The sequence below is a fragment of the Patagioenas fasciata genome, chromosome 1 (assembly GCF_037038585.1).
Source record: "Patagioenas fasciata isolate bPatFas1 chromosome 1, bPatFas1.hap1, whole genome shotgun sequence".
NCBI classification, from domain to species: Eukaryota; Metazoa; Chordata; class Aves; order Columbiformes; family Columbidae; genus Patagioenas; species Patagioenas fasciata.
Genome location: NC_092520.1, coordinates 110,253,336 through 110,397,514, shown reverse-complemented (window position 1 = coordinate 110,397,514; position 144,179 = coordinate 110,253,336). Strand labels below are relative to the sequence as shown.

General features: G+C 40.6%; 4 protein-coding genes and 1 long non-coding RNA gene across 6 annotated transcripts; 1 reads left to right on the top strand and 4 right to left on the bottom strand.

Moving 5' to 3' along the window:
- Window positions 1-16,204: 16,204 nt before the first annotated feature.
- LOC136116383 (ankyrin repeat and SOCS box protein 9) lies at window positions 16,205-33,032 on the bottom strand. Its single transcript, XM_071812807.1, is given in 8 exon segments — window positions 16,205-17,683; window positions 17,686-17,732; window positions 23,104-23,295; window positions 24,662-24,796; window positions 25,682-25,832; window positions 26,625-26,732; window positions 27,387-27,466; window positions 32,684-33,032. Coding segments are annotated over 8 exon segments (1,059 nt in total). The 5' UTR covers window positions 32,778-33,032; the 3' UTR covers window positions 16,205-17,431.
- Window positions 33,033-44,775: 11,743 nt separating this feature from the next.
- On the bottom strand, window positions 44,776-63,710 carry ASB11 (ankyrin repeat and SOCS box containing 11). 2 transcript variants are annotated; one of them, XM_065858022.2, is made up of 7 exons: window positions 63,508-63,710; window positions 60,486-60,565; window positions 57,528-57,635; window positions 54,511-54,661; window positions 54,171-54,305; window positions 52,999-53,190; window positions 44,776-50,026 (listed from the first exon to the last, which is right to left on the bottom strand). In XM_065858022.2, the coding sequence occupies exons 1-7, from the start codon at window positions 63,683-63,685 to the stop codon at window positions 49,902-49,904; spliced, it is 969 nt and encodes a 322-aa protein (XP_065714094.1). In that variant the 5' UTR covers window positions 63,686-63,710; the 3' UTR covers window positions 44,776-49,901. The 2 variants fall into 2 exon arrangements, with proteins under 2 accessions (XP_065714094.1, XP_065714104.1); XM_065858032.2 differs by lacking the exon at window positions 63,508-63,710 and adding an exon at window positions 62,121-62,259.
- Window positions 63,711-68,471: 4,761 nt separating this feature from the next.
- PIGA (phosphatidylinositol glycan anchor biosynthesis class A) lies at window positions 68,472-76,853 on the bottom strand. The gene is made up of 6 exons (XM_065829296.2): window positions 76,742-76,853; window positions 75,812-76,476; window positions 75,122-75,254; window positions 73,875-74,007; window positions 72,283-72,489; window positions 68,472-70,703 (listed from the first exon to the last, which is right to left on the bottom strand). The coding sequence occupies exons 1-6, from the start codon at window positions 76,780-76,782 to the stop codon at window positions 70,440-70,442; spliced, it is 1,443 nt and encodes a 480-aa protein (XP_065685368.1). The 5' UTR covers window positions 76,783-76,853; the 3' UTR covers window positions 68,472-70,439.
- An 11,559-nt stretch (window positions 76,854-88,412) lies between these two features.
- VEGFD (vascular endothelial growth factor D) lies at window positions 88,413-121,626 on the bottom strand. The gene is made up of 7 exons (XM_065862505.2): window positions 121,024-121,626; window positions 101,566-101,776; window positions 97,875-98,065; window positions 95,615-95,763; window positions 94,209-94,297; window positions 90,418-90,613; window positions 88,413-89,072 (listed from the first exon to the last, which is right to left on the bottom strand). Exons 1-7 carry the CDS (start codon window positions 121,111-121,113, stop codon window positions 88,946-88,948), a joined length of 1,053 nt encoding a protein of 350 aa, XP_065718577.1. The 5' UTR covers window positions 121,114-121,626; the 3' UTR covers window positions 88,413-88,945.
- Window positions 120,098-124,553, top strand: LOC139828661 (uncharacterized). The gene is made up of 3 exons (XR_011740576.1): window positions 120,098-120,422; window positions 120,863-120,966; window positions 122,838-124,553. It is a non-coding gene; the product is annotated as an uncharacterized lncRNA (long non-coding RNA).
- The last annotated feature ends 19,626 nt before the right edge of the window (window positions 124,554-144,179 follow it).

Sequence of the window (144,179 nt, the reverse complement as noted above, 5' to 3'; positions counted from 1 at the left end):
GGTGTGTACAGAGAAAACAAACAAACAAGCAAGTAAAGTTCCAATAAGTCTAAAGAAAGTAAGATCAGTTAATTTTATTAAAGTTAGAGGACGAATTCATCCTGCTTAACTCTGCTCATCACATGTCATATGTCTCATTTCCTCACTCTATGGAAGACCTAATGGGTACTGGGGATACTTCATTGTTACATCATCTGTCTCTCTGTCTGATGTAAACAAAAATACTTTCACTAACAATGTTCTTGGCTTTGTGTAACCCCTGACAAGAGAGTGAGCTTCCCCTCCTGTCTTCTGCCTTATGCCTGGTTATTCATATCTGTGTAGGCAGTTGAAATTTCAGGTGGCCAAGAAGCTGTAAAAGTATGAAGAAATGAAAACTAATTCATCATATCTCTTTCCTAGGTTTTGCCAGGCAGCCAATATTTAATGAAGCTTAGCATTATCTGACAGCCCTTCAACTTCCTTCTAATTAACATGCAGCACTTTGAATAAACGCTTTGAACACGGTAGGACTGTCTGTGAATCTAGTGTTTTGCATACTGCTTCAGAGACATTTACCTCCGTGCTGTGACTGTAAGGCCAGTTTTTTAGGTTTTTTTCTCCATTAATTTCTGTTTCCCTTGAGAACTGTATTGGTGCTTTTCCCTAAATAGAGATTTTATCATACTTCCATGAGAAGGTTTAGCAGGGTATTTTCTATGCCTCAGAATTAAAAATATTAATGTATGTCTTTATCAAGCAGGACTTCTTGTATTCATCTGCTACAAGTCACATTCTCCCTTCCAAACAGTGTCCAAAATGATGGGGATCAACTTCAAAACCTAGTTGGTGTTTCCAGAACCCTTTGTTTTCCCAAATGTCTTTCTTTCTCCTCCAAATAGAATTGAATAGCAACTCTCAGATGATACTTTAAGAGATAACTAACAAGAGAACGCTAATTCCTACAATCAAAATTGACTTCTTATTGACCAAAAAGCCAAATGTCATGTTTTGAAATCTGACTTTAGTTCATCGAGATCTAACCCTTTGTCTCTGTGATGAAGAGCAGGTATGAAGTGAGCCATGTTCCCTCTCCTCTCTTCACGCCTCTTCTGTAACAGACTAGCTCATACATCCAAAGATATAAAGTTGAAGGATTTAAATCCTCTCGGATGGGAGAGAGAGATGAAGTCACCCTTATCCTCAGAAGTGGCTGCAAGAGAGTGTTGTGCTGGCCAAAAAGGAAAATCCTTTATTCCTGCTTCACCATAACCTATATGGAAAAACCTTCCTCATAGCAGAAGGGTAATTTAGAGGAGCGTACACCCAGAAGGTGTCCCCTATAGAGCAATAATTTTTCTGCTTCTTTTTTAGTGGTCATTTCTCTTTGACTTTTGGATGTGAAGCAGAGGTTAAAAAAGAAAATATGGTGAGGATGGATTGAATGTCAGCAGATGTAGAGTGCAGATCTTCACCAGTGAAGACTGCACTCATCCTTGCTAATTACTTGTATTTTAAGGTCAAGAATAATTGTGTACATACCTGAGAAAGTGTGGGTGCTCAAGATGCTGCGTAGTCTCCCAGTATGTGCCACTTGCTGCAATAGACAGATGAGACTGACTGAACTACTGTTTGCCTGATGACTTATTAACTATCAGTTATCAGTCATGATTCTCTTCAATATAGCTTAAAAAACACCCTCAAGGTTAGCTTTTATGTGACACAAAAGGAGCCATGTTGATAGCTCTTCCATAGTTGTCTGAAACCCCATTTGACAACACATTTACCGTAGCAACAATGCTTTAGTGTTTGTCAGTCCATGACCCGCTATTGTACATCACAACCATGTAACTTGTTGTGTTTATACTTGAGAAGACCCTTCAAGACATTTTCAGGTTCTTTCTATGGTTGTTCTAGTCTCTTATTAGGACACCAGTTAATAACACAAGCTTGTGTAGTTCTGCTTTTGCTTGTAAAATAGAACTTACCTTGTGAACTCTATTTGGCACTGGAAAACTTGGATTCTTGAGCATACAGTTGTTCTTCTTAAGGCTTGCAACCTTCTGTACCATTAATATACAGTGTGTATATGCTTCCAGGGAAATATTACTTATAAGAAATGAGGACAGCATTCAGAGGAGAGGAACTTGCCATTAGTATAAAACATCCAGTTATTTTGCCAGGATGTGTCCTGGGACTATGAGGTAAGAGAAAATAAGCATTGAGAAAAACATACTGTTGTTAAGAAACAGCTCTGACTGTATTTATTTGTTTCATCTACAACTTTTTGTTTCCTACCTTGCAATGAAAATCTTGAATTTGAAGTTTCAATGCTTATTTATTATTTATTTATTAGTATTATTCCTGTTTATTGCCTCAGTGGCAGAGTAAATCATGAACCAACTGAGAAACACATAATGGTCTGTTTTCCCAAAAGCAGAAAATCTGAAGAGAGTAGTGTGTGTAAAAGATCCAGAGTGGCCTGCACCTCAAGTATTTTGAATGTTTCTTGATGAATTGCAAAGGGATTCTTTGAGGATTTCTATTAACAAATGCTAATGTCCCTTCCACTCTTCTCTTAATGGGCATTATCTAATGTATGTCCTACAGGAAGAGAAAGAAAAGAAGTCATCCCACCTTTTTGAACAACCTACATGAATTACACCTGCCTTAACAACAGATCACATTTCCACACAGTCTCACATTAGCACAGGAACCAATGTGACTAACAATCTGTCTTTGGAGATCCTTTCTTCAAGAATTTCTTGCATGAACAGTCATCTTCTTACACAATATCAGTCCTTTTTCCACAAAGAATGCCCTTCAGGGAAGGTATTATTCTGCAAGGTCTTCATGCCCCAAAATGACTCAAATCTCAAACTGCTTACAGACCCCAAAGTTCCCAGCAGTAACAATGTCATGGTGTTGTCAGTGAGGAGAAAGAATGGTAGCAGAAAAATGTGGACACAGGTCTACTAAGACAATCAATATATTTTTATGTTCTACCTCCTCAGCCGGTAACAAATCTCCCCATACAATTCCAGGTAACATCAAGGACAGTAATTTGAGGGAAGAGCGACATATCAACTCTGTTGTTGCCCAGATCATACTTTTCTGCTTCTTGAAGAGAGATGCAGTGTCAGCAATTCTCCAGTTAAATGACTCAGATTTGATAAAGTCCTTGATAGAATTCTTGCACCTTCATATGCTGAGTGTTTCATTCTATCAAGGTAGAGGTGATCAGCCCCTCAACATGAGGACATTAATCTCTTGGAGTACTGAGGTCAATGCAGAGATGACAATTTTGATTTCTATGTTTTTGTTCTATTAGCTGTTTAACCTTAGCCCAAATTTTCTTCCTCATCATCCAAGGAGAAAAATAAAAGGAAAGCTATGAAAAAAATCACAGGGTTCTGCATTAAACTCTTTCAAAGTCTACCTGCTTGAGAAGTCTTAACATTAAACAGCCTTACTGGATTTACAGACCATCGCTTGCTCCTTTCTGAAAGCTCAGCAAAGTGACAGAATGGTACAGAAACTCAAGTAACACTTTTGAAGATTTAGAAAATGAGTCAGCCTTTGCAGCAATCATCAAAAAATCTTTAATTGTGAATGATTTAAATGTTAACTGTGAGATGAAATAGCATCTGAGACCTAAACTGGACTCAGTTTGAATCAAGAAGTATTTCACATAGTTATGGTCTTATAACATGTGCAGCAGATCTATAGAAGTTGGTGGAGGACTTTACAGAACTACCATGGCCTGGTCTATTGTTGGTTGCAGTCATAGACATCATGAGGGTCTTAAGATCACCCACTGTCTGCGGATTTGTCGGTGATTTTCAAGTGACATGCTATAATCTGGATTTTAAAAGCTAGGAATTGTTGTACTCAAAATTTTGCTCACAGGTAAAGAGGAAACACACCTTACTTAAAAGCCAAAGATTTGCTGTTAGTATCATTGAAATCTTAATAGTATAATCATTATTAGTTCATATTTAATTGTTACAGGTAAAGAAAGAATAACAATACGTTTGTAATTGATACACAAACAGTTATTATTTTCCACCCTTTTTGAGGGTGCAGATCCTTTCCCTGCTTCTCTGGGCCCCAGTGTAGGTGATTTCATGCTGGTGATGGCATGGGGTTGTTACAGCAAGTCATCAGCATTTGAAGGCTTTTGCCTGGAGGAACATGACGTTCACATTGTCAGTTTATTCTTCCTCATCCTGGGATTCACCTGAGGGCATTTTAATATTTCCTTTTATGTGTTACACCTCTGCTCTTCAGCCACAGACACCCAGTCAATTACAAAAAATGTTATTACAGCTAAACCAAGAGAAACAAAGCATGTCACAAAATACTCATACAGAGAGAGCCTGACAACCTTGAGTCCTGAGGCCTTGTAAATTCAGTACAAATCTTGTGGCCTATTACTTGCAGTGGCAATACCATATTACATGCTTACAAAATAATAAAATTAATGTAAACATATTTTTCAAATGAAAGCTTCAGTGATTAACAGTTTACCTCTGCTGTTCCTGTGTGAGCTCTGCTTGCCACTGGAAATATTTCTTAGGCAGGTAGAAAAGTTTTCTTAAAATCTATTGCCTTGCACACCACATCTGCAGTTCCCTGCCCCACAAAATGTTATCCTGTACTAGTTCGAATGCTAGGGAAAAAAAAATAATAATAATAATAATAATGGGGAGGAGTTGAATGGTGTTGCCTGCTCTGGGAAGAGTATGTGAATCTCTACCAAAAAAAATAAATCCATCAGCATTCTCTTCAATGTCTGTGAAAAAGCTTTTCAGGATCAGAAACAGAGGTCACACTTAAAATCATAAGTCTTCTTCCAATTAGTGCAGGTGTGAAATGAAGGCACATGCAGGTAATTGAATGTTGCTGTTGTGACTGTATGGAGAAATGTAAGCAAATTGTGAAACAAGCCCTTTCAGCGCATGGCCACTTCTTTTTGTGTTACTGGGCACTACTGAAAAGAGCCTGGCTCTGTCTACTTACCCCCCATCATGTATGTACACACATAGACAGGATCCCTTTGAGCCTTCTCCTGTCCAGGATAAGAAACCTCATCTCTCTCAGCCTCTCCTTGTACAAGAGGTATTCCATCCCTTAATCATCTTTGTGGTCCTGTGCTGGACTCACTTCAGCAGTGCTGGGGAGCCCAAAGCTGGACTCAGCATTCCAGATGTGGCCTCACCAGTGCTGAGCAGAGGGGAAGGTTCCCCTTTCTTGACCTGCTGGCAACTCTCTGCCTAATGTAGCTCAGGAGGCTGCTGGCCTTCTTTACTGTAAGGACACATTGCTGATTGATATTTAACTTGGTGTTGAAGGATGCCCTGAGCCTTCTCATGCAAGAGTTTTGTGAAACTTGAAAACTTGCTGAGGGTGCACATTGCCTTGTTGTGCAGGTCATGCTGGTATTGCTCCCTAGTACACACCATTAGTGACTAGCCCCAAGCTTGGCTTCATGATGTTGATCACAATCCTTCAAGCCCAGCGGTTCAGCTAGTTTTCAGTCCACCTCACTGCCCATTTATCCGCCTGTTCAACAGCTTGTTTATGAGGATGTCACAGAAGACAGTGTCAAAAGCCTTGCTAAAGTTGAGGTAAACACCACCTATGGCTCACCTCTTATCCACTGAGTCTGTAATCTTGTTATAAAAGGTAATCAAGTTAGTCATGCAAGACTTTCCCTTTATAAATCCATGTTGGCTACTCCCAACCATCTTCTTGTCCTTCAGAGCTGGATCTGGAAGCTTAGAGGTACCAGATAGAGATGGAAAACCCTGGGAGAGAAAGACTGAGTCTGTATGGAGATGGAGACTGAATACAGGAAAGCTGTGGGTAGAAAGGCAGGAGATTACTGAGCGAGGGAGGAAGAATCAGGGATTAATTTGGTGACAGGGTCAAAGAAAAAAGGGCTCCAGGACATGCTAGGCTGACAGGGAGGAACATTTGAGCCATATGAATAATGAAAATATGGTGTGGCCTGAAACAGAGGCCAAACTAATAAAGTCTGCTGGGATTATCAGTTTGCATTTCACAATGGGTTTCCATTTCTCCAGTCACTGTCAACTGCAAGGGGAAGGGAGAAGGAGAAGCAAGGGAGGAGGAAATAAAAGGAAGAAAGGAGAGAAAGAGGTGACAGAAGAGCATATGAAGAAGCAGTGGTGGGAAAGGATGAGAATGAGAAAGAGAAAATCGCACTGCTAATGTCAGACCTCAGGGGCTGCGGTGAGAATTGTCCTTGCAGGGCTGGGAGCAGAGGTCAACATCTCCCTCTACCAGAAATAACAACTCCGTCTCTGGCATTCACTCCTGGTCCTCTGGACTTCAGAGATGCTATTAGTCCTGTAAATTCTATTTCTCATGGGAGCTGGAAGTTATATTTCCTGAGGAAAGGATGAGGTCCTGGTGCAGAGTGTTGTATACTGTCCTGGAGATGTGGGTCTTGCTTCGTTCTTATCAACTGCTCTGTACATACTGCCAGGCAAGACACATAAATGTGTCATTTAAAAAGAAGCAGTCACGCTGCATGCATTTTCTCTACATCTAGCCTGATCATCAGTAACTTTCTCAGGCTTGCAACTGAATAAAAACCAGCTGTGTATTAAATATCTACAGTTTTACATAATACTAAACATTTTGGCGGGGGGGAGTATGCCAGATACTTCATATGGACATCCAAAATTAGGAATCTGCTGTGGCTCTTCTCCTTGATTGTACAGCAGGGACTCCTTGCTGGGGAACTGTAACAATGCTAGTGTAGAAGACAGTCATGGCAGTGATCAGCCCCAAAGAAAAGTACTGGAGGAAATTAATAACTTTATCATCAAAGCATGGTTTGAATAGCCTACAATGAATGAGACATGGCATCAACATGCTGAGCAATGAGAAGGAACCACATTACTTCACACATGTCTGCAGTAAGGATGCAGGGTCTAGGGGAAGAACAGCTATCATGTAGTCAAAGACAATAGCAGGACACATAAGTCCAAGGAAACAGAACAGAAGGTGAAGGAGCAGCATTACTCCTAGTGCTGACCAGTTTTTTAGGGATTTATCTGAAGCCTTAGTTCTTGTGATTATAATTAGTTAGCATGGGCTAGTAAGAAAGGCACTAGAAAGGAGAAAAAAAGGAGGAGAAATAAAGTCAAAGAATTTATTTTGCTTCATGAATGTTAAAAAAAACTATTGACTTAAATAAAAGAGTGGGGTTCATGAAACATTGGTGCAGCCTTTCCCAGTAGCACTCAGGTCAGGTCCGGTAAACCTCCCACCACTAACACTGAAAGCTCTCATACCACTACATCTCTACACCTCAATCCTCTCCTCAAGAAGGCCAGCTCTGAGGGTGACAGAGCCCCAGTGTATTATAGAGATAACTTCCCAGAAACACAAACTCAAAATCTCTTTCCATACTGCTAGACTGTTAGAAAAGCAGCGCTCCTCAAAGGGGCTGCTTTGGTAGTCAGTACAGGCCAGGAGGGATTGGTCCTAGTGGCTGATGCAGTCACTTTTTTTTGGAGGGGGAGAGGTTAATGGCAGGGGTCTGGTAGGTTTCTTTGCAGGAATCAGACAACAGCCCCAGCATATGTATTAGCACAGATGTAGCTTACCTGCGTCTGCTCAGAGAACAAGGCTGCTGTCTAACCATTATTAGACACCAGAGACTCCACATAGGAGAAGTCAGTACCTATTGTGTAGACTGATGACGAGAAACTCCAGCTGGGGTCTCTGCTCTGTGAGATCCTTGGGTTAAGGACTTGTGTGCTAAAAAGGAGAAAGCTTATTCTCTAGGTTCGTATAATATTCCCCATTGAAGAGGTAGTTCACCATCCATGCAGAAGAACAGCCTTAAATCACAGTGGTTTTATTGTATTACTGTGGTTTGTGACAAAGCCGCATGATTTCAGCTCTGCAGGAACATGTTCCAAAACATTGTTGGTGGCCAAGAAGAAGCAGTGCTAGTGGAAACAGTGATGCCAAGTAAATTTTACACCTGAGGCCTTAACACCTAAGGTTTTAAACATCAAAGTCAGAGTCCTGAACTGCAGCTGGAGATCAGGTGAAACCAGACCTGTCTCAGTAATAACACTGCTATGTGCTCCTAGCGCCCGTTTTTTTGCTGAATAATTGGGCAATTTTATTTTGCAGCAGCTGTAGCTTGAGCACTCTCCAAACACAGCTAAATGTACTACACATGGCATTAATTCAAACCCCAGCCACGAAGTCAAGATATCCTGAGTAAAAATATGTCTTCTGGAGAAATAGCTAAAGCTTTTGCGCAAAGCACAAATGACCAGCAAAGTCTCCAATGCTTCCCTTTTTAAACAGGGGAGAACAAAGGATGTGGGGGAAGATGCATTACATTGTGCTTGTTGTCCCATTGACGTTCTTCCTCCTCAACAAACCTGCAGCACAAATTACTTTTTTCTTTTTCATTTATCCACCAATATTTTTGTCATGTTTTCACTTCTTTTCTCTGGTAGAAGCGCGACATCCAATACTTCAGGAAACAAACCAGCCAAATTGTTCTGATTCCTTTAATGACAACTTGGCACCCTTTCCTTGCTCACTCACCTGTTGGATAAATAACTTTACAAAAACTTTGGACTCTAGATAGATAAGGGCTGCTGACAATATCCTATGAATCTCAAGGTGTACTGAGAACAACATCTACAATCTGACCATACCACTATGTTTCAGATGTGCATGAAACATCATTCTGCTTCTTTGGTGAGTGAGATTCAGGTAAATACTGTCTCTGCTTCGTACCTGCCTTCCTCTTCATGGAAAAAACACCCAGTCACAGAGGTCTAAACAAAGCAAAAGCATTCTTCAGTGTGGTCGCTGATGTTTACAATGGGTGAAGCAGAAATCAAAATATGCTCAGGCACTCAGATGCTTCTCAGCCTCAGTGAAGCAAAGTCAACTATGGGCTTATTTTCAGCAATTGTTAAACAGTCACCAGATAGGAATCCTTAATTCCACTTTCATCATGTACTGCATTTGCATACAGATGAAATGCTGCCATGCAAGTGAAGATACGTGAACATAATTTCCCAGGTCATCCACAGGTCAGAGGAAGGAGGTCCCCTGCAATCACAGAAGCTGGCTGTAAGGGACACAGGAACTACTGAGGACAGGGAGGGGACATGTACACACCTTACACTGCAGAGTAACAGTAATTTGGGGATTTCTTTCCAATTAATTCCTGAGATGTGTTTGAAAATGCAGCAGGACTGCATTTGTTCACCCTCTGGTCAAAGGAAAAATTGTTTATTATGGCATCTAAGTAGCTTTGAGGGTCTGGATGTTAAGGGAAGTTGCGTGACTCTGTCATTTGAAGCATGAGGAATAGTTACCAGAAATTATAAGTGGTCTTTTTGCTGTGCTTTTTTGTTTGGTTGGTTTGGTTTTGGTTTTGGTTTTTTTGCCTGGATTTGAATGCAAAAGTGGTTTTGAGTCAATGAATAATTCTCAGCTTTTCTTTTTTTAATCTGTTTTTTGAAATCTTTCATAAGTGCCTTCCAAATCCCTCAACAACATTTGCATTCATTACTCCTACTTATGACACTTTAAAAATACTAATGCTAATGGTCACCTGTCATGAGGCTAAGAGAACAGAAATGTCTCTTAAGTAACTACATAATGCTGCAAACAAAGAGCTGCAAGTTTTTCCCCAACGAATGTTTCTTTGGAGATTCAGCAGCTGATATTTTACTGAAGTTGTTCTGCCTTTGGGCAATCATAATAGCTCCCAAAAATGTAATCCACACCGAAGCTTTGAGCTATGAAGTATAAAGCTGCAGGAAATTAGCTTTATTTTGCTGCTAATGGATACAGGCAAAATCCTGCAGTAATTTAACTGCTTTTTTCATTTTTAAATGATTGAAAGAGATTAATAAAATTTAAGAGACAGAACGAACTTGCACTTGCTATGAGTGTGAAAGGGCACTGTAAACTAACAGGATGTTTCTGGGATAACCATAACACAGAATTTAATGAAATTGCTTCAGAGAAATGCAGCAATAAATACATGTAATGAGCCAACAAAAGGAGCCAGGAGGCAAGGTGCTTCCATAGATATGAGTCAATAAGTGCATTAGTGAAAGAAGAATGGGATCTTAGAGAGAAAATTGTTTAAAGTAATTAGAAAAGAGAGCAGAAGTAATTTGTACAAAATTCCACCAAGAAATCTTTTTTCCCCTGGTTATATCAGAATATCTACACTTTTACAGAAGTCTGAGGAGGCTAAAAATGGTAGTTAAAACACTCTGCCTTTACTGTCAGGCAAAGTAGTGTGATAGAAACGAGGTTATTCACTCCAGCCCACATGCACCATATTACCAACCAACACACAAAATACAGTGCTGCTGAAGGAACAGCAGCCTCAGGATGACCATAGCTGGAGCTTAGTGTTAAAATATGCATCACTTATGATGGAGCCTGTACTACATGAACCCAAAACTCTTTGGTGCATACATCTCAGTGGTGCATGGTTTTCACCCAACTGTTACAGCACTCCCTGTCTTGTGGACTCAAGTTGCAGCACTGATTTCTAATAGAGCAATCTCAGAGGCATGCAGGTGATAAGAGAGCAAAACAGAGCTCCTGTCTCCTTTCCTTTATGGCTTTTGTGGATCCAGAAGAAACTGTTCATCCTATATACACCAGCCAGCTGCAATTTGCTGCACAGAAGCAGCACAAACAGTAAGTTTGTGATGCTGTTCCTGCCTCCTACGTTTTTTCTCACTGATATTTGCAATACTCTAGGCAGCTCCTGTATACAATTCAGAGAAATGAGAGCACTATCAAAGTAACTGCCTCCTTTTGCACAAGGCAAATGCACATCTTCAGGCAGTTCTTTATATGACTTACGAAATTAACTTACCAAGAAGGATACGTGAAGACCTGCGGTAAAAAATCACAGTATATATTACATTTAAAAGTCCCAGTCTACAGACAGTCAGTATGAGAAGACATTTATTTCTCAGACAAGAAGCTGAATTAGACCATTATATGCAACACATACATCTCCTCGGCTGTAGATTGTGGAAAGTGGCATAAACAAAACATTGGAGGGAGGACATGGAAATAAGACATTTCCTTGAAATCAGAGTCACTCCACAGCATGTAGCACCGATGTGACAAGTCCTGGCTGTCACACCATATGGCTTTGTACAGTCCCGTGCTGCATGTTTTTTAGGAGAAGGCTCCAAGGAGTTCCAGGAAGCACTCTCATTCGAAATAAATTACAGGAAGAGCTCTTGCCTAGAGCTGCTGTCTAGAAAGCAGTAACAGCCAGCCTGTGAAATTAGGAAACCAGCAATAGTAATTATTTCCTTAGAAGAGAGAAGGGGTTCTGAATGGTATTATATTCCTGTAAATACTCATTCTGAACACTGAGGCAGATTTCAGTGTTTAATTGGGTAATTATATGTAATTTCAGGAGGTATGGATGTTCCACTTTCTGGAACCGACATTTCTTCTGTCAAGCGTTAATGGATATTGGGGAAAAAATACCTTAAGCAAACTGCTATGTAAAAAACTAAGACAATGAGCAGACCTTTCTAAGACAGGGAGTGCTGCAGGATAACTAACTACCAGCTCATTGACAGCTAGTGACCAAGTGATAGCATCTGTGTTCATTTTTTCCAGAGTTTACTAGTACTTTCTTTACAGCATGTATGAATGGTAAAAATATTAGTCTTCACCATAAAAGGAATGTAAATGTAAAGCACATTTAATCCATCAGTTAAGAGAAATGCTGAGCATTTTATGTATCCTGCTGAATCCTACTTTTGGACAATTGATGCAGAAAAGCCGGGCAATAGCAGGACAGTAAAACTGTAAAGTTGCATGGCTTTTGCGTGGAAGTGGCAATGACAATGATTCCCTGGTCCGTATGAGCCTGAGTTTGTGTTGACTCCCAGCACCACGACTCTGCTAGCTCCATTTTTTTCCCGATTATTGATCCTCTTGCAAAACTTTTCTGCAGAGGCGTGTGCCAGCAATACCATCTGCTGGCTAAATGTAGCACCAGCCAGAGGAGCAGGCAAAGGCAGAGGGGTCGACAGCCCCCTTTGCAGCCACTTTTTTGGCCCCTCGTCCTCCTGCCCTGGGTGGGTCCCTGTGCCTGGGGCAGCAGGTAGCCAGCCCCAGGGAGCTGCTGAGGCAGGAGGAGGCAGCAAATCCCTGTGTCAGCCTTCCAAGCCAGAAATTTGTTCAGTTACTCCTGTCTCACATTTATTTCAATGTTCTAGCTTTCAGTTAATGAAAGTTGGGCGTTTGAAGGGTTTTAATTATAAGTTTTAACAGGAAAGCAGTGCCTTGCCTGAACACCACTCTGCTCAGCTGCCCAGGCATGCAGAAGAGCAGACACAAACTCTGGGCTGTGCACAGGGATCATCTTTTCCATATCTCAGGAAAAGGAGAGCTCTCTGTGCTGTGCCCTTTGCCAGATCTCTGCACGTAGCAGTCACCCTTTAATCCCAGATAAGCATGCAAAACAATTAAGATCATTTTTATGGGATAAGATAACTGAAAGGAGTGAGCATTTGCAAAACCTCTTCAGAAACTCAGCTGAGAGTGTTTTCACTAGGTATTTCTTTTGGATTAAGCTTTCCGGTTTTATAAACCAGGAACAGAGATGTATCTGAGAAACATTAAAGAGCATGCAAGGAAAGTAGCCAGGAAATATTAGATAGCTCTGGCCTTTTTTTTTTTTTTGGGATACTTTTTTTTACAAATATGATCACAATATTTTGGTCACTCAGCTTCTGTCCAAGCAGCGGCTATAGAGGCTGGGAGCCTTTGGCCTGGGAAAAACAGAGGCTATGAGGAAGGGATGAGATAGACAACTGTCAAGGGAGTACTGAGGAAAGAATAAGGACCAATTTTTCCTTTTCTCAAATAAAATTAGCTGGAAACTCTTGCAGAACAAATGGGGGGAATTAGCCATACATGAAGTATGTGTTGGAACTATAGATCTCCTCTTTATAGGATGCCATGGATGCTGAGAATTTACATGGCTACCCAGGTGTAGAAGCCCTGAGAGCACCGGCAGCCCTTACTGCTCCATGGCAGCCCTTTGGGGGTCCCCCCAACCTGCCCATGGCCCAGGACCCCATTTCAGCCCCCCGCGGTTGCCAGTCCGTGCCTCTGGGATGCCCTAATCCAAACATTGTCTTACACTTTTATGTACAGAAGCACTATCAGTGAGAAACTGCTAATGAATTCAAGACAGACATTCTTGATGGATAAATGTGAGTGAGACACAGGCTTAGATTCACTAAAATTGAGGAGGATCTATCTCCAAAAGCCCTAGGGATATCAAAGATAGAGATTGAAGCTATTTCATTCTAGGAGGGGATTTGAATTTACTTCCATCACCCCTAAAGAATATGTCCCAATAGCCCAACTGCTGGGTAATTTTTTTTATCTGTTTTGTTCTGTTCCTGCAAGAAAAATGAGCAATTTTCCTGATTTAGATTGCACTGCTTGGGGTTGGTTTTGTTTACTTTCTAACCTTGGAAATAATAAAAGTAATTATAGCTTGGAAGAGAAAAAAAAGCTATTCCTTAGCCTTCGCTCTGTGAGGAAGAGGTTTTGGGTAGGGTGTCTGTCTGGCCAAAAAGTGACTTGGAGTTGTGAGCAAAGCCATCCCTCTCCAGCAGTCAGTGAGCAAAGAGAGTAAGCTGGTGTTCCCTGGGCCTGAGGAATGCTTTGCCTTTTCCATGGGACGAACTAATAGCCCTAATTCCAAGGAAGTCAGGCTATGCTCGCACCTTGTGCTGACTGAGGTCTGATTAGCTGAGGAGCAGAAGTACTCTTGCTGCCTGCTCTGAATCCATGAATATGGGTGTAGGTATTACAGAAAGAGAGTTCTATAGTTCCTTTTGAAGAGACGTGTAAAGGTGGAGGTGCTGCCTACCAGCTTATAGGAAAAATTATATATAAACAGTTGGAAGGGATAAAGAGTTTCTCAGCCTTAGTCCTTGTGCTCATCAGGAGGGCACAAAAGGGTGACCAACGTTTGGGGAGCACTGGGGAGAGCAAAACACTTGCTGGGAGATTTACTCCAAGTGGAAGTTTGCAAAATCAGAAGTTCCTGTTTTGGGATCATTATTTAGTCAAACACAAAACACACACTATTCCAATTCCCCAAAATAAGTTTATAAAAAAAGCAGTTTCAAAGGCAATGAGACAATCCTATATTTGTTGTATTCATAACATCTTTCCAAGGTCTGTATGAACCTTCGGGTTTCAGAGTCAGCGTGCTTTCACGAGACAAAGAGCTGGTTTAACTGCTACCGCTGTATTTTTCGGAGCACAGAAAGGAAATCTCTAGGGATTTCAAAAGCCCTAGACTCGGCAGAGACTCCACAGTTTAATTTGTGAAGTGAAACAGCTGACAGATTTCCAACTCAATTTTACTTTGCAGGTGCTAAAGCCATTCATCTAGTCTTGTGTCTTTTGAATTCAGAATGATTAATGGGTTTCAGGGCCTTTAAAATACAAAAAGCAGTAGTTCAGAAAGTAAAGGCTTCAACTGGCATAGAAAGGAAACAAGACCTTGTTGCATGGTGACATGACCCAGGTATTGTCCAGGTGTGCTACCTGAGCACTCAGGTAGAACTGGAGTAAAGGTTACTGTGTTGAACAAGGATATAAGAATTTGAAACATTTCTCTTCCTAGCAGTCATTCCCTGCTGTCATTTTAAAGAAAAGTGGACTCCCTGAGGCATCCTAGAGAGCACTTTTGCATTGTTTTGCCTGTATATATGAAAGTGAGCATCCCTGGGAGCAGTGAACTGAGCAAAGTATCAAAGAATGACAAATAATTGCTCCATATGCAGAGAAATAACTCCCAGGAATTTTTATCCAAAGCCAGCAGGATTCAGGCTGGGACTGCAGGGCAGGGCAGTCTCCACTTTGACAGATATACTGCATGTGTTAAGCAAGAAAAGGTGGCTTCGGGAACATCAAGTCCTGGACCTGTGGCTCTCAAGAACATGATTCTAAGGGAAACTGAGTATATTCCAACTTAGGGATACAAGCACTCTTTTCTCTCTTCTAGGACCACTGATCTACTATTTTGCGGATGATCTGTCCCATTTTGCTGAGCCTGTAAAGTAAATTTTATTTCACGGAATTTCCTTCTTCATCATCTGGAAATGAACTCATGTCAGTGGAGAGGGAAAAGGACATTCTCTGCATATGCTTCAAAGCTGCATAATACATTTACTGAATTAAGATGCCTGTGGTTTCCGGTTAAGAGAGAAAAATGCAATGGCAAGAACTGGGCAGCTGTGGACCTTTGCATGCAACTGCAGAATGAAGAACTGAGTCCTGGGACATGGCTGATCCCACCTGGCAACTGCTGTAGAACCAAAACAACTTTGCAATGATTTGTTGAGTCAGACATCTTTTAATAAATCAAAAGAAAAAAATAATGCTTAAATCAGTTGTCTTCTTTTCTTGAGCTGTTCATTGTTTAGTTCCACAGTTTTTCATAAGCAGCTCTGTACCCAGCAGAAACAACAATTTGTAAAGCATCTTGGTGGCATTGTCCTCTCTCTTTTGGCTGGCTTCTGTGGGCAAAGACACCCAGGGGTACATCCATCAGAGAGGGAACTGCTGCCCTCCCATGTCTCTCCAGCCCCACAGTGTACCCGTTAGATGCCGACAGACACCTCTTGGACTTCTGACCCTACAGGGACCTCCACATGTTCACTTCCAGTAAAGGGTTCCTGTTGCGTGGGCACACATGAAGGCACTCAGATCATTACATGTGCCTCTTGCTGATGAGACAGGAGAAACAAACTGATGCAAATCAGTAAAAGGAACCAAAACAAACAACAAACAAAAAGCAATAACAACAACAAAAAACTAAAGAGAGCAACTATCTTCATTTACATCTTTTCCTGCTTTGTGAAGTGTCTGGATCCTTTTGACTAACCCTCAGCTGAGCAGAAGAAGAATTGGAAGAATCCAGCTTTACCTTAAAACATCAGCAAAAGGCAAGATTTTCACAGTATTTGCATTTTAGTCTTATCTTTATATCTATATGAAGGAAATATTCTATATACTACCTGCCTCTAGGCAGGATTGCACAACACTAGAGTTCAGTCCAAAACTCCATAGACAATCCACAAAATTAGTGCTATCATTTAAAAGATGAATGAAAATAGAAGAAGAGTATAAATCATTTATTTTTGAGCAAATATCCTATACAATGGTGGCTTGACTACCATTAAACAGCTAACAAAATAATATAAAGGAATCTGATAAAATACATTCCTGACAATCTTTCAAGTCCTGCATTACATTTCCAATGGTTTCAAATATAAGAAAAGATCCAAACCTCACGAGCTTATTCAGGCTGAGCTTATTCAGGTTGAGCTTATTCAGAGTGCATCTTGTGCAACTTTAACAGTTGATAACTGGATAAGTGTTGATGCATAAAGTTGTAATTCACCAGTGTTGATCACAATTTATATTAAAATAAATAAGCAAATGATGATACAAGCTGAGCATACAGAATTCATTCTAATTACACTTGATGAGGGGGATTCAAGTAAACAGAGTCACACTATGAAATTTATAGAAGAAAAGCAATCTGGAAGCAACACTTTCACCACCTTCCCAGAGCAATTCTATCCTGGTATTAGCATTACTCCTATAAACCCATTGGCTGAGGTTACAAAATAAGATACTTAAAGGTGAATAATAAAACTAGTACATAAAAAATGGTTTTTCATCATCTAAAATATAATAAGCTGCATCTGCATCTTTCAGATGTGTCACCAATGCAGGGATTCTTCACAGTTTAATCTTAAAAAGTTAAGCATTAGGTTCATTGTCTGTTCCCTGCCTCTTCAATCCAGATTCAGATTAGCCAAGATACTGATTTTAGAAGGATCCACCTGTCCTACCCAAGATGCCTGCTTTCATTCAGCCTATGAACACAGGTGTCTATTTTCTTCCCCAGCTGGAGGGAAAGAATATAGATTACTATCTTAAACCAGCCAGTGATTTTCACATGGTTCAAATTATGTGTGATGAATTGGGTTGAAGATTTCTAACGGTCTCTATCACAAGAGTTATGGATCTAACTGTGTTTGTAATTTTGTCCCATTAGGGTACAATTTTTGTGTCCCACAAAACCAGCAGCATCATTTTTGCTGTGTTGGATCAGCACAAAAATATTCAAACCATCACACTGGATACTTATAGCCAGCAGTCATGTTCTCCAGCTGAGGATTTGAGTTGTTATTTACATCAAATATGAGCATCCAGGTTGCATTTGATCCACCCCCTTTAACTTCTCATATGGGAAAGGAGACTTGCACTGCACACAATGGCACACTAATAAACATAAAAATAAGTTTGTGTATTTGGAAGCTGCTGGTCTCTCCACTTACGAGATGAGGACTCCACTTATCTGATTGCTGGTGTTAATGATGTCATCACAATTTTTGCACACCAAGCCCACTCTTGCAGGAGTCTTCACAGTGAAGTCAGGAAGGAAAGTGTCTCCAAAATCACCGAAGTCCATGTTCCTGCCCCTTTGATGCGGGGGTGACACGGTGGGCAGAAGAGCTGGAGCTTCACCATCTTCACTCCCGTGTGTATCAGGTACCTGATATTCCCAGCGGAATGCATGGGAGAGCATAGAGTGGTCATAACAGCACTTAGTTTTGTGGCAGCAGGATGTGTTTCTGGGAGGGAAAGAAAAACAGCCAGTGTTAAAGTTTAGCTGGAGAAAATATTTGTTCTTTTACAATCTTAGTGGAATAAGAACCATATGTCATGTTTGTTTGAGAGACACATACTCTGATCCAGCAGCTCAGTAGCTGAGAGAGGGGGCAGAAATTATCTATTATCTTTTTAATTTGGAATAGACTATAATTTTAGTACTTCCACTGTTTGTTTCATGACCACACATTAGAGGTGTTATTATTATCACTTCCTTGGAAAATGTCATAAATGGGCATTTCTTTCCAAGGAAATGATGATCATCTTCAGATGATCTCTTTCCTTGAGTGGAGAAAGAGGATGGAAGCTGTTGTTTTATTCTGATGTGTGCAGAGAAACGCTTAGGAAATATCACCTAATTGTCAGGGCAGAAAGGAGGAGCACCCAATGGCTGCGATTGATGGTCTGTTAGATTGTGTCCTTGAAAAATAATATGCTACAAGGAGAAAATGTGTAGTACTGAAGCATGCCTCCCTTATGTCTCAAAGCATCAGGAATAAGTAATTTTAATAGATGATTAAAAACTTTCTCCTCTCTATTGTTGCTCTGCAGGGAACTGCCATCAGCAGTGACCCACTTGATGTCACAGCAGAAACACATGTTTCAGATGCTGGCCTAAATTCAGATGATTGCTGGTTCGTGCTCTTCTATCCACAGTGCGATATACTTGGAAAATAAATAACATTTGCCAGAGGACTCCCTTTTCTTATCTGTTCAGCAGTGTGGGTACAGCCCTCACAGATGACAGGAAGATGAATGCTGCTCACAGAGAAAGTGTAGCTATCCTCAATATCCTTAATATGTATGTGAAGTGCTATTAGTGCTGGGTAGGGATACATGTTGTCTCTGTAAAGGGCTATCAACCACAAGCCCTCTGAAACTGTGCCAGGATACAGACAATCAAGAGATCTATTTTAAAACTCTGTGCTCATTTTCTATGCTTCCCAGGGGGTTCTTCAGTCACGTTTTCAAGCTTCAGCATGCAACCATGAAGAACTGCTCCTTTCCAAGTGATGGATTTGCTGGGGGTGGTGGCTGTGAGGAGTGAGTCAGTCAGTCAATCCTGTGCTTCTTGGACCTAGGGATTTACTAGGGACCAGCAATTATCACAAATTAACACTGCAGGCATTGGCAATACTACTGATTAGAAGAGGCTTTCCTCAACGAACCTGGTTGTGTCTTTAAAAGCACCATTTTGAACATGAAAGGCTTAAACATGGAGAAGGAAATGTTTCAGCTCATCTGGGAGGAGAAGTCCAGTTATTTTTTGATGTTGCTTGTGTCCAAAGCACCTCCTGATGCACAGGCGGCACAACTGCATCAAGGACAGCGGCCCTGGAGAAAGAGCCAGTAAGAGGTTACACGTGGTTTTATCACACCAAAACTGTAAAGCTGAAACAGCAGCTGTGCATTACCATTGCTCCCAACTCCTGCAACCCACCTCACGCAAGGGGTATGTGGCCACCCCAGGATGCTCAGCAGTGAAAATCCAGACTTCTGCCCACCAAAGGACATTAGCTCACCTGCGATTCTGTTCAAACCTAGTCACTCTCTGTCACTACACAACCACAATTAGCATTAGCAGTGCCAGTCTTTCCCTTTTAAGCTACATCAATGTGAAATGGTTTGTATTGTCTGAGACAAAGAGATGATCTATGCTTTCTTCAAAGTCCTTTGCTGCCCTGACTCCCCAGTGAGATTCAAATCTGTAGCCCACCACTTTCTTGAGATGTATTTCCTAATAGTGACAAACACATAGTAAAAGAAATACTATATAAGCCTTTTTTTTAAAACCTTCTAAATTAAGTGATATTGAGAAATACTAAACCCTGCTGAAGGATCTATGCTGCTTTTTTCATTTATTGAGGTATAAATGTAGATTCATAGAATCATAGAATAGTTTGGGTTGGAAACGACCTTTAAAGGTCACCTAGTCCACCTGCCCTGCGATGAGCAGGGACATCTTCAACTAGATCAGGTTGCTCAGAGCCCCGTCCAGCCTGGCCTGGAATGTCTCCAGGGGTGGGGCATCTACCACCTCTCTGGGCAACCTGGGCCAGTGTTTCACCACTCTCATAGTAAAAAATGTTTTCCTCATGTCTGGCCTGAATCTCCCCTTCTTCAGTTTGAAACCATTACCCCTTGTTCTAACACAACAGGCCCTGATAAAACATCTGTCCCCATCTTTCTCATATGCCCCTGGAAGTCTGCAATAAGGTGTCCCCAGAGCCTTCTCTGGGCTGAACACTCCCAACTCTCAGCCTGTCCTCACAGCAGAGCTGGTCCAGCCCTCCGATCATTTTTGTGGCCTCCTCTGGCCCCTCTCCAACAGGTCCATGTCTGCGCTGAGGGTTCCAGAGCTTGGGAGGGGTTTATCCTTTTCACAAAGAGGTGGATCCTGTGTGATGCTTTTAACTGTGGTGCCTGTCAATGTTCAGCCCTCCATTGTGTCATTTGTGCCCCAGTGTGCAGCACACAGGGGTCACAAGTGCAGAGGGTCGCAAGGGGGGCTGTGGGAGAGAAGAAGGACAAAGCAGGGAGAGCAAATGAGTGGATGTGGGGGTTGGATGATGGGAGTAGGGAGGGGACAAAAAGAGACACAGAAGAAAGCAAGAGAGAGATAAGTTATCTGGGAGGGGACAGTCTGAGTGCTACCCACCACGTCTGCCTGCTGAGTGGGTAAGATACTGCTCACCAGAGAAGAAAAATGTTAGAGCTGGAGGAGGAGTGAAGTACACTACGAAGGAAACAGGGGCTGCAGCAAAAATGCAGTGAGGTGGCAGCTTTCAAATCTTCCCTCATGCAGAACACTACCTTTCCAGCATCTCTGCATGGCTGAAGATCGCTGCACTATTGAAAGGACTGTGCTCTCCTGCTGGGAGTCAGCGGATGAGTTACCCTGTGCTTATGTACAAGGTAACAAGGCAAGTCGATATCGGGCAAGCGAGACTGGCTATTGCAGTGTCACTGTACACGTGTTTGGTCACTTAGATCCCACAGATAAATGTCCTTCTCTGCAAACATCTCATTTCAAAAAGCTTCCATTAAAAAAAAAAAAAAAAGAAAAACTAAAGACTCATCAATACACAAGCAGTGTCAGTATGCTGAAAATATTTAGCAATTGTGACCAGGGTCTTCATAAACAGTACATTTCTGGATCACCAGCTAGTCCTCCCACCCACATGTATGACTCTCCCTGCAACACAAGCAGGGTAGGGGGTGGTCTGGTAGAGTGGTGAAGTCCTGGGAAAGAAGACCATCAGACACAGTATACCTGTTCTGGGCTAGTCATAGGGCAACTCTGGGTCAGTGCACTCACCAACTCATCTCTAGTGGAAAAACTGGCTCCCTCCAACTTGCCCTGGCCATGGGCATGGGGCTGCTGCCCTCCAGCATCTGTGGCATACAGGGAGAGGATCCATGTGTGGGAGCGGGGCAGGAGAGCAGCATCATGGCTGTGCTGGTGCTGAGGTGCCATGGTGCTGGTGAGGTGACTGTGATCCCTACAGCACATTGCCAAACTTCTGCATGAAATGTTTGCACCACTCCTACAGGCTGCAACTGTTCAGCCAGCCAACAAAGTTAGATATCAGGTGCCCATCAGGCATGACCCTACTTGGAGAAGGGCATGTTGGAGAACACGGGACAATCCTCAGCCACAAAATGCCCTCCAAGGATTTATAATTTGTGTTCTGGTTGCTGAATTTCACTTTAAAAAGTTCCTTATTGCCCAAGCTGTCAGCTCAGCCCAAACAGAGTTTCTTGGGCCAGCTCCATAGGGTGTACCTGAAATGTTGTTTGTTTGTTTGTTTGCTTGCTTGTTTGTTTTTAATCTCAAATAAACAGGACACATGTAGTGCCATGGGAGTCAGGAGGCCAACACAGCAGGGATTGGAGTTTGAAAAGATCACCGCTCTGTGCACCATAGATTAGGCTGGGAAACCAAATATCCATTGCTCGTACATAAAATGCACATCACAGTTGTTTTCACCCGGTTATTTTCATGTTGCTGTCTCAAGCAGGTCCTGATTAATCACTTTATTATTCCAGTTTTACCTTGGTATAAATCTATTCATTACAACAATCACATCAGCATGTAACTGGAATAATAAGGGTCATGTAGTACACCCTCAGCAACTTGTTTAACATAATGCAAATCCAGATTATCTAATAATGTGTATAGTTTACTGACTGGATGAGAACATCTAAAGAAGAACACAAGTACACCAATTATTAGACACAAGAGACATTATTCTAATTTTTCTGAAGACTGGTAAATTAGTTTTCTCTCATTAAAGTATTCATAATCAATAAAATAAAATGGACTTGGAACTATTTCATTTACAGGTACAAAATCAGCACTTCCTGAAGGTTAAGCCTACAGTTTGATACTGCTGGATTATTCTGAACATAATGTTGGCTTTTAAAAAAAGACTAGTTTATAAACATATACATGTTTATATATTCATAATATTATTCTTGTGCAATTTTCCTTAATGCCCACCAAAACCCTCATATAGAGTCATTAATTTTAAAGACGCATTTGTACCTACATAAGAACTTGGCTCAACAATAAAAGGCAAAGAACTAGAAGAGTCCTTCTATATTTCGTTCTTTCTTCCTTTCTCCCTTTCTCTCTTCTTTCTTTCTTTCTTTCTTTCTTTCTTTCTTTCTTTCTTTCTTTCTTTCTTTCTTTCTTTCTTTCTTTCTTTCTTTCTTTCTTTCTTTCTTTCTCTGTATCACATGCATTGAATTTTTTCTGGTTGCAATTTTGCATTTATGCTGAGACCAGTATCTGGCACGTACCTGACATCAGCATGCTGTATAACTAAACATCCCAGTCCTAGGGCTCACCAGGTAGCCTCAACTCCCATCAGAGGTGATTTTCTGCTTGTGTTTGTCAACACACTCCAGATAACACCTCTTGGTCTACTCCCATCTCAGAAACAAGGGAACTGAGAGACTCTGAGTAACTTCAGTACTTTAGGTAATGGGAAAAAGCCACCTTTAATTTCCAAGGAGCTTTTTGCTTGGTTTTTTTCACTCTAAAAGCTATTCTGCATTGTACTGCAAACTCCATACAATTGCTTATGATGCAGCAGATACACAATCTGGATGTTGAAAGATGGGTTGTTGTTGTTACCATTATCCCTATAATGCACCACTATATTCTGGTACTAGAAAACATAGCATCCATATGTCACCAAATGGACGTAAGCTTAGTTATCCTCAGTTTTGTGGTGCTTGTGGCATGGAATAGCATGGCCTTTTGCAGCAATTTGTGTGGTTCTTCCCGAGTGAATCCCAATTGAACAAATAAGCAGTAAGAGGTACCTTCTTTCTGCAAGAATAGTTGGCCCATAGGGCTGCCGGGTGGAACCAGCTCCATTGGCCTCTTGCTTTCAGCATTCTTCACCCAAATGTCCGCTCCAAAGTCGATCAGCAGTGTCACCAGCTCCGCACTGCAATTCCTGGCAGCCGCGTGCAGAGGGGAGTCCAGGCCCTTGCCGCTGTTCACATTTGCTCCTGAACACCAAGAGATGGCGAAGAATAATGACACAGAATAATGGCTGTTCTGTAGCCTGTTTCCATTTCCTACACCAGCTGCTATTTCTCTGAATAACCTGTAAATGCTGCAGCATCCACCCAGAGGTGTATTTCCTAATGCTGGTGACTGGTACTACAATTTGCAACACACAAGTCACACTGGTTGAGGTAGAGTGTGCTTGTGACTGAAAACTGATCCCAGAGGAACAGTGAATGCCCAGCCCATGGATATCTTGAAGCAAGACAAAGATGTAGTTCCACCTATGTCCCACCTTTGCTCCCCATCCCAGTGCCCCATTCTCTTAAGATACATGCAGGGTTTCAGCCTGCTCTGTACCAGAGATTTAAGCTGGTGGAATTTCCAAATGCCTAGGTATCTGTTGGTGTAAAAAGATGAAGAAGCAAATGTTCCAGAGCCCCTTTGTAGAGGAGAATATAAACAAGTGTCCCTGATGAGCATTCCCTTATCCATTAGCCTGGGTTAATGGCTTCTAAAACACCCTAAGAATGGTGAGCTGTAGAACTAATTCAGGAATATTTATAACGTTTTTATAGCACATATTCTTATACATAGAAGGCAGCAAAAAACAAAATGGTAAAAACCAGAAAATAATAGCCAAACATTTAAAATTTAGATATTTGTATTTGACCTCTTCCAAAAAAAGTCAACTGTCCTAAATAGTGCATCAGGTGATCTACATGATGCTTGCCTTGTTTTTTCCAAAGAGGCTTTGTTGGTCCACTGTTTTTGTACGAGCTATGTGGCTACTTTAGGTTATATGGTCCTTTTGGTTAGAAAAGGTGCACTACTGCGTATAACAAGAAATTGTATAATTATCCACGTGTTTAGATTTATAGCTAGGTTTGATTGACGCAAAGTATATAGTGCAGAATGTTTTTCTGTGTTGGAAATGTTTTAACTTTTTATGAACTCACTGGCAATTAAAACATGTTTGCAGAAATACTATGCAAAAATGATTGAGTCAATTGTTTTGGATAAAGATGAAGGACAAGAAAAAAAAAAATTTTTTCCTTGCCTACTCAAGTAACTGCAGCATCACACCAGCACACACACAAACACTGGAAAGGGTGGTGTCTGTTCCAGGCATCACCGGCCTTGTGAAATCCAGGATCACTCATAATTTTGCTGGGAGCTGTAAAACTGGATTCCTGGGTCAGAAGACCCTGGTTGCCCTGCTACCGCAAGTAACCCAGGACTGTCATTAAAAGCAAAACTTCTCCAGATCCGAGAGCATGAGTTCCTCTAAATCTTTCACACAAAGAGAATCCAAAGATAGATATTACACGAAACTAAAGTACACCATCCTTTATTTTTTCTTTTTACCTGACTCAAGTAGCTTCTTGGCACAGTTCAACTGCTGATTCTCACAAGCTACATAAAGCGGAGTACCCAGATGCTTGATGTTGTGATCTATATTTACCCCATGAGACGCGAGGAATTCAACACATTGCACATGACCTTAAAAGGGATAAAGGAAGAGTCAACTCACAGAGAACAGGGATTTTTTTCAGCAAATCCTCTATTGCAGCCATGTAACTCAGCAAAGATTCAATATTTTGTCAAGAGCTGGTAGTACAATGCTTTCATCCACTCCAGTATTTTCAACCTGGAAAATGGGAGCTGCAAAGCCATAATTAGCAAAACAGTCTAAAGCCCTCGCATTTTATCTGATTCATTTTAGATGTCTACCAAGAATGAGACAAATCACACTGTGTTTCTGTCCATTGCTTTTGAAGATAGCCAGACGACTCCCTCCTTTATCTGCATTTTAGGCAACTGAGGTAGACAACGCAACCCCTTCCAGGCATCACCATATGAACACGGGTCCCTGAGAGCCCAGCTGAGCTGCCCTTTGTGAGCACCAGGGGTGACAGAAACTGTGTCAGGGGAAACCTTATTGCTCTCTACAACCACCTGAAAGGAGGTTGTATCGAAGTGTGTCTTGGTCTCTTCTCCCAAGCAGCAAGTGATAAGATGAGAAGAAATGGCCTCAAGTTGTGCCAGGGGAGGTTGAGATTGGGTATTAGGAAAAATTTCTTCATGGAAAGGGTTGTCAGGCATTGGAACAGGCTGCCCAGGGAAGCGGTTGAATCACCATCCCTGGAGGTGTTTAAAAGACATGTAGAGGAGACTCCTAGGGACATGGTTTAGTGCCAGTGTTAGGTTAACTGTTGTACTCAATGATCTTGAGGGTCTCTTCCAAACAAAATGATTCTATGATTAGACCAACTAGAAAGGTATTTCACATGGCCCAAATCAAGAAAGTTATCTTCTTTATACCTCTTTCCTACTTCAGCACCTTGCTAGTAACATGGAAAGCAGTGCAGATGCCTGTGGGGTTACCTCTCTTAGCAGCTTCATGCATGGGGGATGCCAAGTCGCAGGGTGGGTGTAGGCTGGCTCCATGCTGCAGCAATAAATTCAGGCAAGCCACACTGCCACTGACACAAGCAGTGAACAACGGACTGTGCCAATCAACAGTAACTCCATTCACCTGGGGGAAAAAAAAATCCACAGTCAGGCTTTTTGTTAGTCTTCTCAGTATTTCAAAATAAATTAAAATTATCCAGTTTTGCAACAGAAAATAGGGTTCTAAATACTTTTTATTTATTTCCTTGCAAAAGCTGCCTGCTGCTTTGAAGGGTTACAACTTTTTATTTAAAAGATAATTTTAAAAGTCTTAAAAAAAATGTCCCCAAGTATTTCCTCCTGCAAATGAAGGTCTAACCAGTGCCACTCCAGAGTCTCTCAGGAGTTACCAAGTTGCCCATTTCTCAGTTATATCAGCTGAAACACACCTGCCCATAGCCCTTGCCTGAAACAGTCCATTTTTGGCTGAAAGTGTGCAACACCCCCACGTTTTGTTTGTTTGTTTTTAATAATTTATTTTAAACTGAAAGATAATATATGTATAATTAGTTAATTTTCTTATTATAATTTTGACATTAACTTAAAAAGTAGAGGTCAGGAGACACACCTATTTCATTACTGTACTTGGATGTTTTTTCCATTTTCTTCCCATTTTATCATCAGTTGATCCTAACAGTAAATGATGGGAACATTTCACCTTCATCTGAAGAACAGTTATAAGTGTTTTTTATATTTGTGCTTTTCAGATTGGTTTATTACGAAGTGCCTTTTATAACATGTGTACTCTAAGCTGAACTAAGTACAGAGTGTAAAACACAGTGATACACTGTCATAAAATAGTACATCACCTAGCATTAAAATGTGATAATACAACATACCAACACTGTAGACAATGGTCTGTCCATCATGCCCTCACCTGAGCACCATGTTTTAATAGGACACTGGCACAAGCAGCATGACCCCCTAGGCAGGCTTCATGGAGAGGAGACACCTGGTCTGCTGTAACAAGATTCACGTCACTCCCCTGATGAATTAATAGGAAATATCATTACAACCAACTAACAAAACCCTCATACAAAAAAAAAAAAAAAGAAAGAAAGAAAAAAAAGACCATGCACAAAAACCACCAACAAACAACAACAACAAAACCAACTCGTTCTATAATGACCTTCAAAGCTTTATGTGATCACACCTTCCTCAACTACTTGGAATTGCTGGTCTCAATAGGTAAGCAGAGAAAGAAGTCATGCCTTCTACAGACTGCTAATAGGTACAAAAAGCTGGAGTCCAGGGACTGTCTGATGGGACAATACAGGCATCCTTTCAGGAACTCAGAATAATTTTATTTCTACTGCACCATGAATAACAAACTCTGAAATTTAAGAAAAAAAAAAGTTTAAATATTTCTCCAGCCACTTGGAGATCCCAGGAACTGGGGTACCATCACTTGAACCAAAATTAAAGTATGAGCCAGGGTATTTTGATACATCACCAGCTTAGTGCACAGAGTCAATGAACCGCTTGTAGAAAAGAAAAAATAAAAATCTGTTACATGCAGATTTCACTGCATTATAGTCAATGTGATTTTCTCACCCTGAAGGTTTCACAGTAAAGCCCAGTCTGCATTCAACAACTGAGCAAGCCCAGTAGAGACCACATCAGCCCAGCAGAGGGGTACCTGTTTGATGAGTTTCTTCAGTGTAAGCAGACGCCCATGGATGGAGGCATCGTGTAAAGGAGACCAGTCTGAAACAAGGTCTGTACAAACAGAAAGACAGGAAAAAGGCTCTGTGGACTGTTTCATCAGTGTTTTTTTGCTTCAGCTGTGTGACCCCAGTAAAAATCTCTAATTTATTAGGCAAGCTCCCAAGCTTCCCTTGGAGCAGCTGCTGGGAGCATGTGAGACGAGAGGACAGCTTCTCTCTGGGTGTGTTTTTAACTCATCCCATGTTGGCACTGAGCAGCTGTGTTCCCTTTGAAACATGAGAGAGGGATTTGCAGAACACCACCTTGATCTGACTGAGCTTGTCCCTTGCTTTGAATTTTTTCCAGTGCTTTTGTTTTCACAAGCTCATTGCACTTTACCAATTAGCCCAAAAGGACTATGTTTTGAAGAGGGTATGACTGCTCAATCATTATTTACCCCTGCTCAGAGCTGGGCTAGAGTCAACAATGCATAACAAGAGAAGGTGCCAAACAAAGTACAAGGAGATAAATTGTGTTACCTGTTGATTTTGCCTTTCAGTTTTCAGTGTTTAGTGTTAGCCTGTGCAGCAATGCATTTTAAGTAATAGCTGTATTATCTGCTTTATTGAAACCAAAAGTGAGGTACAGCATGTACATAAAATACAAATATTAATAGAAGGGGATCTTCAGTATTACAGGTTTTATAGCTCAGACCCAGCTGAGGGCAATATTTCTTCTTGGAGACATTTGCCTCTTCCAGCATCAATTGCCTCAAAAACAATGTCTGGCCTATGTCAATGGCCCAGGCTCCACCTGGGAAGGAAGAGACATATTTGCAAAGGGCATTTCACCCAGCTTCTTTTGGAAACACATTTTGCTATACTCTCTGAAGAAGTCCCACTCTCCTTCCACTAACTACAGGGGAAAACCTCGATGACTGACTTGGATGTGTTGTGGAGGTTTTCAGGTACTATACTAGATTACACAAGTGGAACAGGTTTATTTTGTGTCCCCTGGAGAATGACCATGACCAGAAACAGGACACTGATCTGGTGATTGGAGCTTCTGTTATCTGGTTAGTATATCCTTCTCAGAGGTACATTTAAAACAACTACCAATCAGCTTTGAATTCTGAAGAAGAGACATCTTAGAGAGCAGGCTTGAAGGGACCATTAGCCATGGGGCTGTGACTCCTCTGAGCACAGGGCAGTCTCCTTCCTACACGCTCCCTGGGGAGAAAGCTTGGTGCCTTCTCCTGCTCTTAGCGTCTATTTGTTATAGCTGTGGGTGTGGGTTTTTTCCTTCAGATTACAAGTTTGTTGCCAGAGAATGGGGAAGGTGTTTGGTGATCCAACGACTATGGCCTACAGACTAGGTGTTGGGTGGACACACTGAAACTTTCCAGCTATTCCACTGCTGCCTGTGACTATGAGACAATGCAGACTTCGTAGGTAAATCTGCACTGCCAAGTAGAGAAAGCCAGGCAGATATTTCAGCATTGAGCTTTAAGGAGGGAAGATGTAAAGGCAAGTCAGTCCACGTCATTTGGTCTCAAAGACAGAAATGGTTCCAGTCCCCTTTATATAGCAGTACAGAAATATATAACAAGAAAATACTTCATTAATCAAGTGATCATTTCCAATCTGGTACTATTTTCACTATGTGATTAATATTTGGGAGAAGCCTTAAAATTAGAAGGCCAAAGGATGGTAGAGATGTAACCCCAATAGAGCTTTATGGGTGCTACCAAGTACATTAAATGAAAAGAGAAACAAACTCAGTAAATATGGGTAACATACATCAATTAGTTTTTGAAGAAAATGGTATTCTTTGCTGCTGGCATAATTTGAGCTCTGCCCACCTCCTTCAGTGTTCCATAAGCCATGTCCCACAACAAGCATGTAGTTCCATTAAGTTCACAAACATGCTTTGGTGTCAGCAAATGGACAGTGATTTACAGAAGCTGTGGTTCTGGTCTTGTACAGAAAGCCAAACTATGGTATTAAAGCACAATATCATTAATCGACTAAAACAGTTTTGCTTCAAGTGATGTGTGCCAAATCATGCTTATCTGACCACGCTGTTGTTCTTGCTGATCCTGTCTGTGTTATCATTGGTTGTGTATACAGGCTCTATAAAAAGCTTTTGATTTTCCCATTTAGAAACCAATGCAATTGCCCAATCTGCATGAGTTGCAAGGGGAGCATGTTTACAATAATTCTAAAAATCTAGACTGAGGAACAAGTTTTCTGAGCTGCAGCTTGATCTTTTTTTGGCCACACAAATACAGGTGGGGCTTTGGGCAAGCTACCAAGTTGTTGTATCAATGTGTGAGCACTCTAGTGACGAAGAGGGAGGTGTACGGTCAGGCCATCATGTCCATGTGCAGAATTTATCCATTCAGTGCTTGCTTGAGAAAGGGCAGGTTTCCACTGAGACTCTAAAAAGGAGCCAGACCAGACCACAGTCACCTGTGGAGTAGCCATTATCTTGTAATTTTGCCAGGTCTTAACAATAAAAAAAAAAAAAAGATTGACTGCATAAGTGTCAAAATGTGAGTGGAAAATAAAAAGCTGGGAACTCTATAATGAGAGGAAACAAGGCTTTTTTTTTTTTCCTAAATAGAAGTGGAGGCCTACAGTAGCTTCAGACTAGCCTTGGATACATTGAGAAGAGGGGGTTTAAAGGCCTGTCTGATGACTAACTGCTGCAGCGTTCTTCCAAATCTGCCACCATGAACAGTGCAGCCCCGAGCTGCATTTCTCCTACCCCAGTTCCATCTGCAGCAAACACCTTGGCCCTGAAGCAGCATTCCCTGCAGGGGAAGGCAAATTTCCCCCATTCCTGTGCCCAAGGATCACCCTCCAGCAAAGCACAATTCTTCTGTTTTCTGCCTGTTCTGGGCTGGAGCTTGTGTTTCTCACCTGGAAGAGGAGGGAGGCTGCAGTCGACACTGGGGTCTCACTGCCTGCTTTGCACAGCACATAAGGCACACCCTCAGTAATTCAGATGAATAGTATTTGTTATATACCATACACAGGCTCCTGATTAAAGCCTAAGCAAATGCCAGTGCTATCTGGCCATGGACTTCAAAAATTCTGAAATAGTGTCTTTTCAGGAAAGTCCTTAAAACACTCTGCCCACTAGAGCTGCCTGTGAAGGAGCAAGGCCGGTGCATGTGGGTAGCACAGCTGTGTTCACTTCATGTACCATCACAACAACTAGGATTTCTGATTGCCAGAACTGTGTACAGCTGCTCTTTTTCAGAGGAATGAGACTTTTAATTCAAACTTGAAATTTACCCACACCTTAGTCCACAGGCAGGCTCAGTCAGATCTCAATAGCTTCAGCACCTAGAGATCCAAAAACCCACTGGCTTTTGATGGCATTGGGTCACTTAGCTCCACTTTTACCACTGAAAATCCCTGCCAGCTCAGAGGTTACATTACAGGTCCAGTGATATTTGCTCACTTGCCATCACTTGGGTGCTTAAACCCTGGGAGGGTGATGTACACAGAGGAAGCCTTACAGCAATAACCACACAAATGTGCAAACCCTGACTGCTCCCTATGCACCACAGAGCATTCACAGGACCTTTCTAGAAGAGCAATCGTTTTTGTGGTGATGGTTGAAAGTACGTTTTTCCAGCCTTTGACCATGTGGAGGGTGTTGCAGACTACGTGCCTGTCTGCAGCCTGGTTTCCTTCTGCAGCAGTTATGCATGGTGCAGCTTGCAAGGGGCTTTGAAATCCTTTTGGCTGAGGTATGCATACACATTTGCATATACATATGTCTATGGCATTATGTATAACAGTACTATGAATGGTATTTTTCATATCTAAAGGCTTTCACCTGAAGTTTTTGTTGTATGTAGCGAGAGTCCAACACATTCCTCCTGTAAGTCACCAGCAGAGTTTACCAACTCTGCTACAGAGGAGGTAGACACAAGAGGAATGGACCAAATCCTGATTTTCAAATTATCTATATGTGGCAGTGTGGCATGTGGACTCCCCTCCTTCCAGACTCCATTTTGCTAGAGCTTATCTCCAGTGTGGATCTGGTTCACTTCATACTGTTAATAACATTGCTGTCCCTTCCCTCCCACCCAGCCTCAATATCTACATACATGACATGCATGAGAGGCAGACAACACAGCAGACATACTGGTCATCTGTTTTTCAGGTCTTATTTTTTCGTTTGGTATTAATGGAAGTGTTCTGAAAATCCCCAGAAAGGACAAAGGACCGTGTAAAGTCATATTATCTTAATTTACCTCATTTCCACTGCACTCACCATCAGCTGAAGAAGTAGCGTCTCAGAAAACAGGGCTACAGGGAACATGTCTAGCTAAACCATTATGTGAAGTCAAATTACTTTTGTCACCATGTCATATTTTCAATGGCTCTGGGCCAGACAACAGTGATCAGACTGGGGCCCTTTGCCTGAATAACTGTTCACTGGTGACCACAACATTGTTTGTCACAGCTGACGACAGTGCCCTGACCATTGCAGAAGAACCCGCTTGGGCTGGTGGCTCAGCCTGGGCAACAACACTTGGTTCTGCTCATTGAAAAGAAAAAAGAAAAAGATGAAGAGGAAAAAAAAGAACATTTAAAAGAGAAAAGAGAAAAGAAAAAAGAAAAGGTAAAAGCAGAAAAGAAAAATTAAGTGAAGAAAGGAGGGAAAGGGAAAGGGAAAGGGAAAGGGAAAGGGAAAGGGAAAGGGAAAGGGAAAGGGAAAGGGAAAGGGAAAGGGAAGAAAAAGAAAGAAAAGAAAAAGAAAAGAAGAAAAGAAAAAAAAGAAAAAAGAAAAGAAAAGAAAAAAGAAAAGAAAAGAAAAGAAAAGAAAAGAAAAGAAAAGAAAAGAAAAGAAAAGAAAAGAAAAGAAAAGAAAAGAAAAGAAAAGAAAAGAAAAGAAAAGAAAAGAAAAGAAAAGAAAAAAAGAGGAACTGAGCCAGTACTGAGTTTCCAGCTGGCACTAATCAAAGTCAAACAAGCCACACTGCAACTTCTTTTTCAACGTGCTGTCGATTGAGTACTGCATTTTTTTCCACTTGTACAAACTGCAGGACAGCACCAGACACTCTTTTTCCAAAAAAAACCAAGAAAAAATTGAGTATCAAACAGAAACAGTTTATCAAAATGCCTTCTGAATTGCAAGGGCATGGAGATGTTGCATGGGACTGACTGTGGACCTGCCCTGGAAGCAGGACACCACTGAAGCCTAACCCTGCCCTATACTGCCAGTGACAGAGGTGAAGGCTGACGGTGAGGCAGGAGCGTTACTTACCCCTCATCAGCGGGTTTGATAGAGATGTTGCAGATGCCTGACCTCCGGCTCCTTGCAATTTGCCATCATTTTGATTTGTTCCCTCATCATCCATTTCAGCCCCGTCTGTCCAATTTCTGTTTTTTCACTTCATGGTCGGTCTCAAGAGTTCAAATTCCATCGTCCCCGGTGAGCCCCCGGCAGTGGGAGTGATCTGTTAAGCAGACTCTGCACACGAGTCAAACAGACATTGCAACAGACTGGGACGTGGTGCCGGCAGCACTTCATGCAGAAACTCGAGTACCTGGGTTGGGATTTAACAAAACAGCTCCCCAGCTGCCCTGGGAGGCAGCCAGCAACCCAGCGAAGTGAGAGATGTGCCTGATGTCACATCCTCTCCAACACAGCACCCAATCAGGGAGCCCGCCGTCCCTTTTTTATCAGGAAGGAAATTCTTAGTTTGCCAAAAAAAAACAAGACAGAAAGAGCCAGTTCAACTAGTTGAGCAAACTTTGCCTGCAGGGGTTTTGCAAAGAAAATCTGCAGAGATAGGAGAGCGCATGCAGATCTGCACCATTCCCGAGCAAGCTGTTTGCAGGCAACTTTGCCACGCACTTCCCGGGGTGCTGTACATTGTGCCTCCATGGGTGCTATACATTGTGCAAAACCACCCCTCTGATCTGCCAAGCCCATGGCAGTATGCAAGGAATGGAGAGCCAGAGGCCTCCTGCGCGGCAGCAGCCGACACATACCCTATGGATATTGAAACCACATGTCTGGGGAGCTGTGGTTCCCACTGGGGGCCCTATGCTGCCTCCGTGGCGTGGAAATTGCGGCACTGTGGGGGGCTTATTTCCTTCCCCCCAGTTCAATCAATTTCACTGAGTAACAGTCACACCAGGAGTCTCGTATGTAAACAGTACCTTTTGTTTGTTTTAAGCAATTTCTCAGTCTGAAACAAACATCGCAAACCTACCAGTGAACAAATGGGAACATTTTTTCGGGAAGACCTCCATCTCATTTCTCTCGGTCAGTTTGCAAAAATTCTGTTCCCATGGATCATCTGCATTTGCACTTTTCCAAATTAGTATAATTCACGAGTGCCAAATCTTTTTTCTATCCCTGAACGTTTGCCCATTTGTGTACAAGTGCAAGCAGGCAGAACTTCCATGTGAAAGTCTAAACCATGTAAATAAAAATTAAGTTGGTTGTTTTGTTTTCGATTTGTCTACTAGAGCAAAATTTTCATTTGTGTATTGGAAGATACAAAGTTGCTAATCATGAGCTAATTCTGGTCCTAACTCCACTGAGCCTAAGCAACCAACTTTTGTCTTTATTCCTATTTATACTACATGCAGGAGATCTAGAATCATAATTAGGGTTTCTTTGTTCACATCTTTAATAAAAGGGCTCTCCCTGATGAATGCCCTCCTGACTTTTGGGTTTGGCCCCACATGCTGGATGCAAGTTGACACTTGGTTTGACTGGAAATGACATTTGTGTCTTAGCCATTGAAATTTCCACATTAAAAATGTTGTGGAGAAAAAAAAAGTGTAAATGGAGAAAGGGGTATAAATATTTGGTTTGGTGATTAACGTGTAAAATGAGAAATGGAAAAACATTTTTTCCCTTTTAGTATTGCTTGAGTTTATGGGCTAGGTTGACACATCTCAAGATGCACCTCTGAAATCCCCACAGCATGTTGGTAGCCCACAGGCATACTTTATCCAGGGCTGTTGGTGTCCTGGTGCATGCGTATTTATATCTCATGGAGTAAGTGGACAGAACATTCACAGAAGGAGTTTCTGGTTTGATTGTACTTGCCTTCTAATATCATCAGAGCAGCAAAGACAAAGCAAAGCCACAACGTGGGCAGGATACAATTTCCACATCCATTCTCAGAACTGGGGCTCATTTCATGGCTACAGGACTACACCCTGAAATTTCATTCTTAAGGCATGATTTCTTCTTTGGATCACAGTATATTTCCAAATAACTAGAAAAATATCCCCTGGGCTGGTCTTGAAGGCTTTGTTTCATCAGAGAATCTTCAGTTCCTGTGACGATTCCACCTGTCTTTGTTCCAGCCTAGAAGTGTTTTACATCACAAAACCCTGCCTGTCTGCTAATAAACTGGACAAAAGTGACCCTTACATGGGATATAGCCATCCCATTTCTTGATGCAAGAAAAATTTCTTCAGGCATTAATAGTCCTAGCAAAAATTCTACCCCAAATTAGGGACTCAGCTGGCTCTGGCTCTTTCTGGTAAGAGCATGAGGTAAGAAGACAGCACAGCTAGTAAATTTAATTCAACAAAAAGTTCATAAGATTAAAAAAATTCACACTCAGTGTCTTCAAACAGGAACACTACTATTATTTCAAAATGCATTTTGTCCTGACTTTGCGTCCTAAAGCGCCTACAGGCATAGATTATGCTGAGCCATGAGGTGGGATATTCATGGAATCAGTAAGTGATGAGATTATTACCTTCATGCATGCAGTAGGGAGAAAACCACTATTTGAAAGAAATGCTACAGTCCCTGGAACCACATGGTTGGACCTCCCCTGAGCCCTGCCTGACCCAGCTACATTGTCATCTTGCACAGCCATCTTTGCAGGGTTAGGACAGTGCAGGGAGAGGCCAGATCAGGTCTCTTTGTCCATTGGGATTTAGGTAGAGCAGGGAGTTCTACCCAAGTCAGGGATTAATTTCATACTGTGTATATATATGTATTTGTATGTGTATGTGTATGTGTATGTGTATGTGTGTACATACATGTATACATAGAAAAGTATGTATATTTGTGTGTATGTGCAGGTCTGTGTACATATATATAACCAAAGTACATCTTCTATCTGTTTCATTTAAAACCAAGTTTCTCCCATCACATGGTGGAAGAGCAGGAAAAGTACCTACTAAAGGACCTACTAGAAGTGAATGCCTTAGCCAACACCTGACAGTGCAGTTTTCTTTGAGCTTATTAAGGCACAAGGTAGTCTACTTGGATTTATGAGCTGACCCCAGAGAACTAAAGGAAACACTGGCTCATGCTCTCCCTCTTCAACTGGTGGTTGCAGTGGTAGTTCCCAGGTTTTGTCACTTCTGGAAATGCTTTTGTGGTCCTCACTCATAATGAATGAGACCGTATTTTCAAATCATGGCTCCATAAATATTTTTCTTTCTGCTTGTGAAAATGCAGGTTCCTGGGTCTCCCCTGCTTTTACATTTTCCCTGTGTGGTGTCCGTCACAGCCTCTCTCCAGCACATACAAATCTTCTCCTCAAAGAATTATTTTCTTTTTGACCTTGCAAAGATTTTCCGTGTCACATACATTAATAAGTTTGGTACTTTTTACAGAGTCTCATTATAATTTCTGCTTCTTATAGTAGAGGCACGATGAGTAGAAAGGCTGAATTAGCAACACAGAGACCAGAGTGAAAAAAGAAAGAAACACTGCTTCTCTTCCAATTTGCACAGTTACCTTCCCTTATTTTTGCTGTGATTTCCCCACCTACCATATGGACAGTCAGGAAATCAACACGTTAGGTTCCTAAAGTCTCTGTTATAAAACACATACTGCTGTTTCCCAAGATTAAAGCCGTAACGATTATGCCTGCATTAGTAATGAAATGTGAGTCCCTGGACCTGTGAGCTCTAGAGAGCTCCAGAGAGAAGGTTCAAGCCCTGAAAAAATTGCTTTATTGTGAGCCCAAGCTCTCCTTCATTTCATTTGGAAGTGTGGGAATGCTCAGAGCAGAGAATGTAGTCACCTCCTCTGCTGACCAAAAATCTTGCTTCTCTGAGTTAAACTGTAGATACCCTTATTATGTGCAGCCAGATTACAGCAAAGAGTAGCTAGATACACATGGGTCAAGAGTTTGATCTCTTGAGCTCTTGCTTCAGCTAGTAGCTCAGACAAACTTACAGACACAGTGTGCTGGCTTTGGTCTGGTGTGGCAAAAAATATTATTTATGATAAAATTATTTACCATCTAGAGCCACTTGCTTCTTAAGCATCATTTTGATATGAATGGCATCAGCAAGCTAAATCCCCCAAATAAAACATCCCAAAGTCATGGGATTCCTGTGGGGACTATCCAGCTTTACTGGGTGCCAGGAATATGCAAGAAAGCTTTGATTTGTTTAACCTCCTTAGTTGCAAATCTTTCTTGGAAGCAAGCAGAAAATTCTCCAGCAACAAGGGAACATGTTTTAACATCAACCTGGATCTCAAGATAAACAGCACACTCCTTCAAATATAGATCAGAAACAGCTTACACAACACAGAGACATGCTAGAGCTTTTAGTCATTACAATGCTATTTTCCATTTAAATAGCATCTACATCCCCAAGTTCTTCATAAGCAGAGCTAGCTACAGAAATCACTTCGTTGTTATTCAAATGCAACCATCCTCAGTGGATAAAAGTGCATAGTAACGTTCAACTCATGATACTCAATATTACTTTTTGTGTCTACAGCATATCTTATAAATAAAATCACTTTTTCTCTCCTTAAAAAATTTAAATTTTTATAAATAATTCAGTGAAATGTTACACTATCTTGATTTTTTCTCCCATTTGCTAATAATATTTTAAATTTTGCACATCAATTATTCATTACAGAAAATACTTCATTATTTACTATCTTGGACAAGTATAATACTTTTTATTATTGTTGTTAGCACAAATATTGCTACAAACAGCGAAAACACACTGCTGGTGGATCTTTCTTGGCATGTAAATTCAGCATTGGTTTCTGAAGATGTAAACCACAGAATCACATAAAATGTTTGGAAAACTGGACACAAAACATGGAATTTGTTTAATTTGACTTCAGAATCAGAGCTAGAAATGCTAGCTTTCCTTTGAAGCTAAAGAAGAGAAATAGGCATTTTTAAGACCATGATTCATCTAAGCAATTTCAGATGTCTGCTCTCAGAGAACAAACATTGGGCCTGGGAGCCCTAAATGAGGAGCAGAGATGTGTGTCTGCTTAATCACTCGAAACCCACCCTAAAAGTATGGCTATATTCACAGTCAAGTGACCCAACTCTGACGACCCACCAGTGTTGTCACGTGCTCTGTACTGCACAGCCTTTGGATGCAACAGCTCAGGGTGAAAACTCTTCACTCCAGCTCTCTACAACTACCTGAAAGTGGGTTGTAGCATGGAGGGTGTTGGTCTCTTCTCCCAGGTAATAAGGGAAGGGATGAGAAGAAATGGCCTCAAGTTGCGTAAGGGGATGTTTAGATTGGTATTAGGAAAAAAAGGAAAGGGTCGTCAGGTGTTGGAACAGGCTGCCCAGGGAAGTGGTTGAATCACCATCCCTGGAGGAGTTTAAAAGACATATAGATGAGGCTCTTAGGGACATGGTTTAGTGCCAGAGTTAGGTTAATGGTTGAACTCGATGATCTTGAGGGTCTTTTCCAACAAGAGTGATTCTATGATTCTATGATTTTATATTCTATTATGTTAGCTCAAAACCCCATAAAAGCAATTTTCTTCTCCAGCCTGTAAACTTGAGCCCTGAGACACTAGGATATGTCACATTGTCCTTTAAGGCAGTAATTTCCAGCCAATGAGCAAGGCAGACATCTGGGACAGTCATGTGTTAAATCACAGCAGTTCAATCTGCCAGAGCTTGTCTGCAGGAATACTAAATCACTGGCATAATTTCCAGAGGTACCTGTTGTTGTTTTTTGGTTGTTTTTTTTTTCTTTAGAAAGCTGCTGTGAAATCTCTAAGCAGAGTGAAGAAGTTCTCCCTTGGAGAAATTAATAATATTGTCCAGTTCTTGTATCTTTAATTTCCTTTCCTCAAATCAAGTCTCTCCTCTAGAAGCTTTCCTCCTCTTACAGTAGTTCTGAGTGTGCAGTGTTTTCACATTTTCCCTTCCTCTCACCCTCACAGAAACTTCCCTTTGCAAACATCCTATCAGCATAGTTGGGGACCAGAGAGACTATTGTTCCCATAGGCAGGTTGGCAGTTTTGCTTAACAAGAGAGTCTCTAAATCAAAGATGACAAAACCTGAATCATAAAATCATAGAATCATAGAATAATTTTTATTAGAAAAGACCTTTAAGATTATTGAGTCCAACGATTAACAATCTCAACCTGCAGTTGCTGGAGGATGATGTTTGATCTCAACAGCAAATAATGGCTTTTGTCAGAGAGGAGAGCAACAATAGTCCAGTTTCACCATTTGGTGTCAAAAGTCTCTCAGTGAAGACCTGCATAAGTGTCTTTGTATGCTTCAAAATAAACATTGACATTGTTTTCTGAACTGGCTTTAAAACTTGTGTACTACAGTCCATGCAAAAAGAATCTGAAACCTGAAAGTTCTTTTTTTCAATTTCTTGTGATTCAAAGCCTTTCTTGGGATTTTTTTTTTATCCTGTCTCATGGTCTGTAATCATGGTTTGTCAACACTACCAGGTTACTAGTGTAGTGAAATGATCTCATGTGACAAAGTACACACCAGTAAGCAGAGGGTAGGTGTAGAGACAGCAAAAACCTCAACCTAATCCTTGAGAGCTGTGGTAGTTTTATTTTTTTCACCACAGTCTACCAGAATTTGGCTAACTGTAAGGTAGTCTTGTCAAATACCAAATTTAAGTGAAACCCAAGTCCAGGCATAAAGCAGATTTCAATTTCTCTCTCCTCCACTTTTCTAACTTCTCATTGTTAGTTCTGGCAAATCTTTTTGGTTCCCAAACTTTCCAGTGTGAAATAGCCATCTTTGAAGAAAGCGAAATAATTTCCACAAAGACATTAATTTTGTCAGAAAAACAATTTTCATTTTAAAAAAGAAAAAAGAAAAAAAAGTTTTTATAGTTTTCCATCAATCCCAGTTATTAGACTAGCATGGAGTAAACCCAAATATATCACAAGCAAATTCAGCATCACATTGTTTAGCCAAGTCAGCCCTGCTAAGCAGCAGTCACAGTGTCAGGTCCCATTCAGAGCATATTTCCCACTATGCAGACTGCCAACAAACCCATCACCTTCCCAGGCCCAAAGGCCTGCAGTGGATCTTACCAAACCAAGCCAACTTCCATACGTCCCCCTAGTTGATCTCCGTTTCTGCTGCCTATCAGCACCAGGACACAACAATAAAAACAGCCAAAGAGTGTCAGAAAGGCAGATGGGAGGGTGATAAAAGGTTCATAGACTGGAGGTATCTAATTAAGAGGCTCCTCTGCTCTGGTGCTTCTCTTCCCCTTTTTCACTGGGGTTAGATGTTCACTGCTCATGTAGCACATTGCGTTGTAATAAAGTCTTCCACCCACACTCACAGGCTGTTTTCCAGACCTTGTTGAAGCTTACCTCTAATTTTCCTGACGTGACATATCTTTCACACTTCTGCCTGTGATGGGAACAGCCAGCATGCTCCAGCTATTCTCAGAACCATAGCCACAGAGGGCTTTACTATGGGGAAAATTACCAACACCTTATCACTACTGCAAAATGCAATTTGTGGGTTTGCACAAAAAGTAGCCCATGATCCCTTAAACAGTTGTCCTTAACTGGGACTTCTTTTGGCTTCTGAAAATGGCCTGCAGAAAGCTACACTGCCGGCTCAATTGCTTGGGCTATAAGGGCAGAGAGAGAAAATGTTCCTGGACCTTGCATCTGGTTCTGTTCCCTCCAGCAACCTGCTGATATATCAGGTGTTCTCATTTTATTTTGGCAAAGATTATTAGCAAATTACTAAGGTGGGTGAACTTACTAGACTCTCCTGAACAACATATTTGTGTCTCTGCCTTGCTCCTGAAAAATGGCATGGGGTGCTTGGGGTGCTATGGAGAAGGCGGCTTGTAGAATAGCCTAAGTCAAGGCCAAATGTTCTCATCTGAATGTTCCCAACATTATCTTTGGTCCTAAGAAGTCCACAAACCTGGTATGAGGCAGATTAGCTGCTCAGATCAGGAGCTATCCATATTTTCTGTCTTGAAAATACAAAGTTGAGACTGCAATGAGCAGCAATCTACTACAGTGATGTGCCTTTGTAGGTCCTTCCTTTGTTGTCTTCAAGCACAGCTTGGCTTTTGTTTTGCATAAGGCTGGAAGTCCTCTGAAACAGCTAACAGATGCTGATTCACAATGCTGATATTGTAGAAATAAGAGTTTCCCTTCCTAAAGGATTATGATCTGAGCACAGTGACAAGTATACAAGCTTGTCCTAGTTACCACCCATCCAGCTTGGCCATTTGTCTGAATATCTGATGTTGTGGCAGAAGGGAAACCATTTCTGAAAACCAATGTACAGAGTGCAAGGCAGACCTGAAGCTGAAGCATTCTGGCCAAAGTGTGTGGCAGGACCACCTAAACCTCCCCTTCTCCCAGCTGTGGAAACATCCCTGGTGCACGACAGTCTCCATCTGATCTCTTCTGAGACTTATATGTGTCGACCACTCTGTACCACATCCCAGAGTTGTCCCTTGTGTCCTAGACATGGGACTACAGAGTCTTCCTGGGACTCCAACTGCCTTTTGGCTGGTGGTGGAGAGTGAAAGTTCTGCACCCATGTCTTGCACTGGCAGGGGTGAAGGGAAGCAGTAGGAGTCAGACCATGTGCTCCTGTGTCCTCCTAGCCTGCGCACCCCGTCAGGCTGCTTGCCGGTGCCAGTTCTCCACACACCCTCCCTCTTCAGGAACAGACTTGGAAGCTGCCTGCAGCTGCAGACCACAAAAAAAGAGTTCCCCAAATCATTCTCCATCTTGGACTTCTTAGGACCAAAGATAATGTTGGGAACATTCAGATGGGAACATTTGGCCTTGACTTAGGCTATTCTACAAGCTGTCTTCTCCATTGCACCCAGGTAATATTTTCTTATCTCCTCTCTTCATGACACTGTTGGGGCAGGCATCTGAAAGTTTAGCAACCTCCTCACTCAGCTTACTTTTTCTTCTGACAACTAAGTTTGCTAGAGATATATACTGGCAAAGAGAATTACCTGCTGAAATGTCCCAAAGATAGGCCTTTTTATTTGGTACACTTTAAGAGACATCTAGGAAAAAAAAAAAAAAACCCAAAACAAAACACTAATACCTGATTTCATAGACAGTGGCAAAAACATATTTCTTTCCAAGCTGCTGCAAGCATGAAAAACCTAGGTATCTCTCATCCTTTTACAATGGGACATTAGCAAGCAGGGACATTTTCTGCACAGAATGAGTCATCTCAGCTCAAAGACTTCAACAAATGTCAAATGAGCTTCCATTCCCCCCAAATACGTGGCAGAGCATCTGTGGTACCTTGCTACCACGGCTGCTCATAGTGGGTGAGAGGGCAGTGCTTCAGGGCCAAAACTGAAAAGCATTTACTTCCAGCAAAAAAGCAGTGTCAGGTTCAGGGTGAAATTTCTGGCCCTATCTACACCAACAGCCTGTGTGAACCTGCTTGTGGAAACAAGCTGATGTTACTTGTTAGCATTGTTTTAGAGGAAACTTTTCACTGAAGTCTTGGAAAGCCCTGGCCAAAAAAATTCATTCCTGAGTCACTGTCGTTATTCAGGATGCCATGTTTCATATATATGCCTTGCTGTAAATCTGTAGTGACACTGAAAGTACAAGTAGCAAAACCAGAATTATCTCACTCATTAATTAGGGGCTAGCCTGGGATATTTGGGCATGAGTGATCTTTGACAGGTAGTCAGTGATGAAAGGAACAAAGATCCTGGAATAAACCCAAAATATCTTCATACACATCTCAGGCTACAGGCAGCTGGAACTCACCTTCTGCAACTGCTAAAAGCAAGCATCTCTCTGCAAGATAATAAGGTACAAATAATAAGCAACGGATGTGCCTATGGGCAGTGCCCTTTAGAACATTTCAGCTTACATTGTGATGGAGTCAGCAGAAAAGGGAACAGTAGTGTTTATACGGAGTTTGAGGATGATCTTCAAGCAGCCAGCGACTCACAAAGGTCCATCTGAAAAGTGGACATATTTTTTGAAACGTATTTGGAGATAGCTATACCCTGGTTTAATATTTGAAACAATATTTAGTCAGTCATGTTCTGTAACCCTGCCACGTTCCCTGTCCTCAGCCAGAGTTACACTACTATTAATATTCTTCCTTTAATACTTCTCTTGCAATTACCATAACTAGTTGGTATACTATTTTTTTTCTCTTAATGCATAAAATGTGAAAAAATATGCCTTATTTTCACTGTTAATAAACCCTAGCACTATCATGGGGATTGCTACATTAGCCTTCAAAGAAACACAGGGCCATTGTCACTACCAATAATCATTTGTTCGTTGTGACCAGAGTAAAAGAGTTATTTAGTCAGCAGCTATTGCGAGAAAAGTGCAGTGAACTATGATTGTTAACATCTTAGCTCTAAACTATCTTCCTCCAGGATTCAGTAAGTTCATGCATCTGCCTTCCCCAAATACAAAGCATGTTCCTCACCATCCTAGGAAAAACAAACAAACAAACAAACAAAAACAAAAAACAAAACAAAACAAAAACAAAACAAAAAAAGACACCCCCCTCCCCAACTTTGGAATAACGTTTGTGAAGTTAGTCGAGCACAACATGGGCATCATAGAATAAGTTACAAGGACTGTGGAGTCTTTAATTCTTCGCTTCGTAAGAGAAAAAGGCGTGTTTTACCCACAAACACTCCTACGGCAGAAAATAAACGTTAGAACAAGTTTTCTCTGGTAATCTCTAAATCTCCCTCCCTTCCCATCCTGTCTGTTATGGCATGTTAACCTCTATAGCCAGCAGGTAGACCTGGCAGGAAACAATCCACCCACCACAAAAACATACTACTGGCAAGTCCCTGGTAACACACGGCTAAAAATATGGCAGGATGCTGCAAAATACACCTACTGAATCCAAAAAACTCAGCACGTCGTCAATATAGCTTTTTTTTTTTCTTACTGACCTTAGTTTTCATCTTATTTTCTACAAGTTTGGGTTAGCAGAATCACAGGCAGTAGCGTAGCTGGCTTTGGGCTGGCACCATGCTCCAACATGATGCACTGTCTTGCTGGTGACAGCGGCAGCAGCAGCATCTCCTGGCTTTAGGCAAGAACAGATGCCTGGAAAGGAGAAGACAACCCTCATTCCCCCACCTCCCTGGGGCTGGGATGCTAAGAGCAGTGGAGCGGCTCCCAGAGAGGCCGGCTGAGCGGGGGAGGCTGCTTGACCTCCAGGTTTTGTAAAACATGCTGTAGCCCAAAGCACGGTCTTGGTTAGGGAAATTACTGGGCAGAGTCCTGTGGCTTGTGTTATGGAGGAGATCAGACAAAATAACTGCAGCCTTCAGGCCTGAAAGGCTATTAAAAGGCAGGATATTTCTTCTCTCACTGTCTTCAGATCTTTCTTTTCCACTGAATCTCTGCTTCTGGGGTAAAGGCCAAATCTAGAAAGCCATGTATATTAGTCCATTAGGCTGTTTCAAGAAAACATGGGTTTAGACCCAGACCTTCCTTTCCCCACAAGGACTGGTTTCGGAGTCTCATTTTTCCCCTGTTCCTAGTCACCACACAGTTTGGTACATCTTGTAGCTAACAAATACCTCGTTACCATAAATACCAAAGTCACTTTATTTTTTTACATAGATAGAACAGAATTGGATTTCTCAGACCTCAGTTTTGTCCTTGAACGAAAGTGAGCCAAGTTAGGCTTTGTGATCCTGGCAACCCAAATTTGTAAAAGATAATATCACAGACTCAGTCTAGTTGCATAATGCCAAAAATTGTTATTGAAATTTCTGGATATATGAGTTTAATTAACTGAAAAATAAGTTCAAAATCTTTCACACATGTGAAACTTTATTCATTCCTATTAAGGATATATATTAGTTGCAATGGTTTGCTAACTACTCTTGCTTTAGCTGACTTGTTAAAGTGCTAGAATGACATGTTCTGCTGATTCATTTCTCTCCCCACTTCCAGAGGTTACTCTAAAATGAGTATGCAAATTATGCTTTCTTCCACCATTTCTGGTACCTTTTATTGAAGATTTTTCAGTTCCAAACCTGACATAGTTTCCTGTTTGCTTGGAAAGTGCATTATGAGTTTCTACAAATAGTTCAAAGTATAAGGACAAAGGAATTTTCAAGAAAGAAATCAAATTAGACAGAAGGTCTGTGTAGAATAATCTGTATTTGACATTAACATATCATACATCTCTCGTGAAACATTAAAAAAAAAATCCCAGTGAGGAGCAATTGGTGTGTGGAAAAAGTCAATTTCTGAAAAAATACACAAAGGCATCATGAACTGTCAGTTCAGCATATAGGTCAGTGTCAGCTGGATTTTTCAACTAAGAGTCAGTGAATATGTTTCGTTTCCATTAGTATCAGACTTGCGCTGATGCCGTGCTGAGACATACAAACGGAGTTTTCAATCCAATAAGGACTGGAGGGTTGTTAGATGTCAATAGCAGAGTTGTGCTGCAGGAGGCAGAGGTCAGATTTGGGACAGAAAGGTGTTGAACACCCCCTGGATCTCCTGCCTTGCAGAGTAGACAGCAAGTGGAGGACAGAGAGTGGCACTGAGGGGATAACATCCCCTTCACAAGGGTTTGCACAGGGGCAGCACAACACTAATTTCTACCGTGGGTGGTGAGAAATCTACATAGCATTAGATGGATGCTGACCAGGCTGGAGTTTCCTGCAGGAAGACAGAGTTGGGAGGAGATGAACCCCCAGTACCACCATCCAAAGTGCCACAGGCATGTCCCATTACAAGAAAAGGGAACACACAGGTGGAGAGATGGACAGAGAGCCTCCCTCTGAGCCTGCTTCTGCCTGGGAAGATGGGATGTTGGCACCTCAGGGCAGATGTGGGGAATTTCAGCTCCTACAGTATGATCACAAGTTTCAGCAGCTTAGCACTTTCTCCCATTTTTAATTTCACTCTGTGAATGGGAGATTCAGTCGGACAGACAGAAAATCAGGGACTAGCACATCTACTATTAAAATTTGAATCCTAGAGAGGATGAAGGGTTGTTAAATGCCAATAGCAGAGTTGCACTGTAGGAGACAAAGGTCACCTTGAACATGACAGGTTGGTCAGGAGATCAAAACAGAGATCTTTCAGGGGATAAATTAGAACGTAACTTTAATTTCCTACCTACCATGAGAAACTTTGCTCATTAAACCCTTTCAAAATGTGTTGGTCTATTTATTTTCACTGTTGTATGCCCCTGAGGAGGTGACTCACTAGCCAAACTGCTTGCAGATAACTCTGGGAAAAAGCGATCTCAAGCTACAGGGAAACCTATGGAGCCAGGTTTTGGGCCAGGATGCTGAGTTAACAACCAGGAGGGATCAAGAGCATCGATCACCACAAGTGTCTTCACAAATTAGTGCAAACTGTGAACAGCAGCATGTGTCCTGCTGTGATCAGACACAGAGAAAACCGCTTATGTGCAGCCAGGCAGAAAGCAAGCCATGCCTGGAGACAGCCCAGACAGCACCTGGCATGGCCCAATGTCTTGCTCCAGCTCTGCATGAACACTGTGGCCAGTACAGTCCTGCTCCCACAAGGATGCACCAGTTGAGGAGCCCGTGAGCAGGACACGTGCCATGGGGGTGATGGCTCTAAGCACGAAGGCCCTCCCCTGGGGCTAGGGAGGGCTGAGATGTGCAGGTTTGGAGCGGGGGGAACCCCAATACAACAGAGTGGGGAGAGAGAGAAATAACACATCCAACACAAGGAGACAGGCTGATCCTCACTGAGATGCCTGCTTTTGAAGTGTTAGATTCCTCAAGAAGGAAACTAAAAACCATTTTCTTAGTGAGAGAGAAGAAATATGTGAATCCAGGAGAGAGCTGATCAGGGAAGACATGCTTATGAACAAGACAGTAGTGGTGTGAGAAAGATAGAGTGGAAATAAAACAAAAAGGGAATGGAAAAGATGCTTGGAGACATGGGAATGCATCTACTGGTAAAATGCTGATGTGAAGGATCCTTATTTGGAAGATAGGGCTGATACAAAGCCCATTAAATTTAATTTTGATTTGAATCATGAGCAATGACAGAAATACACTGAGTCACGAATGATGTCTCGAAGTCTACATCTGATTAGGTTAAAATCTGTGAAGTCCTCATCACTGGCATTTCTGAGTCCACACTGAATCTCTCATAATAGGTAGATAAGAACATTGAAAACTGGCCCAACAGATTAAGAACAACAGAAGGAAGTCTTTAGGGTTTATATTGTACATCAGTAATCTATTTAAGTCACTCCTGCAAAATACTTTATGGCTTAGCAAGCATCCATAGCCCAAGCTCATGCTTTATGCTACAAGTCAGTGTCTGTACTTAGTATCAATGTTCATGGTTCAGAAAAGGTTTTTGAATAGCCACCGTGTTGTGTAATCATTCCTGTGGAGATATGCAGTGCTTTTCACTGAAGCAGATGGGTAAAGTCATAGAGATGTGGTATAGCAGTGGACATTGCAGCACAAAAAATGTCTTTGTTCCCAGGAAAACCATATATTACCCAAATAACTGGTTTCTGTCAATGATCATAGAATGACAGAAGACACTACCTGTTTTGAAGGCAAGAGACCTCGTGAGATCAGTCAGCCCTTCTCCCGCCTGGGGAAAAGCAGCTATATCCACACCCGACAGATGTTTTTCAAACTCATTCTGAAAAGTCACCACCAAGTTCAGTAGTGTCCTAGAAAATTGTCCCGGTCTTCCCCTATCCTCACATGAGATGGCATATTTGCATGAAAATGAAATACCTCCTCCAGCTGTTTCCTCAGTAGTATTTCCATGCATTGTTACAACATAAAGTCAATGAGAATTAAATGGATAACTTAATCTTTTCAGACAGGAGCAAAAAAGTCTAGGTAAAGTTTCTAATGAAATTTCTTAATGTCAGGACTTCTAAGCTTCTCTTATGATTTATGAAGGCTCTGTTCCCTTCAGACTCTCTGATACACAGAATTTCGAGAAGAATGATGTCTCCAGGAAGAAGGAAAGGGGAGGTGATTTTTTGATGGGAAGCTAATATCAGCAATAAATATAGGACAGCTTCTGCTGCTTCTTAACATAAAACTTTCTGAGAGGCTGAACAGACTTTGCATCTCCTTAATGGAGATACATTTTTTCAATTTAAAATCCTATGCAAGTGAAATACTGCTTTCATTGATGATCACAGTAGGAAATCAATTCAGTATTACACATTCTGAAATAGATCCTATAAATTGCCTTAGCTCCTTGATTGCACTGCAAGTCTGACAACCCACACAGCTGAGTCTCTGCCTCTCTATTTAGATAGCAGGTGGTATTCTGACTGCCACCTTACAAACAGAGCAGGTAATCTGGCAGAAAAGACAAGACTGAGAGAGATCTGCTGACATCAGATTAATATAGACATTTCTTTCTTTATAGCATTTGATTTTCAGAAGCTCTTGAGAATTTATAGTTCAAATTTCTGAGATTCATGATACACTGTACTACACAAGGTCATTCATGTCGCTGACAACTTCATGGGCAATAGCTCTTTCCATCAGATAGCACTCAATATATGACAACACAGGCAGAAAACTACATCAATTTTTGGCTATAACATTGCAGGTTCAGTCTCATGAACTGCTGGGAGCACAATTTATCTTACTGGTGCTGAATTAATCGTAAGAAACTATGGGAAATGTTAGACCTATGTCTCAGAGAGGCAGCTGCTGCTGGAGCAGGGACAGGATCTCCAAGGCTGCTAGAAGCCAGGCCCATATTCAGGCTTTGGTAGGCCAATTCCCCCTGACTTAAGAAGTGTGGGCAGTGAAAATCAGTACTAGCATGCACAGCTCATAATGAAACCACTACACCTCATAGCCTGAAAATGTGTCATCAGCCTTTTGGACCTGTGAAGTTAAGTGGAGACAGGCTCTCCTTTTAACTCTACTTCCCATTTTACTACAACTAGTGAAACAGCATTGCCTGTCTCATGATAGATGCTTAACAAAACTCAGGTCTGAAGAAACATTTCTTCCCTCCAAACAACCTTCACAGGAAAAACACACAAACCTTTACAGAGTCATGCAGGCATTGCACCAGTCACTGCATCCCAAATTTCTCAGCTCAAAGAGATGTACATTTTTAGCTCTGCTGTGACCAGGCTAATAACCCTATTGATATTTAAACTACTATCAGAATGGACAAAATCTCCCAAGGAGGAGGTAATGAAAGCCTCTAGACTAGAGGATGAGGGAACAGACAAGCTTGCAAACTTCTCCTGGTGAGCAATATCCATCAAGGACAACATTTAAGTGATGCACAACCATCCTTAGGGGCCCTGCTTCTCTCTTGCTCTACAGTCTGAGGACTTATCTTGAGAAACATCAAAGCATGCAAAGCCCAAAAGGAGAGCTACAACTCATTCCTTTGCTTTTCTTTAAACTTTGCAAAGGACAGACGTTGAAAGCTGACCTACTGTGCCTATGAAAACATTTGCAGTTCTGTCTTGAAATTAAGCTAAGAAAAATTATTCATGTAATGAACACAGACAGATCTCAGGTGATATATCTTAGGACTTTTTTAGAAGAGATGAAGGGTTTTTTAAGACTTGCACACATTTTTGTGTCCTTACCCCAAAACCCTGCACCTGCTTTGGTCACATCACTTGCACCTCAGAGGACAAGATGTGTTAATGTTGGGGGTATCTGGGCTCAGGGCGAAGGGATGTACAGCAGCTGAACAGACAGAGCCAGCTGGTAGTTCCTATGGCTCCACTAGACCATGGGAAAGCGGCAAAGGATGTGAAGTCAAAGTGGACAAAAGATATGCAATATATTAAAAACAGCTGATGTTGGGCACCAAAGGCTTTCGTTCTCACAATAGTGGAAGAATAACAGCCACTACCTTGATTTTGATGGTGAGATTGGATAGGCAAGAGAAAGAAGCTGCACAGATACTGCAGGAAAAAATATAACAAAATATCTGTGTGTGTCTGTGGGCAGATGGATGTTTGCATGTGCATCTATGAACACACCAAGTGAACTGTTCATGTATCACAACTCAGGATAGCATAAGTGGATGTGGTAATAGACTATATGGGAACTGTATCCGTAATATCATTCACTCTCTGTGAAAAAGTGTTTTACGTTGGCATCAATTTAGACTGTCACGTAGTAGCCAGCATTTTGTATCCACTGCAGACAGTAAATGATGTCTTTGATTTTTTTCTTCGATATAATAACTTTGGAATAAACAACCATTTGTTCCTCTTTCTTTTCTAGTGTAATGATAGTCACAGACTTATCGATAAAGGAGAAAGTTCTCAAGTGGCTCCGGCAGGTGCAGCTTTCGGACTGCATATAGGCATGACCGACCCAGATGCTTTCTGATACGTAATCGGCACAGCTGAGCAAGGCTGGCAGGACCTGAGAAACAAATAAAAAAAGGCAAGAACAAGCACCCCCCATCATCAGTATAAGGCAGAAAGCAGTAAACACCAGCAAGATTTGAAAATCAGATCAAGAACTACACAATGACTTGCTGAAGTCAGGCAGAGCTAAATACATTATTGTTCACATCTAACTTATCTTGTCAAAATTGGTTCAGCAATTTGAAATCTATGAGAACTAAAAGCCTTCTTTTGCATGCATGGCTAGGCTCTTCTGCATCTATCCTTGAGCAAATACTTAGAATGCCATAAATATGTCTGCACTGGAGAGAGAGCACCAGGATGCACAGCCCTTGCTAAGGAAATAAGAAAATTCCCAGCAGTGTTGTGAGGATAAAGACAAGATGGATTACAGGGAGCTGCAGAGGTGCTTAGTGTAAACCAGCCATAATAGGGTGGATATGGAAAATACAATTAGTTGTTCGTATATGCAGAACATGCTTCTTCCAACTGCTGATGTCTCAGCAGGTACTTACACAAGTAGTAACTGTAGCCTAGCCTTTTTACATAACCACACTGCTTCCCAAAATAATTTCTTAATTTGTCATCCAGTTTTAATTAAATCTGACTCACATCTCAAAGACAGAAAGTCCCCCACCCAAAAAAAAGGCACCCTGGGAAAAAAAGTAAAAAAAAAAAAAAAAAAAAAAAAGGAGGACTTTTTGCCCTTCCTTTGGCTTGAGAGAAATACTCTTGCTAAACATCAGAGAGAGAGAGCCCACTGATAGGAAAGCTGCCAGGGAACTCATCAGAGTGATGGTGAGGCTGGCTTGGGCAGTGGCTTGCATGGCACCACACAACACGGTGCTGCCCCAGTGGCTTCCCTGCAAAGTGGCAATGCAGATGTCCCCAGCCCACCCCACCACAAGTCCGGTGAGGCGCACAACAGGCGCAATCCCACTGGAAATGAAGCTCCATTGCTTCTGCAACTGCATGCTTGCACATGCAAATGCAACTTGCTGGTGACCGTGTCCCCGACTCTCCTTTGCTTTCCTCTCACTGGAGCTGCTCCATGTTGAACCTTTACACCTGCTCAGAGGTGCTCAGCCCCGCCCCTCCGGTTTCTGGCCAAACACTAGTGAACACATTAATGTTTGGTAAGCAACGGATGGAGATGTGTTCTTTAAAGCCTGTCCTTATATCTTCCAGGTAAGCTTCATAATCTGTGCTTTTACTACAGAAAAATTTAGGAGCCTAAACAGACTGATAGTGTCCCTTTAAGAAGAAATTACTAGAAAAATATAGGCTATATGGACAAGAGCACTGGTACTACTGTCACTGGAAGTGAAGAAAAACACTAACATCTCCCAAAGCAGTTAGAAAAACAGAAATATTTTATATTTCACATCACTTAATAGCTAGGAAGAGGAGCAATTAAAGGGGCCCATCTAAGTAACCACAGAAGTCGGGGAGTATAAAGAAAACTGTTCAAGGTAGGTCCCTGGGGTGCTTATTTCATACAGAAGGATCTCAGAAAACACAGAAGTAGGTAAAAAGTACAGCTGTAGATGTTAGATACAGTAAAGTATCTGAAAGCAGGACTGAAGAAAAAGGTAGAAAACTGAGGAAACTTCATTTCTGAAAAGTGAAGAGCCAGCAGAAGCTGAAACACCTCTAGAGTGCCTGTGACAGTAAGTAAGGAGAGGGTGACAAGCTGCAAACTGGAATCAAAAAGAAAGTTCTGGAAGAGAAAATTATTAATGTTGGAATGTTTCTTTATCTACACAAACTCTCAGTCACATTGGGGCAATGGGAGCAGGACAACTGCAAGCACTGCCTTTGCTCATGCAGCCTGCTGCTGCTGAGCCCTGAATATCTCGGATATGGGGACAGAAGTCACAAGAGGTGAGAAGCATTCAAGCAAAAGTCCTCTCAAAAGGTTTAGACATGACAAATTAAAACTCCGGCTGAAAAAAAGCCATGGAGAAAGGGAGCAGGACAGAAGGATATTAAGCAAATATTTCATTTCCTCTATAAAACTCACCTGTGTGTGGAGGGCTGGCACAAAGCCTATGGACAACACTGGCAATATTAATTTGCCATCCAAGAGCTACTTTGCAGCTGGAAGAGGGCTCTCTCTGCACATTGTGCTTTACTCCTCAGCAAGGAGGCAGGCTGCCTTAGTGGAAGAGCAGCATTCACCCCCTGTGCAAGCAAATCTGTGCCCTGGGGGGGCACAGATCAATTAACAGGGTACCGGTGAGCTGGGAAACAAAGAGAGAGGGGGATGTAATTCAGACCACCCATGCTACAGGGATATTGGTATTGGACGCATCAAGTTCTGGCTGCACGTGGTGCAGGCGAAAATGGCAAAAGAGGATATAAGTTCATTTCTGCTCAGAAGTTTCTCCCAGTAGACTGGAAAGATAATTCAAAACACTGTAGAGGTGGAAAGTAAGCTGGAAAGGGCACTGCTGGTTTGTGCTGGGATTACAGCCCCATGAACCACATGAAAGAGCTGCATGCTGTAAAGCTGAATAGTCACCTGGCAAATAACTCTGCTTGCTCCTGGTGACTGAGGCCACACACATTTGTGTCAGTTTTTCTGTGGAAAGCAGGACATTGAGCCATGGTGTGAGGCTGAACACAAGATGGTGGTACTAAAATATTATCAATGAAGAAACTATCGTGGCAGTTTTTAATCCTGGGTTCTTAGAGTCCAGATAGAGAACTAAGTCAAATTTTAATTGATGGGAAACAAAAGCACAGAACAACTAACTGACCAGTTTACCCACTAAATCCCCAACACATGGTGGCAGATCTAGCAACAAAACAAATATTTCTTACTAATTTCTGTGTCGCGTGTTGCAGGTTTGAAATCAGTAGAGAAGCTAAAGGAGCATTATTTTTCAAAGCAGTCAAGAAAACATACTTAGTAAAGGAAATAAATACTGTTCTAATATTTAAAAAAAAAAAAAAAAAAAGAGAGAGAAGAAAGGAAACCATTACCTTCCCGAAGCAGAAGCGCCTGCTCCACTTTGCTGTTGGGTACAGCAAGATCCAGGGCACATTTGAGTTCAGCATTTCTGCATTTCAGGTCAGCACCATAGTCTATCAGCAAGACGACTACCTCCACACTGGATTTCCTTGCTGCGGCATGGAGGGGGGTGTCCAATCGCTTCCCCATGTTAACATTGGCTCCTGGAGTGAAAAAGAGTAAACAGTTAGATCTGGGAGGCAGCAGAAACTATCTGAACTGGCATCACACGAGCTGGTTTCCACCAGTAGCCTCAATAAATGAAGTGGATGGATGGCACACAGACCTCCCTCATTTCTTTCAGTAGCAGCAGTACAAATCTCAGTAGGTCAAATACCTTCTGTATAAACATCCTCTGAGCCACCAAACCTCCCTGCGATGGACAGAATGGAGCAGCTTGACCTTCAGTCCAATAGATGTTCAAAACCTGCCTTATGGTCTGTAAATTTGTTAATAACATAAAATCTAATGCAGATTATGTTAATTTAATTACTGCAGAGAAAAAAAGAAAACAACACAGGAAAACAAACAAAAAAACAACAAAACAAAAACAACAACAACCACCCTTTTAGGTATCTCATTATAATAATTCTGGGAGCACAGCAAGCGAAATGCTTGCCCTGGGCTCTCCAGGCACAGCAGGGCCACACTTAAGCAGGTGTTAAGTCAGCTAATGTATACTGACAGCAAAAATTTATGCTAGCTCATAGGCTGCATCTGGACCTGCAGTGATTATTCTCTCAAGCAGTTTTAGTGCTGTCTTCATCATCTGCTGAGAAGCAGGTGAGGCTAATGTTTAGAACAGCAGTTTATCACAATCAAGAGTTGATTTTAGTCCCTAATATTAGCCAGCACTATCTGTGCTTCCTGTTAACATTCTAGAAAACTAAAAGTATTTTATTTTCACGTTCAAACAGTCTCAGGGATGACTCTGTAATTAAGGCTTTTTTTACTGAGGAAATAATAAATTCTTCATGAATGCAGGTGAAATTCTTAATAGCCTCAAACAAGCCTCACAGTCTCAGGCTGCCCCAACACCCCATGGCAATAACTCATGATGTTTACAGTGGAGAGGCAGCCCAGAGAGACCAGCAATGTTGGCTCATACTTCCACAGCTCTCCCTGGCCCCTTTTCCAGGTGTACCTAGCTCCAAAAGCTTCTTGACGCAGTCTGTCCTCTGGTACATGCATGCCACATAGAGTGGGGTCCCATGTTGCAGGTCTTCTTGGTCAATGTCAACCTCGTGGGCCAGAAGGATCTCCATGCATTCCCTGTGGCCTGTGGAGAGAAGAGCTGCCACTGAAGTGCTGTGGAGCAGAATATACCCATATACAACCAAAGAGGCACAAGACCTGGGAATAAGCCAAGTCTATTTATCCGCACCAGTACAGGCAATTTTTTGTGGAGAAAAATATGCTAAGATCAATCAAAGATGTATTCCTCACCTAGTTATTGTTAGCTTCACCCACAGCCTGAACGTTACCTCTCTTGACCGCCTCATGAATGGGCGAGGCAAGGTGGTTCCTGAGCTGTGGCTTGGCCCCGAATTCAAGCAGCATGTTGACACAGGCCACGCTGCCACTGCAGCAGGCGTTAAACAGAGGAGTGATCCCATCGATGGTGACCGCGTTGACCTGGAACAGCAAGACACACTCAGGATAATCCGATTTAAGAGGAACGCCCTTGCAGCACGCCCCATATTGCACACCAGAAATGCACCAGAAAAAGACGCTTGTCTTGTTTAATTTCAGAATTGATTTTGTTAAAAACTTTCAGAGTTACGTGTTGCGGCACAACATACATAACATCCAGATACCAGATACCTCGTGCCTTAAGACATTAACACTGTCTGCTATGAATGCTCCTCCTGGAGATGCTCAAAAAATGCAGGTTTTTTTTTCGCTTGTGGTTTTTGAGGGTTTGTAGGGTTTGTTGGGGTTTGTTGTGGGTTTTTTTGGTGGTTTTTTTTTTGTTTTTTTTTTTTTTTTTTTGTATTTTGTTGTTGTTAGTGGTTGTTTGTTTTGGTTTGGATTTTTTTTTTTGTTTTTACGTCAAGAACTTGAGTATCTTCATGACCACCTAGTTTGCACCAACCCAAAGCCAGAATACGCTCAGATGAAGCTTTGCTTTTTAGATTATAACATTTACTTTGTTTTTAATGCTTTGGCCTGAAAACACATTTCCAGCAAAACAAATATTCATAGAAACATAGTCTTAACCCCAAACAGAAAAGGAGCTTGAAAGAGTTTGTGTTTATATGCATGTGTAGGTAAGGAAAGAATTTCCTTCCTTTGCATCCAATGTAAAGACCTGGCAAGATCCACCATCTGCCATTCTCCCCGGAACAGCACAGTCCATGGCTTCTGTTGTGGTCAGCACCATAGCTGCTATGTTTTAAACACAAAGCAAGCCCTCAGAGGTCATTTATGCAGAAAATCTGCTTGTCTTAAATTCTGTGGCACACTGGAGAAGAACAATGGTTTACACAAGCACGTGGCAATTTGTGCAATTTCCAAATCATCGAAAAGAGGAAAGAGACAGGAGACAAAGGGCTGGGGAAGTCCTGGGTCACCAGGGAGGTCAGAGGACCTTGCTACAAGTACAAGCACAGGAGCTGCATTGCAAAGAGGTCAGACCACCCAGGTAGAAATACCTTAGCTCACACAATTTAACTAGCAAGATATTTTGTCTTTAAAGCAGAGAAGGGCAGTGATGTTTAAGAACCTATTGGTTTATTCTGGATAATTCAGCAGTGAACTGTCTGCAGTTGATACTTTCCTTGATATCATTTGTCGTTGATTTGAACTACTGACTTCTTTATGGTGCTGTAGGAATTAAATGTTTTTCTCACAAGGTGCTTTTCCCACAATTACAAGCCAGTTCTTGCCATTTCCAGTGTTTCAGTCCTCACATTTTCAGCAGACTCCAACCATGCAGCAGCCAGTGTGAGGCCACATTCCCCATGTGAAGCTGCACTTGCAAATCGGGCAGGTCACTGGAGGATGCAGCCCCTGCTCCTTAGTGCCTCCTCTGCGTGCTCACTTTCATGGAAAACCAATGGGGAGGAACAGATCAGGCTGGAAAAGAATCATAACGAGGCCAGGAGGTGGGCAAGTCAGCATGGCATGAGGAGATACCAAGTACCACATTACAAGAAACATCTATCTGATCAGATTTTAGAGCCCAAAATGCAGCTTGCTCTTCCTGAAACTGCAGGGCTCTGATCAAGACTCTGTTTCAACAGCATCATCACTACAGATCTCATCCTCTTCCTTGATCTTCCTCCCTTTCTGCTAATTGCTGAGCTAAACTATCCCCCATCCTGCATAGATTCACACACACACAAAAAAAAGTTTTTATGCTTTGGGGGTATCTGTATTTCAGACAAATTACTTGCTGCAGCCCAGCACTGTATTCTCCCCAGTCTCACTGGGCAGGTGTGGCTGGAGCTGCTAGAGGCACTGGGGTTCTATCAGTATCATTTCTCAACATGGCCAGTGATTCAAGCAAGCTGGTAGCCAAGAGTAAACAGGGAGATAAGTGAATAATACCACTGGCTTAAGTGGTACAAGAGGAAAGAATGGTAAGCTGTTGTGGAGTAAATGGTCTAGTAAAAAAATTAAAAAAAAAAAAATAAAAAGACCAAAACAAGAAAGGAGAATGGCACATGTTCCTTAGACAACGGCATGTTGACTTTATTTATTAATAGATAGCTAGGGAAAAGCAAAAACCAAAGGAATACCAGAGTTATACCAGGAAGAGGCTGCCTACTTAAAAAAGCAACAGGTAGTTCAGAGATGTTTCTCTGAGTTATAAACAGGCATTGCCATTAACATACCAAAATCAAGTAAAACTGAGCAGAAAGGGGTTTTACTTTCATCTAAGGGATTGAAATTGGCATACAGTATTTTCTTCTGCAGAGGATAGTTTCATTGCCTGTTTTGGTGTTGCTCAGTTTCTTACCATATAAATTGTACTTGGAAACTCAGTCAAATGAATGTATTTCTTATATATATTTCATCTACCCCTGTATCTCCATTATTAACATGTATTCCAGTTTATGTTCAACTGGTGGAAATGTTAGTTTATTAGCAGATAAAGTGTTTCATTTCTTCAAACAAATCTATTTTTACTTACATGAGACTTTCAGACTATCCCAAAGAAAACTGGAGTTAATTCCAGTGATCACTGGGGGGGACGGGGGGAAGAGGTATGTCATTTTCTTCAATGTTATTTTCACCTAGCACCTCTCATTCCTTTTCTATTAATCGTGACTACATTCCACATACAGAGGGAAAACAGAATAATGGGGTGACCCAAGCAGCCACGGAGGGAAGGCAAACCCTTCACCTACAGAAACAAACTGTTTTTTTTTCCCCGTTTCTGCCTGAGATGCTCCTGTCCATCCACAGCTTGGTCCTGCCCTGCAAGCGGCCTGTCTGACATCCAAAAATCTGCGCTCCAGGAACCCGCATCCCCGCTGGCATCCCCAGGACTCACCTGAGCACCATTCTCCAGCAATACCTTTGCACAGGCGACGTGTCCTCCCAGGCAGGCCTCGTGGAGAGCCGACACACGGTCTGTTGTCATCAGGTTCACATCAAAACCCTGCAAGGGAGGGTGGGGGTTGTGAGAGAAGGTGCATGGCTTGGTTGGATTAATGCTGTTCAGTGCTTCAGTGGTCATCCCCAAAGATGGTGATCAGGTTAAAGAGGACGGAAGGGCAAGTTGTGTCTCCTGTTTCTCGTTCTTTACAATGCGTGGTCAGTTGCATAGAAGACATGTTTCTTTAACTTATAAGGGTGGCATTCCCTTCCCAGTTAAGGCTAGCACCAGGAACTGCAGCTGGTGGAACTCAGCTCCCTGAGCAGGGACACCCCTCATACAGGTATCAGCAGCTCAGCTGGAGCCCTCACCCCCTTCAGTGGGGAGAAACAGGCTCCTCTCAGGCATTACTTATCCCATGCTAAAGCAGCTGTTTCTACTGGGTCAGATGAATTGTGTCCAAAAAGTACTTCAACTGACTGTATGGGGTGCCCAGTTTGTTTCACTCAGAGGTGGTAAGTACAGTGGTAGACAAATCCCACCCATGAATTTGTTCCTTTTACTTGACCACCCAAACACATTTTACGTTGGAGGGAAATAAATGTGATTTACAAATAACTCATTACAGGTATTAGCCTAAATGACAGTTCTTACATCTATTCCTGCTCAAACAGAAAACAGACATATCCACAAAGGAGAAAACAATTGTCATATGTGTTTTCCCAAAATACAGCTAAATCTCCTGCTAACAGGCCTGGAAGTAGCTCCACTTTTTGCTTCTTATCTTGTATTTCGTAACATAGTTGGTCTCCACCTGATGTGCTATAAATGAGACAGCTCACAAGATGGCAGCAATGCACTTTATGGTACACAGTAGACAATGTGATGGGCAGAAATAAGTATCTCTGAGCAATGTAACACTATAAAAGTCACCAGTCCCGATGCAATGAGCATTAAAAGAAACCACTTTAAGATAGAAATGCTATGATAGAAAAGCAATTGTTTTTCAGTAACGTGAAAGTATTAACATAAAAGCTGTCCCTAAAATGTTCTGACAAATTACATCAGTGCCAGGAGAATAGATAAAACCTTGAAAAAAAAAGAGTAGGGATTATGCCATTTTTCTAATTGTGTAGATGTTTCATATTTAATGATCAACATGTTCCTTCAAGAGGAATGTCAAAATGTCTTATAGAGAGGCCTGATAAGAAGAAGAGAGCTATTCTCAATCATTATTCAGATACGTATTTTTAACAAATGAAATGCAGTCATTGCAAGCGAATGAGTAAGTACTGGTATCTTGGGTAAACAGCAATCCCATCCATATGAGATGGAGAATGATTTCTAGATCTTACTATAGCTGTTTGATAACCACCGCTCCTGTTAAACCTTGTTTTCAATGTATGTGAAAAATCAAATTCTTCTTTTGGTGCTGGAACAGGCAGTGGTGAGTTCTTGAACTCTTTTGAAAATGCAGCACACCATCCTCCCCTTATGTCCAGACATGCCCTGGGGAGCAAGAGCCTCACTGGCTTTCTTGAAAGCTGTGGTCTTATGGCAGAGATTTCTGAGTCTCCCACATATACCCTAAGGTACAGCTCCATATTTAATTTTAAGCAAGTAGTGTAACTATATTAGAAGAAACAAGCAATGATTATGCTGCTCCATGCACAGCTTTGTCCCTACATTTGTCACACTGTGGTGAATCAGCTCCAATTCCATCTCTGCAGACATTGCTGCCTTGATCTCTTTTCATCAGCAAGGACCTTCATCCTTCACTCCCAAAATTAAGAGTCTTAGTGAGAAGAAGAAAGGGTAGATTAACTAAATGATGTATAACCACAACATGGGGTGCTTCTCCAGTGTATAACCATGACCAGTGTATAACTGGGGCATCTAGTGTATAACCACAACACTGAATGCCATTCACTAATAAGATGGTATAAGATTAGTATAAATGGAAATAGAGTCAGAAAACCAGCAAAGCACTGAAGGAATAAACCCTCTTCCTTATTATCCCTAACCTTCATAACTTCCTTTCCCATAAAAATCATTTGATAGCAACAGGTGAAGGAAAGAGGGATCAGGAAATGGGAAGGATTAAACTGGCTTTAAACTACAACCTCTTTTAGCTGCAGCCATGCCTCGGCCAATATCTGGAACAGAGGCTTTCACGCTGGCAGCTCCACTCCTTAAGAATATTATCCATTCAAGCTGCAGCCCCACTGGTAAAAATTATTTACCTTGAATATAAAAAGTCTGATGGCCAAGTCACAGAGCTTACTACACTCAGGGAACTAATTTCCCTGCAGTTGTCTGATTGAGAGCAGGGAGGGCAGTTGCTCATTTCATGCCAGATGAGCACACTGAGTTTAAGCAGAGGTGGTGAGGAAGATGGTTGGCAAAACATGAAGAACCATAACCTGTCCCTTTGCAGCTACCCACTATCATACCCAGCTTCTTGTCCTTTCTAGTATATTCGTTCTTCCTTTCTTTCACCTGAACCCTCAGTTTCATTTGGAGCAAACCGCTTCAGGCTGACAGCTCCCTCTTTAGGAAGACCATGCTTGCTGTTTTATCAAGCAAGCTGTAGTTTTACATCTTTCTACCGATTTCTTTAAATAGCTGATGTATATATTGTCCCTATTCTCAAGTCCAGCAGCATGATCTTTCATTGAGAAAGACCAAGGATCATCATTTTTCATACAGCAAGGTACAAGCTGTAACAGTCTTTTTCCTGGACTAGTCCCCAGCATCATAACTAAGCAAACTAATTCATGCCTAAAGACATGTACAGGGGTATATTATTTATACAACTGTATCTCTTATTCCCTGCTGCAGTCTGCTACCAACTCACAGATGCAATTCAACAGAAGCTATGCTGCTTCCCAACCTTTACCTGTGGGCTTTTACCTGTGCAATCAAGGTTTTCAAAGACAGAAGGCGTCCTTGAAAGGCAGCCTCATGAAGAGGGGAGCGGTCTGCCCAGCTGCCTGAAACAGCAAAAGCATAAAAGTTAATTTAGGTAAGAAAAAAAAAAAAGGCAGATTCTGGGAGGATAGGGAAAAAACCAGCTCCATGTACATGCAGATCACGACTGAAATCCATGTGGGATCAGCTGTGAAAATGATAAATTGATTTCAGCAGAGCAGCTGAGGGGTCAGCACCCCTGAGAAAAGCAGCCATTCACTAAGGGACCTAAACCAAAGCTTCTTGGCAGAACTTCTAAAAACATCTAAAAACGTGCTTCAACAGAGACCGTGAGTTTAATGCTGCGTGTTTCCCAGGGAGCTTTTGTCACAAATGGTATTCCAGCTTCTCATGTACTTCATTAAGAGACTCAAAGCAGGGAAACACATTGACGAGTTGTCCATCAAATTAACTCTGGCATGTCCCTGGCAGTTTTATTTCCTGAACTGACAATTTTATAAATAATATTCTCCATCTCAGACTACCAGGTAACAGATTTCATCATTCTCCTCACTGGAAGATTTCAGAAAAGACATGGAAAAAATATATTGTGCCTGAGGCTCTACTTTTCTTCCTTAATAATTTTGAGTTGTTGAACTGTTCAGACTTCTTCATGTAGGCTAGCTTGTCCCTTTTCTTAATCTATTTGTGTGCCAAGAAAAACAATTCCTTAGCCTAGACACTACAGGCATAGTCAGTCAGCCCAGGTTAAATCCCTGCAACTCAAACAGAGAGAAAATTAACTTGTGCTATATTAAAATTTATAACCACAGTGCAACAAAGTGTGTTGTAAGTATATCTCCAAAGGCCAGCTGCATTTACAGTGCCACAGGACAGAAGCAATACAAGTGTTTGTATTCACGGTCTATTGTACATGAACCCCATGAGCACAGTATTTGAAACGCTTGTCCTGTTTAATTTTTTCAGCTACGCCACACACCAGAGGGAACGGAAAGGGTGATTTATCTCCGTTTCAGGTGTTACCTGAAGTAGGGAGAAATAAATGAAAGGGACAGACATATCCCTGGGGACTTCAGGCCAAGGATGCAGCAGAAGTTTCAGCCTTGGCCAAGGGCATCTCCTTTTGTTACCCTTCAACTCATGGGGTTACAATTTTAACTATAGTTATTATGCTTGTTTCTGTTTATTTAAGATGTTCCTGGGCTCTTAAGGCAAAAAGCTAGCATGGAAAGACCGGCTGGTGCAGTATGTGACCAGGGTCCTAAGGACCAAGTAGGATGCATGAAGCAAAATGATGAAAACAGGAACCACGCTGGGACCAAGTAACATTTTCCTGAAAACATCCAAAAAACCCCACATCCCTCATCATGCTGGTGACTGAAATAGGCAAGCTCAGTTCAAAAAGTTAGAAGACATTGTAAGTGACAGAAAACAGGGTCCTGAAACAGCAGGAAGATTCAGAAGTAACTCAGACAACAGAGCTATACTGCTTTGTTTAACCTTTTATGCGTATAGTATATGTAGCATGTGCAAGCACATGTCACATGCATTCACAGTGCATGTGTACGCACACAGATGCCTCACCATGAAAACACATGCTGCTGCATACCAACCTACCTCCCTGAAACGTGTGGCAAATATAAGTCCCATACACGGCACATCTTCCCTTCACAGTTGTGAGTGACATGTCGGAAAATACTGTGTCTTTTAAAATTTCTACAGATAGATTAAGCAGCTCTGCTGCTGCTCTTGCTGCATTGCTTCACTGGAAAGAGAAAAGGCTGTGAAGCTCCGCCTGCAATCCGATATAGTGCCCCAGCAACAGCATCACATGATCTTATGTTTTGAAAGATCATCCCTAATAGCTTTTTGCAAATGGCAACTTGCAGATAAAAATATGTTGCAGTCTGTAAAACTTCAAGGCACTTTGATAAGAACTTACATGAAGGAAAAACTGTTGTTTTCCATGTGCCTGACTACAGCTGCATGAAGGCACTTAGGAAAAAATGACAGTAATAAATGAATGTAGTTATACTCCAGAGAATAACAAAATGGTCAACGACCCAGAGAGAGACATGCCTGTACATAACTGCTTTGTAAGAAATGTTTTGCTGCAGTATTTCTCTTGGCCAGTTCTTAATATCTCTGCTTTGGATGGACACCTCTCATCACCCATGTTCTGCTCATGTTCTGCTCATGTTCATATGCCTGCTCATGGCATCAATATTCATCATGAAGCAAGTCCCCAACAAATGAGTTACACAAAAATCTCTGATGTCACAAGGTTGATATGAATCTTCAAGTAGGAAAACATCTTCTCATTAGAGGTAAATTTAAAATACTGTGTCATTTTAATTAGCAGAATTAGCGGGCATGCGAACACTTGTCAGTTCATTATTATGACAGTGATATGGAGGAATAGAATCACTTGGGAAAAAAATAATTAAAATAATAATAATAATAAAGTACTAGAAGGCCTACTGAGAACAATAGATTCCCATGCAGTATATTTTGCAGAATAATTTTAGCTGCATTCATTTTTATAGTCTGATTTAACAAAACAGGGATTCTTGGCTTGGATTCATAAAGTCAGTAGTTATATCCTCCTAATATCTCCTTTCAGAAAATCAACACTCTTAAACTTTTTCTAAATATTCCCTGGCAGTAAAGTTAGCTATTTAGTAAAACTGTATATAACCCCCACTTAAATAATGCCTTGCTTCCGAGAACAATCTTTTTATTTACAGTAGCGCCTTGAGCAAATGTTATCCCCATTCTAGCTGCGTAATTGTTGGAGTCTCATATTTTGCACACCTAAATCATGCCAACACATACTGACACTGCAAAGACCCCAGAAACGGAAGGCACTTCGGGCTAAAACATTCATCCATGCATTTAGCAACAGATTCCTCATTTCAAGCAACTCAGTGATTTAAAACCTAAAGTTAAAAAAAATGTAGCAAATATACATTTAAATGTTAGAGTGTCTATATTTTCACTTTACCTGGGACTATTCCATAGATCTCTTCTGCTATCCTGGCAGCCTCTTTTCTGTTGCCTTTAACAATATAGAAATGAGTCAGAAGAGCCAAGGAAATCTTAATTAAGAGCTTGAAACAAAACAAAGCAAAAATGGCAAAATAAATGTTAGTGAAAGCATGGAGTATAGAACCGCCCTCCATTTTGGTTTGCTCTTTGAATAGTTTCTCAGGTCGGTTAAGTTGCACCGGGCTATTCTTGGTATCATATGTCATCTATTTTAAACCCTCCAGAACCTGCTGTTCCTCAGTTACCAAAAATACAGTCTGGTTTTATTTGGTATGGGCTATTTGATACTAAATAACAATACCAAGGATAAGATAGTTTGAACATCCTGTGACATACAGGAAACAAACAGAAAATCCTTTCCAAAGGCTTATGAATTAGAATAAATTTTCAGAGAGATGCTCTCCATACCTCCTGAAAGCCTATTCATCCACTTCATATGTATTCTTTGATGTAGCAGTTTTGTTTGCAAAAGCTGCACTGGTAAAGTTGCAGAAATTGCTCAGAGATACTGCAAAAAGAATACTTTTCTGTCTTTCCCTTCTTGGTAACAGGCCTTGCCTGTACTTAGATGGAGAACAAAGGCAAGCATATCAAAGAAAAGCATCATCATGAAAGAATCTGAAATAAAACCACATATTTCAAAGCCAGGGCTAAGAAGTCAAAGTTATTCTAGATGAAGGAAAAAATATGTTGAAAGTGTGTAATCAGAAACACATGATAACATACTGGTATTTTCCCCATTAATATCTCTTGCAAACAGCATCTTACTGTTTTAAACAAATTAAAATATTTTTACATTATCCAAAGGATTCAAAGGTGTAATATTTGAACCTGAAGAAGATGCACCCTTTCTTTAACTGTGCCTTTTTCTTTCTAAAGGCACATGCCTCCCATAAAGAAGAGAGTATTTTTTCTGCATGTAATTAATGGAATCTGTGTAGAACACGACATTTCCTTTCATTTAAACTTCTCTTCATCCCTACCTTCCTATACACACAGCAGGAGGGAGATTTATTTCTTTCTTTGGATCAGCTCCTTGCCCAGGCTCTCTTGCCCTTCAACTTACAACACCTGTCAAGGCAAAGAGCAGGATGACTCTCCTCTATTAGCAATCCCAGGGAAATTATGAATATTCAGAAGGAAATTTTACAGCAAATTATTTCCTGAGACATTTAAAATTAAATTTGTTTTGTTTTGCAGCAATACAGCTGGCTCACTACCTTGCTGGTTCCAGCACTCTGCCCTCCCAGGTGCACCAGAATTCTATATAAAATATGTGCAGAAAGACTGAAAAAAACCAACCCCAAGATATTTTTTCATTTTTGAAGTGAACAAAGATATTACCTTTTTAGCAATAACTTAACACCTTACATAAATATTACATATACTTTTCCTTCCACAGTAATATGATAAACCTGTAGAAACGATAACACCTACAAATCCAAAAAACTGTGTAATTTTAGCCACTTTAATACTGTTTGCAGCAGGACAAGATATCTGAAGACACATATTACATGGCAAGAGAAGTTCAGTTAAGGTATCAGAGAAAAACAGTTAAGTTTGCTCAACTGTGAAACAAAAAGGAGAAAATAGCAAACATAAGTGGACCCAAAACACAATGATCAGTTAGCCCTAGAAAAATATGAGATAATTAAAACACCCCTCCTGAAGCCAGGGGAATAGCAAAAGCTTTACAGAACAGAATATAGGATGCAGATAAAAAGAATAGAAAAATAATTAAGATCATTACAAAGAAAAGGTCAGACTAAATGATGGAGAAAACTTTCTCACGTAGGATCCATAAAACTGATACTGAATAGGACATACAATGTAGCAGCACCTTTTTAGAGAAAGAGCATAAAACAGACTTTTGCTTGCAAAGGAGATCCACTGATCTTCTTTCACAATCAGCTTTCCTGATAGTAGGTAGAACTGGACAAGCCCACAACCCCCAGAAGTATACAAGAAACTGAAGATCAGATGATTTCCACTGAAATTCTCTTATACCTTAAGGAGGATGAAACTCTGACAATAATGAAAAGCTCCCCAGGTAGTCTAAAAAGCCATGAGGAGGTTTGACCATTTGGAAGTAGTCACAAGAACATGACTCTTCCAGAAGGACAAGCTCCATTTGCACAGTAAAAAAAATCACCCTTCTGGCTTCAGAGCAAGACAACTAAAGATTATTTGTTAAATGATGGAGTCACTTTGGAAAAGCTCATGTTCTTAGTGCACAAGGACACTAGGAAAAGTACTGTGGGGGATTAAAAAAAAAAAAAAAGAGTGGGAAGATGGCTGAATGGCACGGTGGGAAGTCTGAATACAGGTGAAGGTGGCAGTCAGGTAAGCCATAGCAAGACCTAGTCAATCACTTGGACATGTCTGGTATTTTTGAAACTAGAGGAAGGTGAGCAACATAAGTGTGAAAACACACATAACACAACAGAAGAGCAATGACAACCCAGAAACAGGAATCTCATCTTTCCTCCCTCCCTGTTTTGGCCGGCATCATTGTGACCTGAATGAGATGGATTATGCAACTCTATCAATAGCCTGGAGCGAACAAGTCAGCCCTCCAAAGAACAAACATGCCTTATTGAGAACTTCTGCAGGATGCCCAAACTGCTCCATGAACCACTCTAGCTTTCGGCTAGAGTAGTTACTAAATTGTCAAATCAAAATATCCAGAAAATATATTAAACCTTCAATAGAACTGTCATGAGATGGTGAATGAAGTAGTTTAGCTAGACCCTCCAAAGAACAGGGAAGCTAATGTTTATATATACTTACTTTACAAACATGCAAGGAATAAGCACAAAAGGCAGTCCAGCTTAGAAGACAACTCATTCTCATTATGATTCACCTTAACTTCAGCCAACAATGAGAAATGTCAGATGTGACCTGAAGAATTTATCAAGAAAAAAAAGATTTAGAGAGATCATATTCTCAAATAAATTGAGAGGTATTGTTCTATTCTTATGCTAGACATTCTATGAATTTAATTAGTGAATTTCTAATGCATTTAGTTGAGGGCTTTAATATCAAATATATTCAATCAAAGTAAGATGACTGGGAGAAAAAAAGGAGACAGAAAACCTTTATCTCAAGAGGAAGAGAGAGCCCATTTCTTTTCTTAGCAATTTGATGTAATAAATTACACTACTTCCCATAGAAGCCTTGCCTCATTTTTGCATCCTTGGATCAGCACATTTACAAAATCCCTCCTTTTGAAAAGAGATGGATAGAGTGATTCACTGCTTGCTCTCACACAAGCAAATGCAGGACTCACCTACCTGCCCAACATTGCACCACTTAAGATCCAGTTACCTAAACTCCTGCTGCTGCCTGGGCAGGAAAGCAGCTAATTCCATCAGGTAATTAATTAATTGCCCCCATCTGCCTCCAATACCTGTGCTAGCAGGGGAGGGCTACTGCTCCAGCTGCACATCACTCACCCCTAATTAAACAACCAGGCGTATACAGGACAACCAGCCTATGCACAGGTAAAGTTCAGTGAATCCTGCACAATATCACCTCCAGAGTTACGGCAGTGTTGAAGCAAGTCAGAATCTGAAAACAATCCAATCTACCTGTTAAGTTTACAAGAAAAATGCGTAATTTCAGAACAATGGTAAATTCAAGTGTAGAAATACATCTTGTGTTTTAGTTTTCTTCCCTTAATAAAAAATACCTACCTTTTATCCAACTATGTCAATGCCAACGTAACTAGGAAAAACTGTGGAAGTTGATGTGCTACTGTCATAAAAGTTGCACAACAAATATGATGAGAGTAGTTTAATGGTAGTAAATCAAATATTACAAATACTTAAATATTTTTTAATTTTAAAAAGTTTGTAAACCATTTTCTTTTGAGATTGATTTTTTTTAAATCTACTTACATAAAGTCTGTATTTTACTGGAGTAACATAAATGCAATTTTACAATTATTTGCTTACAAGCATATATGAAAAAAAATGACTAGCAAGGAGAAATAAAGAGCAAAAGGGGAAAAAATAAGTTTATTTTTAAAAGATGCAGAAAAACCTGACCACAAAAATAAGTACATTACAGTGTATTTACCTTCTAACAGATCTACCCACATCCCTAAAACACAGTCTGAACGACAAATCTTACATTCATACTTTAGTGGATACTTGTTCTGGTTTAACGCACAAGTTTCAACTACCAACATGCTGTCTATACCTTAATTCACAGTGTTTGCATATAACATATTAGAAAAACAATTTTGGCTTGTGCCTGTGGGATGGAATTTAATTGTGGATCAATGGTCCCTTCTAGGAAAGGGAGGGATCTTCTCTATAGAAGGTTTTGGGTGTTTCCTTCCACCTCCACGCAGGAGGCTCTGCTCTGTGCAAGACATGACTCAGTATCACTCTCCATTTGGTAACATTTCCTTAGTATTTCATAACGATCAAATATTACCCACAAGAACAACTGAAACATTTTAGACTTTTTAAATAGTGATTAATTTCTAAATACGTATTCCTAAAATATGCTCATTATCTCTGCCCATTTTTTTACTACTGTTGATTATTTTAGACTTTTCCATTTCACCCACTTACACTTTTTAAAATGGTGAAGGACTCAGTGACATTGTCCTTTACTCCACTGTATGAGGTAGGTAAGTGAATCAGTCCCACAATACCAGTTATATTACTTGCGAAATAGCATATTTATAGCTAAATCAGTTATGGATTAAATTTTTGTGGCAGCTTGTGCAGAAAGTTTTATAATCATCATCTTTCTCATAAGAAGCCCAACCATCAGTAATGGAAGGAAGCAGTATGGAGGATATTTCTGTATTTTCTAATTGCATGTTCCCACATATTAATGAAATATATTGATTCTTTATGGAAAGATAAATAAACTTTTAGATAAACTGTCGCTTTCACTTGTAAACAGGATTATAACAAGGTTTTATTATATTATTCATAAGTACATAAAGTTTCACAAAAGAGAGAAGTATTTTGAATAGATTCTCACAATCTTGTTCAAAATTTTACTTTTGTTGGTATATGTTGCAAGAAACCAAAAAGAAATAAAACAGAATCAACAAAATATTATTAAAAAAATATATGTAACATTTCCCTGGAATGATAATCAGTATTTTTTAAAAAGTTGTTACAAACTTGAATGTTATGAAAAAAAAAAAGTTGAAAAAGTTAATGTTACCTTAGTTCCACCCACTTATCCATAATCCGTGTGGCACCATTTTAGCTATCCTCTACCTTTAACATATAGTTTGAAAAATGCAAATTGCAATACAATACATATTGCACATTACATATCAAAGGCTAAAAATTCTAGTAAAACAAACTTTGTATATGGCATTTATTTCACATTACCTTCCTGTGTTTCATGAAAATATGTTCTATTAAATTATAAAATGTCAGTTGTTGGGTCACTACGTCTCTACACAAACAAGATGATATTAACAGAAGTTACATTTTAAATACTGCCCTTCAAGGGTTTGAAAACAGTATATTCATATTGCAGTTTTAACATTAATACAGTGCTCAACACTACATAATACTCAGAGTCACAAAATGGTAAAATGTTTAGTCTTCAGTGATGCTGGAAAATGAAATTAATCCAGTGCATTAGGCAGGGCAAGGCTTAGTTTAGGTGGTTGACATAAATGAGATAAATTCCACCTCTCACGTATTCATTCACATGTTGTGCTGCCTCTTGTCCCAGGTGTAGATTACTCAGGACTGCTAACAGATGCAAGGAGCCACTTGTTTGGTTTTGTTTTTTCCCTCTCCATGAAAAACACACCTATTTGTTACTTCCATTTAAGGGACACCTTCCCGAGATTTCACTTGCAGAACCTGTCTGACAGTGTCTCTGATGTAGTCCAACTGCAATCACACACAGTAAACACTGTCCCTCCAAGAGATGGACAGAAATGCCATTTTGGTCATCAGGGGAACAAAAAATAAAAATAAAACAAAGAAAAATAAGGAGAGAGAGAGCGCGCAAATACGATGGTACTTGTTAAGCCCTTCACAGATTTCTCTCTCATGCATGCACACACACAAATGTGTTACTTCCCACTTTGGCTTAGTCTGCTGGAGGAATTTTCAGGCCTGAGATGTTTCCAAAGGCTGTGTTATCTCTAAATAATATAAAATCTTCACCTATGTACTTAAAAAAAAAAAGGCTGTAAGCTTACATCACTTTCACACATGTAAGTGAACAGGACAAATTTAGCACCTCTGAAAACATCAAAACTTCATGATGGAGTTTTGATTTAGCACTAGAATGATGCAATTCTGACCAGGGGAGAACTTCAAAATAATAACGCTATGCAGGTAAAACACTATCACTGGGACACAACTGCTAGAACCAAGTTTCTCAAATCTCCATGGTAATAGACTTAATGACTAATTTCATGTGTGATTTTCATCTCAGAAGAGAAAAAGTGTCTTGTTTTTTTTTTTTTTTTAACTAAATATTTTAAACAGATGTCAAAATAAAAATCACAGTATATATCAGGAATTAGCAGGGAATACTGTAAGATAATATTTTTTTCTGGTTTGCTTTCCCAAATACCACTACAGTTTACAGTCACCTTCTCTAATATTCAAGTTGTTGAGAAATATCTTGTATTTTTGTCTCAAAAACTTTTGATACATATAAACCCCCATGTTCTCCTCCCAGCTTTAAGTGCAAAAGAGATGCCTATAAATTTGCATGAATCCAAAACTAAATTAAAACATAATTTTAAATTGAGGTAGCACATTTAACCAAGTTTCTTTCCAATAACTTCAGAAAGAAACTAAAGAGTTTTAAGAGCAATGTCTCTATCAGCAAACATTAAAACCTGTAGTGACTGATGTGTTCTTTCCTCTCCATTTGAGCACTTCAGGAGCTTGGAAGTTCTTCTTTAACTCTTCCTTTTTTCCCCAAAAAATACTGTTTAGTCCATGCTCCTTTAGGTCCTGTGGCATCTATTGCAACATCAATAACAGAATCTGGAGTCATCCACCTCAGAAATGCCAAGAAAAGGAAGTTCAAAACAGCAAAAAGAGCAAAAATACACCCAGTCACTGGGCCACAGTGAGACATTAGTCTGTTAAGTCGCTCATCCATTGGTAAAACCACTTCATCTGCAACCCTGTCATACACCTAAAAGGAGAAGAGACAGGAAGTTAAGATCTACCTCAAAAATCAGGCAGTATTTTGTTGTCAGTATGCAAAATAAATTAGCTATTCCTGACTACTAGATGGGACAACGATTAACCCAAAATAAGCTTTTCAGATTTTAAATGTTGATTTGTGAGTACTGTTCTAGAAATTTCATCAATTTATTTAAGGAGAAAAAGGAAAATAATATTTTAATTTTTTTTTACAGACCTCAAGAGCATTTCACTAAATCAGAAGGCTGCATAATTTATCTCTCTTTTAAAGTTATATAGGGAGGGCTGTTTTTTTTTAATTAATTGAATGGGTTTTAATCTCATATTCACACCAGTCATAGTAAAAGAGTCTGAACACGCAATTACTAGAGTTTCAACACAAAGATGGATGAACTCATAGATGAGTTGGCAGTCTTCCAAATCTCCGGATTTGAACAATCAAGCAAATCATAATATGATACTGACTTTTATTTAAATAAGTACTAATAATTCTTAGTAAAATTCTTCAAATTCAATGAATATGAAAAGCAAATACATGTTACAACTGCTAAAAAAATTATATATATATATATATACACACATAATCCCATGTTTCATAGAACAGAAATATAAGTACCCGCTACACACAACGTAAGATAGGCTTAAAGGATACAGAGTTTTTTTCCTTGAGAACATTTCAGACATCATCCTATGGGTCACTTAACAATTGTCTTTTGTACAATGTAAGTTCCATACGTATGTCCTCCAATTACATTAACGTTTTCCTTCACAGAGTTTTTTGTTTTGTTTTAAGAAGAAGCTATAAAGGAAACTGAAATCTAGACTAACTTCTATAAAAAACTTTGCAATTGAAATGTTGCTTAGTTATAAAATCATTAAATGAATTGTACCAACAATGCTTGAAAATTACAAAATAAACTGGTTGTACGTGATACTTCAAGGAGACTTGAGAGATATATATCTGAGTACATAACAATGTAATTAAGAGGCTTGTGATTCAGCTATTCTCTTGCCTGACACAGGGGCTGAAGTCAGAAGCTCAGTTCTAATCCTGAAATACGATTTCAGAAGTGTGATAATTTTGTTTCATTACATCCATGCCTCATATAAATTCAGCTATATTCAGCCTACTGGCATCAAACTACCTCTCATGATTTTAAACCACTTGTTAGCAAGTGGCAGAAAAAAATTAGTCATAAATTTTTTTACATCTTATACAGCTTGTTTTCCAGTTACTGCAGAACAGTCACTTAATGCAAAGACTGGAAAAAATATATGAGTAGAAATGTAACTAAAGATCTAGAATGTTCTTCTGAATGTTCATCAGCAGTTATGGCTTGAAAAAAACGCAAATAGAAAAAAGCCACCTATCTAGGAATGTATTTGTGAAAAGAAAAAAAAAAAAAAAAGTATTTTCTGAATCTTTTTAAGCCATGCATGTTTGACAGGAAACACAATGAAAAATTACACTGAAAGGTTAGACAGAGAATGTACGTAGTAGTGTTTTGAAGAAGTAGCTGTTTCCAAAATGTACTTTAAGAGAAATTAGAAGAAGTGGTTATACATACTTTCTCAGTTCTTTCTGCTACATTCCTCCATGTATAAAATGTCTTTACTTTATTATGAACAGTTTCTGGAGATGGTAGTGTTCCTGATCTGAGCTGGGCAATAGCTTTTTCTAATCCGTCACACAAAGATTTCACAGAGGGTTCACATAAAATAATTAGATTTTCTGGAAGCACCTCAGGAATCCCACCAACTCTTGTACTCACCACCTTTGAAAGAAACAAAAGAAATAGCACACATGTTGCATAGCAATAAAATAGAGCAATGACACTGCTATCACAATGTTTAAATGCAGCACTTAAGATCAATAGGGAAAAAAAAAAAACAGGAAAAAAAAGAGTGGTTGCCATGAAGGCAACACTGATACCATGTTTCGTGAATTTTACCTGTATGTGAACTAAAGGCTAGGCCCTAGAAAACACCTAGCACAGCAGATTATCTTTAACAATGTTCAGAATGATTCTTTGATAGCATGATAAAACATAAGACTTGGTCTAATGAATGGTTTATGACGCATCTTTTCTAAAGTTGTTTGTCACAGTACACAACTAAATCTATGTAACCAGATTTTGGACTTTCTCTCCATACTCCATTACGTAAACTGTTACCTCTACTTGGAGAGGATAGTTTTACGACATCCACCTGTAGCTGATCCTTTCAGATCTACTGAACATTTACATGAATTTCTTTAAAAGTTCAGTAACTTTAATCTGAATTATTATTTTTAAAGGGAAATCAGAAACTACTAAGGCTCATGTTATACAATCATCTCTTAAAACAGCAGGCAACAAAAAGGAAATGGCAGAACTTTCAACCTCTAGAGGGAAAAACAGATGACACGGGAGTAACTGCCACAACTAGATAATAACTACTACAAAGATATTTGACACAAAAAAAGCCCTCACATTTTCTATACTTCTTGTATGTTAGATACTCTCATCGGCCTATATTTTTAAAAAGTTTCTTTAGATTTTAATGTGAGAATCTCAGTTCTTTAGATCTGTCTGTTTAATTAGAGTTGTCAGTCTGAGTTGTAAATAGTCCAGAAAGGGCTTTAACTACTTGCTTTCTCTCCCCTTCTTATCTTGAATCCCTATGTGATAAGGACAATACATCCTCAGTTAATATATGAAAACAAATGCCAGTTCATGGTGCAGGAAGAAAACAGTTCTAATTCAATAGTTCAGTCTGGTAATTCAGTATGTCTGACTGACCAAAGTCAACCCATGCTCATGCACCATTACAGCAATGTCAAAGTAAACCTTCATGAACATCAGATACCTCAAAACTCTTTAAAGGAGTACATACAAAATAACATTTTAGAGAGGCAGTTTGGTTATTTCAAAGAACCGAGAATTAGCAGATCTACATGCTTTTCCCAATTCTGGACAAGTTTCTTCTGGGAGCTTAAGCAGTTAAGGTTAATCCTCAGCTTCCAGGTGATCTGTAAATGGGGATAATATTTGCTCACCTTTGTAAAGACAGAGCCTCAGATGAAATCAAATATTATGAGCACATGGTATTTAATGATGAACTTACTTTAAACTGGATACATGCATTCTAGATGGTTGAGGGGGTTTGTTTTTTAATATACCTGTAAACCACAGCTTGCTGCTTCCACGATTGCCATACAAAAGGCCTCAGTGAGGGAGGTGTTGAGAAAAATATGCCCCTGGACTAGAACATTTCTAACATCTTGGTGTTCCAAGGCTCCTAGGAGACGAACCCTGCATATAAGGAAAAAAAAAGTTAGATAAACACTAGATTTGTGCTCTAATAATGCTGCATAATGTTACACATATTCTGAAAAATGTACCAATGGTTCACACTTATATAGCGAGAGCAGGAACACAGACATGTTTGTTCCATTTTCTCGAATTTTTTTCCAGCAATGAAGAAATAGAAGACTCTGCTGCTTAGTTTCACACTAAAAGAAACGTCTGAAAATAAAGTTGAGAGGAGAAGTTGCTCTGTTTTAATGGCACTGCTTCAAAATATCGTTACTGAGCTTTGCAGTTCTGTAAGAGAACATGTCTTCAAGCAGTTAACAATTAAGACCTGTCATCCTTTCTTCATTTAGATCCATTATCTGAATTTTCAATGGGATCAATATCAAAGTCTGGGCGCTGGGGGGAAGTACTTAGGATACAATGATCAGGACCTATTATTTTGAAGAGATACTGGGAAACAGAAAAGGGCAAAATAAAAATAATACTAACAAACAATTTTATTGCCCATCCAGAGAAATGAAGTACAGGGCAGGCAACAGAAAACAGAAAAGGAAATGGAAAATTAACAACCTTGTCACATAAAACTGTCTTTGAATAACAAGAAAACCACAATGAAATACACAAGCGCATATGCATCACAGAAACATTTTGGTAACACAGTAGCACCAAATCAACATGTTTGCAGTACCATAAAAACACATACTAGATAAACACTACCCTGAAGAGCTTTGTACTGGAACAAATTACTAGCAGTCATACTCACAAGAAGCAGTCACGCAAACTAGCTGACTATGTCATATGTGATCCAAGCACCACAGTTTCAGAGAGCAAGATGATAAATTTATGTCTAAGTCAGCTTCCTCTGACTCGAGTGAAGGTTCATACAGTCTATTCCTATGAGTTAACACGCAGGATCATAGTCTAGCTCTGAAAGTCTTCAGTCAGTGTCTGGTCTATCTGCCTTGCCTTCAATAGATCTCATTGGCTCCAGCCCCAAGGTTTTGGGGTTTGGAGTTTTTTTACGGGAAGAGGGGCAGGCAGAAAGGGTGTTGCTGTTGTCTTCCCTACCCTTGAAGTACATTGAAAGGTCAAAGACATGCACAGAACCAACCTGTCATGTAGCTGGTATCTCTCCCGGACTTCTTCCAGTATGATTCGTTTTGGTCCTTCTCCTCCAACTAAGAAATGTAATTCCGGATATTTCTGACACAGCTCGGGAATTATACCGCTAAGCAAATCTATACCTAGGAATACAAAACATAGGGCAAGCCGCTATTGTCTTTGACTTTAGGACTTATCATGATGTAGCCTACTGCTATAACTCTATTGAAGAAAAAGAAAAAAAAAGCCTCTTGAAGACAGTTACAGTGTTGAATGCAAATTTCTGAAAAAAAGACAACTTGTGAACTATTAGGAAACAAATATTATAGAAAAAAATCACTTAAGTTGTTCCTTGATTAATTTAAAAAAAAGTTACTACACTTCTAACATAATATATAGATTAAAACCTAAATCATAACCCAAATATGAGCCAAACCTTCCATTTTACTGATCTTAATTTCCAATATCTTCAATGGTACAAAAGAAATATACCTCTAAACCCAGCATATGCAAATTGAAATGTGCATTTCTTAATCCTGAAAACACAGACACAAAAGCTCTGAACTGCCACCTGACAACTCCTGTTGAAAACCCAATCCATACCATAGATACAGCGTAAGTGGCACCTAACCAAGACCTTTCTTACCATACCCTAAAGAAGAAAATATGGAAAATAAACGTACATTTTAGCTCACATTACCTTTTCTGTAAACAAGCCTGCTGACAACAACAATTGTTATTGTGTTATCATCCCTCCTTGACGGGTCTGGAGTGAAGTCAGTGGGATCAACAGCGTTGGGGATGACAGAGACTATCCGAGGGTCCAGAGCTGCTCGCAGCACTGTGTTTTCCTTACTTGTGTAGGAGACACAGATGATGTGATTCGTATCACACAGGGACACTGTCAGGAGCTTGTTGGTAAGCACCGAGCTGACATCCGCAAACCCGAAGAGGGAATGGTCAGTGAAAACTGTCCGCAGCCCCATGGTCTTGGCATGGAAGAGGGCATCATGGGCCATGGCGGAGAAGGAGCTGTGGGCGTGGACAATGGTGACCCTCTCCCGCACAAATACGCACCTGAGCAAGGGCAGGCTGTGGAAGAGCGTGGTGGCCGTGGACTGGTTGTACATCACCTTCAGGGGCAAGTAGTAGACTTTCAGCCCGTTGGTGAGGTAGCGGATGCCCCTCCGTCTGCCGTAGGCGTGCGTGACCACCAGGACCTTGTGGCCCCGCTCGATGAGGCACTGCGACAGCTGGTACACGTGGCTCTCCACGCCTCCCATGTTGGGGTAGAAGAAGTCCGACACCATGCAGACACTGTGTGCCCCCCCCGCCGGCACCCTGGCCTCCATCCCGGGCCTGTTCCTGCCGGGGGGAACCACAAGGCAACATCACCTGCCTGCGGCCGCCCGCGAGGACGCCCGGCCCCGCTCACCACCGACGTCCCCACCGCCTGACCCGGGCATTCCTCCCCGGCAGGCCGCACCGAGGCCCCCGCCAGCGCCGCGGGCCCTTTAAGAGGCTGATCGCCCGGGCAACCAGCGGCCGCCTCGAGGGAGGGGGGGGGGATGGCGGATGGCGAATGGGAGTGGGGGCGCGCGCGTCGGCGCGCGTGCACGTAAACACGTACCTGCCGGCCGCTGGCGTTCTCTGGGCGCTTCCCGGCGCCATCCCATTTCCGGGCACGGCCGCCCGGTCGCCACGGCAACCGCACGACTATGCCTCCCACACTCCTCTTCCCCGCCCCCCCGCGTCCCCCGCCTGAAACGTGCGCTCCCGCCTCCAGCCCGTCGCAGCGCCGCGGCCAATCGCCGCTCGGCGCCGCTTCACGCGTTAAAGGAAGAGGCCAATCGGAGCGGCCGCAGGACGTCGAGTGCGCGGCGGGGGAAGGGACGCGACGCGACGGAAGCGGGCCGGAGAGCGCGGAGCGCGAGACGGGGGGTTGGTTCGGAGGGCCTCGCCTCGGGTGTCCCGGTGGTGCTTGGGCCGCGCTAACGAGCCCCAGGGAGCGGAGTGAACCCTCTCCTGCAACAGTGTTGCCGTTGTTATGGTGGGAAGCTTACCTTGGCCACTTGCTGTCAAAAACAAAACAACACACCTTGTACACAGAAAAGTGTAGCCCAAAGGTATGAAAAACAGTGAGCAGCACGCTGTAAAGTCACAGAATCACAGGGTGTCCTGAGTTGGAAAGGACCCACAAGGATCATTGAGTTCAACTCCTGTCCCTGCATATGACAACCCCACAGTTCACACCATGTGTCTGAGGGCATTGCCCAGTCTCTTCTTGAACACTGTCAGGCATGGGGCCGTAACACCTCCCTGAGGAGCCTGTTCCAGTGCTCCACCACCCTCTAGGGGAAGAACCTTTTCCTCATGTCCAACCTAAACTTCCCCGGCACATCTTCCTGACCCTCCCTCGGGATCTAGAGATGCCTTAAAGCTCCAAAGGCTTTGGCCTGCCTCCCGTGGAGAAGCTCTTCTGCTGTACTTTTTGGCTCAGTCACAGCTTGAACTCCCAGAATGTTACCAAGTTTTCAATCACAAGTGCTGGGACCTTGCTTTCTCTAAATGAAAATAAAAATACAGTGATTTTTACAGACAGTCCAGGAGCTTGAAAGTTGAGAAAAGCAGCTGGGTTGTGTGAGTTGTGCTCTCACACCCAAGGCTGGCATCGCTTGGCTGTGTGTTCCTGGTCATCTCAAGGAGCTTTGCAATCAGCTGTTAGTGGCTTGAGCACCAGTCTGACTGCTGCTGACTGCCAAGAAGGATGTTATCTCACCAGGCCAGGGTTGTTCATGCGTTCCCTGCATGTTCCCAAAATTATGTTTGGCAGCTGCTTCTCCTTGCCAAGATAGTTCTGAAAGGACTTTTGTTAGATCTGTTTCTGTCATCACTCCTATGCAAATATGTGTCATGATTGACAGTAAAAGCTGACCTAGGCTTCAGTGCTGGGTGGATTCCTGGTTAGGCTGGAGCTTAGAGAGACGTGGTTTGGAGATGCTTATCCCAAGAAGGATCAAGCAGGAAATCAGGCACTTCATTTTATGACTGAAAGATATTATTGTGCTGAATAAGACAAACATTGTTGTTAGAATTTTTCTTGTGTTCAGAAAAAACAGTATTGCAAATTTGACTTCGCCATCGTGCTCCTCCAGTGTGGCAAGAACCTGAATTTCCAGTTGAGAGGCTGAGTTTGGGGACAGAAGGGAGGAGGCTTCTCACCTGCAGTGACAGGTATCCTGCTGTGAAAGGAGAAGAGACTGGGGACCAGGGAGCCATAGGGATCCTAGTTTTCAGCAGAAACTGGAGCCTGGGTGTAAAGCAGCTGCCTTAAGTCCCATCTAGGAATCAAAAAGAAAAAAAAAAAAAAAAAGTAGTGCCAGGAGAAGAAGGAAGGCACTTGAGGCACTTGGAGGTTCTCAGTTGCAGCACCCCATGATGTGATCTCTAGTGTAATAAATGACAGTGGTGACCTTTTTCTTGTCAAGCTGCCCTGAAGAATCAAGCTGTCAGAAAAACAATGCTTACAGTTTTAACTATTTTGAAAATTATATGTATATGTATATATTTTTATACCTTTTTCTGTGTTCTCTAGAGAAGCTGTGATTCTTGGTATGCAAGCCTAAAAATCCAAACAGAAATTGTAACTGGTATACAACATAGCAGATCCTCTCTTTTGCCGAAGAAGTGGAATTTGATATATTCCATAAACAGATGCTGACCTACCACTGTGCAAATCCAGAATACTGGCACCGACCTACAGAACCTTCAACAGGACAGATCCACTTTATTTCAGAAACCTCTTTTTATGCCACATCAGTTGTGGGTTTTTTGCCCTGTATATTTATTTGAACTTTGGAGAGGAGCTGACGCTTTCTCAGAAGCTGGCCATAGGCTCTGAATGTCTGTTTGAAGGAAGTCAGGAAAAGTATTGTGGTCAAGCCTTCCTGCCTTTGGTCTGTCACATTAGCTTCGGTGGTGTGACATCTGTGCTCTTCATTAAACATGTCTGGTTTTGCTTAATGTCATACCTGTCAGTAGCCCAACTCAATTCCCCTATATCAGCACCCTTTTCCCAGTATAATGTTCAAACTGAAAAATTTGTCTACCGAGAAGCCTAGGAAATACCTTAATGGGAAGAAGAGGGAAGGGAAGGGAAGGGAAGGGAAGGGAAGGGAAGGGAAGGGAAGGGAAGGGAAGGGAAGGGAAGGGAAGGGAAGGGAAGGGAAGGGAAGGGAAGGGAAGGGAAGGGAAGGGAAGGGAAGGGAAGGGAAGGGAAGGGAAGGGAAGGGAAGGGAAGGGAAGGGAAGGGAAGGGAAGGGAATCTTTGCTACTGTGAAGCTGGCTCCTAAATTTTAAGTCTGTGGCTCTTTTATGAAAATGAGGTATCACACACTTTTTGCTGGCTGTGTTGTTGTGTTGTTTATTCATAAAATTGCCACTGATTCTGGGCAGATCCAGAGTCTGTCCTGCCCTGATCTGAGGTGAAGCTGTTGTGAAGGAACCAACAGCTGAAAAGAGTCAAGTTTTTTTCCTTTCCAAATGCCTGAACTCGATGCATTCACTCCCTCATTTAAAGCATGTACAAGGTCAGAGTGAGACTGTAGGAAATGTGAAGTAGAGAGCAAAGATGTTAAACCAGTGACAGCAGAGTAATTGCTACTTCCAAGCCTGGCCCTCAAATGCTCCCTAATGCACCTCATAAATCGAGTTAATGGAGAGAGAAGATGGAGGATACTTAAGGAGACTCCAGTGGCTTTGTTCTGCTGGCATATGCCATCTTGCCTCAAGGAGACCACTTCAGTGTTCTTGAAAAGGCAGGAAAACTTTCTCCCAGGTGCTCTGCTCTTATCCTCTCCCTCTCAGCCTCCTCTCATGCCAAGTTAGCTACTCTGTCCCCAGCCTGGTGGACAATGTTGCTTCTATTGTGTGCTCGTCTTGAGCAAAAATGATCAGTTTGGTGAAGTGACTTTGCTGTGTGTAATAAGCAGAAGTTTTAAATTAATGCATTTGTTGCATGCACATTTATTATTTCAAAACAGTAGTAATTAACAAAAACAGGCAATCAGTTGTTCACAAAGTAGGTTCACAGCAGAGTTGCGAAGCAGTGCTGCTCCAGAGCCTGATGCTGTGGGAGAGGAACTGTAACACTCCTGGCAAAGAAACTTCATGACATGCAGTAGTGGTGTGAGAGTGCACAACTGACTCACAGTGAAGGACATTTCTCTCCTACGATTCAGGAAAACAGAAACTGTTGGAAGTCTCAAATGGAGAACACTAGTGAAAAATAGTACTGCGGGATGGAGAATCGTGACCTATAGGTGCAAGCATAGGGCGAGACTGGCGAGTGAAACCAAGCAGGAGAGAGCCAGAGACAGCCCAACGCCCTGTTTGAAAAACCACAGTGTTTTCAGTTTCTGATTCTGCTGGAACTAAGTTTGCTCCAAAATGAGGATGTAAGCAATATTTGGAATCTTTGTCCTGAAGCAAAAAATGAACTGTCTTGTCTTTGGTTTGCTTTTATATGGTAAGGCTGGAGAGCCTGTCATTTCTACTAAGATTCCTGTGAAGAGGGAGTGAAAGCCCAACTGTCTACCTCCGCAGTTATTTTTGATGCTAGGAATTAAAAATATGGATCTAACAGGTTTCTGTAGTACCTTTAAAAGGCTGGGTTTGCCTGGTTTCTGCTGAGTACAGCCAATCCTGTATCTGGCCCCGATACCACCCAGAGAGCAGCCAAGAAAAATGGGTTTCTCATTCAAGCACCTGGGTTTTCCTACAGTACTTCTCCCATATTTGTGAAATCTCACAGAAGGTGGATGAAGTGACATGTTAATACAGACTGTAGAAAGGGTTTCTTTTATTTAGTCTATATTTAATGCTTATTTCTTTCATGGGCTACACTGCAGTTTGTTAACCTTTCATAATTAAAACATTTATTTCGAAAGTATATTAACATGTCACTTCATCTGGATCAAATGAGTTACAGTAACACACAGATCTCATATCAGTTATTATGAAGCCACAGAGTGTTGGTCAGACTAGACTCGGTTTTACTTTTTTTTTTTTATCAGCTTTACTAGACTTTACTGTCTATTTAGTTGCAGATCTGAATTTCTGTTTCTGCAGCCTTGAGGTCACATTGAAGTTCTTTAGCATTTATTAATCAGCTACAGTAGAAGAGAAGGCCTGTCTTAGACATCTTCTGTTTGTACCTTTAAGATTGTATTTGATGAACTCTTTTAAAAAATCTGGGAATCTATGTCATAGAGTCAATACAAACAGAAGTGCCAGAACTCTCAGATGGGCTTCAGTACTAAAATGCTTACCAAACGTGTTTAACTGAAAGTGTAAGGACTTCTGATGAAGGAAAAGAAAAAGGTGCACTGACAACAGCAGATGGAGCTATTGGAATCTTAAAATGTGTTTATCCTGGTGGGGATGCAGAAATATTCTCTGTGTAAAGCTGAAGAACGTCCACCTAGTATGTGTTATTGGCTGTGACTAATGCTCCTACTTCACATATGCTCCAGAACATTATCAACACTCTTCTTTGTGCTCATGTTACCCATTAGTGTAGTAACTCCCTGCTGTCTATAGTTTGAATTAAAAGAAAACTGAGTTTCTTATAAAAACTAAACATGAAATATCCAATATTTTGATAGCTTAAATACAGATTTAAACTACAAAGTAAAAATAATTCATTGCAATTATACTTAAAATCCACGACAGGAAACAAGGCTTTCTCTAAGTTGATAGTGTTATTATAGCTTTGAATATCTAAAAATAAAAACAAGGTAAAGACTCTGGGGAAATAGTAATTTTTATTTGTCTGTTAGATTTGGTAAGACTCAGAGAGACTTCCAGACACACCAGCTTTCTTAAGATTTGAAGTGGAAGCCACAGATTTCAAGCTTTGTGCAGATCAGAAACAAGTGCTCTGAGTTTGATTTAAATAATGTGGAGCAGAGCAAGGTGATAAGGTGATTTGCCTCCAGGGGACAGGTAAAGTGGCACAGGTATTATTAGCTATGAAAATTTTAGGAGTGAGCTGTGGGTAGAGTTTTAGGATGGGGTGCAAAGGGAAGTGTCAGATCAGAGAGATTGGATGGCTTTAGAAGGATTTTCATGATATGTCTTCATAAATGAGCTACAGGAAAATATTGATAAGAAGTGTTACATAGTTCTTGCGAATATGTTGAGCTTTTCCTTGCATTATTTCATTGCTTGGATTGGTTGTTTTATTCTGAAGAGTCAAGCTAAATAACCACTATGCAAACCCTATTTGAGTGTTCAAACACAATTCTGAACTGTTAGCTCACTCATAGGATCAAAAGAGGTGCATGAGTCTGCTTAGGGGGATCAGGACCTAGGGGAAAGTTTTGGCTAAATGCTTTGCCGATGGGTCACCTAAGAGAAACTGTTGGGTTAGTTTGGGTATCTTGCATCACTGTTTCAGCTGGACCTGTGATACTAAGCAACATGTTAGCAATGCAGCCTTCACCAATCAAAACCACTATTTATCGAAACAAGTGGTGCAGAATACTAGGTGGAATGTTTCCTGTTTTGTTACCTTCTTCACAATTTGTGTTCGTAACCGATAACTGGATTTTTTTTAATTTAACCACTGTTGTATTTTTAAATATATAGCATATACTAATGCAGAATAGAATTAAATCATTGACTGTTCAACCATAAACATTTCAAAGGTAGCTTTTGATGTTTAAGAAGTGAAGTATTTCCCACTAACTCATGGATCCTCAATGATCTCAACCTGGGAGGACCTTTCACATTAAGTAGTATTGTAAAGTATGATAAAGTGGAAAAAAAAGAAGGGCGTTAATGGAATAGAAGTCAAAATACAGACTAAGCTCTGACAGCATCCTTTTATGTAGTCACTTTGTTTTATTGGCTAAAGGAGTGATTTCTTTTTAACTTAATTTAAAACAGACTTTCTCCCCTCCCTCCCCCAAGTGAAAAGTTTTTATTGAAGTTTTTGAGCAACAGCTGACATGGGAGTCTGGCAGAAATAAAATGAATAGCCGTCCATCATTTGTAACCCCTGACTTGTTTGGTTTTTAATGTAGACTGTAATAAATGAGAACACAGATTCACTTGTTCTGATAACTACCTTGTAGTTCCAGAGAGACTAAGTCACTCCATGAGTCCAAAATTAAAAGGTGACAGCCTCTTTTATATTTTAAAGTTGAAACACTTTTATCAGTTATTTAGAAAATATGAAGGAAACGGGCAGCTGAAGGAGCTTCAACAAATTTTGGGTTGCATTTTCACCATTTCCCTTTTTTATGCTATTGTAAAGCAAAGTAACTCTTGATTTAAATAGCATAAGTCCTGGCTTACAGTGGTACAAAACCAGCAACAACATAAAATACAAAACCAACAAACCAAACAACAACAACAAAAAAACAGCAAACAGAAAACACCCAAGAAGCAGATTCACCTTTTTGGGCAGGAAAACAGAAAGGGACCTTAAGAGTCAGCTGACCTTGATACCCAAAGGATACATATAGGTTTATATGTTTGCAATGTATATGAGGATGACAGGGCTTATATATGGTCCATCATCCTTCCTATGAAAAATGCTTGCTGCAAGCAATGTCACAGTACATGACATACAATGGCTTTCAAAGTAAATGACAGCAGTGCCTTCAAGATCTGCTTGACTTTCCTCAGTGTTACCAGCATTTTGTAAGACCACACATACCTCTGCCCTTTTAGAAGCCAAGTGTATTTTTTGCAAGTAGATAAATATTTCCTAACTCTTTGAAATGCAGTGTGCATGTTCTGCTATTATTCTCATTCAGCCTTTACCCTTGCCACCTCCCTGCAAAAAGCACTTGCAAGTGAAAGCTACTCATAAAATCCGATAGTTTTAGAAACTTCATGCACATTTATTTAGAATTAAATATTATTATTTAAGTGTTCTCATTCCTATTGTACACATGAATATGTAGAGACCATAATCCAACTATCACATTAAAGACCTCCATAACTATATAAAAATTAAGACATGCTGTAGCAGGAAGTTTTAGCATTATTGGTCTGACTATGAAATCTGTAAATCATGGCCATATACATAAAAAGCAAGTCATGCTGAACACTAATAAAAGGCATTTTGAACTTCAAAGAGAATGTTCCTCTGCTCAATAACCTTCCTTCAGTGTCATAGGCTAAGAGCTAATGACATCAGCTAAAAAACAGGCCTGCAATGAATTTTACATACCTCATTTAAATCTTCTGAATTGTTGTATTAAATCTCTCTTATTAAAATCTGATATATCAACATGAAAGATAACATAAAACATTTCTATTTTAAAGTTTGTTGAGTATTTTTAAATTGATCAAAGGGTCCAGAATTTCTCAAGATAATGTTATGAATTTTTATAACTCTTCATCAAGTTCTAATATCTACTCATGCTTCCATCTCCACCTAGAGCCTCTTTTTAATCACAGTTTTCCATGTAAAGGATTTATGGCTGTGCAACAGTGTTAGTGACATCTGGATCTTCTAGGGGCTGTGGCAATGAAGACCATCATGCAGTAGTGGCATTTACAGCACTGTACTTGAACTCTTGAGCGTTTCCACACAGTATTTCAGTGAATGTTAGAAATATACTGTGTATGCTCTAGCTTTGGTAAGTTTCTAATCATGCAAGAGAATGGGATAGAAAGAGCAGCACCCTGCAACACAGAGACTGACAAAGGTCCTTAGGAGCAGGTGATCTGTTAGGATGGTAATTTTTTTGTAAAAGAAAGAAGCTGTAAGATGTCCATGCTTCAAACACAATAGCACAGGAGTGCAGTCCAAAAAGTAGGTGGGTCAAGGCTTCAGAAGATGGAAGTGCCTTTCTTCAGCAAGAGCTAGCAGAAGGGGAAGGACGGTCAATGCTCAGCCTCAAGCAATGATTTTGTAGGGTTAGGGAAAGATATTTTCATGTTCTGGCACAGGTAAGTGTGAATCTGGTCAACTCAGAGCTCTGAGGCATCTCTGCTTTCCTGCCCAGGACCATGCTGTGATTGTGGTGAACAGAGAGAGGGTGGATCCATCACTCTAAGCCGCAGGGGAAGGCTGCAGGACTGCAGTACTGTCCTGGCATGTCTGGCATTCTTGAGTATAGGACACCAGCAAGAGGTGTCCCCTTCCCCTGCCAGCCCTGCACAGTCTGTGTGTTCACCTCCACCTCATGTTGTGACCTGGTGGGCCAGGAACAGCTGGGTGACAGATTAATGGGTTAATGGAGAGAGGAATTGTGTGAGGTTCTGTGCTGCACCAGGAGGGAAAAACGTGAGGGTGAGGTTAGCATGTGCATATTCACACCCATACAGACAAACATGCACCAAGTCTGTTATCCTCAGTACAGGAAAGACACAGACCTGTTGGAGAGGGTCTAGAAGAGACCACCAAGATGATCAGAGGGCTGGAACAGCTCTGCTGTGACGGCAGGCTGAGAGAGTTGGGATTGTTCAGCCTGGAGAAGAGAAGGCTCCGGGGAGAACTTATTGTGGCCTTTCAGTACTTAAAAGACGCCTATAAGAAAGATGGGCACAGACTTTTTAGCAGGGCCTATTGCAATAGGACAAGGGTAATGCTTTTAAACTAAAGAGGGGAGATTCAGGCCAGACATGAGGAAGAAATTTTTTACAATGAGGGTGGTGAAACACTGGCCCAGGTTGCCCAGAGAGGTGGTAGATGGCCCATCCCTGGAGACATTCCAGACCAGGCTGGACGGGGCTCTGAGCAACCTGATCTAGTTGAATATGTCCCTGCTCATTGCAGGGCAGGTGGACTAGGTGACCTTTAAAGGTAATTTCCAACCCAAACTTTTCTGTGATTCTATGATCCTGCAAAGGCTTGAGTGTGAATTTCAGCTCTGTGTACCAGAGTTGACAATCCTATTTGAAGCATGAAGAAGTACATTCATAAGCTTTCTTGAAATTAGGACTAAGAACCTCTAATGACCATGAAAGTTAAAAACTACATAAATATTTAAGTTTGCTGGTTGCTTAGATCACTCTTGTTGGTGATTGCCACCACCAGCAATTTCCTTTTGCACCTTCGCAGTAAGCCTAAGAAGACCTGTTCTAAATCCACAAGCTTTCTGGCACATTGCTGCTGCAAAATGGAAATCCCTCACAGGTAAAACAACCTGTAGAGGATTAAATGTTAAATAATGCTGAATTTTACATTGACCTTCAGATATGGTTTCGATGTTCACACATTCTCTGTTGTTTGAACATGTTTCTACAAAAAATATTTACCTAAGCATTTAACAAACTGATCTGCAAGAAGTTAGTACAAAACTTTGAGCTTAAGGGTTGAATTCACCCAGAGGCTTATGCTGAATGAAGTCTGTGGACATGGCAAAATCTCACTCTGTCCCACTGGAATCTTCAGTCCTGAGTTAGACCTTTAGGCATGGGTCTGTTTTGCGGTGATCTAGAAAGGTGTGAAAACCTCGGAGCAAGGTTCCCAGTGGTGGTAAGCAATGGTACCTCTCTAGCTTGGGTATCCTAATGGCTGTTACACTTTCCTGGGAGTTAGGTGGTTCATGTTTAAATCCCTCTCTGCCGTACTAAGAAAACCTTTTTAACATGGTTTTCAGCCTCTCAGTGACTGCTGTATCTAGGAATCTTCTGGAGTTGGAGTAGACTTACTTGTCTCTCAGGTCAGAGCAGTTCTGTTTTGTAATAAAAAACTTAATGTATTTACTGGGCAGGACAGAAAACTGAGGAAGCCTCTACAGGTCAACACTGACACAATTCAGGCATAATTAATACTTGGTTCCAGATGCTAAACTTCAATTCAGGAAAAGCTGGGAAACGCCACCTTTAACTCTTTCCACAGAATTTAGCTGTACAAATGCTGTGCTATAGTTTTGCACAAAGATGTATTTTTATTCCATGTGACTCTAGTGCCACCAGTTATGTGTCTGGTTCAGCATCATCTGCCTGGGCTTTCAAAGCACAGTGCCTCTACAGCTCCCTGGCTTTCTGAGGAATGCACTAAAGGTGTACCCTGTTGGCTATCCAACCGTGAGGTCAGGATGCCCCCAACTGAGCTGAGTGAGAAGTGATGGGGCAGGTCATTCCTTTGATGGACCCTTGTATAGCTCAGGGGTGTCACTCACCATGTAGACATGTCTGAATTTAGAGCTTCTTGGAGGAGCAAGGGAAATATAAAGGGGTTCTCCTGATAAGCTGGTTTGCCTGATTTTGCACTGGGGTCATGTCCCCTTTCTTGTCCATGCAGAGTACATGCAAGTTGTGGGTGGCCTTTGCTCTGAAGGAGAACCCTCAGCAGGTGAGCCCAGTGCAGACCAGTGGGTAACCCTGCTTCAGGGGCTCCACCCACTATGCTTACAGGTCAGACTGCATTGCTTGGTCAGAGGATCCCAGGCCAGGTCCCAGCTCAGGTAACAAAACCAGGCTGCTGGAATTTTTGAACAGACTTAGATCACAGACGGCTTAGGGCAGGCATTCAGGGTTGAATCCTAAATGCTTTACTCAGACAAAAGAAATGTTAAATTGTTTGGAGTTTTGTCCAACAATTCAATGTTATAGGACCTGGCTCTATTTTAAAGCAATTTATTTTTTCCCTATATACAAAAATTTCAGATACACATCAAAGAGCCATGTTCTATTCCCTGTGTGGTGTCTTCCTTTCCACCTCTGTAGCAGTTGTTTCATTTGCTCCATTCCCTTCATTCGCATTACAGTGTAGAATTGGAGAATTCAGCAAAGGGGAAAAAATTATTCAGTCATCAAGACTATCACTTACAGTTCAGGAATATTGCTCACAATATTTTCTATGGACTGTCTCAGCCCAGACTTCAGTGGCTCCAAATATAATGCTGTCCTTGTAATTGGTTTGGTTAAAACACTGTTACTTGGGCTGCACACTGATGAAAGGAATTTCAGTGCAAAGGAGATATTTTCATAGCATGGTAAGCTAAAAGTAAAACTATCTTTTAGTGTACCATGCCTTTCCAAAAATCACTGAAGAGTTAGTACTAATGTGGCTGTTATCCCCTTAGGGATATTAACACACGACACCAGGAACAAATAAATAAATCACACACAGTTGTCAGGTAGATGTGGGAAAAACTATTCTTCTTTACTGAAACTATTGGATCAAGTGACCTTGTTTCGACCTGGGTTTGGGCAGAAGCCAGACCCAGTGGGACAAACATAAGAAGGCTGTACTTGAGATGGCTTGGGCTTTTGCTTGTTTTCTTTTTGTTGAGCAGAGTTTTAAAATAACAGAGAAAAACCAAAACCACTCGGATAACTGATGTATTTATTTTCTTATATACACTTAAATATGGCACATCTGACAGTAGTTGTACAATTAAGTCAAAATGATAATCAAGGCTGGACAGTAGATCAAGTAACTCAGTGTTGAACCTATTAGAAGATAAATCCTGTACACTGAATTTCTGAAGAAAGTTTCACCCAGGAGCTGCATTAGCTAAGGATTCAGAGTCTAAGATTATCTAGTCTCGATTTCAGAAAGACTTGCTGGTGACTGTGACTCTATTACCAATAATCCAGCTTCATCTTCCATAATGTAACATTGGACTGGCACTTCTGCCTCCAGCACAGTCAGAAATTCATTGGTTGTTGTTACCTCTTAGAGAACAGTTAACAATGTCCCAGAGGAATCACCTGCAGTTAGTGATTACTCTAATAAATAAACAGACTGAATTCATTCTTCTACTATTAATGGAAAAGATGTTCATGTTTACTATTTTTTTAAAGTCAGTGACAGCTACTTTGCAAAGCAGTGGATTTTCGGAGAATAGGGAAAGCTCAGTCAAGGAGTTTCTTTGCTTTGAGACCCATGAGAACCTCTCTTCTCCTTCGGACAACGACAATGCCTAGGACACACTGGTTTTGCAGTCGGGCATGTTCTGGGTTGGGATGGACATTTGTCCTCACAGCTGTTTGATGAAGGAGGAAAAGGAAAAAGAGAGAAGATTTGTAATATGATCATTCCTCGCTGTCGCGGTCCTCAACTTTTTCAACACTGAACACTGCAGTGCTCTCTAGACAGCCCTTCGGAAAGTGTCGATACCCTACAACACAGGGAGACACAACTGCTGCCCGACAGTTCTTGCCTGCATCAACATCTCTTGCTGCTGTCCGTTTGTCCACAGTCATGACCTAAGTAATGTTTTCGTTTCTTGTGAGCAGTGAAGCCCAAAGTGTCGGCACTAGGTAGATGGTGCTGCTCTCAAATTCTGCAAAGTATCCTACTCACCTGATGCTTCAGCTCTGGTTCTCCAGGAATACAGAGCATAAAAATCTGGTTTAAAAGTCCTGTGTCCAGACTATAGTAAGTTCTAGAAGGCCAAACTCACGTAAACAAATGCAAAGGTTACTTCTACCACAGCTGCTTCTTCATGAGTGAAGCTCTGAAGTCTATGAGAATGGACCCTGTGGGTCACCATTCAGTAAACTGCAGCTCTGCTAAGGTACCCAGGGAAACTGGATGCTGACTGTCTTCACATAAGCTTCCAGACAGAGCTCCTGTATCTCCTGACTATCTACATGTGGCCAAGGCTTTCTGAGAAGGAAATTTTGAAAATAAACTACTGAATGAAAAAAGACTATTTTAAAACGGTATTTTCTATCAAAATTTTGCAAGAGAAACCTCAAAACTAAATACACAAGAGGATTAGGGAAATGCATGGAGTATAACAACCGCAGAACAATTTTCCGCCTTCTCAGTGGAATCAGAGCTAAGTGGCTTTGTATGAGTAAAGAATTGCATTAGCTCTACAAAATCACTTGCTCTGAGGACAAACTGAATAAGGAATGAGCAGTATGATGCGGGTGCCAACTTAAGGAGCTTTTGTCCCCAGGCGTCCATGAGACTGGAGTCAGCTGTGACAGAGAACACAGGATGGGTTCTACCTACCTACAAATGCAAGACTCAGCATTTCACTGTAAATCTCCTGTGTCACACAGTAATTTCAGTTGTAGCAGAGTTTTAACCATTATTCCCTTAAGATTAGAGGGGCGGGGAGGAAAGGTGATAAATATTGGTAGTTGAGTAGCACCTTCACCCAGATTTCTTTAAAACATGTTAATTTAATAAAACTTAGACTTCTTCTATGAGGCAGGCATTGTGAATACCATCTCCATTATTATTATCTCCCTAACTGCAGCAAGGTATCTTATCCTGTGTGGGCATCCTAGCTAACTTACCACTTGCACCTCCAGCATCTACACAAGGTAACTAAGATCTTGCAGGATAGACACTGAATGACAAGGAACACTCACCTGCAGGTTTCAGCGTGAAATATCTTGTGTTTTAGAGCACAGCTCTCCTGGCTCTCCCTACACAAATAGCAGCTGCAGTTCTCTTTACTTTGAAAGAAATCTGTGGGACACTTCTGTCTACAGATGCATTCACAATTTTCTTCATCAAATTCCATGTGTTGTCCACACATAGCCAGCTCAGCAAGAGAAGGGAGTCCTGCAATAGCACATACATCTTTTAGCGGTAAGAGTTACATGTCTAAATCTTGCTTTCAAAGAGATTAACTCTTTCTTTGCAGTCACTAGGACTCACACAGGTACTTCCTTAAAGATTCTAGTATTCAGAATTTCTTTTGTAACTTACAGCACAGAAAAGGACTTGAGAGAATTGCACTGATTATTTTATGTACTCTGATACTACTATTTCTTGTGGGTTGAACCCTACATAAAAACCCACTTTATTTTAGGGCTGTATATTAAGACCTTCACTTAAGATCTTCACTGGAAAGCAGGTTTTTAAAATAAAATCTCAAAAAGGATTTCAGTCTGTATCCATGACAAAAATGCATATCTGTGCAAACTGTTACACTCGCCACTTGATGTACTTCACTGCCCCTATACTGCAGAAATTTTGCAAAAGTAATGCTATGTCCAGTAGGGTATGTGCTGGTCTAGCACTTCAATAAGGAGCATGTACATGCTTGTCAGTTAAAGATAGAAGAAAATACTTTGCTTCAGAAACAAAACCCCAGCCAAGAGAATGCACTAATACCGCATCTGTCTTCCTTCAAAATACACATCTGGAGTACAATATGAAGCTAATCCTAGCAAAAAGGGAACACATTTTGTGAAAGCTTTATTAAAATGCTAGCAGCACATCCCTGGTTAAAGGTCATGGCATATAATGTGTCACCGGGAAGGTAATTTCCTGTACTTTCAGGATTAGCTCTTGGATTTAACCTATGGAATGTGGAATGTAACCTGCATCTGTGACCTCTGCAGCCTCAGCTCTGATCTCAGTGGCCAGAAAAGGCTTGCACATTACTTGAAAGAAACCTTCATTATTATTTCCTTAATGCTGGAAAACCAATATCCAGGCAGAATAAAACTCAAGTCCTGTTGGTAAGGAGGAAGGAATCTGCCTCAAATTCTTGCAAGACAGACTCTTTCCTTGGGGTGATAAGTCTTGGCGTGTGTGAAGTGATGAAGAGTGTTTCAGTCTTAGTTTCAACTTCCGAGACAGATTTTAAGTTATTTTGTCACAGCCGCCGCCAAACACTAAGTACTTCAGAGAATGATATTTTATCTGTGGAAATATTGAGTCTATGTCAACAAAAGCTATAATTCAACAAACTGCAAATTTTAATGCTTGAAGGTGACCTTACAAAAGTCTGAAAAGTCCTTTGGACTTACTCTGAAATATAGAGTACTAATCCTTTCTTGAGTGAAAAGACTAACTTAAGCTTAACTACGTAACCTGATGGTCAGATGGTCTGATCCAGAGTGAGAGCAGATCCTACAGAAACCACTATGCCATTGATCTCTTGCTTGTTAATATTAGGAGATTGTAATCAACAGACCAGTTTATGAGTTTATTTAGGGTTATTTTAGCTTGCTAGTCTAGGAATTTTTTGTCAGCTTGCTTTTGTTGTTGCCTCGGATGGTTTATTCTTTTGCTTGTTGCATGTAGGTTAAACCACAAAGGCAAGGCTTGCTATGATAATTTTACTTTGACCAGCACAATTTCCTGAGAAAAGCAATTTTTAAAAAACCTGATACAGGGTTCAATGTTTACTGCTAGTAAGTATCTTTAAACTTAGACAATTACATCACAGAATATTGCCTGCAAAATTCTTTGACAGATTGAGGTTTTCCAAGAAAAGTAGAGGGAGAAGTGGTGCACACTTCTATAAATTGTACCTTCTTCCACTTCCTTCCATGGACCTTAAGGGGTATATGTGCATGTATGGCATATCAGTTTGAAAGCTTCCTAAATATTAGGTTGGTGCAAAAGTAACTGCAGTTTTTGCATTGCTGAAATTTGCTGTTTGATAGTGGATATATTCTTAAATAAATGTGGTGATGTAATACGTAATTTCAATGCTCTTTTCTCACTTTATATTTTTTTGCTACTGACTTCTTACTTTCTGTTTATTTTATATTGATTTCAGACTATGGAAATGATGTTAGACAAAAAGTAGATTTGAGCAGTTGTCATATTCAAGTTCAAAATGGGTCATAAAGCAGCAGAGACAACTCGCAACATCAGCAACACACTTGGCCCAGGAACTGCTAACGAACGTGCAGTGCAGTGGTGGTTCCAGAAGTTTCTGAAAGGAGACGAGAGCCTTGAAGATGAGGAGTGTAGTGTCCAGCCATCAGAAGTTGACAAAGACCAATTGAGAACAATTGTCAAAGCTGATCCTCTTACAACTACACGAGAAGTCATCGAAGAACTCCATGTCAGCCATTCTACAGTCATTCGGCATTTGAAGCAAATTGGAAAGGTGAAAAAGCTCGACAAGTGGGTACCTCATGAGCTGACCAAAAATAAAAAAAAATAGTCGTTTTGAAGTGTCATCTTCTCTTATTTTACACAACAATGAACCATTTTTCGATTGGATTGTGATGTGCAATGAAAAGTGGATTTTATATGACAACTGACAATGACCAGCTCAGAGGTTGGGCCAAGAAGAACCTCCAAAGCACTTCCCAAAGCTGAACTTGCAGAAAAAAAAGGTCACGGTCATTGTTTGGTGGTCTGCTGCTGGTCTGATCCACTACAGCTTTCTGAATCCCAGCAAAACCATTCCATCTGAGAAGTATGCTCAGCAAACTGACGAAATGGACTGAAAACTGCAATGTCTGCAGCTGGCATCAGGCAACAGAAAGGGCCCAATTCTTCTCCATGACAATGCCTAACTGCACATCGCACAACAAACGCTTCAAAAGTTGAACGAATTGGGCTACAAAGTTTTGCTTTATCCATCGTATTCACCTGACCTCTCGCCAGCTCACTACCACTTCTTCAAGTATCTGGACAACTTTTTGCAGGGAAAACGCTTCCACAACCAGCAGGATACAGAAAATGCTTTCCAAGAGTTCATCAAATCCTGAAGCACGGATTTGCACACTACGGGATTAAACAAACTTATTTCTTGCTGGCCAAACTCTGTTGACTGTAGTGATTCCTATTATGATTAATAAAGATGTCTTTCAGTCTAGTTATAATGATTTAAAATTCACAGTCCAAATCTGCAATTACTTTTGCACCAACCTAATACCTTAATAGTATCATAAAAAGAAGTCAAATACTTTGAAAAGTCATATAATATTTTGCACTGACTACAACTAATAGGTAGAACTGGTTTTGGCTACCTTATTCCCAATTAAGTCTGTTCTTAAGAATTTCCCAAAATAAAGATTCAGCACCTTCCCCATGCAATACATACCACGGCATATTTTTTTTCTACAGTTAAAAAGTTTTCCCTGGTGCCCATCATACAATTCAAGGCCCATGTAAAATAAAAAATTGTCCAGGGTACCTACTTCACTAACTCTTTTTAACTATTTCCTGTTTAGGTTGCTAATATAGAGGGAGTAAAATGTCCAAGCAAAAAACATAAGATGGGGATAAGCACATATGACTGTTTCTTTTCAGGTGAGCTTCTACACCCTAAGCCAAGTCAATCTAGGGATGTGGAATCAAAACTATAACTCTCACAATAAAAAAAATGAGACAAAATCAAAATGAAACACAAGCAGCCTGGAGATAGTAAAGCAAAAGTGTCCATTTGTAATTTCATCTTTACCTTCTCGTCTGTTGGGGTGCTGTACACATTCACATTTGTCACTATCCCAGATCCAACCATTATGGCAAAGTTTGTCGGTAAAGGGGCATCTAGAAGAAAAAAAAAAAAATAAAATAAAATAAAATAAAAATAAATATATATATATATATACAGGAATTTAAAAAATTAGAAGTCTCAGTGTAGCTATTTGGCAACATGAGCCTACTGTTATGTTGGGTCTGCCACACAAAGGTACAGCACCTACGTGCATTATTGCTGCAAACAGAAAACCTGGGGACTGGATGGTTTTCCTGATAGGGCTGAGCTGTCTGGCTCCCGGCAACCAGAAGGAGCAGGTAGAGCACATATTTCAGACCACATCCTTAGGAAACAGCTACAATTTCACATTTCCAATTTTTTATAAAACAGTTCTACCTCACCCAGGGTAGTCTTTGTCTTCATACCATGCAACTGTATTCAATTTTGCCATGCTGCCAGAAAGTGCAACTCTGGTTTAAAGTTGTCCATGCTCAAGGATGTATAGTGGAGTGTTTTCAGGGTCAGAGGGGCCAGTTTGACTTTTAGGCACATGGCTCTGGGAGGGGACCTCACAAACTGGAAGAAGGCTGAGGTTCTTCTGTATTTCTGTAGGAAGATGATATAGAGCAGCCAGCAGGCTGAGTGAGGGCTGGGGTGGCTTTGCTGAAATGCCACCTCTCCCCGAGTCCAGATGTCTCACTGAAGGGCAGCTGTGGGGGCAAGCCTACATGCAGGTCTAGACAGAGGTATCTGAGCTGACTTCCAATGAGTCACTCAAACTATCTCTGCTCCTACAGTGTTTGCTAAAATAATGTACCCTGTTCTCAACAGGACTACAGGTATTTTATACTGCTTTTTGAAGTTTGATGTGAGATAACTTTTCCTAGCCAATGGGCCTGGCAGATGCAAACCAGGTCTGGAACAGAAAGTAGAAAGCCATGGTTCACACTTATTCTGACCTAACGTGCCATGAGATATGGCAGAGGGCTTTAGCTTGACCACAGCACTCTGTGTGCCCTGGCTAAATAATTGCAAGCAGAATTGCTCATGGCAGGTTGAAAAAGTGTATATACTCCTACCCAAATAGTTCCAGTGGAGCACAGTGCTAATATGTGCATTTTAAGTTCACTCTCAGGCACCTAAGTGTCTTAATGACTCCAGATCTTGCTGAACTAGCCAGCTGTGCATTGGATTCTAGTGTCCATACACTTATAATTCACCATGTTTTGTTCAAGCTTTCTAACCCTGAGTGATAATCAAGCTATTTGGAAAAAGTGTTGGAATAACAGAATGTAAAGGGACCCTTGTAATGACCAAATCAGAACAAAATAGTTTTCCTACTTCAAACTTCACGACATGTGTAGCAGTTTTTAAAAGAGGGAACTTACCCGTCTTCTTCTGGGTACTGGACAGATCTTCGTATGATGGCATACTGATGGCGCTGGGCATTTGATTGACACTTACAGCCTGTGTGATTGGCAATTTTGATTGGCACGGGCTCAGGAACACTTGTCAAAGGAACCGAGATCTCAAAGAGCTAGGGGGATGAAGTAACATTTATTTTTCAGTTTGCATGATGTAGTTACTATTTGGAGTTTTAAATCAAAACCTCTTATCCTTTCCCACCATTTGCCTCACTCTTGCTCTTTTCTAGAGATAGTAACTTGCAGGTGTAAATGAGCAGGTAAGCACTGAGAGTTTTGAAGAGAAGAATAAGCGATGCCCACCAAGGTAGGAACTTGCCAAAACAGTGGTTCCGGTGCTCTATCACCAGCTATTAAACACTCAAGACCATTCAAAATTATTTGCAAAAGCACTCAAAAGCTTCTTCTGGATTCTTGGGCCAAATGAAAAAGATACAGGTGTTGAGAACTTTGTTCTCAGTTATATCATCTGCTGAATCTCAACTGCATATGGAGACAGCTATTTAACTGTCCTAGGGTGTAATCAGACCATGCATCTTTAGGGGCCTCACTTAACCCCCACGGCCTCCTCAGAGGGGGAAGAAACATGAGTAAATAGAGGAGAGTTCATTCTGCTTCAGCTGGCTTCCTGCAGGGGATCATCCTGGAAACATCTCTCAGTTGACTAGCAGGAGCCTGAGGAACCAAGCAGTTCAGCTGACCTTCAGCACATCCCAGTTGTTTTGGGTGATCTCTGAGCGGCATTGTGGAAGCCCCAGCTCCTTGGCCAGCTATGTGTGGGAGCTGCTAAAGTCACCCATATCCCCTCTGCCCCCACAAACCAGCTTCCTTCCCATGGAAACCAAAGCACAGGGCACATCTTTGCACACCATTGTGTCTTGGCTTAATGCTGCATCCACATTCAGGGGCCGAGAAATATTCGTAAGCTCGACTGGTTAGATATTTAAATTTGGGTGTCACAGTGTCTAACTTTAGGTGGCACAAATATCCTTCTGTGGATATTTTATACTAAGAAAAAAAAATGCTCTCACAAGTACAGGAGTAATTCCGCTCATTTCAGAGGAGTAAATCTGCACGGATGGTGGTTTATCCGGGAGTGGAGCCTAGCTGGGGGCTTTTGAGGGAATAGTTATTTTGAAAGATGCTAAAAGAATGTTACAGTCTGCAGAACTGCAGTTTTTCAACAAAGTTATGAACTGCTGCTCCAAAACCACATAAATAAAGAAATACTTTTTAGCCTGACCTAGCTCCCTAAGCTGATCGGATGTCTTTTGTGTGTGGCCAACACATCATAACAGCTTTCTCCTTCTGATGTGGAATGAAAGCAATTAATGAACATTGATGCAAGAAAGATGGTCCCCGAATTCTTTTACTCCAACTGTATTCCAGTACAATCAGACACAGTATGATTACATGACAACAAACCAGAAACAAATACAGAAGTAAATTGGACTTGCTCCCCATGAGGACTTCCATTTTTTTTCTAAATCAACTACCCTTGATCTTTGTTCTGATTTAGAAAAAAAACCTTTTTAATAACTAGAATTTAATATATTACTCCAAGTTAAAGGTTTTTATCAACTATAAGCAGGGTTGCACAAGATTAAGATTAAGATTAAGATTAAGATTAAGATTAAGATTAAGATTAAGATTAAGATTAAGATTAATCTAGGAGGATCAGTCTCCTGTACTCCTTTTGTGGGTATGAACACACATGGTTTAATACATAGAGCTGCTTGAAAGTACTAAACTTGGAGCTCTGCTCACAGTCACCCACTGGAACAAGGTGTCGCTGTACATAGGCACTAGAGGGAGTCTACAGAAGGAAGCTCTATGGCTACTCTATGCTCACCTTTTGGCCCTGGTAATTAAAACTTGGGTGTTTGCTGCTTGTTGCACCTAAGCAGTATTGGCTTCTAATTCAAACTTTTGTTTTCCAATGTGACTCATGATTTTTGACAGTCAGATCCTAAGGCATTCATATTGAAAGCATATAATTTTCCATCTCTATGCATATATAACCACTTTTAATAATGCAAAGTGAATGTAAAGTCTCATTTTGCATGCCTGCATTTACTCCACGTGGATAAAAGTTAATTCTTCTGTTTGTTATGATAGCGTAGACAGATCTTTCATAACAGGATCTCAGAAACCAAACATCCTCTTTCCCCTTCTTTCTTGGAGAGCCAGAGTGAAAAGAAAGCAGATGAATAGACTCATTTACCGTTTTTGACACGTAAGTTGTACTTGTATTCATGCAGCTCAGACTCTCCTCGTTGCAGCAGCCTCCACATCTGAACACGTTCACGCAGGGAGGCTTGAAGAATTTGTTGGTTGTTGTACCCAGCTCTTTGGCAACTTCCACACAGGTTTCCCTTGGCACACATTGAGTCTTTTGCCATTCCTCATCTATGACTGGAGAAAACACCATTTTTATGAGCAATCATGGCAAAGTGAAACCTCTGATTAGTGAGGCAGAAGCATTATATAAATGAAAATGAAGTGCTGGCAGGCCATTTGCACTTACTTGGATCGATTTACACTTACTTGGATCAGTCTAAGGCCCAGAGAGAGACTGAGTACAAAATTATCCCAGTAACTTACACCAGCTGCCCTGGCAGAGAGCTCGTTGCATTTATCTGCCTTTGGCTTTCAATGTGGATGACCAAAATCTCCACTAATTCCAGTGGGTTAAGTAGAACTGCATCCATTTCCCCTGGTCAGCTCCACGTCCTCTGTCTGACAAAGCTGGTCCACACCTTGGTCTCCCTTTCTCCAGGGTGGACGTCCTTATTGTCATTTTATCCTCTCTTTGCATGTACCCCACTGTGGACTCAGTAGAGCCTGGGCCTGACGGCAAAAGCACATTAGCGATTAACAGATTCTGGTCAGAGTGTACTAATACTCCTACTGGATGTGAGCCAGTGAGCACCGTTTCCAAAATGTCTGATGAAATCCAAGACAAACACTCTCACACCTCAGTACCCTCAGGGGGCTCGAGTTTGAATAACAGGAACATGAATTCAGGCATGATTTATCTATTCAAAACACTGCGACATCCTTCAAATACTGAATTGTTGTCAACTAGTATTTATTTTAGACTGATCTGTCAAATTTTAACTGCAAGAAGGATTTATGCATTAACTGAGAGAAAGCAGTGACATTTGCAATGTAGTATCTCAAGTCTTATTAAGTGGCTCTGCTTTCTTTGGCTTTTACTTATGAGATTCAAATTGTGGAATTACAGAAGAATCATCAATGCTAATGCTTTAAGTTGTCCTTACAATTATGGAAAACATTTTTCCTGTCTGCTCCCTTCCAGCAACCTTCTGAAAGATTAAAAGCAACTTGTATACTATTAAGAAAATTCCTCTCTCTTTCAATGCAGTCCACTTCCCCATTATTGTGCAAGCATGCATACATTTACAGGAAAGTTCTGAAAAAAAAATTCTAAAGACTAGTAATCTAAATACTATAACTTTTCTTTGGATGAACATTTATTTATCTTTCCTACCTGACTTTCCTCTTATTATTTATAACTTCTTCTTCAGCTGTGTGTATATAAATCAGTTTGTTTATACCTGCAAAGTCCTTTGCCAGGGTTGATTCACTCCACTTTCCAGTCTCGCAAAAAGTGCAAGAAATAGAAGCTTAGGGTCTGGTTTCTGATGTTACAGCATAAATTAAGAGAAGAATTACTAAAATCAACAGAATTTTCTAGAGTAGTGTTAGTCTAACCACAACAGCAATCCAATCCTTGTCCTTAAAATAGAAAATAAAGTGTTTGCCAAACTCATTAAGGTATGTGCATGCAATCGCTTGAGATGTCACTTCAATGAGCGTAAGCGGTGATGACCTTTCCAACTGCGCACATCCTCCCTTTATTAACCACTTCTTTAGCAGAAGGGCTGTTATACGAAGGGGTGGTCAAAGAAGTGGATACCACTTTTGGTTCTGAAGCACCATGATCACCCTGATCTTTTCCATGAGCAAGCACAGGGCATCTGCTGAGAAATTTGGCTCCGATACAGACTGCAGCTTGAAAGTGCTGCCATCCTAGGTGAGCTGAGCCACTCGGTAGAGGCTGTGGTTAGACAAGGTGACACGAGCTTTCAGTGGATTCATCATTAAAGCTCTAGAAAGGAGGAACAAAGCCCTACCAGAGTTTGGGGTGCTGTGCAAGATGGTCTAACAGTGAAATAATGAGGAGCCTTGACCCAGTCTTCTTGTTAAAAGACTTTATTAAAACAAAACAGATGCCCTTGGCATAAAGATCAATCCTTAATGACTGGAAAAGGTGTGGGAAAGAAATACATGTTTATAGGCTTGGTTTTTTTTTAGAGGAGCTTTAGTACCTTGAACATATTAATACATTAGAACAAAAGTGGTTTCTGTCCTGGGATAATTCCACTTTGGACGGAAGAATGGAGAAGGTGACCCAACAGGCTTTTTTTAACTTAAATTTCAGTGGCTTAGCTTTCAATGAGAAAGCTGACATCTCTGTGTCTAGAGTTAGACTTTTAAAGGAAAAGTAGGAAAAAACCCAACAGCTGTTCCAAGCAGTTAGGAGAAAACTGTCTGTATGACTATAGTCATCTGACTTTATTACCTGAACAGTTATATTGTCCTGCCATTGAAAAAAGCCCAGTGCAATATGCACTGACTCAGTAACACTTGGTAACATCCTCTGTTGTTGCTCTGTATTGACAAAAGGAATATTTTAATTTGTCATAAATGCTGGTTCTCAGTAAATCAACAATAGTGAAAAGAGAATTACAGAATTTGACACTGGGTATAACTTCTAATAACAGTTCTGTGGACTCTTAGACTTGTAAAGGTGAGCAAACAAAACATCTGTCATTAATTTAAACCCTCTTCATTCTTCTTCCAGTGTATATTGGATTCTTTACTTCTACACGAAATTTCTATGAGAAGTTTAAAACCATGCCTGTCATATGAAAACCCCTTTTGGACTCGTACTCATGTATGCATTTCTGTTCTGTGGTTCAAAGAACCAAATTAAGGCCTTTGCTCAGCCATAATTTAGCTGAATAATGGTATGCAAATGTGGCTGTGGTTATTGTAAAAGTGATATTGAAACAGGATCAGTAATATCTGATTTCCCAAAAGGAAATTGATGTGATCATATTGCTTGAGGGTACAGACTGAACAAAAAAAGAATAACTCAATCTGTCCTTTGTTAGGCTACAGTGTAGTTTTGCTGTGGGATATCAATTTGCTGGACAAAAGTATAGTAACGGTCTTTTATTTTACCTCAATGAACATATAATGCCTCTCAAGTCTCTCACTTACAAGGAATTATATTCATTTTTGTTCCAGGTGAGGGAATAGATTTTGATTCCTCACATTCAGGTGTTGGTTGGTTCTTTCAATATCTACTGCTTCTCTCCAAAGAGACTTTCTCAGATAGACTGGGATTAGGGCAATGCCTCCTTCCTCTGCAATTCCCACACAGATACTGCTGTTGATACAATGCCTTATGTCAGAGCACACCTAATAAAAAAGGGGATTTCTACACCTGCAGGAAAGCTTGTTTGTTTCTGCCTGCAAGCAAATTCTGATATTTAGCACAATGCTGCTGGCTGGTCCCTCGGCCAGTCATTCCAACCTGTTCATTGCACATTGACTTCCTCTCTTTTCTGCGGACTGATGAATCCATATATAATACATCATCCCTTTGGAGACAATACAGAGAACGATAAGCCTGATTTGGCCACAAAACAGGGAAACATACTCTGGCTGTTGCCTGGCGTTTTTTCATATAATTTTCCATGAATGCCCTGTTGTTTCCAGTACAGGTGTATTCTAGGAAACCCCTGGTACTTAACTCTTTGCTGCATAAGAACCAGTGGTCCTGAAGCTGAGATCAGACTCAGCTGCAAACCTGCACCTACCTTTCAGTGTATCGATATCATAGAAGGCAGCAGCAAATCTGGTAGAGCGATGTGATGCAGAGCGGGAGTCTAAATTGGCCAGACTTTTGAGTTTTAGCCTGCATTTCCACAGCTTCCAGTCCTCAGAGTGAGTGATGCGAAGCAGCTCTTCCAGGCTGGATGCTCTCCTGATCTGCTGTTCTGAGCGCTCTAGTGCTGACAGAGATGTCCTCTGGAAGGGAAGGGGGAAGTCAGAAAGCCAGTACCTTTACAGCCTATCCCCAGTGCAGTACATGGAACATTTGTACAAAAAGGCAGCACATTACCAAGGACAGCTGAGAGTACCTGGGAAAACAGGAGCACACAGGAATGTCCCAGGTTTTGACAGTGTCCAGCATCAGACTGATCTGCAGGATTTGTGCCTGTATAAGTTGGGAAGGGGAGATACCCTCTCTCTCACCCTTTCCGTCACAGCCATCAGAGCTATTTGATGACTGGAGGCTGTACTCCCTGTATCCCAGCTCCTCAGGGAACCTGGCAGACACGGACCACATTGCTGTTGTGCCTGAGCTGGCCAGCTATGCCACTGTGAATTGTGGGTCACCCATATTTTCAAGAAGTACTCAAGAAGAGACTGGACAACACGCTCAGACACATGGTGTGAACTTTGGAGTTGTCCTATGCAGGGACAGGAGTTGGACTCGATGATCCTTGTGGGTCCCTTCCAACTCAGGACATTCTATGTTTCTACAAACAAACTGAATGAGTTCAGCTGCCAGGTTCAAGTGCCAAAACTCTGGTTCCAGCTGTGAGACATCACTGCAGGAGCAGGTGGTATAGCTGGGAAATGCCATAAGTACCACGGCAGGCAAACACAACATTCAATGTGCTGCAAAGTGCAGGGTGCGTCTGCCATTTCTGATCCTGACTACCATTTGAGGCATGCTCAAGTCAGACAAAGTAGCCTCAGTCCAGCCTCAGTGCTGTGGCTGTGCAGCAGTGTTAGTGCAGTCATGGCATGTTTCACCTGTATGATGTACGTGACCATTCTCCACTTCCCTTGGAGAACACTCCCTACAAAGGCCTGCCCCATCAGTTCAAAGTCATTAGTCACTTAAAAGAATACCTATTTAACAGAAACTTTATATTGTACAGCACCCCACAACAATACTGGTTTCTTTGGCCAATACTTTCTGACTCTGTGTTTGCACCTTTATCAAGGCACCGAGTATTTATTTCTACTAACTCATCAGTTCTGCTGAAAACTGTTGCCTCCAACCCAAGTAAAAGGTTATCACTGTGAGTGGCTGTGTTGCGCGGGGCTGGTGCTCTCAGTTGGACTCTCTGGTCATGCAGTCAACTGTACATTTTGACTTGCAAATAAAGGGTTGCAGTGCAAGCTCCCATAAATAAAACGCCAGTCCTTAAAGGCAAAGTTGAAGAATATGAAGCTGGCCAAGAGGTGTGTAGTACCCTACAACCTGAAGCAGTAGCAAGCGAGTGCTCTGTATAGGACCAAGGAATGGGTGGGGAATGGGTCACCTATAAGAGGAACATTTCTAGATGAGATCTGAAACCCAGGAACTGAGCGCATCTGTTACTTGTTATTGAAACATTTGTGGCATTTATTTTGCAATGATACAGATGTTAGCCTGTACACACAAGCCAAGTTCATTTTTGGGTAATTACCTTCCACTGACCTAAAGTTCCCTATTTGGTTAACTCAGAATAAGTTATTTGCTCTTCTTTTATACCCATACAGAACATTATATCGTGCTATAGCAAGCTGCCATGTTTCATTATGGAGATGGTTGTTTTTCGTAGGTGAATAATTTCTCATACATTTTGTATGTGTTAAAAAATGGAAAGCCCATCTCAGTGCTTATGGACAAATAGCTCAGAAGGAATGTGACTACTTAGCATCAGAAACTGAATTTCAAGACAGTTTTACAAACCAGCTACTCAGAATTTTGCTGATCTAGGAAAGCTGAAATTCAGCTTGAGGTCAATGCATCAAGACTCATTTGTTCTAAGAACCGCAGCTTGTGTCCACTCCCACTCACAAACTCTCTCGTTGACCCTGCAAAACTTGTGAGTATGGTACAGTACTGCTGGCACAGTAATGGGACAAGAGATATTAAATCCAAACTCTATTAACCATTGACAAGACTTCGTTCTCTCTCTTTGCCGTAAAAAGGTTTTCTAGCTCAAACATCATCCGACACTTGTAAACTAGAATGAAATTACAGCAAACCCGTAAAATTACGTCGGTATTCTGTAAATTAGAAGACATATCCCTGCACTTCTTGTAATCATCAGTAGTTTGTGATTAGCTTTTTCATCTCTTTTATTTTAATATCAAGAGTTTTGTTATTTATTATATGACTAAAATAATTTTTAAATCTAAGATCAAAGAGAACAGAAAAAATGTATGTGCTACATGCCTCTTTATGGGTTTATCTAAAACAAGAATTTGTACTGCTGTAAGGATTCTTGCATTTTTAAAGCTATACAAGTTCCTTAGTCTGGACTGAATACACTGAAATGAACTGACTTCATGCCTTCACAATTAGTATTGCATAGGAAGACATACAAGTGGTAGGAGTAATTTTTATACCCCCAAAATGCACTTCCAAGGGGATTTGAAATGTGTTACTTCAAAAAATGTACCTCTGCTATTGCTGCATCGTAGTGGTATTGAGAAACCCCACCTAGGTATGCAGCTTGTTCCTTCTCTTATTTTACTATTTTTCATGTATTGGAGACTGGAGGAGCACAGTTAAAGGAAATGGAAGTGGCAGTGCTCATTACAGAATTCCCTGTGTAGTTGTCAGAAATATATCCAGAGAGCCCTTGGAACTGAGTTATCGCTTCTCTGTCAACTCCAGCCCTGCTCAGTGTTGCCCTGGGTATTCAACTCTGGACTGAACCTGTTCCTTCTACTCTCTCCATGTTTCCTAACACCTACCCAAGCTCTGCAGTCTAACGGGATGACCAGTTGCCTACCTGCACAATGTCAGAATGATTGTCTTTCTTCTTATATTTGACATCTTCCTGTGGAGATTTACAGCTGATTTTATAACTTCTTCCCAGGAATCCCTAACTAGTAAAGAATTTCCTGATGCCCTTTTCTATAACAACAACAGCACTGAGATGAAGTGTGGTCTCTCCCTCTGAGCACTGCTGACACTAGGCAAGATGCTGAGCTGAAGGCACTGCTAGCTTTTAAGGGAGGGCTGAATCCCAGATAACTCTAGCTTTTTACAATGTGGACATCTATTTTGTCTGTGAGATGATAGTCTCTTTCAGCTCCCTCTATAGCCAAGACAGAGAAATACAGACACTTTTAGAGCATGATTCATTTGAAATCACATTGAAAGTCTTTATTTTGGCTTTGAAGCAAGCTCAGGCTCACCAGATCACAAGAGGTATCAATGTGATGGATCCTTGGTCAAATAAATCTCACCACATCTGTCTGAGGTACAAAACATCTGAAGAGAAGCACTAATTTTCTTCCAATCTGTCTAAGCACTGAAACAGGAACAGTGAATACTGCCTTACACGTTTGGTTTGACTCCTTTGAGACTACTACAGTATTCCCACCTAAAATGTTATTTTAAACATTTGCTACAGCACAGACAGATTGCTCAGCATCTTGAAGGACATCCCTCATTTTTATACACTTTGACCACATAGAGGTAGCTGTTTACAACTTAAAAGCACCCAAAACTCAAAGCTTAAGAACTGAAAAGAGAGTGGAAGGTGCACCAGGCCTGTCAAGGGGGGCACAGCACTGTGGCCTCAGACACCACAGGCTGAACTGCTTCAGTCAGGCACTCTCTTGCTGTGACACAGCAGCGCTGAATAGCGTGTGGTCATGATGTCTTTCTGAAGTGTTCATTTCTGGTCAACCTGTTTTGAAAAGGGCAGCATCAGATGAAAACATAGAGCCTATTATGGTTTTAGATGATACCACAGATGATGTGCCACAGCGCTGCTCGCACCATACAGATGTGGAGACTTCTTTCACATACTGCAGTTTAAATTTGAGCCCTGTTTAGATATAGACATACTCTGTCTGACTGAAAAAGCTTACTCAGAAGAGTGCAGCTTTGCACAGAAAAGTGAATAAATGTTTCAAAATGTGAAACTGGAGGAAGGTGTTAGGTTTGACGGAATCCCAAACCTACTCCTCATGTGATGATCAAGGACTTTATTCTCTCTTACAGTGATATCGAGTGGACAGCAGTTAAAATCAGCTTTTGAACAGGAGGGGAGCTCCCCACTCAGCCACAGAGCAGGAGGAAGCATACAGAGAGGTCAAATCTCCACTGAAGCTTTTGGGAGACCCATCTCCTCACATAAAGCAAGAGCAACAGAGCTGCCATCCATCTGCTTCTCCTGACTGCTGTCACGTGCTATTTCCCACTTTTCAGAAATGTCTATCCCCCTTTTTTAGGCTTTTTCTGATAACTACAGTCCTTCCTTCCAGGTTCCCCTCCGATTCTCAACCCTGCTCATCATCTTGTACAGCTTGGATCCTACTGCTTATATGTTTTTTTATTTCAGTCCTTTCCTCATATTCTGCCAGAAGAGATGAGCCACGTGGGAGTCTAATGAGACCTACCTCAGGCTGAGTTTTTCTTGTTTCTCCCTGGTGTGCTCTTACTCTGCTTCACTTAGATTGACCCAGTTTTAGTAGTCAGCTGGTGTGAGCCATCACCACTGTAGTAGTTTTTGGTTGTGATGTTTGAAATCTATATGCGGAGCAGGACTTCACTGTACTTGGCGCGATTACCACAGGTGGCAAAATTATGATCTCTGGCCTAAAAAAAGCTTAAAATATAGAATCACAGAATCATAGAATAATTTTGGTTGAAAGAGACTCTCAGGATCATCGGGTCCAATCATAACCTAACCTAACCTAACTCTAGCACTAAACCATGTCCCTAAGAACCTCGTCTAAATGCCTGTTACACTCCCCCAGGGATGGTGACTCCACCACTTCCATGGGCAGCCTGTTCCAGTGCCTGACAACCCTTTCTGTGACGATTTTTTTTCCTAATATCCAATCTAAACCTCCCCTGGCACAACTTGAGGCCACTTCCTCTTGTCTTATCACTTGCTACATGAGAGAAGAGATCAACACATGCTACAACCTCCTCTCACATAGCTGCAGAGTTAGATAAGGTCACATTATCCTCAGCCTCCTTTTCTCCAGGCTGAACAGCCCCAGTTTCCTCAGCTGCTCCTCATCAGACTTGTGCTCCAGACCCCTCAACAGCTTCGTTGCCCTTACCTGAACTCTCTCCAGCACCTCGATGTCTTTCCTGTAGTGAGGGGCACAAAACTGAACACAGGATTCAAGGTGTGGCCTCACCACGGCTGAGTGCAGTGCCTCGATCACTTCTCTAGTCCTGCTGGCCACACTATTCCTGATACAAGCCAGGATGCTGTTGGCCTTTTTGGCCACCTGGGCACACTGCTGGATCATATTCAGCCAGCTGTCAATCAACACTCCCAGATCCCTCTCTGTCAGGCAGCTTTCCAGTCACTTCCCTGAGCCTGTAGTGCTGCCTGCGATTGTTGTGACCCAAGTGCAGGACCAAGCACTTGGCTTTGTTAAACCTCATATAATTGGCTTCAGACCATCGATCTAGCCACTCCAGATCCCTCTATATGGCCTTCCTATCCTCCGGCAGATCAACACTCCCACCTAACTTGGTGTCATCTGCAAATTTACTAAGGATATACTCAATCCCTTCATCCAGATGATTGAGAAAGAGGTTAAACAGAACAGGCCCCAATACTGAGCCCTAGGGAACACCACTCATGACCGGCCGCCAACTGGATTTGGCTCCGTTCACCACAACTCTTTGGGTCTGGCCATCCAGCCAGTTCTTTATCCATAGCAGGGTACACCCATCCAGATTGTGAGCTGCCAGCAGAAGAATGCTGTGGGATACGGTGTCAAAGGCTTTACTGAAGTCTAAGTACACAACATGCATAGCCATTCCCTAATCTATTAAGTAGGTCACTTTGTCATAAAAGGAGATCAGGTTGGTCAAACAGGACCTGCTTTTCATAAACCCTTGTTGACTGAGCCTGAGTGCAAGGTTTTCTTGTGTGTGCTGTGTGATGTTACTCAAGGTCATCTGCTCCATGACCTTGCCTGGCACCAAGGTCAGACTGACAATCCTGTAGTTTGGATCCTCCTTCTGGCCCTTCTTGTAGGTGGTGTCACGTTTACCAACTTTCAGTCGACTGGGATCTCCCCAGTTAGCTAAGATTGCTGATAGATAATGGAAAGTGACTTAGCAATCACCTCCGGCAGCTCTGTCAGCACCCTTGGATATATCCCATTTCACCCTATACACTTTAGGGTGTCCAAGTGGTGTAGCAGGTCACTAACCATTTCCCCTTGGATTATTTGGGCTTCATTCTGTTCCCCGTCCCTGTCTTCTGGCTCAGGGTACTGGGTACTCAAAGAACAACTGGACTTACTGTTAAAGACTGAGGCAAAGAAGGCTTGAGAGAGAAAGAAAGTAGAGAAGGAGCCATTGGCAAAGGGCCAAAGCAATGTCCTTTATATGCTCCAAAAATAAACAAATTAGCTTTGGAGCTATATTGCCAGAAAGTTCCATATGTCCTAAACCTTCAATACCCATAAATGTGTACCATGTAGTCAACCAACGACGTTAAGCTATTTCCTACAAGAAAAAAATTATGTTCAGTAACAAATGTCTAAGTTTAAGTAGTTAATTCTTATCTCTTTAGCTTACTACTACTCTTAATGTCATTTTTATAAGTATCAGAATTGATCCCATACCCAGAGATAAAAAACAGATTCACATCTAAATGAAGTTGTATATTTTTCATAACACTGACCTTTCATATGTTCCAAAATTCTTCTTCAACTGTTCTCTTGTATTTGGGCTATGAGCAACATCATTGGCATCAGGAAATGATAACGTGGGTTAGTATTGTGATTTTTGGATAATTACAACTTCTGTTCTTCCAAAAGAAACCGTAATGGGCTATCTGTCTTCTTCCTAGCAATCTCAGATGCCAGAAAAACCCTGAAAGTAGTTAGCATTGGAAAGGAACAAGAGAAAAAGTGGTGATACATTCAGTGGCCTTTCCCATCTTGGAATCTGTCTTAATCAGACCCTGAGTTCATTACCCTGTTGATTTATGTTAGTCAAATATTTGACTTATTCATCATGTCATACAGATGCACAATCCTGCACATGGTCTGCACTGTTCAAACACAGCCCCTTCTTGAGAAATTAGTACTGGCCGTCTCCTATCAGAAGTTTGCACCTTTCCTCCCTGCTTGACAATCTTCAGGTTTTCTTGCCTAAAGAAAAGGACCCTCCCTTTTTCAAACTGATGCTTGAGTGAGTCAGCAGAACCCAAGTTTGCAGAACCCTTTTCTTTTCAGTGTTCCATTCTTTCCAGCCTGTCATAAATGGCCTTTGCATTAATACTGTGTTTGGCCCATTCAGGATGTCCTGAAGGTGCTTTGAATGATGGAGGAAATATGTGTGGAATTCAGTAGTAAAAGAAAAGCGCACTAAAGTTCTAAATTTATTTGAGGATCTATAGCACAAAGACATGCTTAGGACTCAAAATTAATTATTTTCAAAGCCACCAGTAAATATCATTATTTTTATTTAATAAAGCATATGCACAGTGAAAAATATTTTGTGTGCATATGAAGGCAAAAATAATGGTTGATCAAAATCCATATTTTGCTCAATCTGAGAAAACTTTTGCTTGCATTTTGCTCTGTACTCAAGCACACCCACATACCCAAGACAGACATCCTGAAAGATTACATAGATGATTACTTCCCTTAAGCCACAGCCTAACAGTCACTATCCACAATGGAACATAAGCCTCTGCTTAAAGCTAAACACATGTAAGAGCTCTTCTGAAAAGGAATGCTTTTCTGAGTTAGGGTCACAGATACTATTGTGGCAAACACTGCATAAATACCAATGGAAATCTTCAACATTATCACTGCATCTGGGGCCAGGACAAATGATTAAGGAACCTCTCAATAACCTTACACTTCTTTTTTTTATTATCTGTCCTTTCAGAAGTTAAGCAACAAAAAGAAGGTGACAGCTTTATGTTGCCAGGAAAAGCAGACTGTAGCTGCATAACACAAATTGATGATTCTTTTAATGCCATTGTTTCACAAACATGGCCAAGCAGGTTTAAGCTAAGTTCAAAATAAATCTTTCAAAATTAACCAGTCCGGGGGGTAGTTTTCATCACAAAGTGAGGGCTCTTGGATATCAACAAGAAGTACTGGCAGTATGTGAGGACATTTTGGACCTTTATGTGAAGGTGGTGTGCTTAATGCAGCAGTAGCACCTCAATTCAGTTCAAGGGGAGTCGTCCTGAAGACAAAGAATAAATGCAACCAGAACTGAATTTCCCCCCCTGCCTGAAGGCTATTCTCAGAACTAAAGCCAAACTCGTTTAAATATTCAATATATGATTCATCACCACAGGAATCACCAAGGAACTTTGACACTATGTATGCTACACTGGAAAATAACCTCCTTTCTTCTGCAGTGCATTTGCCAAGGTGTTTTTATGACAGTGCATCAGCTGGCCATTTTTATGGGCTCAACGTGCAGAGACGTGGTACCTACAGCTCCCTAACCCACAACAATGACTAAAAATAAAAATTAAAAAATCTTATCCTATGGATATCATTCATCTGACTGGACAGGAACTAGTTATTTGAGATGCCTGTTATAGTTAATGGAGAAAAATAGGTCCATTGGGTGCACATTCATCTAATTCTGAAGGCTTTTGGATAAACTGTGCCTCCAAACTGCCTCTTTCTATTGACACTAAAGGAGGAGTTGGCAGATCACTAGCTCAGCTGTAGTTAAGTGATCCAAATCCACCTCAACTGAGAGAAGTCAAATGAGATGAAATCTCCTCTCCTTATCCAAAGCACAGGTAATGTGCAGGGGACAGCAGTCAATTTTTCTCAGTTACACAAATATAAACAACCAGGATGTGTGACTCCACAGAGACCTGAAGGACCTGGGACTGGCTGAAGGCCAGAGAAGGAAAGCACTTCATTCCCTGTCTCAAAGCCATGGGGTAGCTGCCCAGCTGTGCTGTGGCTCACAGCACAGGCTGTGAACTGGTGTGGCCAGAGAACTGCAAGGGAGTTTCTGTGGAAGAGTTCTGTTCTCTCTTGACAGGAAAACAAGGTGGCTTCTGCCATTGTGAGGCCAACACAAAGATCTACATGGTGTCTGAAGGCCTTCTGTTTGACTATTTTTCTGGTGAAGATAACAAGCTTATGTGGAGTCTCTGCAGTAAGAGGAACTCCTTTTGAGGATTTTCATAATTACTAGTAGAATATTTAGCATTACTATGGCTCCTAGGAGTATGGTGTCAAGTACAAACACAAAATAAGATGACAGTCCCTAATCTGGCATCTACAGCCAAAGTAGAAAATGACAGAAAACACAGGAAGGCCTTAATCCAAAGGGACTACTGAAGAAATGCAGAAAATATTGCTCAGAGTGATGGGCCATGATTTTGAGATAGCAGAGGCTCAACCATTGCCAAATTTTATCATAACATATTTTGTCTATAATACAGAATCTTGTATCCTTGGGATGTTGCACAATGGGTAATACAATAGTAAGAGAATCTTCTGCAGTCTGAAAACATCAGGGTTGTAGGAATGACTTACTGCCTTATCAACACACAACTGCATCATCCTATAAACATCTAGCATGAGGCGTCTAACTTTACCACATGTCTGACACATACTAGTTTGCACTAATTTTATCATCACCATTGCATTTCATTTCTGAGGAGTGAAAGAACATCTACTTTTCAACAGCTCAAATAAAATCAGAATTTTGGTTCTCTGTCAGCTGTTAACTTCTGATACAAGAATTCCCATCCTTGACTGTATACCCTGTAGAAACATGATTATCTATGCATTATTAGTGTGCAAATAAGTTCTATTCTATTACTTAGAATAAAAGTTTAGGCTCTCTCAATGCGTTGCTTTCTCCAGTTACTTGATCATTACAGTTACAGTATTAACAACCTGGAGGGACATGTCACTTGTGGGAACAAGTTTAGGTCCTGTGAGGCAGATTTCCAGCTGTCACATTTTTAGTAGAGTGCTTTCTCCAGTGAGAATTGAAAGTGTACAGCTATATTGTCCAAGTATATAGCAAAAATATGCAACTGGGCTGAATTTTTTTTTTAAGAGGTTGAAAATGGCCTCAACACTCTTTTCCCAAATACAAAATCAGTAAGGACTGTGTTACAGTTGAGAAATCCTAGGGTTGCATCAGATAGTCAAGCCACAGTTTTGGAGCTTGGAGACAAAGTACCAGGGCAGCACTTTTGTTTTCCAAAGCCCCCTCAGAAAATTGATACCTTGATTTGCCTGCTAATATTTTCAGCTGTGCCCACTACTACAGTATTTCCTGCAACTCGCTGAAGGACAAGTCCATGTAACTGTCACCCCCAGAAATATCTGCGTGTCAGACATGCGTCTCCTGGCCGTAATACCCAGACAGCTGCTCCTGCTGTGCCTGCGGAAGAGGAAAGGGTGCTCTGAGTGGAAAACCTGAAGGTCACCTCTACTCTTGTCAGTGCTTGCTTGCTCAGATAAAGCTCAAGGACTGAAGAGCAGGCATTGGGAAAAAAAACTCTTGCTTTCCACACACATAGCCCAGGTGAGACCTCTTCCCTTTCTGCCCCAAGAGTTAAAGAGTATTGGCCTTGGCCATGCAGTCTCTCAGAAAAGGGTGACTGTAATCACACCACTTTACCCTGAAGTCCTGTGTGTCATGACTGCATAAAGCCCTGTTTTGTGAGAAGAGCAGTGGAGAATTACTGGAGCACAGAAAGAAAGACTGGCAGATAAGTTACTTGTGGGTTTGGGATGAACATAAAATGGTAAACCTAATAGTTTGACCAGATGTTGTATAAGGGGGCAGACAGGGAGATATTTATCTGAGACTGTCACATTTCTCACTGATACAGATGTGATGTTTGAGGACTTCTTTTGCTAAAGCATTGTCAGTACATTATCTTATCAAGATCCAAAACTGGAGGGGATGTAATTTCTAGACTGCTCCACCTCTGACATTCAGTGTGGCAAAAAGTTCCCTCCAGACTCCCTTCCTTGGTAGTCTGTCTCCTTGGGCTCCAGTCTTACCTTCAGGGAAGACAGGAGACTTAATTACCCCTTTCCTAAACTTAGTGGTCAAGATAATGATAAAACAGTTCCTACTTTAGCTGAAGATGATGTGTTTTCGCAAGTAAATCATAATAGCTACCCTATGGCTTCAAGAGAACAGCTGCTTTATGTTTTGAGTGGCCTTTTGAACTAGAATAGATCTTTGATGGTGCTACAGCAAACAAATCAGACCTCTTGCACTTCAGTAGCATGGTCACATTGTCAAAATCCTCAGAGATGAGACATTTTGGTTGCTGTATTCTTGGTTTGAATGAACCAAAATATTCAAAGTGAATAATTGAAAACATCAGAATTGTGCATGATTTTATGAAAGCAAGAGTCTCAGAATATTTCTTTTTCATATCCAGAGCAATCAGAGACTGAGTATATTTTATCAAAATACCTCTCTCAACTATATACTTTTATCCAGCTAGATCCTTACACCAAAATGAGGGCGGTTTTTGGTGAGTTTTTATTTGTTTGTTTGTTTGTTTCTATGTTGTTTTTTCCAGACAGTAAATATCTTGACAATCATCTACAACCCTTATTAAACAAATATTTCTTCCCACAACCAAGTGTTTTGGCTCTTATGGGAAACACCCTCACAGCAGCTAAAATGTGATTTTGAAGGTAACAACATTCACTATGTGTCATTTTTTTGGCAGTAATGGAAAAGACAGGCAGATAGAAGAAAAGCATAGGTCTGCTATGGTATAGAATTTTTTTCTGTTCAAGCCTAGTCACCTACTTTGAGAGATTTCCTTTAGGTCTCTCCTACAGTGATCGGGCAAAGTATATTTCTTCGGTCAGTGAAAGGACATAGATGGATTGTCATAAATATCCAGAGTGGTAACTCATTGATGTATCCCACATGCTACTGACAGCTTTGGCAGTCTCACAGTATGTTTTCTGAGCCTTTACTTGTATTCTTGTTTGTATTATCTTGTGGTGCTGCAATCTGTTCAGGCAGCTGTGATGCTCAGTGCAGAGCACAGCTAGAAACATCACACACCACTTACTTCATCATACACGTAGGTGCTAGTCTAACACTGTGACAGGGTACACGTGTCAAAAATAGCATACTATGTGTGTTTACAAAGACTGTTTCCAGACTGTAGTCACTTTCTTTTGATATTTGTCCATTCTTTGGAAGTCACAGGGGTTTGGACGGTGATTTTGAAGTGTCTGAGTTACAAGAGGCCTGAATGAAATTAGGCAACTATATATTCTTTCAGTACTTGAAGATATTTTTTAATGTGATGAAGGTTCCCTCAGTTAGTGCTTTAATGGGTTTCTGGGTTTGCCCCAAGACGCTTTAATGAAGGTTTTGGAAGTATGACTAGCCAATTGGACAGCCGGGTTTCAAAATGCCATTTCACAAAGTGAAACCGTTGCCAATACTGAATGAACTTATGTTACCCCAATCACATGCACACATTTTCCTGGAATTGTACTTTTTCTGAAGTAATATTTCCCTAGCAGTTCAGGAAAGTATCCTAATGTGGTTTCTGAGTCACATTGCTAATTAAAGTGAAAAGTTTTGCCTGTTTGTATGGCACATTCTCTATGTGCAACATGACATATGATACAGCAACATGATGCAACTTTTTTGCAATTCAACACGACTCAAACAGAATTCACTCCCCAGCTGCATGCAAATAGTGAGAATGAATTCTCAGAACTAAGCCAGCATGCTTCCCATCTGAAAGCACAGCTCAAAGCCATCCTGATATCCTGACAATAAGGAGAGCAGTCACCACTTTGCAAACCCATGTGTAACACACACTGGATTGTCAAATCCCATGTGTTCAACTGCATGTCTATTGTACTCAGTGTGACGCTACTGAAGTGGCAAGGACCCTAGATGGCGTTCTACCTCTAGCTGAGTGGTCACACTCTTTGGGGAAAATAGAAAAAAAAAATGCAGGTGTCCTTCAGGAAGCTGAATTTTTCCTAATGTGAGTAAACTAAAATACCCTGCTCAATTATTCTGCTATTAATTGATACAGGTATAATTATTTCACAAGGACATCAAAGGAAAAACAAATTCTGCTTGGTCTTCCCATGGGCAAATGGGGTCTCTTGCAGCTGTAGTGGGGGCACTTTGCACTTTGTCCCCATTCCCTAAATCCCAACAAGAACTATGAAGATTTCCAAAACATGCTGGTGAGGTAGGGAACAGACAGAGAAGTAGATAAGGGATCAGCACATAGTGGGAGAAATAGGGAATTCCTGAGGAATAAGGGTTTCTTTAGGAAAGGCATAATGTTGAGTTTACTTCACTGCAGCAAAATATCTTGGGGCAACCCCCCACCAGCAAAGCTTGGGACTACATCTCAAAGCCAAGCTCAAGAAACAGCAATGGCCAGTTTTGTGACTGAGCTTACTCGCCCTGAGAGAAAGGTCTAAAAGAAAGATCCCATTCATTTAGTGGTAACTACAAAAACTACTGTACAAGGGTTTTAATGGAAATAAGAATAAATTAGTTACCACCTACAATAACTGTACCTTACATATTTTTCCCAAATTGGTATGGTGTCCATAGGAGATAAGACACAAGTGAACCTTACTCAGCTCTAGTCTGGAGTAGGGACAGCAGTGATCAGAACAAAATTTGCAGACACAACAGCAGAGGTCTCACAAGCCAGAGGCTGCACCAGTTTTGTTGGTTTTGGTTTGGGTTTTTTTCACATTTTCAAGCAGGCTGTTTCTCTCTTTGCCTCCTGTGGGAGCCTGCATCAATACCACCGCATCAGTGGTTAGAAACGACGCGAATGCCTGTGAGGGAGAAAGCACAAGTGGGAACATACAGCAGAAACCAGCAACACTTGCTAAGCCTGAGCTGATTGCTTGTTTTGGTTGCCTTGTGACCACAAATTAACAGAAAGTTGCTCCACTTGCCCTCTGAACCTGCCTTCCTGCCTTCCTTTGGTTTGACAGAGTTTCAGATGTAAGCCACGACTCATGTCAAAGTTAAATTAGCACTGTCTTCATTTCAAACAGCTGACTAACAGAATGGATTTCTCAAATGCTGCATCTGATTAATCTGAACAGCCTCATGTACTTTTCAGATCTCTGCTCTATCCTCAGACATTACAGCCATAGCTGAGATGGATAGGACTGAAACAGCAGCTGGGAGGGAATTTTTTGCTGTTTCTCATGAGAGAGAACTGCTCTTGATAAAGTAGCAGTGAGTTACTAGTTTCCTTTCCAAATTGATAAGAGCCAAGGACGGATGCCATTTGGTACGGCAACAACACAGAATTATTCTCTTATCCTTCACTGTACCTTGTCAAAGCAGTAGCAGATAAGTCAGAACAAGCTGGCTTTCCTCACAGCCTCCCTGATAGCTTTGCACTCCTGAAGGAAAAAATCATTTCTGCAGGAGTGCAGCAAGTACATTTTCACATGTTTTTAGCTTATCATGCCTATCAGAGATGGCAATCACTGAGAAACAAAAGCAGTAGTGACAAAGCTGGGCTAATAAAACACTTCTGAAAACCACAATTTCATAATCTTTATTTAAAAGAGTTTGCTAACTTTGAAAGGAAGCTGGATGTGAGGATGAAAAGCCTTGTTTAAACAAATTGTTTCCAACAACCTTTAGAGTTGTTTTTTCTAGCTGTTGAGCAGTTTGCTTTACTTTCAGGGGTTGATTTGAGGAAGATAACCCATGAGACAGAAGATTTGTTAGAATCTCTCTTTTCTAGAAACTGAGCAACATTTGCAAACAGTTATTAGAGAGCTGTGTAGAGCTGTCTGAAAAACGGTGCCAGTGGTAATTACAGAGACAAAATCCTATGTACTGCTCTGCTGCTCAGGTTTCTTTGCAGAGCTCTGTTTTGATTGTGCAGACAGACAGACTGCAGCTGGCTCTGGGAAGTGAGAGATGCAAAGAGCCTCCTGATTCCTTCTGTTCATGGTGTGATGGCTCTTTGGTATTTTCATGCCTTCCCAAGGGCAAGATATTCTCCACTTAGGTGGTCCAGAGCCTGGGGTCGTCGGGAAGTGCTGTTTCACCTGTGGGCAAGGACTGTACCAGCTGTGTTTGGAAAGTGGCTTCCACCTCTGTCCAGCTCACAGTGGCCATACGAGATTGTTGAATCTAAGAAGATCTGTTAGGGTAAAAATGACTAATCAAGGCTGTATCAATGTTTTGTGGAGAAGTACAAAAGGTCTAGCTGCGGAAATGTAGTGTATGTAACAGAGAGCAGCCATATTTACCTCCCGAGCTAAGCATATCCAACCCCTCGGTCAGAAAGCAGATTTCTAGTTCAATGATACTCCTCAGGCCTATTGACTGTGTGTTTCACTCTAATGAACCAAAGGAGGGTTCACCATGGGAAGAAGACCTCTACAAAAAGAAAATGCTACAAGTCAGTTATAATTTGGGCATTACCAATTACCCCTTTCTCTCGCCTTCCCCCTAACGCTGTATTAATAACATAAGGGCAGAATAGGGCAGGGAGTGCTGGGACTTGAATTCTCAGAGGTCAAGACCATGCAGCCTCATTAGAGAGGCAATTTTAGTGTTGGAAGGTAGAAGCAGCTTTGACAGGTCATTGGCTTTTCTTGGCAAAAAAATCACCTCGGCTCTGATGAATGTAAGACATAGCTCTTTGCATCTAATTTTAAAATGCTGGAAAAAGTAGCCTATGCCTGTCATTGCTCTAGGAGAGAAAAATGTGTGGGGGAGAGACAGGAAAAGAGACAGCGAAGTTTGTGGTTCTCTAGCTGAGTGGTTCCAAAACATAAGAGACTGTCAGGATAAAACTTCAACATGGAATTTTTTAAGCATTTCCTGATGAAAAAGGGGAAAAAAGAAAAAAAAAAAGGCATAATACTCAGTCTTCAGAAAAACCATGTGGAAATCTGGTTGTTCACTAAGGACTTCATATGTCAGGCTAGTAGCCTGGACCAAGCAAGGGGTGTGTGAGGCAGAGGGCTTGCCGCCAACCTTGACGTGAGTTCAGCTCAGAAGCCCTGCCCGACACCTGCGCAGCTGCACTCTCCCAGTCAGAGGCTGCCCACCGATTCCCATCATGAGACTGTTTTCCAGTTGTTTATAATTCTGCCAGACATCAGATGTTCAGGCTGAAACTTTCCACACCAGATGTCTGCCTCGAAACAATTTTCATTTTCTTTTTTTTTGGGGGGGTTGTCTATCAAAATGGTTTGACCACACTTAAGGATGAAGCTCCTTCTTTGTCCATGTAAAAACATTTTCTGGCAATCTCATCTTTGCAAATGTCTGGCGTTTCTCTGCTGTGGATCACAGATGTGAGGTTTTGACACCTGACGAAGTTTTGTTGGCCCAGATGTATCTACGGCTATCTCTGCAAACATAAAAACCTCTGAGAGCAACAACAGAGATTCACCAGGGTTTAGCAGCTAGATGCTCAGCAAATGGGGTCTGTGCTGACCCCACTCCATTCAGGAGCAAAGCTGGAGATGGGGCCATTGCTGGTCCAGCCCATGGGTCTGAGAGCAGAGGACTTGCCCTTCCTCTCCCTCAGGCCACAGACATTGGGCAACCAGGTAAGGTAAGCTGCCAGATTTTCCTGTTGAAGGGGAAGAAGATGAACACTGATGGAAGAGGGCAAGACCTGGCCAAGGAGGCTGAGAGCACCTGAGGAGACCAGAACTGAAAACTGGAGTCAGGAAAAGGAAAGCTGAGAAGTTGTGGCCACAGAGACAGAGCAAGAAGCTAGGGATGGTCAGATGTGACTGGAAAGCAAAAGGGTCCAGTAGGGCTGTCTCTGAGGAACTGGGACAGACCGTCTGAGGGAGAAGAAAGACATCCCCCCCAAGAAGGACGCAAGTGGGATGGAGGGCGGCACACAGAGAGCTTGAATGGGAGACCTATAGAGACACTGGAACTCTGAGTCCTGGGGGTGAGGGAAAACCAGTCAAATGCTAGGACTGGAACAGGTCAAGAATGGAGAGAGGAAGGAGGGGCTCGGACTGATGGGCAGGGGACAACTGGCCTTGATGTGCACATAGGGAGAAAAAGGACTCCTGTACCCAGAAGTGGATGATGTTTTGAAAGGGTTGGAAAAAGCCAAACACAACGGAGCTACTCAGTGAACCACGGTAGCTTGTATATAAGATTTTTAATGTTCTCAGCATTAATTAGCATATTTCCAGAAGAGGAAAATTTAAATCCTGACACTGACACCAGCTGATGGTTTAAACCATCCACAGGTTTAAAACATCAAGTGTCCTGGGCAGAGCTCAGATACTTGAACTCATATAACAGGGGCAGAGCAGGCTGCTGGTGGTGAATCCTTCTTGGGCCAACTTAATTGCGCATTTCCTGCAACCCAACCTCATAGTTTTTATCCAGACAATATGGCCATTAATCTTAAAGAACTTTTTAAAAAAATAAGGTACGGTAGATAAATGCAATGCATCATTTCTGTGTTCTGCAAATTCAAATTGGTGCAATTGGCAAGAGTAGGCATAACCATCTGTATCATTAAACACTGTCACATGAAGGACTTTCTGTGGGGTATATCTACATACATACACAGATAAAAGCCCACAGGTTATGGATGCCAAAACAACCCAGAAATCTAACATACATGTGAAACATTAAAAGAAAAATTGTCAACAGCCTAGCCAAAAGTCTCTACACAGAAAGAGCCATAACAAGTGGAAAAAGTATTTTCTTTGTGACAATCAGTGGCCAATGTATATGAAACATGCTTTTTAGTGTGATCTACATGATACCTTCAGGATATTCTTGGAAACTAGCAGTGATTGGTTATTGTATACAATACTCCATGGCTGGGCTGACTTCTTGAGAGTGGTAGCCAAATTACAATGGAAACAATTATAGATGTACAGATATTGGACAGATAATGCTATCACAGTGAATAATCTATAAACCAGTTTAAATTAGCAAGAAGAGCTCTCACATTTATTCCATGCAAAGTGGATATGGTTTCAAAATTTAGTTAGTCTTTTAATTAAGACTAACTAGTGGTTTACTATTATGCTGAATAAACTTGTATCCCATGTGAGAACAGAATCATCATCTCTGCCAATTATGCAATGGTTAGTATTCTATATTAGAAAGCACTTTCTGATTTAAATAAAGTAAGAAACATGTAAGAAACCAGTGATTTGTCATGCAGCTCATAAAGGTAATATATACAAGACTGATTATGCTGGTCTTAATGCCTTCAAAGCACTGATTGCTGAGGTTGTAAATTAAAAGCCTGTGAATGGTGAGCAGGCAAAGGGGTTGGTCATTAGTTATTCTGAGGCACACATCGCTCACTACTGCTGCCTTCTTGTGCTGGCAACAGCAGTCTGCAATTAAGCACAGAACTTAGCATTTCTTTGCTAAAACATAGGTCAACGTGCTTTGCAGTTCACAGACCAGTGTGTGGTCATTTCTTGCAAGCAGGAGGTTTTCTGAACTGAAAACAAAAGCATTAGCTTGTTTTGCTCTGTTAGTGAAAAACAAATAATTTGTTCTGGACCACACACTGAATTAATCATTTTTGGGAACACTTCACATGTAGAAACTTGTTCCAGTTTTTGTTCTGATTTTTCTAAATTGTTGTTCTGGATGTTCTCACATTGTCACAGAAAGTCAGATCTGAAAAATCCTACTTTCAAGGTGAGGTTTCAGCTTAAGTTTTGTTGCATGTACTATATTCAAAAGAAAGGTTAATTTGCAGGCAATGTGCTCTGTTGTTACTAACTGCTGTTTATTTTAAAGTCCTGGATAATATCTCCTAATTAAAAAAAAAAAAAAAATAGAAAAACATTTCTCTGATTTCTAGCAAACAAGTGAACAACTGATGAACACGTGTTTTTTTGGGAAAAATTTTCAATACTAGGATACTAACGCCTGCAACTCTAAATACCTGAAATTAAAAACTGTATTTAACAACTATTCTAAATGCTCTGACTTGCATTTTTGTTTAGATTTTGTTTTTATTTTGCATGCATTACAATAAAAGTTTCACTTAAGGGCAAAGTGTACAAGTACCTAATAAAAACTAGTAAAAAGGTATAAAATATTAAACAGCAACTATGGATTTAACTTCTTTATAGATTATCCTTTCTTCTACGGCTGCTAAAGATCTGTGCAACTGAACCATCACAAAATAAACACAAACACCAAACCAGCAAAAAGACCACCACCTTGCACATGAAACGTATGTAATTCTGGCAATTTGAATTATTAAGAATGACAACAAATAAAGATCACCTACCTTCATAGATCCATTCTCATAGTCAGATCCTTGCAAGAGATGTAGAAAAGAAACTATGAAAATATTCACAGTTGTCCACGGTTTGTACATTCTGATGTTTAAAATCCACAGGTTGCTATGCAGTCGTCGTCATATAGCTAGAGGTGTCTGTTTCAAAATGCATTTCTCTATCAGCAATACAGAAAAGCTTCCAGGATTTCTCTTATAAACTCACAGAGAATTCCAACATAAGACAGTAAATATCTGGCTCTTTATTGCTCAAGATAATTGTGAGTCCATCTAGAGAATATAATTTCTTAGAGCAGGTTTTAGATACATTTGGAAGAAAATCATGATAAGGATTTAAATAGATGTGTATCTGTATATATACAGGTATGGATTCCAGTTAATTAAGTTAATGTATCTTCCATCAAGAGACAAAGAGGCATTCAAAATCCATCTGTAGTGCAGAAATTGTGAGAAATCTGCTCTATTCTGTGCTCTGTGTTACAGCAGCCTTTTAAGATGGTAGTGTAATGGCCAATGTTTTGAGCTTGAGAGCTGTAATCCAACTCTGTATTAAAACTTTTTTCACAGCCTTCATGGAAGCTTGCAGAAGCATGTGTCTTAAATCTGATACAGACTTTGGCAGTAACACAGTCAAATTTTGGCTCTAATCCCATTTTGTCCCTACCAATAGCATAGCAGTTTTTAAACTAACTGATGCAATCTAGACTCCCATTATTTTGAAGAAGATTACCTGAAACATGAAACTTCAGCACACGCTCTTCCACGGCACACATATTTTAGGTTACTTCTTTTAAAATAAAAAAAAAAAAAAGAGAGAGAGGGAGAAGGAAGGGAAAGAAAAGAAAAACACTTTCTTTAATGCATTCTATTTTATGTAGTGTAGGGTTTTCTGAATAGATTTGAAAAAGGAAAGCTAAGAGCTATCTTTGACAGGGAATGGGATTTTGATTTTTTTAATGAAAGCTCATGAGGCTACATTATTTCTGCCCCAAGATGTGCATGCATTTTCATTGTTTATTTCCACTGTATATTTTCATTTGGTTTAAAATCAAAACAGAGATCTAACATTTAAAATTACAAAATAGACAAAAGCTCTGATAATTATGCATGTCAAATATGTATTGCTGTACTCATATAATATATATTGTGTTCAGGAGAGTAGTTCCACTCTTACATGGCTCAGGGCCTGCAAAATCAGACTCTATAGTTGTTAACATAAAACAGACACATTTCAGAGCACTGGCTTCTTACATCTGATGTCCAAGCAGTAGCTCTCTTAAATACAAGTCACACTTCTGTAACTATCATGAGTTTGTATGATTTCTTCTTAAGTATTCATGACAAATGGACATTAGAGAGAAAATTATTTTAATCCAGTCTTTCCAGCTGTTGTCAGTTAACTGAGTCATTACACTTTAAAAACAAATGTAACTGTATTCTTTTTAGCTTCATCATGTTTTGTGAAAGCATTCTATTTCTCATTTTTTGGTTTCCTCCCTCACTCACACCGTACCAGTTCATACAAGGACAGCAGGAATTTCACCTTTTCAAAGTGGATGTGAAAAAGCTCCTTTCTCTGTGTACCTGCTTCTTCCCCCGATACCTTCCCTACATGCAGGTGGCCAGTGATATTCACGCAAATCCACAGGTCCCACACTACAAGGGACATTCTGTGTCTGTACTGTAGTTTACCTTTAAAATACTTTAACTGTATCATTCATAATTTTAAATTAAACCTATTATCTAATGCTTCTTTGCAGCCACCTTCACCTCATTTAATGTCTCCCTTTCCTTCCTGATACTAGCATACATCTACTTGTGGGAATTGAAAGCCTCCTAAACTGAGTACTTCTCAGCCTCAGATGTACTGCTTCAGCATAAGGGAATCAAACCAAAAATAATCACTGTGCTCTCAGGACTGCATGATAAATACTTTCTATTGACCTGTAGGTGACTGGAGGGATGTACCTGACCATCAATATATCTAATTCGTGGGATCATTATTTGAAAGACAAATCTAGATTCACAAAACAAGCACTAAAGCCTTGTGAGTGGGATACTTATCCAACCTCTCTCCAGCACAGTTTGGGGATGAACTGCTCTGTTCCTCTGGAAGGGCTAATGCAAACTTTCACCTGCCAGACCAGGAAGCTGGAACAATCCTTTCTTCCCTCCATCCATCAGGCAGGCTGCTTCTGTCCATCTCACAAGCACCACTTCTGCACTTCATGAGTTGGCAGAAGCAAAGGAAAGCCCAGGAGTGTCACTGAGGTTTTAAATACCCAACATGGAATTTCTCCCATCAGCCCAGCAAGCATTTAACTGCTTACACAAAGCAAAACAGCTTCTCTGAGGAGAGTGAAAAGCACTGTGGTGGGATGTTCTGCAAATCAGCAAGGAAGGCAGGTTGCTAAGAACAAGAACATAGCTCAGGTCTCTGCTATAAATCAAGAAGGAAAACAATTCAAACCCAAGGGGTCTCAGCCTCATAGTGAGGGTGTTGATTGTATTTCTGCCCTTGAAAGACCCATACTTAAGGGACTTTTAGCAATACTGGACTAACAAAGCAAGGCTGTTTGTTTTGGACATGTTGGAAGCAAAACACCTCAGTAATATTCTGTGTGTATTTTAGTTCATCACTGTTACGTACCAATACCAAATTCAACTCTGAATTGCGAACACATTTGGAAAGACCAAATTTACTTCTTTCCTGAGGCAAACCATTCATCAGAAACTCCACCCACATCTGGCTTCAGTGGGATTTTTTGGCAGGAAGGCTGAACTGACCCTCAGGCACAGAATCAAACTTGTTAACAATAGCAAGTTAGATGCTGCCGCAGAAGACAAGAAATACCTAGTCTCTGCCTTAGGATTGAAACACAAAAACTTAGCAAAGAGAGAAAAAAACCCTTTTGTTAACGGCAGTGAACTTTAAATGTACCTGAAAGTTGTTGATGAAAGCAAAGCCAAAGGAAGATAAATCGGTTGGTAGGACAGCAGAGCAAGTCTGATGACGGACCTTGGGGAAAAAGCTTATTTTCACCATCTGCACCACTGGCCACATCCCCTTCCTTATTGCTCTCTTCTCTACCCTCCAATTCAGTATACAAATTGGTGCTCTCTCCAGCATTATCGCAACCCTGCTCCTCCCCCAGCTTTCTTACCATTTTTCATGCTCAAAGCTACTCTGAGAACAATTTAAATGCTTTTACAATGGAGCTGAAAACTCAGAAGTATGTTGAGATTATACGTGCAGGCTACCTGCAACAGCAGTAAACAGACTTGCTTGTCTGACCAGACACTGCCTAGGGCTATGCCCTGTGTTTTCAGTTAATATCTGAACGCAATACATGTGCGTATAACAATACTCACATTCTAGTTTCTTGTTTTATCTCAGTTTGCTATTGTAGAACCACCTGCTCAGGTCTGTGCATGGTTTAGATTTCTATATTTTTTTTTTAATTTAGCACTGTACAAAAAAGTACTTGAATAAAATTTTCATGACCATTTATATGACTCTACTTTTGTAGCTGAATAAGTAGCTCCATTGGCATCAGCAAGGCTAAATACTGTTAAATGAAATAAGAATTCAAACATTTTTGTCATCTTTGGGTGAGCAGCTCATAGATAAATATTGTGGCAATGTCAGCTCTTTGCAAGAGGATAAATTACTTGGTTTAGTTAAGCCTGTTTCAAATATTGATCAACATCAATGTCCCAAATGGATGAACAATATGACTTGAAAGAAGCTGAAATCTATTTATCTGCAAGTGTTATGTATAATGTGTTCAATATTATTTTAAGCATATTAGTCTTTATTCCAAAGTAAGAGTCTCACATACATTGGACAGGAACCCTGATTCAGTGATTCCCATACTATGTTTTTTGTGATGGAAAAGAAAATATAAAAGAACCAGAATCTAGTAGATATCCCTAAGAACAGGTTAATCGTATTTTCCTAGTATTTTCCGCTGATTTTTATTATAAAATACACAGACCAAGTACAGCTTATTTACCAGAACTGCCAATCACTTTGCTTTTCAGGTTCTGTGCTTGAGCTTCACAGCAAATAAAGAGAAAAAAGGTCAGTACAGATGACTAGAACTAAAAAATTAGCACTATATTTACCTTATGCATTTCTTGGTTGCATACACACCCAAAGAACAGAAGAATTTCTTGACAGTGTTGAACAAATACTATTCTTCAAACTGAAATTCTTTAAGGTGAGACAATAAATTCCTTCAGTTATCTGAAAATAGCTTACACCCACAGATAGGTCCAGACTAGTGTCACTATTTGCCAGACAAAACTGAAAGGAAAACACCTCAAACAAAAAACATCTTCATTTGGAGAAATGTAACAAAATACAAAAGGAAGATATTTCAGACCATTTAACACAAGGGTAAGTCATAAATCAATAGAACTACTCAGATTATGGAAGGTTTGTGAAGATATGCCTTAAATAAACTCCAATTAAATTTATCAGTCCCAGATTGCAAAGTTGAAATTGGAGATCAATAAAGGTCATTCATTGTCTTTACTTCAAATAAAGGATTGTTTCACCAGATACTTCGCACTTGAGAACCCTGCACAGTTTCAAATTCAGCATGGTGCAGTGTTCAGGGAAATAACATAATTCCCAAAGAGGGTCATTAAGTAAGCATTTGTAAGATGATTCTATGAGCAAATCTGTACATTTCCTCCAAGTAATCAACACACAGAGGAACTTTTGTTTTCTTGAAATTACATAGAAAAAGAAAAATTGGGTGAATTATGTCAAATATTGCAAAGAATCTAACTTAGATTTAATAAGACACTCATGACACAGCCACTACATGGCAATTTGAGGCCACTCAGTACACATTATTAAATTAATTATGAAGTAATTGTTAAATTAAAAAATATTTTTTTAAGTAAAGCAACATTTAGTATAATGGCTACTGGCATCAGAAATTTTTGTTAAACAGCAGAATGCTTGAAACATCACGTTAAGTGATGCAAAATCCAATGTCCAGATTCTGCAGGGTCTCAAATTGAGCGTGTGACAAGACTCTCCCAAAGCTCTGCTGGTAGAGTGATGGAGACAGCACCAACCAGCCATCCCCAGAGCCAGGCCTCACGCCAGCCAGAATGCTGTTTCATCTTGTAAGGTTACACTCTAGTAACCCTTAGGTTACCCTAATTGCCTACTTGCTGCAGCAAACCTAGAGCTCTGTGCAGGCTGAAAAACCTGCCTAAGAAGCTGAGCAACCCAACTGGGTGCTGTGCCTCTACTGTGCTCTGGTCTGCAGTGGCTAAACTGCTATCCATACCTCGATCTAGCCAGTTAAAAGCGCACTAGGGATTGTCTACACAACCTAGAAACACACCCTTGGCCAAAGGGCAGGCACACTCTTAGCTTTAGTAAATACAAACCACAATCTCCACCAGTTCGGCTCTCAGCCACGCCATGTTGGGGCCCAGCCCAGAGGAGGGGCACTGTCAGCAAAAGGCAGACAAAAATCACAAACATTTTTGGTTTGATTTACAATGGAAGAACACACTTTTGAACTGCTCTATCTTTGAAAGGCTCTGCGCCAACCTCATGGAGACCACAGCTGCCTTGTTACTCTTCTGTAGTTCACATTTGTAATAGCTCGTGCAAGGAAAGATGGAAAACCACTGTGGGGTTGGCTGCTGTGCTGAGTGACAGCTTTAGCTAGCCTGTGTATGAAAAAATTGGTGTTTCTGTGGTTTCAGTGCTTCCTTTGCATCTGTTTATGTAGCTCCAACTTCTGAGGAGCTGAATCTACGTTGCCTCTGATCCATAGAGCAAGACCTTTCTCTAGTTTCCTGTAATTCATATTTATCTACAACAATAGGAGCTCTATGTCTGCTTGTCTTCACATCCATCTGTGTTTACATAACCATTAATGAGGGTAGAACTGGAATGATAATCAAACTTTAATTACAAATGCATGTAATAGCATTCACAAGTCTTTATTTCACTTGAGACTTCTATAAGTCCTCACTTTCCACAAATAAATGAGGCAAGATGAACAGAAAGATAAAAAATGTCTCAGACCTAAGGAGAAGGAAGGGAAAGAAAAAAAGGGCGAGGGAGGGAGGGAGGGAGGGAGGGAGGGAGGGAGGGAGGGAGGGAGGGGAGGGAAGGGGGAGAGGAAGGGGGGGGAAGGGGAAGGGGAAGGGGAAGGGGAAGGGGAAGGGGAAGGGGAAGGGGAAGGGGAAGGGGAAGGGGAAGGGGAGGGAGAAGAAGGAGGGAGAAGGGGAGCTCTGACCAAGGAGCAGATGCCATCCTTCACACCTATTCCTATAGCAAGGGCCTTGTCTCCAGACTGTGAAACACTGGCTTGCTGCTGTTTAAGTATATCTGAAGATCAGTACATGCCAGAATCAGATGTCTGAAAGAGCTTACAAAGCGAAGGAAGGAAGCAGATACCAAGAGAATGGATTCAACATCAACACTTCAATGTCTGCATTCAATCCAACACTTCATCCTCTGGTACTATACAGTAAGCAAGGGAGGTGTAATTGCAAAGCACAGTGAGTATCAAGACTGCAGAAGCCTGAACATGTTGCCAGCAAAACAGATAAACTTGTGGGTGATTATAAAGGAGAAAATGACAATAGGTTCTCATTTTCTCCAGTATACATGGCACTGTTGCTAAATCACCGTGGGACTTAAGGGTACGTGCAGCTTGAACCAACATGTATAATTGAATAGACTTTTCGTATATTATGCACATCAAGACTGAATTTCTCAAGAGTAAGATGTGACTGCAAATGACATCAACACCCTTAACCTGGAAATCTCTGGGCAACATTTTGAGCAAGTAAAAGAGCCTTATTTGTTCCTACTGTACACTAGGAACACTTCTATCCTCCTGCTGCTGAGGACAAGGTAGTACCAGCTAGCAATTACTCTTCTATCAGAACAAGAAGCTAGATATTTCCATGTGGAAGAGCAACAATGCAGCTTGTACTTCAAGCATTTCCTTTTTTCTCATCTGGTACCATGGAGTTCTATAGTAATATAATTCAAGTGGCTGTAGGGTGGATGGTGGTAGCAGAGCAGCTACAAAACATCAGGGAGATCTGACACAGAGTTATTATGTTGAAAACAGCATCATAAAACATCCATTAGATGAGAAAACATTTAATCTAGTGACTGTTGCATTCTCAAAGGTCAAAGAGCAAATAAATATTCAGGTCTGGTCAGTTAAAGCTGAATTTTTACAAGGATGTTTTTCTGAAGTGGTCCTTATTATAGGATCACCTTCAAGTGTTCCTGGAGAGCTTCACCCAACTCATCCCAACACTTGTTTGAGGTAGACAGGCTTTGTGATAGAAGTGGAAAACGCAAGATCAGTTTCATCTTTGCACACCAGGGCAGACTTTGCCAATATAAGCAGTCGGTGGAACTGTAGGCATGACTTATTCAATCATAACAGAACCGCAGAAAAAAATATTCCCACAACCAAATGTATTAACTTAAATTGTAAATTAGCCTTTGGCCTTTTTCTGGACATTTTAGTCATATCCAGTCTTCTCCAAAAAGTTTTTAGTTAAAAGTAACACAAACTACTTCAAGTTGAAGTGCCTGGACAAGTTCCAGGGTGCAGATGTTTCTTGCCTCCTAATTCTGATGTCCTGTCAGGGAGACGAGGCCTTGAAATAAATAGAAACAACCCCCTGGAAACACTTTCTGTGTCCAAGTTGCAGACGCTTGACCCAGTGGATATGGCCAGAGTGTTCTCTGAAAACATACTGCCTCTCAGGACCAGCAAGAAACTCCAAGCCCAAGCCAGAAGCACGAAACAGCTTAAAGCTACCTGTATTCACCCTCCCTACCTCTCCCAGTCATCATCAAAAACAAAGCAGCTTTTCCCAGGAACTCTCATCAGTAAAAATTCCTTGGAACAGCTGCCTTCACCCAGCATTTCCCCTGAACTGAGGCTGCACTCCCAACACAGACATTTTCACAAATGAAGGCAACTGATAGACAAGAAATAACGTGCAGGGAAATAGAAGCAAAGAGGTTCAGAGGGAGAATATTTTCATATAGATTCTAGACAAATTAAGAACAGGTTGTGGGAGGTATCACGGCAAGAGAGTGACAATAGAAGGATTTATACGTCTGTTTTCTGCAAGTGTTTTCCCTGCTTACTTCTGTAGCACCCTGAGGCAACATTCTTGGAGCAATATATGCATATATAACAGATACTCTGAGAACAAGTACAAGGTTCAGGATAATTGGCCTTGCAGTGAACACCCTGAGAGTAGGCACGCAGTGGTTTAAAATGACAGCAAAGCCCCAAAAGTTAATCTCATTATTTATACCTATTTTAGGACTATTTTTATTTGTTACTGTAAAGTGAATATGAAAATAAATCTGAAAATAAAACCTATCTTGTGCAACTTAATGTTTAGGGATGAAATATTCATTATTTATGTTTGTTTTCACTGCTTTAACATTCACAAATACTAGGAAAATAAAAGAGTAAATCAGCTCCCTGATGTCAACAGGAGAGAATTAATTATCTCGCTCTTGAGGATGTTTAGAAAAGCAAATGTATACTGTAAAGTACATATATGACAACATTCGTCTCTAGCTCTATTTAGATTTTTTCACACTTAAAACACAAAAGCACTTCTGTGCTTTTCCAAGAAACCCATGCTTCCTGTCTCTATTACATCCTATTGTTATCAGTAATGTATACTGACATAAACACTGTTTGTCAACCTCAACCTGCATTTTCTATTGAAAATGAAATAAAAGATGGCCTGACCAGCTGGCTTTTTTAAAGGATTCCCAAGCCGATAGTCCTACTTTAGATCTGTTTGTCTACACACCAAGGTCAAATGAACACTTCAGATCCATTTTTTTCTGGCCAGTCACCTATGTTAAACAAAACACTTCTCTCTATTTGTTGTCCACTGCAGACATCAGGGTTCAGAAGATCAGATGTCATCGAGGCTTCTCAGGGGACAGGAGGAGTCCTGAAGAGGCTCAGAAAGTGTCCTGGCCTTTATCCATCTCTGAGCCTGCTGGTCTCAGACCCAGCAGAAACCCATTTTTTTTTCATGGATCAGACCACCACCTGCTATTTCTCATATCTGCTCCCAAGTGTAAGATTCTGCGACTGTGTTCACATGACACAGAAAGCCTGATGGATCACTCACTAGTCATGGTGTTATAGAGTACAAGAGTTCACTTGGCCATATAAACCATAAGGTTTTACAGAGAGTATTTCATAATGTCACTACATTTCTGAGAGACCTCCTCATCCATCTGGAAACTAATAGCTTGGTGGCACTTGATGAATACACCATGAACTTAAACCTCTAACACTGTCTTTTGGCCAAGTTATTCATAACAAAATCTTCTAGGCCCAGAAGGGCAGTCAGGGAATGGCAAGCAAATCCATGCTGTTTAAAAGAAAAGGAAAAAGACAAGAACCAAGTAATATTATGAGATATTCTTAAGGTCATATCAACTCTAGGTTAATCTTTAGATGCAGTGGAGAAATGTGATGGAAGAGTTTCTAATATAAAAAGGGAGCAGTATTTAGATTTGGGGCTAGCATTTACTTATTAAAAGTAAGAATTCTAAAAAAGCAAGTAAAACAGGCAAACATGAGTCAAAAGGAAACTAAACCTTAATTAGCTAAAAAAACTTCTGGGACTCTATCACTGTTTTGAATGGTTAGAAAACAGTAGTTAATATCAAATTTTTGACAAGTTCTAAAAAACTGCAAAAAATATATACAATCCCCTTTCTGTATCTAAATTTTCAACTTTTACTCCTGTGATGCCTTCACTTTGACAGAAAGCTCTTCAGGTATAAGATCTGTCCTTCTCGGAGAGATACCAAATCTTAAAAAGCTGGACACGTATTAAAATATTTTCAGGTTTTCAAAAAATAGTTATCAATGCTCCATGAAAGACACTAAGAAGCAGGTTTTAATCCAATAGGGAAGTTTTAATCCAAACTTTCAGGATTAACTGGGAACTGAGGATACCTCTATATTGTTAAATATAAGAGACAGAGAGTTTTAAGTATTGGAGCTCTGCTTGTCTGCCCTAGTTCATGGTTACCTTGCTCCCTGACCCTGTTTTGGACCACTCTGGTTAGCTCACTTGATTGCAACACCCAGATATGGTTCCAGAGATCTTTTTATCAATGAGAAAGACTGTAGCAAATGGATTTCTTGATTCATCTCACACAGAGTTTTATGATAGTCTTCAAGCAGGCTTTGCATCTTCAAACATGCACAAGTGTCTTCCTGCCATGCGCCAAGGCATGGTACATACATAATTATGACCTATTAAGTAAGTAATTAAGGATAGCAGTGTTTAAAAAGTCATGAAAAAGGCTAATTATGACTCAAAACTATAAGAACATCACACGGAGCTTAGAGGAGATGTCTGACCAAATACTACATAGCCCAGATTCAGTCAACCTGCTCATAAATTCTAGCCTGACACGTTGGCCTGAAGCAATCTGGACATGAATATCTTGACCTCAGAGATAGCACCTGTCCCTCTTTTATTCTACATTATACACATAGTCCAAGGAACTACCTGAGACTTCGAAAATTTATTTTGTTAGGAATGTTTTGGGAAGATCTGCATCTTCTATGACCTTTGATGCAAGCAACACTGACTTTCCTATTTTAATTGTCTTCTGCTATTGAGGGACAGTAAATACAGTAAATACATTTCAAAGATAATTGCTTATAAAACTTTCTACCAAGCTGGACTCCATATTAAGATTATTTCTCTGGCATGCACAGCACCCCACCCACCATTGTTCTGAACACAATAAAGAGCACTCTGCAGAAGAGGAAGCAGAACATAGCAAAAGATCAGATGAGACAGACAGAGGATAAAAGGATCCCACCATGATGCAAATTCATCAAAACTCATAGTGACTTAAGGTGTTTACTTTGTTTCCCCAAAGAGACACTCTGTCTCCCCACTACAGTCTCACAGGTGATCCCCAAGACTGGAAAATTAAGCGATACACAAGACAAACTCGTCTGGAGACCAGTTAGCATGTTAAGTGTAACTACAGGCCTATTGTTGTTGTCCTATTGTCCTGTTTTAGGAAAAAGAAGAACTTTATGCTGGTTTAGTTACATTTTTAGAATTGCAAAAGATATTTAAAAGGAATAATCAGGCCAGGCGAAACTCTGTTCCTGCAGACATCAATGGAAAAGCCCCCTCTCCAATTCCAACTTTGCAATTAATGCAGAGGTTGAGGAATTGATGTGTATCATGGAAATTAAGATACATGTGACCAACTAACAAAACCACAAGCATTATGGAATATTTAGAAACTTTCTGATCTAAGATACTGAGAGTATGTTTGCAAATTTATACTTTGAAGGTTGCAGAGAGGTGTAAGAAAGAGGATGAGCCCACAGTTATGACATGGCAACCATGTCAAAAACTCTCATCTTAAGTCTTATCAAGAAGTGCCCTTCAGGCTGCAATTATGATATTATGGCAGAGCCATCTTTTTCTCAAACTGAACAGTCATCATCAGTCAATACACTATGTGGTGAAGTTCTAGTTTTTGTTTAGCATCATCAGGACCTTTGAATGAAACAGACATTTAAATAGATATTTTACTTTCTCAGATCCTTTCTGAGAATTTTGATTCACACATCTCTAGTACCAGTTTGCCAAAATATTGAACTTCTGCCTTTATATGGGATCATTTTTCCTCCCTTCGCTCTTCTAAGGGATGGATGGAAAGATCAGTTTTGTGATATGAAAGATTACATATAGATCTAAATGTAGCTCTAATGGCCTGTTGCTGATCTGTCAGTTTCTGTCTTCATGGTTGAATGGCAGAGCTTTGACTATATCCCCAGACACTTAAGCATGTTTATAATGCTGTAGAGAACAAGCTATATATATAATAAATCTAGATTAGATATGTGAAATGTGTTGTCATTTATACATAAAATGCTTACAAAGGATTTGCAGAGTACCATCAAAGACAGTTACAGAAATGTTCCTAGGCAATTCTCCTGATCCATTATGTAGATCAAAGAAGTTTCAAAAGACAAAATACATTTTACATGTCTTTCACTTATAAAGACAGCCAAATCAGATAAGAAATATTTTCCATTGCTAACCTCAAACAAGAATGCTAACTAACAGTACAGTTCATAAGGGTCTCACTGAAAATAGCTGTTCTAAATATGTGGGTAGATTAGGCTGTCTAAACATTTGTAAAAGCACAAGGAAAGCTATTTGGAAAGGTTCTCTTTCATTTATAATTGTAATATTTTCATAGACTATGACTTTTATTGGCTACTGCTTTTAATCTCTATGGGATCTGCTTCCCTTCTTCCAGTGATGAGGATTAAGCAATAATTCCCAGTATCTTGATACATACAGACCAGACCAATGGGACTGCAGTATATGTATTACAGTTCTGATTGAGACAGGACGAAATGGCCTCAAGTTGCACCAGCGGAGGTTTAGATTGGATATTAGGAAAAATTTCTTAACAGAAAGGGTTTTGAAGCACTGGAACAGGCTGCCCAGGGAAGTGATTGAGTCACCATCTCTGTAGTGGTTTAAAAGTTGTACAGACGAGGTTCTTAGGGACATGGTTTAATGCTAGAGTTAGGTTATGGTTGGACTTGTTGATCCTGAGGGTCTCTTCCAACCAAAGTTATTCTGATTCTGTGACTCTGTGATTACTGCTTCTTCTTTTGATTGGAAGTGCTGAGCAGACTTATATTAATAGATTTAGGACAATCTCTCAGCAAGCGGATTAGAACTGCAGAGATGAACATGGAAAAACTGCGTTCCTCTGTTCTGATCATCCTAATCATCCATTTGCTACATAGACAGCGCAGGAGAGCTAAGCAGTCAGATGCTACAATACAACATCTATGTCACTGCTGGAAGCGTGTTGTCAGGGGCGCAGCTTTTCCCTGCAGGTTGCTCTCCATGGGCGGTCCTTGCATTGTGCAGGCATGCAGCCCCTCTGAGATAAAAGGGTGGAGACCATTGGGTCTTAAATCAGTTCCAGCAGGTGGCAAATCAGATCTGCTGGATGACATTGAGCATGTAAATAATAATCTCATAATATAAACCTGTTCTGTGGGAATTTACTTTAAGGCACAGCAGTGTCAGCAGTACTCAGAGGCTGAAGAGGAAATTAAAGCAGTGAGCTGTCAACCCACTGGCATAATGTTCTGCTCAACCACAGGCTTGTGTTGTTTTTATTAAAAGCAGCATCTCACATATTTGCAAATCTTGTCATCTTGCCATTTGCCAGGATGCCATTCTCCAAAAGCTGAACAGAAGCCTTAAGGAGAGCTGAATAAAAGAGATTTTACCAACACTCCCACTGCCAGGCTTGGTGTGAATAAAGGGTTCCAGCACTGAAATGTAGTGAGACACAAAAATCTACATTAGTGCACAAAGTTTTAAAATATGTCCAGAGAGGACTGCACTGAACTGGGCTGAGGGGTTTCAAAGACTTGGACAGTGAGTGCTTCCAGCACAGGTGCCTCTTTGGTTAACATGTTGGGTACAGTTGCCATCTGAGTGATGAATAATAAGAACAGATTTACAGAGTTATCTTCTTGTTTCTAACTTCACAGACACAAATAAGAGGTATTCTTAACACCATTTTACAACTCGCTTGCAGTCAGCAAGGTAATTTTGGGCAATGACCAACTTCCCCAGGAGAGTCTAGCACCTCTTTCAAAGGCAGTGTTAGGGCTAGATCTTTTTATGTGTTTCAGCCTTATCAGAGAATTTCAGCTCTGTATATGCTGCTTCTTGGTATTGTGCATATATATATATATCCATGTATGCGTGTACAGATATGCTTTGAACAAGCACACCAAAGTAAATATCAAAGCAGTATTTTCAGCTTTGGCTATGGGTAACCTAGCAGTCTTGTGCACTGAAAATCTGAAGCCTAACTTAATCTATGAAACTCCTTGCACTGAGACATATAACACAGTATCAGAGGTAATTACTGGTACCTATGACTGGATTCATTTGCTCTAATTTTGGACTGCCTCCACTGACCCTACAGTGAGTCCAGGGTGACCAGCTCAGGTACAGATGGATTCTGTCTTCAGGGTTGGAAGCAACTCCTTAAGATGTTCTTCAGCCATGTAGAAAATCAGAGTGTTTTCCAGATGCATTTTTGTTCTGCTTCTCATATATAGCCTGGAAAACATCAATTTCCTAGAAAAATTTTAAATTATTATGCAAAATAAGCCAATAACTTACTACTTCTTCCAGAATTCACAAAGTATTCCATCTGGGGTTGTTGCTTCATCTGAATTGAAATATTTCAACGCTGTGTCCTTCTTTTCTCAGGGTGAAATGAGGTCTTCCAAAGTTTTCTGCAGGTCCCTTAGGCTTGTAGACTTACTGTCTGTTTCTTAAATAACTTCTAATAAACCCACTCTCTGCCTTAGTGGCTATCACGTAGCATTAATGTCTGGCATAGGATTTCCTTTTAGATCAGTTTGCTCCCTATTTGATTCAATATCTTTCTTTTGGCAGAACATATTGCTTTCATCTTTTAAAGCTGCCCTCCATTATTAGCTATATTTGCTTCACAGTCACACCTCTGCCATGCACGCTGCAGCAGGGATTACTTAAAAGTAAGTAAATAGCTTTTGTTCTGTATTGAACTATAGAATCGACTATGCTCTACTACTGCTGGGAGAAGTAATAACGTTTGGTAGAAGACGTGGTTTACTATCTGAACTTACTCTTACTAGAGATGATATACAAATATTACATACACACCTGTTAAATTCCATAACTCTACAAGTGGTGTGTGTTTTCTAATGTTAGAAGAATTCAGAATGACTTCCTTCTCAATTATGAATTAAATTCTTAAGTGTGGTGTGCCATTTGCACATTATTCTATGCTTTAATCTTCAGTGGAGTCAAGCTAACATTGTTGTCAAATTCTAATTTTGCACTGAAAGGATTTTTGGTGCCGTGAAATTTCAGTGAGTACTACAGTGAGAAACATTCATATGTGTGTAATATGCATACATTTGCTAACTACTAACAAGCTAAGAAACACCATATTTCCTTGGGGCACTACTACTGCAGTAAATCAGCTGACACGAATCCTGCTAAATTACACTGACATTCCCTCCACTTGCTGTGTTTGGTTCCCAGTGATCCCCTCTGACAACGGTCAGAGATGAAGTACCCAAGTCTGGAAGTTCTCAAAAATGTCATCTCTTTTATTCTATACCTTCCAAATCATTATTTTTTCCCTTTCATCCATTCTTACATGCTTCTACTTTATAATTTTTTAAAAATGAAGGGTACACCTCAGTAATTTTCTTCTGCCTTTTTCTCCAGCTTTCATACTTTTAAGGCGAGAAATACATAATCTGGGAAACCCCCATGACTCTTTCAAAATGAGTTATCTCCACCTGCAGTTCACTCCCAAACCATGGCCTGATTCCTGAATAGCTCTGCAAATTCTAAATCCCTCACACCAACCCCTCCTTTATGAACATCTGTTTGCACCAGGTCTAACCCACTTCTATGCTTACCTTACAAGTTGGTTTTGGATGCCACAAAATCTCCTCTTCAAGCCAACCAGCAAACTGTTGGTTTTGGCTCAGTACACTTGGCTGATACCATTCTTCAGAGCAACTGAAGAGTGTTAAGTCAGCCTAGATCTCCAACGATGATACTACCTTAGAAAATAGTATCACATGCTCCCAAAGGATTTATTCCTAGAAAGGCACTTCAGGTTAAAGAAGCATCTTCCAGCTTTCCTATCAGATGAATAGCACTATTGATCATGAAAATTGAAAGGACTTGACATATTTGTTTTGCATGGGATTGCCTAATGATCTTGCATTTCTCTCACCTTGAGCAATGACAATAAGTCAGCCTTGACTGGTTTTGATTATATTTGTGTTTTTGTTATCTGCAATTTTAAATCATCAGAAGATAACTGCAAACTATGTTATTTTGGCTGCAAAGAGGTAGGAAAGTCTTCTTATCAAAATTTTTAAAATTTATGAAAGCATATTGAGTGTTTTTATAATAGATTTTCAAATAAATTGTTTTTAAAACGCCTCAAATTCTGTAACTAGATTTTGCAGGCCATCATTCACTGAAGAGTGCTTGTGGCAAATGGAAAGCAAAATGCTTCTCCCATTCAGTACACTGGGTCCTCCATCAAAACTAAAAAACATACCAAAAATACTGCAAGACTGATAAAACACTCACAGAAAACTTAGACAAAATGTAAAAAAAAAAAACCAAAAACAGAAAACACAAAACAAGTACTACCATGCTGCAAAGTTGCACTACAAAGAACAATTGCGATGTAATTTCTTTTTAAGACACTGCAGCCAAAATAGCAATAGTTTTAGCTAGAATATGCAAAAGTATCTCGTAAGAAACAAAAAAGAAACAAAACCAAAATCTACTAATTTTTCAGGTTTTTGCTAAGGTAAGACATTGCACCAATTCTCTGAGCTTTTTTTGAACAATCTTTTCTGGATATGGTAGTATGCAGAGACAGAAGCAACACAGGGTGACTATTTTAAAAGGTGAGGTGTTACAATAGGTTCAAAATCACCATGACATTGAACTTACCTCAAAAACAACAGGTCAAAAGTGAGCAGTTTTATAGCAAATAGAATACTACTCAGCTACCTTCACTTATTGGATTTCTTCATTCAGAGGGCTAGGTTAGAATCTCCAGTTCTATATACAAACGTGCATGGAAACTTCATTATGCAAGAAGAAATAAGTAAGTGTATTTGTGATTAAAGCGATCTGCTAAATCAGATGCACCATCTCCTAACTCATTCATGACCACAGAGTCATTCATCCATAGCCAAGTTACTGTGACCCTGTGCTAAATTTAGCATATTTTCTCACCAAAGTCCTGTTACTTCATATACTATGACCACCTCCAGTCATTCTCCTTGCAATTCAAAGCCAAGATCTGATATGCTGATTACAGCAATTGAATATAGTTCTGACCTCTCAACTACAGGTCTATTCATACACACCCATATGATGCAAATCATGTGTAATTTGGGGTGATTCGCTAGGCCCAGGTTCCTTTCTTTATTATTCTTCTAAGAAGTAGTTAATTTGTAACCTATGCCCATAAAGACAAAAGAGTTAATTGGTGGTGCTGCATGCTTGTGGTGCTTGGTATTATCTTATTCCTCATCTGCACTTTTTATGTCAAAGCAGCTAACAACTATATTTTGTACTGCAAATAAGATCAATTTCTGATGCAAATCAGACTCACTGCAATGGATAGTTGTGAATTCCCTTTTATACAGCTGGTAGGAAGAAATGTATTACAAATGTGAAAGAATTATACAATGCTGGGATTCTGCTAATCCTGAGGGCAACCTTCTGTGACTAGTGCATGGTGTGTGGAGAACTGTTGCCAGGAGGGTGCCTTATCAGATGAGTGAGGGCTGTGCCCCCCAGTTCTCTCCAAGCCACAAGGAACAGGCTGCTTTCAAATCCCTGGACTATCAACTGCTGCTCCCACGCTGTGCGGAAACATCTGCTTTCTGTGAGAGCAAAATCACTGACCAGCTGCTTAACTCATAGATGTGTCTAGTTTAAAGGAAACACCCAGGCAATTTAAAGAACTAGCTCCCTGAAAATTCATCTCTAATGGATGCTTGTTGCCTTTTATTTATTCTTTCCATTCACTCCCATGTGAATTCTCTGATGAAATCCACAATCTGAGTGACTTTTTACCTCTGGTCTTCAGGCTTCTGCAACACCCCCTCTCATGGGGACAGCAAGAGTAGAGCTCATATTGCAGTCTTCCTCAGTAAAAGGCTCTTAGTAGAGCCTACGTCCCTCCCTGTTTGCAGAAAGTTTGCATTATCACTTGCATAATAGTTTGTGAGCAATCTCCTTCAGTGCCTCTGTTTGAAACTGGCTGGTGAGTAGGCTACTGTGAACTGAGTGACACCAAAGACATATCTCACATAGTAGAGGTCTTTCCTCAGTACCAGTTGAGACAAAGAAGTTCAGTCCTGTTGATGGTATACTTTGACCTTTCATTATCCAGAAAGCAATGAAAATCTCACAAAATCAGTGTTAATCCATAGTTACTCTTCCAAGGGACCAAGGTGTTTCCAAACAAGTTACCTCTAGATGGTAACCAGTATCTTCCCTTTTTCCCGTTCAACACTTCAAAGTCACACTTACCACACTGGGATTATACATTCCAGTTCCTGTTGAGTCAGTGGAATTTGATCTGATCTTAAGTGGTTTAGATCAATAGATATATTCTGCTCCCATATACAGAAACACAGCTTCCATCAAGCACTTTGCTGCTCTGTCCTATAAGCAGAACTTGGGAACAGGTAACCGCCTTTTTTATGTTTCCAAATGCTGCATACAGAAAACATCACAAAAAATAAATTTTTCACCCTATAAAGGTGAAATTCTTTATCCTGTTATGAATCACACCTAGTTTATAACATTGGTCTCATTCTCCCTCTTTCCTTCTCAAAAAATAGTAAGCTTCTTACCTTTCAGAAAGCAGTGTGTGTGCTTGACTTCTTTGTCCATCTTGAAGTTCAGATACACACTTGCATGTGCCGAAGGAGGAAGCAGGGAAGCAAAATATTGTTCACATATTTAGAAGGTAGTTTGTAAGAGGATGTATCAGACTACTATACAAAACCAGCTTGCTTTTCTTTGTCCCTCACAAGTTAGCTGTTATATCCTAGAAAAATGGAGTTGTAGTTAAGGAAGATTTCTACATTAGTAACATACTGGCTGTAGTAATAGAAGCTACAATGGCAACTATGTGAACATAATGTGGAAACACAGAAAAATAAAACTTCACTGTAAAGACAAAGCCAAACACACAAAAAAATCAAACCAAACCAAAACAAAAACAAAAATTAAAAAAAAAAAACCACACAAAAAAAAAAAAAAAACAACAAACAAACAAACAAACGTGAAATGAGAAATCTGGCTGAGGGAGAACAGTTTGAGGTTAATATTTAAAACACTTAATCGGGTAAAATACTTCATCAGTATGTAACATCCATTACGAAGGAAGAGGTCATAGACAGTAGTTGCATCTCCTTTCTGCTTGACAGTTCCAGCTCAACATAATTTTTCTCTGTAGTCTCTAAGTATTTATGTACCCACAAACTCTTCAGAAATCAACAGGGAATTTGAAAAAGGACAGAAAATAATAGCGTGAATGGAGACATGTCTTGTTGCTATCACCATTCACACAGTGAAGGCAAATTAAGGGAAACTTAGAACAATTAAAATTTGAAGCAATATCACTTTCACTGGAAATACTATGCTTATCTTAAGAGATTACAGGCAAACCAGAGGAATGACCACCCATGGAGTGACACTCACTGGCAAATGCTGGTGTTCGAAGGGTTACATCACACTGTTTTATAACAAAAAATCTTTATAGAAATTAATAACAATTATGAAATCCCATCCATGCAAGTGATGTGACGAGAGCTTGAACAAATAAAACCAATAGAAATGTCCACTAGGAATAGCAACACAGTAAAATAATTTTTCCAGTGGGTGTTTGGAAGTATTTCTAGCTAAGAGGCAATTCCAGATGTACATAAGAAAATCCTTTCATTTCTATCCCTCTGCCAAATAAAAAGACAGTGTAAATGCATTGAAGTTAGACACTTCAGTTTTCAGAAATATACATCAGTCCTCCCTAAAAGAAAAGCAATGAGGATTCTTTGGAACTTCCTGCAGTATTGTATAGCAGCCCTGAGGTACTTCTGCATTCATCTCACTGCAGCTGAATAAAAGAAGCCCAGCTAGTTACTGGGAGGGACAGCTGTATTATTAAGCCATTCAGCTGTAATGAAAAGGGTTAGGAGGTCAGCAGAAGACTGCTTAGATTGAAATGCCAAAAGATATTTTTCTATCACCTCTTCCTCAGTGGAATGCTGCTGATGGATTTGATCACCTTGCCATTCTCATAAAGCCTTCTTTTCAAAGTTAACAATTTAGGGATTATTCCTGGAAGAGTTGCTGCTGATCTTGTCTTTTTCTGAAAACAACCAAAGCTAAATAAAAATAAAATCCTCAAGACAAATTTAACTGTCTTAAGAGAGAATTACATTTCTTCTTAAGAATTCTAAAGAGGTTTGAAAGCTATTCAAAGCTCATGCAACTTTTTGGGGAGCCCTCAAGGCATTATTGTTTCATCCCCATGCTATCCCACACTATATTTTCTTCATGGGATTCCTCGCAGACCACAGGAGGCTTCACAAGATGGTACTCTGTTCATACACAGCAACATGGAAAAGTTCATGCTGAATTTGCCACAAATGCCCAGGCAAAAGTGACACAGAAGCACTGTCATCCTTTGTGCTCGCAGAGACTATTCACATTTATCATGTGGTCATAGACATAATTTTTCCAGGTCTCTGCTGATTGACATCAGCTACTTTTACTTCTGCTTGACAGGAAAGGTAACTGTCCATCAACGGACCAAGTGGAGCTCCATGGGTACCGGGCTGCACAGAGATTACTGGACATGTGCAAGAAATCCTCTTCCAGCAGAGACTCTGTGTTCTGCCTGGACAAGACAGCTGGGACTCTCTAACAGACAGTGACAATTTCCTGAACTCAGTTATGCACTTGATCACATTGCAGTTGCATTTTCATCACATATTTCATCATAATGCTGCAGGAATAATTTTACTGAAATCACAAAACAAAAATAGGAGAGACCCTCAAATAGATAACTTCTTGTAGACCTTACAGGCAGTACAGTCTTTATAAACATTGAATAAAAGTGAAGTAAATTGAGCTTAAAATTCGCACTAACAATGCTTTGTGAAACTTAGACCTAATCTAGTACTATGAACATGTGAGCAATGTATGCAATGCATTCCAGGGCTCTTAGGTAGGTTTTGTTATATTTCAAAATATGTGAACAACTACATTACACCTGCCTAATTTTTCCATTAAAAAAAAAAATGCCTACAAAAAAATAGAGATTTCAGAATGTTTCTGAGTGTGGGAGCCTCAAAAGACGAGAATTTACTACCACATAATTCAGTGTTGTTTCATTATTATAACAACGACATGTGGTATCTCATTCAGCTGGACTTTTCAGTGGTTTAAATTCAGACACTAATGTTGACCAGAAAAGACAGTTGAAACTTTGGAAGAAGACACTGGAAAAAAATCAGCTAAAGAATCCAAATCATGCCAATAGCTTGAATTGTCTGAAGCTGTCATTTTGGATGAATTTGTAGTTGATGGAGAGAAACAGACACTTCATAGGGTTATTAATCTTCTCTTAAAATAAACAACAAAAATACTCTGGTGACCATAACCCTAAAAATCCCTTGATGCACTGTAAGGAGCATCTAGGGTGACCAGCTCTGCAGCAGATGCCTTTGCTATGGACTTCTGAGATTAGGAGAGATAAATACCATTTTGCTTCACTGAGTGTTTTGCATCTGAGCATGGTCTACATTTATTTAAAGGGAAGTTTCACTATGGAGGACAACAAAGAAACCAAGAGGAATTAGGTGGAACATCTGCTTTACAGCACAGAATAGATCACAGAATCACAGAGTCTTTAAGTTCAGAAGGGACCTCTGGAGGTTGCCTAAGAAGGGGCAGCTCCAGCAGAGCTCAGGGCCATGTGGTTCAAGTACCTCCAAGGACAGAGACTCCAGCATATCTCTGGGTAACTTGTTCCAGTTCATTCAACAGTCATTTACATCAGAACATCAAAATAAGACAAGACAGCATACAGTGTGGTACCTTCGCATGCAGAGAATGGACGTAGAGATTACCCAAAAATACTGAGTCTGGAAAAATGTCAGAAGTTGTCTGACATAGCCATTTCTGGTTTTACCGAGATTTTCTAGATTTTGCCACATCATTGGTCTTTGTTTTCTGTCAGACGTGACAGTCATGAAATGAGTATATTCTCATCATTCATATGTAAAATAGAAAAGGCTTATTCTGATATTATTTGAGGTACATGCAGCCTAGCCAGCTCTACGTTGCTTGCTGATTAACAGATTTTATTACACACCCTAAGACTTAGTTTCACACTTAGACCAAGGAAAGGCAGACTTGTATTTTTTAAGAGTGAAAACATCTTTAGCAGGAAGAAAAAAAGAAAAAAAAAAAAAACAAAAAACAAGCCAGCTGTAGTCTTATAGGTCTCCTTTCATATAAAGAGGCTTGTTTCCCTCTCCTATGGCTCTATGGCTCATACAGGCTTCCCAGAGCATTTGTTTGCGGATGAGGATGATTGACAGACTTTTCACTGCTGACAAATTCTTCAGTCTCCCTTCATCTTGGAGCACCTTTCCAGACTGGAGAGTCTGCCAAGGAACAGAAGAGGCCACAGGGCACCTTGGATTCAGACAGACAACAGGAGAGCTGCCTACCTTCTAAGCAAGTATTTTAAAATGTTAAAAAATTGAAGCTCTTTGATGTTCTTTTTCTTCCTGTAACTTTACCAATACAATCTTTGTCACCACCACTAGATAGTCCCCTAATTAAGGACTGAAACAGTTGAGGAACTGACCCTTGGCAAGTTGTCTCACGTTTTAACAAATGCACAGTCTCAGAACACACAAAACACACAGATCAGAACTAAACTAAACTGATGAATTCCCTTTCTGAAATGAAGAATTACCTATACTGTGTGCCCTTCAAAGACTTTCCATTCAGACATCTTTAATTTTATCACCCCTGACATATTTTCCTTCCTTTCCTGGGTTTTATTTGTAAATGTGTTCTTAATTATAAGAAAAAAAAAAAACATTGCCACACATAAGCTACACAGCCTATTGAAATCACAGCTGCTCCAACAGACAGGCACTGACTTTTCTAGAACTAGCATGAGAGGCAAGAGTAGATACGTCCACACTATGATAAATTCTCCTTTTACACATTAGAAATTATTTACCAACCTTTTAAAATATGTCCATTTTATTGAAAAACTGAATTAAAATATAAAAAGTGAAATAAAGAAAAGAGGCTGAGATGGAGTGGGGTCTGTATACCAGAGCAGTCATAAATTTTTCGACATGTGCCCTCAAATGTTTCCATAACTACTTTACAATCATATTTTAAAAGACATT

Coding starts and splice junctions, on each gene's coding strand:
- ASB11 (XM_065858022.2), bottom strand. CDS start 63,685: ATGGAGGGCGGTTCTATACTCCATGCTTTCACTAACATTTATTTTGCC. Junction 60,566..63,507: donor GATCTATGGAATAGTCCCAG/GTAAAGTGAAAA, acceptor TTGCTGTTTCAG/GCAGCTGGGCAGACCGCTCC. Junction 53,191..54,170: donor CAAGAAGCTTTTGGAGCTAG/GTACACCTGGAA, acceptor TTTTCACTCCAG/GAGCCAATGTTAACATGGGG.
- PIGA (XM_065829296.2), bottom strand. CDS start 76,782: ATGGCGCCGGGAAGCGCCCAGAGAACGCCAGCGGCCGGCAG. Junction 74,008..75,121: donor AGATACCAGCTACATGACAG/GTTGGTTCTGTG, acceptor CCTTATATGCAG/GGTTCGTCTCCTAGGAGCCT. Junction 70,704..72,282: donor TAGCAGAAAGAACTGAGAAA/GTATGTATAACC, acceptor TTCTCCTTTTAG/GTGTATGACAGGGTTGCAGA.
- VEGFD (XM_065862505.2), bottom strand. CDS start 121,113: ATGTACAAACCGTGGACAACTGTGAATATTTTCATAGTTTCTTTTCTA. Junction 98,066..101,565: donor TGATATCGATACACTGAAAG/GTAGGTGCAGGT, acceptor TGTTTTCTCCAG/TCATAGATGAGGAATGGCAA. Junction 94,298..95,614: donor CAGTACCCAGAAGAAGACGG/GTAAGTTCCCTC, acceptor TTTTTCTTCTAG/ATGCCCCTTTACCGACAAAC.